The sequence below is a fragment of the Nomascus leucogenys genome, chromosome 10 (assembly GCF_006542625.1).
Source record: "Nomascus leucogenys isolate Asia chromosome 10, Asia_NLE_v1, whole genome shotgun sequence".
In the NCBI taxonomy this organism is placed as follows: Eukaryota; Metazoa; Chordata; class Mammalia; order Primates; family Hylobatidae; genus Nomascus; species Nomascus leucogenys.
Window position 1 is genome coordinate 41,605,179 of NC_044390.1, and position 137,244 is coordinate 41,742,422.

Below are 137,244 nucleotides of genomic sequence, written 5' to 3' on the forward strand. Positions count from 1 at the left end.
GGACAGGAAAAGGGGGTCCCCCAGGGAGAGCCCAAGGGTCAGCTGGGCCCCATCCATGTCACGGTTGAGCTTAGCAGTTCTCAGGGGCCACCTGGGCAGGGGTGGTCTGGGGGGTCTGGGGAACAGTCAGGTGAAGAGAGGAGCCACAGAGAGAGGGACCCACCTCCTGGTACTGCCAGATGTCCCTGAGGCTCAGCAGTCCCCTCAGCGGGCTGATGGAGGATGCCCGGGATGGGCAGTGAGCCGGAAGGGGAGTGGGAGAGTGAGCTGGAATGGCAGGGCTACTAGCCTGAGGTTCTAGCAGCTTGGGTGAGAAGCTGATGGGGCATCCTGGCTGGAGCTGAGGCGGCACTGGAGGAGGTGAGGGGCTGGGAAGATGCAGGAACACAGAAGGGCCAGGGAGGAATCAGGGTCCTGTCTGGGTAGGGGCTGGGTGTGTAGCCAGTGCCTCTCAAGGGCAGGGCTCTGGGGCTCAGCCACAACCCAGCGCCATTCACTCCCCAGTCCTCCTGCCTGTTCACACCTGTGCTGGGGCCAGGTCTTCTCCACCCTTGATGCACCCCTGGGCAGGCCCCGGGCCTCGCTGGCTCACCCCTGACAACACAGGGTGCCCCGTGACCGCAGCCATGAAACCATCTCCAAGTGGCAGTGGGTGTGTGGGGTAAGGTGTGATCACACCCAGGTTCGGTTCTGCACAGGCTGTGGGCTTGTTTTAGTTTTTGCAAGGAGGGGCCCCTCTGTTCTGCCTCTCCTTCCCCTCTAGCTCCACAACGGTGGTTTCCAACCTTCCCAGGGCTGGCAGAAGGATGGAGAGGAGGAAGGCAAGGGACAGAACCTCCGCTGGCTGGCACTGGAGGACCCAGGCAGTGGCCTCAACTCCAAGGACTCCTCCCGGGGTGTGTGGCTAGGGATATTGGGGGTCCCTCCCTGAGGCACAGGGGATGTGGCCCTGGCAGGCTGTGCAGCTTCCTTCTCTCAACCCTGGGAATCCAGCCAGCTGTTCAGCTCCCCGGTGGGGTCACTTGGGCCTCCCAGGAGGACCTAAGGAAGATTCCTAACCTCTCCGGACGCTCTCTCAGGTGTGCCCACGCCTGCCGGTGAGAAGCCAGCTCTGCTCTGTGAATCTGTCTCTGTCTCTCACTGTGCCCGTGTCTGTCTGTCTGTCTGTCTGTCTGTCTGTGTCTGTTTCCTGCCTCAGAATGACAACACAGCCTCTCCACATCTGTTTTCTCAGGCATGTGTGGGTCACCTGACCACTCTGCCCCTTCCGAGTTCCAGGTCCCCCATCATCAGCCTCTTGTGTGGCCTCCTGGCAGCTCCGGTCACCAGGCTTCAGGGGGGACAGCAAGGGGGTCTCAGCCTATCATCACCTCCCTCCAAAGATGCCATCTCCCTCCTTTTTGCGTGTGATTGCTTCACCCATGGGAGATTCACACCTACTTGCTCTGCCCGATGGAGAGGGTGCCAGCTGCTGCACCCCCCACAGTTTTCCCCCACCTCCTCTTTCTGCCTTTCTCCCGCCCCACCTAGATGGCACCAGGCGGCAGCCCCAGATGCATCTCCCGTTCTCTGACAGCCCCGTTCCCTTGGCTTCTGAGATGTATGGAAAATGCTCCAACATCCTCCTCACCCCCACTCCCACGATCACCCACACCCTGATGGCTTTTCATCTTCCCCACCCCTGGGATTTGCTTATACAGACTGGGCTTGGCTGGGAGATGGCTGGGGACAGCAAAGCCCATGAAGCTGCCTCTTATTCCCTCTTATAAACCTGGGGGAGGAGGGAGATTCCAGCTCTTCATGGCTCTCTTTCGACTGTGGGGTTTTCAGTTTTTCTGTTCTCTGCCTTGGGGTGGCGGTGCCCATTCTGAAGTTGCAGGATTCCATGGCACCTTTGTCCCCTTTCTGAGCCATGAACACCCATACTTGCATCAACTTCTTTGCAGCCACCAGGGCTGAGTGCCCTGGGGATGGACAGGTGAGCCATGGGAAAGAGAGACAGCTCATGGTTTCAACTCTCCACAGAGTCCCTCTCCTTCCACCTGAAATCCACTTCCCCACACACAGCCAGTCTTCATTCTCCCAGCACACTTAACCCCAGGGAGGAAGCAGATATTTAAAGACCCTGGTGTCGAACTCCCCGAAGTTCTGAGCCCAGCCATCTGCATGCAATAGATGTTCAACAAATGCTTCGGAAATACTGCTGACGGCATGCAAACAGGGGCTGGCGAGTCTCAGGTGGCCTTGCTTGGGGAGGAGGTCCTGATCAGCTATTTCTCATGGGCCACCACTCAGGGAACATGAAAACTTCCTGAAAGGCCACATTTTGATGAATAGAGCTCTGAGGAACATCTGTCTGACTTTGCAGAAACCTGAAGTCCATTGTGCTGACTAATTATCTTTTTTTTTTTTTCCCCAAGAAGGTTTTTTACTGGGAAAAGGTTGAACCCACACAAATAGTCAATATGCTTTGCATTTAGTTTTGTTTCTTATCATGGCCTGTTTACATTTGTCCTGCTCAGACAGCCTTATCTGACTTGGGACATTTGAATGGGCCAGGTGACCACAGGTGACACACAGCTGGAGAACAGCAGAGTGGCTTAGGGGCATGGGTGTCAGAGTCCACTGATGCCAGCTTCTGGTCCCACTTCAATCGCCCACCAGCTATGGGATCTCAGGTAGGAGATGTCACCTCTCTGGGCCACTCCCTCATCTGAAACTGGGGATAATGCTGGTACCTCTCACAGGGCTATTGAGAGATAGAAGGAGATGATGTGTCAGGCCAAGTCCTTTAGACAGGGCAGCTGTTATTTTCATCCCTGCAAGCCAGATCCTCTCCCAGCATCCAGGCATCCTGGTGTTTGGCCCTTTTCCTCCAGAGTCTGGTGTTTTCTCCTTCCATCCTCCAGTCCCACCCGGCTCAAGCACACCACCAGAACAAAACAGGAGAAGAAGGAAACACTGTTCTCTTTTGCTTGCTTCCACATTTATTTGGGTAATTTTTCTTCTGTCATTGTTCATAAATGTCTCTGATGATCCACATTTATTGAGCAATGGGAACTTTCTGGAAAAGGCACTGTGGGAGCAGAATGCGGCCTCATCCCTGGAGCCCTGTCTCCCCTGCTCCTGACTCACTGGCTGGGAGCAGCTCTAAGGATGGGGTTCTCCTCTCTCCTGCTCCTGCCATTCACTGGGCAGCCCCCTCAGACCCTGGGCACTGCTCTTAGCTCCTCTGTCACCCTCAAGAAAACACAGGAGCTGCCTGCTGCTATGAGGACCTCATTGTTCTCCAGAGCACCCTCTCACCCTGACCCCTTCCCAGAGCCCAATCCATAGTGTGTGAGTGGATGGGGATGGAGGTGAGATCGAGAGCTGGGCTTTAGTGTGCACACCCTTAGGGAGGCTAGATGTTTATTCTGCCCCCAAGCCCCGTCGGGCCCCAGCTCGCCACTCCAAGTCCCTCCTGGTGTGAGCGAGGAAGTGCCCTGAGGATGACATGCCAGCTATACCCTCCTCCCCCGGAGGACCTAGCTTTCAGCACAGGCCACCTGGCCACCAGTTCCACAGCCCTGTGAGTGTTCACTGATCTTTCTTTCAGCTGGTCGGTCCTTTCTCTGCTCCTCCCCTCCCTTCTGCTCCTTCAGCTCCACGCTGCCCTCCTGCTGCCACTGGCCCCAGAGCCCACACAGCCTCCTCAGCAGCTCATGAAAGTCGGCTTGGAACCCAGAGGAGGAGAAGTAGTAGACAAAGGGGTCGACACAGGAGTTCAGGGTGCTGAGAAGCGTCACGTAGATCCTCCACGCCGGGCTTTCACCGCAGATATAGCCCACGACATGGGACACGTTATAGGGCCCAAAGCAGACAAGGAAGTTGAGCAGCGTGGCCGCCACCAACCCCGCCACCCTCCTCTGCCGGCGGTGGCTGCCCCCTCTGCCGAGGATCCACACCAGGCGGCTGTAGCAGTAGCTGGTGATGATCAGGGGGACCGCAAAGAGGACCATAGCCATCTCCAGCCGCACGGGCAGGAGGATGGCTAGCTGGTCCTTCTGGAACTCCAGGTAGCAGGTCCCATTGGTGCCCTGGCTGTGGGAGATGTCCCCTGAGAATTCTATGACATAGACCACGCTGCAGTGAGCAGAGGCCAACAGCCAGCAGGCCACACTCACCAGACCTGCCTGTCCCAGCCTCGGCCGGGTCTTGTACCATAGTGGGTGGGCCACACTCAGGAAGCGCTCAATGCTCACAGCTGCCAGGAAGAGAGCGGTGAGATAGAAGGTGGTGAAGAAGATGAATCCGGAGAGCGGGCAGAGGATGAAGGGCAGGGGCCAGTGCAAGCCACTGGCTGCCTCCACCATGCGGAAAGGCAGGAACAGCAGCAGGAGCAGGTCTGAGGCGGTCAGGTTGAGCAGGAGCACGTCCACGGCCACCGGGCGGCGCCGCAGCTTGCCCACAAAGACCACCAGGGCCAGCAGGTTGAGGGGGAGCCCCACCAGGAATGTAAGAAGGTACACCGAGAAGACAAACCAGTGATTGCCGGAGAAGTAGGAGTGGTCGGGGCCTGCACTCATGGTGGTGGCCACTGGTGAGAGAGAGTAACATGGAGTTGGTAGTGGGGGGCCTAACGGCCTCTGGCCAGCAGCATCTCCCCCAAAAGAGTACGAGGTCACTACGCCCACCCGTCTTGTCTCTGGGTGCCTTCCAGGGGGGTCAGCCTGCCTGTCTTCCTGAGCATGCCCTGTCCCCTGTCCCTTCCCCAGCAGAGAAGCACCAAGGTGCTCCTCCACCCAGCCCCTCGGGCCCAGGCTCACCTGCTTCTTTGAGACCCCAAACGCTCTGCCGCACAGCACCTTGCTGTCTCTCCAGACCTAGTGCGGTTGGCTATTTATCCGGCAGAACTGATAAAGACCTGGCTGTGCCCATGACGTCACTCACTGTTGAACAGTGGCACAAAGATGCCTTGAGCCCCGTTGCCAGGGCTGGTCAGTATGCTAAAAGGGGAACAAATTCCACAACTGTGTGCCTCCCTCCTCATGCAGTCTCAGCTGGGATGCTCTAAACAGGCCCCAGCCGACGTCTTCCCCTCCCCTCTTCTTCACTTGAATTTTGTCTGCTTCTCTAGAATGGCACTTATCCAATTTGCCTTGTAAGGGCAGGAAGTGTGATGCAATGACAGAGAGCGAGCTCCATGAGGTCTGTTTCTTCCTGACTTTGTGATTTGGGGGGAAATGATTTAAATTCTCCATGTCTCTGCTTTCTCCCCTACAGAACAGAGCTCGTCATAGTACCCATCTCATAGATCACCGCATTAACACATGCAAATTAAAACAATATGTAGGTAGATTAAAAGATTACTAATACATGTTGAGTGGTTTGATGGAAGCCTGGCGTGTGGTTGTGAGTGGGCAGTGGATGCCAGTTGCTATTTTCCCTGTCACTGGTGCAGGATTATCTCTGGGGTGACAATATAATAATAATAATAATAGTGGTGGTAGTGATGACGACAGCAGCTGCCTTTTCGTGGGCACATAATCCGTAGCAGACACTGCTTCTAGGGCGACGCTTTTATGTCATAAAATCCTTGTCCCTCACCGTAGGGAAGTGACTTGCTCCAGGTGATACAGCTTGTGAAATGTCACCAGCGGGGTTCAAACCCAAGTGCTGTCCAGTTTCACTGGTGATCTATTAGTTCATTCAGACAGTCACGGGGCACAATAAGATATGATTTCACATCCACTGGAATGGCCACAAGCAAAAAGTCAGGCAATGCCTATGGTCGGCGAGAATGTAGAGAAATAGGGGCCTCATTCACTGCTGGTGAGAATAATGGGAGGTGGTGTCCCCGCTTTGGAAAGCAGGTGGCAGTTGCTTAAAAAGTTAAACATAAATTCACCATGCGATCCAACAATTCCACCGTAGGTATTTACTTAAGAGAAGAGGAAACTCAGGTCTACTTAAAGACTCAGTCCTAAATGTTCACAGCAGTGTTGGTCATAGTCACCAGCAGTGGAAATGTCACCTGGCAACCCATCAGCTGGTGAGTGAATAAAAAAGTGGCACATCCATATACTGGAATTCTATTTGGCAAAGAAAAGGAATGAGCTACCCATACACACTACAGCCTTATGCTGAGTGAAACAAGCCAGACATAAAAGACCATATATTGTCAGATTTCATTTATATGATATGTCCAGAATAGGCAAAGTTATAGAGTCACAAAGTAGACTCGTGGTTGTCTGGGGGATGGAGGTAGAAATGAAGATTAAGTTGGTTGTTTTTTTTTTTGAGACAGGGTCTTGTTGTCGCCCAGGCTGGAGTGCAATGGTGCAATCTTGGCTCACTGCAAACTCTGCCTCCCAGGTTCAAGAGATTCTCATGCCTCAGCCTCCCAAGTAGGTAGGATTACAGGTGCCCACCACCATGCCCGGCTAATTTTTGTATTTTTAGTAGAGATGAGGCTTCGCCATGTTGGCCAGGCTGGTCTCAAACCACTGACCTCAGGTGATCCGCCCACCCCAGCCTCCCAAAGTACTGAGATTATAGGCATGAGCCACCCCGCCTGGCCCAATATTAAGTTTAAATGAACATGAAGGATTTTACAAGGGTCATGAAAATGTTCTAAAACTAGCTGATGGTAATGGACTCACATCTCAGTAAATTTACTAAAAATCATTGAATTGTACACTTAACATTGGTGAATTTGATGATATGTACATAATATCTCAATTAAGCTGTTAAAAGTGCAGCAGTAGGCTGGGTACGGCAGCTCAGGTCCATAATTTTAGCACTTTGGCAGGCTGAGGTGGGAGGATTGCTTGAGCACAGGTTGTTTGAGACTAGCCTGGGCAACATAAGGAGACCCTATGTCCACAGGGGCAAAAAAAAAAAAAAAAACAAGAAAGAAAGAAAAAAGAAATTAGCTGGGTTTAGTGGCATGTGCCTCTGGTCCCAGCTATTTGGGAAGCTGAAATGGAAGAATCACTTGAGCCCAGGAATTCAAGACTGCAGTGAGCCATGACTGTGTCACTGCACTCCAGCCTGAGCAACAGAGTGAGACCGTGTCTAAAAATAAAAAAAAAAAAACGCAGTTGTGAACGAAAAGTTTTTGCTGTCATGCTGTTTACATTACATTTGGTGGTGAGGGCTTGGGGGATGGAGTAGGGGAAGGATCACGAAGACATGGATACTGAAGAGGCAAACAGCCGCTGGAGGGAACACTGGGGCAGGGGAGTCACGGGTGCACAGGCTTGGCCTGCTGGGGAAGCTGATAGGAGGTTTGGGTCTCACAAGAGTGAAAGGCGCCTGGGGTGGATCACACTGAGTCTCCTGGGCCCCAGGGAGGCATTGGATTTGCCCTAAGTAGGGGGAGGCAGGAGGAACTGGGAGAAGCAGCCCAGTATCCAGCAGGGGCTGTGGAGCAGGAGCCAAAGAGAGTGGGCCCTGGCACCCCGCGGTACGGGAGGAGGCACTGGGGCTCCCTGGGATGGAGTTTGGGTTTTTACTGAAATTCCCTGGTGTTGTCACTGCACAAGGGCCAGGCTTGTTTCTGGCTTCCAAAAGAAGTTACTTAATTTCTCTGGCCTGTTTCCATATTGATAAAACAGATACAGAACTTTCTTTGGAAGGCTAGTAGAGACATTCATTCATTCATTGAGCAAATATTTACTGAGCACCTACTGTGTGCCACTCTCTCTTCTGGGCGCTGGGGATATATCATCAATTACAAGAAAAATCCTTGCATGCATAGACATTTCAGCCTGAACAGAGCTCATTTGTAGAAATTGGTGTGTGCACCCCAGCTGGTGGCTGCCATTTGTTGTGCTCCAATACATCATCATGTGCATGGCATTGCTGTCATTTAGAGCAGGTGCCCAGGTGTCTGTCTCCTTCACAGCCACAGCCACTCCCCTCTGCCCTCCCTCTCATGGATTTGGGATGCTATCCTTTGCAAAATGGACCACAAATACAGGGTTAACCCGCACACCCCCAGGTTTCCCAAATGTCCCCTGGCTCTTGGGGGTTCTGCTTGGAAGGATCACATCCTGCTTTTACCCCTTCCTTGATGTAGGGCCTCAGGCAAGTTTCTTCATCCCGTTAGCTACCTGGTGCAGCATCTTTGTGCAAATTAGGTGCTCCCTTTCCAGAGGAGCCCACCCCGCACCAAGTGCTGCCTAAGGAGTGGCTGGTGTATTTCTTCAAATTAGAACACAATACTCCTTCCCTTGATGCAAGCACGGCAGGCATGTGGCTTGCTGAGCAAAGCACAGGCTAGAATTTAGTCAGTGTTTGCTCCTCTGCCCAGTACCTTCATGTAGTGAACACCCACTCATCTGTACAGCAGTGGCAAGGCTAAATAAACCACAGGGTTGTGTGAAGCTGAAGTGAGACAACACTCACTGTAGACACTCAGCATGACACCCATCACGTATTACAGACTATATAGTTGACCTTTGAATAGCACAGGTTTGAACTGTGCAGGTCCACTTACTTGTGGATTTTTTTCAATAAATATATTGGAAACATTTTCAGAGATTTGTAACAATTTGAAAAAATTTACAGAGGAACCACAAGCCTAGAAATATATTTTAAAAATTAAGCAAAAGTTAAGTATGCCACAAATACAAAAAAATATATGTAGGCACTGGTCTATTTACTGCCACAAAATGGACACAAAGCTTTTTTTTTTTTTTTTTTTTTTTTTTTGAGACAGGATCTGGCTCTATTGCCCAGGCTGGAGTGCAATGACATGATCTTGGCTCACTGCAACCTCCACCTCCCAGGCTCAAACCATCTTTCCACCTCAGCCTCCTCAGTAGCTGGGACTACAGGCACACGCCATCATGCCCAGCTAATTTTTTTGTATTTTTGGTAAAGACAGGGTTTCACCATGTTGCCCAGGCTGGGCAAATCTCTTATAGAAAGTTAAAACTAGCAGGGTACTGTGGTTCACGCCTGTAATCCCAGCACTTTGGGAGGCCAAAGCGGGTGAGTCAACTGAGGTCAGGGGTTTGAGACAAGCCTGGCCAACATGGCGAAACCCCATCTCTACTTAAAATACAAAAAATTAGCCAGGTGTGGTGGTGGGTGCCTGTAATCCCAGATACTTGGGAGGCTGAGGCAGGAGAATTGCTTGAACCCGGGAGGCGGAGGTTGCAGTGAGCCAAGATCACACCATTGCACTCCAGCCTGGGAGACAGAGCAAGACTCTGTCTAAAAACAGAGTCTTTTGTTTTGTTTTAAACAAAAAAGTTAAAATTTATCAAAAATATACGCACGCAAACACAAACTCTATTTGATGCCATTTGAAGTCAAGAGAAATGCAAGCAAACATAAAGATGTGCAGTATTAAAGTCATAAGTGCATATTTACTGTAGATATACTGTACTCTGTAATAATTTCGTAGCCACCTCCTGTGCTTTCTCTGTGAGCTCAACTGTTGAGTATCGGCTTCAAACACCACGTGAAGCTAATCATCTCCTGGTGAGCAGTTCTCGCCAGTACATTGTGTGTAGAAGTAAAAAGTGATCTTTCGTAGTCATTGCATATGTTTCACCATGTTTACTGCGATACCGTAAACTTTGAATAACCCCCTGGGCCCCATATGCGGGGCCATTAGTGATGCCAGAGCTGCTTCCAAGAAGCAAAGAAAAGTCATGACATTACAAAAAAGGGTTGAACCGCTTGATCTCTACCACAGATTGAGATCTGCAGCTGTGGTTACTGCCGCTTCAGACAGACAATTTCTCTTATAAACAGACAACATAAACTTATGGTATTGATAAATACAGCACAGTGCTGTGAAGGTATTTTCTCTTTCTAATAATGTTTTCAGTAACATGTACTTTTCTCTAGCTGACTTTATTGTAAGAATCCAGCACATAATACATATAACATACAAAATATGTCTTTTTTCTTTTTTTTCCAGAGACAGGATCTTGCTCTGTCACCCAGGCTGGAGTGCAGTGGTGCAATCATGGCATTGCAGCCTCGATCCTGGGCTCAAGCGATCCTCCCACCTCAGACTCCTCAGTAGCTGGGACTACAGGCACACACCACCACGCCCAGCTAATTATTTTTATTTTTTATTATTTGTAGAGGTGGGGTCTCACTATGTTGCCCAGGCTGGTCCTGAACTCCTGGCTTCAAGCAGTCTTCCCGCCTCGGCCTCCTAAAGTGCTGGGATTACAGGCATAAGCCACTGTGCCTGGCTTCAAATATGTCTTACTCAATTGTTTATATACTGGGTAAAGCTTTTGGTCAACAGTAGGCTATTAGTAGTTGAACTTTGGGGGAGTCAAAGTCATGCACAGATTTTCCACTGCGTGGGGGTTCGGCACCCCATCCCCACGTTGTTCAAGAGTCAACTGCGTGGCCTTTGCCCATCACTGCGGGACCTTGCATTTTCCCTCCCCGGCTGAAGCATCTTTTCCTGCCAGCCTCCGTTCCAAGCTCCAAGGCTGCCCCCTTGCGAGTTTCACATGGTATAACAGCGTCATTATCCTGCCTCCTGCCTCCTCTCCTACTCGGAAATCAAATGTTCTCTCCCGGGAACTGATTTCAGAGTAGCGTGTCCTCAAGTGCATCACCGGAGTGGCAGTTCCTGTGGGTCAGAAACAGACTGCCTCCTCCTTCCTCTAAGTACAAGGCCTCTGCTCGCGGCCCACTGAAGACAGGCAGGTGAGGACGTGCAGAGGGGAGAGAAAGACAGGCGAGGAAGGGGGCCGACCTTGCAGTGGCAAACTTACCTCCCCCTGCCACCTTGCTCTGGCTCCGTGCTCCTCTCTTGACTGGGGTGCTGCCCTCGGTAGGCACCACTCTCCGCTTGAGTGGCTCCAGGGAGGCCTCCGGGCCAGGCTGCCCTGCAGTTCCTCCGAAGCAGCCCCCCGCAGGGGCCTGGAGAAGCAGCCGGGCCCTCCTGCCCCATGCTCCTTCCCCCGAGCGGTGGCGTTACTTCTGGGACTTGCCCCCTTGCGTTCTTGCCGCACACGCTGTCTTCAGGCCAGGACCCCTTCCCAAGTAACCGGTCACCAGCGGATTAAGCACCACACTCCAGGCACCCGTGATGAGCCCCAGCTTCCGCCAGGAGCCTCCCAGATTGGGGTACAGGAAGCTGGCCACGTTGGAGGCGTTGTAGGGTCCTACGCAGAGCAGTAGCGTAAGGAGGGCCCCGCCGGCCACCCAGGCGGCCCTCAGCTTCCGCCTATGCGTCAGGCCAGAGTGGGCCAGTGCCCGGAGGCAGCCCACGTAGCAGAAGGCTGTGATGGCCAAGGGCAGAAAAAAGAGCAGGAGAGAGAGGCTGAAGCGGGCCGGGCCGGCAGAGGCCGGGTCCCAGGCCTCCAGGCAGACCGGAGAGCCGTTGACCGGTGTGTTGATGCCCAGGGAGGTGTTGCTGGGGTCCAGCCAGCCTCCCGGAGCCTCCAACCCAAAGACCAGACCCAGGTGACACAGGACGAGGGCCCAGATGGCCGCGCACACCCCCCAGGAATAGCACGGCCTCCGGAAGGCTTGGTAGCCCAAGGGGAAGGCTGCTCCCAGGTAGCGGCCTGCACTCAGGGCGGCCAGGAAGCCCCCGCCGGCATAGAGTGGAGAGAAGTGGGCCACTGCGAAGACGGGGCACAGCGAGGCCGGCAGAGGCCAGGCCCCCGAGGCCAGCGCCTCCACCGCCTTCAGGGGCAGGGAGACTGTCAGCAGCAGGTCGGAGCAGCCCAGGTTCAGGGCGTAGACCAGGCTAGGGGTGAGACGGAGCCGGGCGTGGGCCGTCGCGCCTCGGATGGCCAAGACGTTGAGCGGGAAGCCCAGCGCAAAGGCGGCCACATAGAGGCCGAAGGAGAGCTGCAGAGGCAGGTCCATGGGGCCGCCGTCCTGGCCTGCACGGCTCCTGTGTGCAACTGGCTCCCTGTCCTCAGGTCTTGGGGCCCCGGAGAGGAGGGGCTCCTGGGATCACTCGCGGGTTCCAGCCCTGTGTGGAGGATTACAATTCGCCTGGTGGGATCACGGAGGAAACGGAGGTCCACAGAGAAAGGCAGCAGTCAGGGAGCAGCGGAGCCTGGATGAGAAGCCAGGACCTGTGGCCCCCAGTCCTGTGCTTTCTCTCCACCATATCACCTCTTAAAACCAGGGAAGCTCCTGCAGTGTCACAGGAGATAGGATGTGGCACGCAGGTCCCAGAGGAAGAAGGCTTCTCGATTTCTGAGACTCTGTGGGGAGGAGGGCTGGAGAGAATTCAGAACAGGGCTGGGACCACAGCCTGAGCCTTCCCTGGGAATGGGAGTTTGACTCCTGAGCCCACTGCCCTCCCTGGTTCCCTGGCAAGGCAGGAGCTGCTCCCCCACAGTGGAAAGCCAGAGGAGAAGCAGGGAGGAGAAGGGTGTGGATGAAGTGAGGGTGTGGCCAGGGGCAGGAAAAGGGGGTCCCCCAGGGAGAGCCCAAGGGTCAGCTGGGCCCCATCCGTGTCACGGTTGAGCTTAGCAGTTCTCAGGGGCCACCTGGGCAGGGGGTCTGGGGGTCTGGGGAACAGTCAGGTGAAGAGAGGAGCCACAGAGAGAGGGACCCACCTCCGGTGCTGCCAGATGTCCCTGAGGCTCAGCAGTCCCCTCAGCGGGCTGACGGAGGATGCCCGGGATGGGCAGTGAGCCGGAAGGGGAGGAGGGCAGGTGACAGGGCCATTAGCCTGAGGTTCTAGCAGCTTGGGTGAGCAGCTAATGGGGCATCCCGGCTGGAGGTGAGGCCACACCAGAGGAGGTGAGGGGCTGGGAAGATGCAGGAACACAGAGGGGCCAGGGAGGAATCGGGGTCCTATCTGGATAGGGGCCGGGTGTGTAGCCAGTGCCCCTCAAGAGCAGGGCTCAGGGACTTGGCCACAACCCAGCGCTATTCCCTCCCCAACCCTCCTGCCTGTTCACACCTGTGCTGGGGCCAGGTCTTCTCTACCCTCACCCCTGGGCAGTCCCTGGGCCTCGCTGGCTCACCCCTGACAACACAGGGTGCCCCGTGACCGCAGCCACCAAACCATCTCCAAGTGGCAGTGGGTGTGTGGGGTAAGGAGTGATCACACCCAGGTGCGGTTCTGCATAGGCTGTGGGCTTTAGTTTTTGCGAGGAGGGGCCCCCCTGTTCTGCCTCTGCTTCCCCTCTAGCTCCATGGTGGTGGCTTCCGACCTTCCCAGGGCTGGAGGAAGGAGCAGGAGGAGGAAGGCAAGGAACGGGGGCAGCCTCTGCTGACTGGCACTGGAGGACCCAGCTTGTGGCCCCCACTCTGCCTGTCAAGGGGTGGCACAGATGTCCAAGCCGACTCCCCCCCAGGTGCATGGCTGGGGACACTGGGGGGCACTCCCCGAGGCACAGGGAATGTGGCACCGGCCGGCTGCATAGCTTCCTTCTCTCAGCCCTGGGAATCCTCCCAGCCTTTCGTGTTTCCCACTGGGGTCACCTGAGCCTCCCAGGAGGACCTAAGGAAGATTTCTAACCTCTCTAGACGCTCTCTCAGGTGTGCCCACGCCTGCTGGTGAGAAGCCAGCTCTGCTCTGTGATTCTGTCTCTGTCTCTCACTGTGCCCGTGTCTGTCTGTCTGTCGGTCTGTCTCTGTTTCCTGCCTCAGAATGACAACACAGCCTCTCCACATCAGTTTTCTCAGGCGTGTGTGGGTCACCTGACCACTCTGCCCCTTCCGAATTCCAGGTCCCCCATCATAAACCTCTCTCTGTGTGGCCTCCTGGCAGCTCTGGTCACCAGGCTTCAGGGGGGACAGCAAGGGGGTCTCAGCCTATCACTAACTCCCTCAAAGACACCGTCTCACTGCTTTTCATACCTCAGAGCCACTAAATTGGTCCATGCTCGCTTTTTTCTCGAGAGCCGCATCTGAGGTGCAGCACCCGCTGTGAGCGGAGAACTGGCCTCCTACTGTTCAGTGTGTTGTTGGGAACCGAGAAACGGACAGAACAGAGGAAGAATCCACAGCAGTGCGGTTTCCCCTCCTACAGCAAGAGTGAAGCCCCAGGGAGCCGTTGGGTTTTCCAGATCTTCTCTGCTTTGGCCCCACCCACCTGGCATCTGGATCTTTGCCCAAGGGCACCTTCTCCGAGGGCCTTCCCGGGTGCCTCAGCCACACTGATCCCTCCTGTGAATCTCACTTTTGTTGTCTTTCTTCAGTGCGACATCGTCTTGGCTGGCTCCCGAGCTAGAATGCCGGCCTCCTGAGGGCAAATGCTTTGGCCTGCTTTGCCTACTACACGTTGCACAGCAGGTGTTTGGGAACCTAAATGCACGATCCATTGTCTGGACCGTGGGAAGACTGTGAGAGCTGGGGTTGTGGAAGGCAGCCTGCGTCTGGAGTCCTGGTCCCCCAGCTTCCTGGCCACCTGCTCTTCACCTGCTCTTCACGCCTCAGCAATGTCTATTGATGGCCACATCTCATGGTCAATCAGCCATGTAGTAGGTTTATGTCAGCAGCTGTGCTGAGGGACAGGGTGGGAACGGGAAGACGCTTGATGGTTGCCAGGGAGCTTGAGCCAGGCCCTTCAGGCTTAGGACTGCCTCAGCTCCCTCCAGGGGATCTTGCCTTAAAAATCCTTGGCGGCCCTAGACTGGAGATCCCCAAGGTTGGTCCTATACCTTATCTTTTTGGTGTCCTAACAACTGGCTCTGTACTGGTGCATTTCCAGGTGCTCAGTATCTGTGTGCCGAATGAGTGAAGAAAGGGTTGAATGACACCAGACTTCATTTTGGGCACAGACACCCTAACACCCTCCCTGTCTCATTTAAACAGTTTTTGTTGTTGTTTTGAGACGGAGTCTCGCTCTGTTGCCCAGGCTAGAGTGCAGTGGCGTGATCTCGGCTCACTGCTACCTCCGCCTCCCAGGTTCAAGTGATTCTCCTGCCTCAGCCTCCCAAGTAGCTGAAATTACAGGTGTGAACCACCATGCCCAGCTAATTTTTGTATTTTCGGTAGAGACAGGATTTTGCCATGTTGGCTAGGCTGGTCTTGAACTCCTGACCTTAGGTGATCTGCCCACCTTGGCCTCCCAGAATGCTGTGATTACAGGCGTGATCCACCACGCCTGGCCTTTAAACAGTTCTTAAAGCCTCACCTTCCTCCAGAAAAGTTAATGGTGCTCACGAGAATCAAACCAGGGACAAAGTGGATTGATGGGGAGATCAAGGCCTCCCTGAACCATAATTCCTAGCGTTACCGTTCAGGTACTGAGCAGAGACGGGAGGGGAAGGAGGGTGGGAAAGGAAGGTAGCAGTCTGGGGACACCTGCCACGTGCTAGGAACCGATGTCCTTGATGATCAGATAATCACACCCCTGCCCTCTAAGGAGAATGGGCTTTAGCCCCTTTGCAGAAGCAGGTGAATGGGTGGAGAAAGATCAAACCCGAGAAGTGGAGAGGGGAGCTGGGGCACCTAACTGGAAAGTCTGAATCAGTGAACAGAATTAGAGAACGGGTGCAGAGGACCTCGAATGACAGAAAAGCTGTGAGGTTTCTCAGGGTGGCTGGTCTTCAAGACTTTCTCTGGCAGCTATGGGTTGTGCAAGAACTGGGTAGCGTCACTTTTGGGAAGAGCTGTTTTGAATCGGCTTCCCCTTTTCACATTCTTTGAAAAATGCAAATAAAGGATGGAGGTTTGTTTTCTGGGGGACTTTCAGCTTCTGTGCTGGGTCTCAATGTGGCTCCAGCATATATAAGACGATGCCTCACTTCCTATCGTGGGCCACCTGCGTGGTAGGCAGTGGCCTTTCCCTCTCCACTTTACAGATGGAGAAGCCGAGACTCAGGCAAGCTGGCGAGCCCTGCCAATATCACCGGGCTAGTTAAGCCAAAGAATCAAGATTCAAGCTCTCACGCTTGTCTGCCTGCAAAGCCAGTATGCATTTCCTAACAAGACACCAGACTCTCTAATCTGCTGGTTTGATCACTAAACCACTGTGACTCCATTTCCTTCCCCCCAGGCCCCATGAAGACTTTCCCCTCTCCTCATCCCCACTCTGACTCCACAGACTGAAAAGAGTTCACTGGTTCTTTGAAGTGGCATCTGAGCCATTTTTATTGTGAGCTCTGTCTTCATGGCATGTTAATCCACACCAGTGTGTACATCTCAAACCCGGAGTCCCCGGAGCCAAGGGGCCGCTGTTATGTATGCCTCCCCGTGCAATGCCTCACTTCCAGGGAAGGCAGGCCAGGACTGGGCCCCTTCCTACTTCATTTCTGTCCTTTTCTGGGCTTTCCCCCAGAGGCAGAAACTGGGCATAATATTCGTGAGTGGGGATGTCAGATCAGGGGTAGGGGGCCAGAGGGATGGAGAAGGGAAGGAAAAATGATGACGAGCAGATCCTAGACACAAGCACCTGGGGGTGGGGATGGCCAGTGGCCAGTGGCTGTGGTGGGGGCAGGGGGAGGCGTGCATGTCAGGGCAGGTATTTAGATGGATTTCTGGGTAGCAAGGAGAGTGGAAGAGAACAGGGGCAGGAGTTTTGGAGGTTTGGGGTTACCGTCACCGAAAAGACTGGCTCTGAGCCAGGCACAAGGTTCTCCGCAGTGTGTGTGTGTGTGTGTGCATATGCATGGAGGAGGAAGCCGTGTGGTGGTGTCTGGGGAAACTCTGGGACTTCCCTGGCCCCTGCTGCCCCCAGCGCCTCCGCCGCAGCCTGTCCGGTGTCAGTGCTTGAGGATCACATAGTCCACGTTTTCTTGAGCCTGAGGCCGCTCCCCGACCCCAAACTGAATCAGCTCTGAGTAATGAATCCCCTCATCTTCTGGAAAATCTGGAACGACGTTCTCATAGTCGCCCTGAGAAAACCGCATGGTGGTCAGCCTGGCCCCACTGTCGCCAGCCTCCACCGCCGCTTTTCTCCGCATTCTCTCCTTCATTCTACCCGGGGGTCCAAAAGCCCAGGAGGGTGTCCTCGTGTCTGGAAACTGGCTGTGGCCGGCATCCAGGACCCGGAGGTACCTGCCTGGCTCTGACCAGCTCTGCCGGAGCAACCGTCTCCAACACCCAACCTCTGCCACCACGGATGCCTACCCAAGTCCTTCCTATGTGGGACCCACCACTGAGGCCAGGCCCGGTCCCCAGCCTTCCCCAGCCCCTCTGGGGAGACCTGGAGAGACCCTCCTTACCACTTGGCACTTGTGCAACACTGAATAAGTGACCGTGTCATTGCAGTCTGGGGGAGGTCTCTGCATCTCTGAGGTCTCTGCATCTCTGAGAGACAGGGCAGATAGATGACCACGCATGAAGCATCTCCCATGAACTCTCCTCCCTCTCAGCACCCACAGTCCCCAACAGCACCCCAACCTCAGCCCCTTATGTAAAACCTGCGGCCTCCCCAGTGCCCAAAGCTCACAGTAGGAGCTCGTGCAAATGTGTGTGGAGGGAGTAGACGTGGGTGTGTGTCACGAGGTCTTGACCTTTGTGATAAGAACGGACTGGGCGTGTGTGCTGCTGACTTGAAGGAGCAGGTCCACTTCGGGAGACTGGCCCTTACTCAGAGGCTTGTTGCCAAGCAGGAATGAGGCAGTGCGTGTATCAGGGTGCCTGGCATGGGCCTGGCACAAAGAGGGCAGGCGGAACAAGAGCTTTTCCTCCCGCCTCCCTCCCAGGGTGCAGGGTCACCCTCCTGGTACCCTCAGTACCCAGTTCGTGGTATGTTCGTCTCGGGAAAGCGCAGGGTGGCGTAGCTAATGCCATCTTCCATCATTGGATTGTAGCATCCCAGGGAGTGGGGGCCTTCAGAGAGGGGGGCCCTTCTAACCTGGGAGGGAGACGAGGGTGAAGTGCTAACCACCTGTTCCCCAACCCTCGCCCCCTTCCCTGGCCTCTGACAGCCCAGGTCTCCCCAGAGGACATTTTATCCCCTTCATTCACCTTGTTTCCCCACTCAGCTTCACAGTCTGCCTCATGCCTACCCCCCTTTTTTTTTTTGAGGCAGAGTCTCAGTCTGTCGCCCAGGCTGGAGTGCAATGGCATGATCTTGGCTCACTGCAACCTCCGCCTCCCAGGTTCAAGCTATTCTCCTGCCTCAGCCTCCCGAGTAGCTGGAATTACAGGCATGCACCACCACGCCCGGCTAATTTTAAAAATATTTTTGGTAGAGACAGGGTTTCACCATGTTGGCTATGCTGGTCTCGAACTCCTGACCTCAGGTGATCCACCTGCCTCAGCCTCCCAAAGTGCTGGGATTACAGGCATGAGCCACCGCGCCCAGTCCCATCCTACCTTTTTATTCCTCACAAAGAAGCTCTGGCCACTGGAATTCTCCTGAAGCCCTTGCTGGCTCTGTGTCCTCTTCCAACTGAGAAATAAAGGCACGTGTATGAGAGTCAGGGACTCCAGAGGCTGGAGGCTTCGAGATGGAGCAACTGGACACGGGCCTCTACCAAGGGAGAGAGGAGGTGGTGGGGGGCGGCAGGAGCTCACCGTCGCTGGAGCTTGAACCCACAGATTGCCAGGATGAAGATGGCCAGGCAGGACCCGAGTCCCACAGCCACTCGCCTGCCGATGGTCTCCGGGCTATCTGGGTGGAGAAAGGAGAGACCTTAATCAACTGAGGGGTCAGCTCTCCCTGGCAGCCTTTGCCTGGAAGGCATCCTGGACTTTTCTCTGCAGCCAGACTCGTCCTTCTCCCCTGCATGCATGCAGGGGTGCAGAGAAAGAGGGTGACAATGGCCCCTGCTTGCTCTGGGCCTCCCTTTAGGAATAAGGCACTAATTCTCCCGAGGAGCTGCTTTTCCCACAGACGTGGCACGCCCAGAGCCTGTGGCCCGCACCCGCATAAATGGGTGCAGCTGTTCACGGCAGTATGTCTGTGTGATCAGCTCTGAAAGTGCACCTGTCTTCCATCCAGCAATTCCACATGGGAATGCATCTTGCAACTGTCCTTGCAGGCATGCCCAAAACAAGAGGCTGCAGACCTAGGCCCTGAAGAGGGCACTGGGAGGAGGATGTATGCAACCTTCATACGCGAGGACTCCATGGCCCCAGGAAAAAGAGGAGGCTCTCAGGCTGTCTGCAAAGGGGACACCCAGGGAACAATGGTTTTATACAATGGGATGTGTCTGTTACATTTACAGATAACATGTTTCAGATGTTTTCCTTTGGCCTTTGGCCGTGCTGGTGATGGTTCCCTAGATTGACCGATTGATTGATTGAGACAGAGTCTCGCTCTTTCACCCAGGCTGGAGTGTGGTGGTGAGATCTTGGCTCACTGCAACCTCTGCCTCCCGGGTTCAAGTGATTCTCCTGCCTTAGCCTCCCGAGTAGTTGGGATTACAGGTGCGCACCACCACACCCAGCTAATTTTTGTATTTTTAGTAGAGATGGGGTTTCACCTTTGGCCAGGCTGGTCTGGAACTCCTGGCCTCAAGTGATCCACCCACGTTGTGGCCTCCCAGAGTGCTTGTGGCCACCCACTTTGGCCTCCCAAAGTGCTGGGATTACAGGCGTGAGCCACTGTGCCTGGTCAGATTCCCTCAATTTAAGACCATGTTTCCAATTATTAATCTGAAAAAGTACAATAAATTAATTATGTTCCCTATGCTTCCAGACTCTTTTTTGTTGTTATTATTGTTTTGTTTGTTTTTAAAATTATTTTTGGTATTTTTTGTAGAGATGAGATCTTGCTATGAGGTATGGGCTATGTTGCCCAGGCTGGTCTTGAACTCCTGGGCTCAAGTGATCCTGCCACCTCAGCCTCTCAAAGTGTTGGGATTACAGGCATGAACCACCACGCTCAGCCTCCAGACTTTAGACACTCTGTGTATGCATAGATACAGAACAATGTCCAAACAGTATTATTACATGGAAAAAAGCAAAGAAAATTCCCGGGCAAAGTGTGAGCTCTGCCTCATCTGCGTCATGAGGAAGGGTGTATAGGCACAGACCTCTGTGTGTGAATTGTGCGTGTGAAAAATACCCCTGGGGGAGATGGGAAGACTGTGTGCAGTGAGGACCTTTGGTGGGGATGAGAGTTCTCGGGGATCAAGAGTGAGCCGCGTCTGTCTTTCCACTATTTACCCTTTCATGCTTACATTTTATTTTTTTACCAGGTGCTTATATGATCTGTTTAAAAACCACTCAAGTCTACTACTCTGGAGGCTGAGGCAGGAGTATCACTTGAGCCTAGGGGGTCGAGGCTGCAGGAGCTGAGATTGTGCCACTGCACTCCAGCCTGTGCAACAGGGTGAGACCCTGCCTCAAAAAAAAAAAAAAAAAAAAAAAATTGGCCGGGCGCGGTGGCTCACGTCTGTAATCCCAGCACTGTGGGAGGCCGAGGCGAGCGGATCACAAGGTCAGGAGATTGAGACCACAGTGAGACCCCGTCTCTACTAAAAATACAAAAAATTAGCCGAGCGTGGTGGCGGGCGCCTGTCGTCCCAGCTACTCGGGGGGCTGAGGCAGCAGAATGGGGTGAACCCGGGAGGTGGAGTTTGCAGTGAGCCGAGATCATGCCACTGCACTCCAGCCTGGGTGACAGATGGAGACTCCATCTCAAAAAAAAAAAAAAAAACCATTTACATTTTAAAAGATAAAAACAAGGAGCCTGTCAGGGCTGAGAGAGACAGAGTAGTCAGAGAGAGAGAGACAGGGACCCAGTAGGAGCTCAGGACTTCTGGAAGGTGGAGCAGCCTGAGAGGGGACCCTAGGGGGAGGCAGGAGAGACTGCAGGGGAGGTAGAAAAAGAGAGACTGGTGACACAGGACAAGATGACTCCTTCAGCACAGTGGCAGATGGCCTGGAGCAAGGGGTGTGAATGGGAAAGGGGACAGTGAGGTGGGGAAGAAGGGGCCAGCTGGTCTGGAAGGCTTTTGGGGAAGTCACAGGAGCAGACAGGGCCAGAGAGGAGCCTGAGAGGAGACAGGGAGAGACTTAGGCCGCAGTGGCTCATGCCTCTAATCCCAGGGCTTTGGGAAGCTGAGGTAGAAGGGTCACTTGAGGTCAGGAGTTTGAAACCAGCCTGGTCAACATAGTAAGACCCCATCTCTACAAAAATGTAAAAATTAGCCGGGTGCAGTGGTGCATGTCTATAGTCCCAGCTACTCAGGAGGCTGAGGCGAAAGGATTGCTTGAGCCCAGGAATTGGAGGCTGCAGTGAGGTGTCATTATGCCACTGCACTCCAGCCTGGGTGACAGAATAAGACCTTGTCTCTATAAGAAGAAGAAGGAAGGAGAATGAGAAGAAAGAGGAGGAGGAGGAGAAAGCAGAAGAAGAGGAAGAAGAAGAAGAAGGAGGAGGAAGAGGAGGAGGAGGGGAAGAAGAGGAAGAGGAAAAGAAAGAACGGAAGGAAGGAAGGAAAAAAGGAAGGAAGGAAGGAAAGAAGGAAGGAAGGAAAAAAGGAAGGAAGGAAGGAAGGAAGGAAGGAAGGAAGGAAGGACCGACCACCACCAACAAGAACAAGAGCAGGAAGAGGCCTTACAGTAGATGGTGAGGGTGCTGAGAGGTGAGTGGCCCTTGCCCACACTGTTGGTCCCCTGGCACCAGTAAGCACCCGAGTGCTGGACCTTCACCGGCTCCAATCTCAGCTTCTGGCTGTGGTAGGGGAAGCTTCGGTTATTCCAGTCAAACCAGGTGTAGTGGGAGACGGGAGGGTTGGCGTCACTCTCACAGGTCAGAGTTGCACTCTTCCCCTCCATCACTTGGTCCCCCGGGCTCATGGACACACGCAGCCTCCTGGGTGCATCTGCATGGTGGGCAGAGGGAGGGGGTGCAAAGTCACTACCAGGCAGGCCACTGGTCCCCACTCTGCTCCACTCCCAGCCTCCAGCCCTCACTCACACAGCACTTTGAGTGTCCAGGCCTTGGACGCCGTCTGTCCTATGGAGTTGTTCACCCAGCAGCTGTAACTCCCAGCATCTTCTGGGGAGATGGAGTCAAAATTCAGCTGGCTTTCTTTCCCCAGAAGGCTGCCATTTTTCTCCCAGAAGAACTGGACTTCTTTGGGGTGGCTGCTTGAGAAGTCACATTGGAGGCTGACCGAGTTCCCAGAGTGAATCTCGGAAAGGGGCTTGATTTTCCGGACCCTCACGCCTCGGGGGGCATCTGGAGGGCAAGGGTCCCAAGCTGACCTCTCCGCTCCCTGTCCCTTTTGCTGTTCCCAGGCCTCCCCTCGGCCCTGAGGCTGGGCTCCCGTCCCTCAATTCTGTGGAAGACACTGGCCCAGGCTCTGGCCTCGTCGCCTTCATCCCCTCATCCCAGCTGGGCCACCTCCCAGATCCCCCTGCCTAGCCCAGGGACTCACACTGGACATTCAGGGCGACAGGGGAGGCCCATGAGCACCAATTGTTACAAGCTGCGCAGGCAATGGTTGTGTTGTCCCAGCCAACGTTTTGGATCTTCAGCACCCCAGGCGATGGCTCCTCCCAGGTGCTGCGGGGTTTCCATTCATACCGGGTAACACTGGGGTTACTGGAATTGTAGTTACAGGAAAGGGTCACCGTGTCTCCTTCTCGAATCAGCGTGGGGTTTTGAATCACTGTGGTCACCTTCTTGGGAGGATCTGGAAGAAAACCAGAGAGGTGAGCAAAGAAAAGCCAGCTATCTATAGTACCCCTTCCTTCCTGCTTCCTCTTCTCCCGCTACCTGTCCCGGGCATCTGCACAGGTCCTAAATTAATCAAAGGGGGACTCGTGCGTCCTTCCTGCATCTGTGTGAGAACAGAAACCCTGCCCTGGCTCTCTGGCCTGGCTGTGGTTTGGTGCAGGGGTTCAGGGCACAGCACTGAAGCCAGATGGCTACTGAGAGGTGCACGGGCATGGGCTGTGGGTCTCAGTTTATGCGTCTGTCAAATGGGGTCCTGAGGCCGGGCGTGGTGGCTCACGCTGGTAATCTCAGCACTTTGGGAGTCCGAGGTGGGCGGATCACCTGAGGTCAGGAGTTCAAGACCAGCCTGGCCAACACAGCAAAACGCTGTCTCTACTAAAAATTTTAAAAATTAGCTATGCATGGTGGTGCATGTCTGTAGTCCCAGCTACTCAGAAGGTTGAGGCAAGAGAATCGCTTGAACCCGGGAGGTGGAGGTTGCAGTGAGCCGAGATCAAGACACTGCACTCCAGCCTGGGCAACAGAGGGAGACTCCATCTTAAAAACAAGAGGCAGTGGGGGGTGGGTGGGGGGTGAGTCCTGAGAGTTCTTAACCTCCTGGGAATTGTTTCAAGAAGGAAATGAGATGATGCCCTTAGAGCAGAGTGTGGCGTGTGGCAAACACTCCACAAACATCGCTGCGGCTGCTGTGATCGCGCATCCAGCTGTCTGAGATGCTCAGGATTTGGACACCCCTGTCCCGTTAGCACATGTGACATCTCAGCGTCCAAGGATCGAGCTTATGTGTTCTTTTTGTCCTGTGCTCTACATGGTAACAAGATTCACTGTGTTAAAGAGGGTCTCACAATGGCAAGGAAATGAGACAGTTTGCCCCAGTTCTCGTTAAAAATTTCAAGACCTCTTTCAAGACTCAGCCACTGCCTAGGGACACTAAGTCTCTGTGTCCCTCATGGAGCCCTGGTATCTTGCAGTTAATTATTCTTTTTTTTTTTTTTGGAGACAGAGTCTCACTCTATCCCCCAGGCTAGAGTGCAGTGACATGATCTCAGCTCACTGCAACCTCTGCCTCCTGGGTTCAAGTGGTTCTCCTGCCTCAGCCTCCTGGGTAGCTGGAATTTCAGGTGCCCGCCACCATGCCTGGCTAATTTGTTGTATTTTTAGTAGAGACAGGGTTTCGCCATGTTGGCCAGGCTGGTCTCAAACTCCTGACCTCAGGTGATCCGCCCACCTTGGCCTCCCAAAGTGCTAGGATTACAGGCATAAGCCACTGTGCCTGGCCAATCCATTCTTTCTTCTGAGACAAGGTCTCACTCAGTCATCCAGGCTGGAGTGCAGCGGCATGATCATGGGCTCACTGCGGCCTCAACTTCCGGGCTCAGGTGATCCTCCCACCTCAGCCTCCAGGGTAGCTGAGACTACAGGCGTGCATGACCATGCCAGGCTAATTTTTTTGTAGACATGGGGTTTTACCACGTTGCCCAGGGTGGGCCTGAACTCCTGGCCTCAAGCGAGCTGCGTGCCTTGGCCTCCCAAAGTGCTGGGATTACAAGTGTGAGCCGCTGTGCCCAGCTCACACCTATAATCCCAATCCCAGCATTTTCTTTTCCTTTTTGAGACCCAGATCTTTCTCTGTTACCCAGGCTGGAGTGCAGTAGCAGGAACATAGCTCAGTCTGCAGCCTTCACCTCCTGGGTTCAAGCGATTCTCCCTCCTCAGCCTCCCCAGTAGCTGGGACCACAGGCACGCACCACCATGCTCAGCTAATTTTTGTATTTTTTTGTAGAAATGGTATCTCGCTATGTGGCCCAGGCTGGTTTCAAACTTCTGGGTTCAAGAGACCCTCCTGCCTCAGCCTCCTAAAGAGCTGGGATTGCAGGCGTGAGCCACTGCACCTGACCTCATTCATTCAACAAGCATCTACAGGCCGGGCGCGGTGGCTCACGCCTCTAATCCCAGCACTTTGGGAGGCCGAGGTGGGTGGATCACGAGGTCAGGAGATTGAGACCACCCTGGCTAACACGGTGAAATCCTGTCTCTACTAAAAGTACAAATAATTAGCTGGGCGTGGTGGCGGGCGCCTGTAGTCCCAGCTACTCAGGAGGCTGAGACAGGAGAATGGCGTGAACCTGGGAAGGCGGAGCTTGCAGTGAGCCGAGATTGTGCCACTGCACTCCAGTCTGGGAGACAGAGGGAGACTCCATCTCAAAAAAAAAAAAAAAAAAAAAAAAAAAAAAAAAAAAACAAGCATCTACCGAGCACCCTCCATGAGCCAGGCCCTATGCCAGGAGCTGAGACAGCAGCTGTGAACAGCAACAAAGTCCCTGCCCTGAGAAGCTTACATGTCAGGAGACCCTGGCTGCTCCTTGCTCTTGACTCCGGGACTCCGGAATGCCCTGCACCCCATCTGCCTTCCCCGTTCCCTGTGTCCATCTTCTCTCCCTAGAACCAGAGGCTCCGTGGCAACTCACACTGGACATCCAGCTCAGCTCCCGGGCCCCTCTGTCCAGTACCAAGAATGTTTTCTGCCACACAGGAATAAGTCCCAGAGTGCCAGGGGAGGATCTTTGGGATGTGGAATTTCTCCTCTGTCCTTCCCTGCATTTCTTTCCCATCGTGGTACCACGTGTAATTTGTTGGAAGAGGATTGGCCAGTGATGTGCAAAGAAACTCGACTTCACTTCCCTCCACAGCTGGTGACTGGAAGATCTGAACCGTGGAAGGTTCTGGGGCATCTGGAAGAGGGGGCAGAGGCGAGTGGAGGGGTGAGGAGAGCACCCCCAACCTGTGCGCACGGCCCCGAGAGCCCCCGTGGCTCCCCTCTCCAGGTCCACCCCTGCTACCTCCCTGCCTGGCCTGTCCCCAGCTCCGAGGGGCTCACACTGCACTTGGAGGAACACTTCTTCCGACCTTCCCGGGCCCACGTCATTGGAGACCTGACAGCAGTACTTCCCACACTGGTCCTTGGTCACTTCGTGCAGGGTTAGCGTGAGTGTATTCTGCTTCTTCAGCGGGGTCCCATCCTTGAGCCAGGATACCATCGTGTACTCCGGGTTGCTGCTGCTGACCTCGCAGGTCATGGTCACAGAATCCCCCTCCCTCACTATGGCATCACTGGGAGTGACCTTGATCTCCAACTTCGGGGTGTCTGGAGGAGCAGAGGGGCAGTCAGGGAGGGGGCGGGGAATTCTCAGAGGGCGGAGGGTGTGGAAAGTGCTTTTATACTGACAAAGCGGTGGCCTGCCGGTCCCTTCACCCAGGTGATGGTCACAGCCTCCTAACTCGGCTATCAGCTTCCCCCTCCCACTTCCTCTACCTGTTGGTCGCCACCAGCAGCACGCAGGGTTCCTAACACCATCCACCAGATCTCGCCAATCCTGCTGGAAACCACGAGCGGGTTCCGTGCTTTGCATAGAATCCCAAACCCTCACCTCAGTCTTCAGGATCCAGAGTCCTGCTCCATCGCCTGCCTCCTGTCCTACCATGTGGCCCTCAGAGGCGGTGAACTTCAGCTTCTGAGGTCCTCCCACCCAGCTCCTGCCTCAAAGCTTTGAACCTGCTCTTCTCTTTCCCTGAAATCCTCCTCTCGAAAATATTTGCCAGCCTCAGCCACTACTTCCGTTCCAGTCAGCTTAAGTGCTCACCTTCTTAGAGAGGTCTCTCTCCATCACTCCCCTCTCCCGGCCTTATTTTTTTCCTAACACACATATAACTACCTACAATAGTGTTGTATATTTCTTTGTTAACATTGCTTTGTTCCAGATTCTAATGTCTTGGCTCATGCTCTGTATTTCTTTGTTAATCCGTTTGTTGTCTGTCTCTTTCACTGCAGTGCCGGCTCCGTGTGGGGCAAGAGCTTTGCTCACTGCTGCACCCTGCCCACCGCCCCATGCCCCCCATTGGCAGCTGTAATAAGGCCTGGTACCTAGCAGGTTTGTGATAACGTATTTATTGAATGAATGAGGCACAAGATAATGATGTGAAAAAAATCCCCACCAAGAGGGGAACAAAAAGACCTAACCAGATAATCCCCAATTCATGTCATGGCTTGAGGATGGACCATTTTATTCTGTTAGGCTAGAGCAAATCTTTTTCCCGAAACACCAGGGCTGACAAGGTGGCGTGACCAGGGCTGGAGGACGCCACCCTCTGTGCAGGCTTCCCCGTGCCCTGGGTGCGTGCCCCCTGCGGGGCTGGGGAGAAGGTGACACAGAACTTGCCCTGGGGAGAAGGTGACACAGACCTTGCCCTAAGGAGAAGGTGACACAGACCTTGCCCTAAGGAGAAGGTGACACAGACCTTGCCCTTCCCACAGGCATGTCAGGGAGACTCACGCTTCACGTTCAGCTGAACCGTGTCTTCGGAGAGGGACTTCCCATCCGCATCGTGAAGCCGGCAGGTCACAATCTTCCCATGGTGACTCCACTGTGGGGAGAACTTGAGCTCGCTCCGGGTGAAGACAGACTTGGTGGTCAAGGAGGTCAAGGTGACAGCAGCCTCCCTCATCGGAACCCCCTCTAGGAACCACTGCAATTGGATGGGATACCCATAGCAGGAGAAATTCAGCAAGCAGGTCAGAGTGACTTCCTGGGACTCTTGAATTTCTGGAGGGAGCTGGATATGAGGTGGAAAAGGCCTTTCTGCAAAAGAACAGAGCCCGTGCTGGAGCCTGGGGGACTGAGGATGTGAGCATACACCTGGCTTTAGATGTCCTGTCCCAAATCACCCCTCAGGAACCTCTTGCCACTTCATTCCACCTCTCTGCAGTCCTGCTTTTTTTTTTTTTTTTTTTTTTTGAGATGGAGTTTCCCTCTGTCACCCAGGCTGGAGTGCAGTGGCGCGATCTTGGCTGGCTGTAACCTCTACCACCCCAGTTCAAGTGACCCTCCCAAGTAGCTGGGATTACAGATGCCCACCACCATGCCCAGCTAATTTTTTGTATTTCTAGTAGAGACAGGGTTTCGCCATGTTGGCCAGGCTGGTCTTGAACTCCTGACCTCAAGTGATCCTCCCGCCTTGGCCTCCCAAAGCGCTGGGATTACAGGTGTAAGCCACCACACCCGGCCTCTTTTTTTTCTTTAGAGACAGGGTCTTGCTTTGTCACCCATGCTGGAGTGCAGTGGTGCAATCCTAGCTCACTGTAGCCTCGACCTCCTAGGCTCAAGCAATCCTCTCACCTTAGCCCCCTGAGTAACTGGGACTACAGGCATGTGCCACCACACCTGGCTAGTTTTTTAAACATTTTGTAGAGACAGGGTCTTGCCATGTTACCCAGGCTGGTCTCAAACTCCTGGGCTCAAACGATCCTCCAACCTCAGCCTCCCAAAGTGCTGGGGTTACAGGCGGGAACCACTGCATCCAGCTCAGTCCTGCTTTTCTCCACTTTGAATCACTTTTGCTCACCTGAAATCCCCTCTGAAAAGCCTTCACCACACAAAACCTCCTTGGGAACTGTAATCTACTCTTCTTTCATGCTCATTGCCGGATGTCTGCTTTCTGAATGATTGCAAAGTTCTATTCCCACCACCTCTTTTTTTTTTTTTTTTTTTTCGAGACAGAGTCTCGCTCTGTTGCCCAGACTGGAGTGCAGTGGCGTGATCTCGGCTCACTGCAAGCTCCACCTTCCGGGTTCACGCCGTTCTCCTGCCTCAGCCTCCCGAGTAGCTGGGACTATAGGCACCCGCCACCACGCCTGGCTAACTTTTTGCATTTTTAGTAGAGACATGGTCTCGATCTCCTGACCTAGTGATCCACCCTCCTCAGCCTCCCAAAGTTCTGGGATTACAGGCGTGAGCCACCGTGCCCGGCCTATTCCCACCACCTGTAAGTGAATTTTATCAGTTTAGTTCACGGACTTTTCAGCTTTGACAAACTTGTGTTACTTTCATGGCTTCCTTCAGTATTGCAGCCATCCAAGCACCACATTCCTTTAGTGGGGTGGGTCTGTGTGCACCCAGCCTCAGCTCTCCCCAAGGCTGGACCACCTCCTTCAGACAGCGGGGTCTGAAGTTGCATTGCTCACCCCAAACTTAAGGCTGCTCAGAACTGCCCATCCGGGAAACGGTATGGAATGGAGTGCCCACACTCCCTACGGCAGGGGCCCCCACACCTGTGTTTGATGGGTCAAAGCCACCCCTACATGTGCAGTGCTATAACTGAGCTTATGTTATAAAAATTATCAGATGTTCGTCTTACTTCTTTTCTTTTCTCTTTGTTCTTTCCTTCCTCCATGCACGATTAGTTATATTTTGGTCATTTCAGTAGCAGATAACCATTAATTCACTAACAATTGTTTAAATTATATCCTGACCCCCTGGCAGCTGCCTGCAAGATAAATGAACTTGTCTCTCTTTCAAAGAACAATGATCCTTAGGTCACACAGACCTCCTTGATGACATCCAGAAATTTGATGAGCCGAAGGGCACAACAGCTTTGATGATCGGGAGGTCACATCCTGCACACCTACTTTACTCATAAAAGCCCCCAGTAACGCTCAAAGTCAGGTCAGATTTGAGAGTTTCTTCTGTCCCCTCGCTTTGGCTAAATTAAATAATCCTTTCTCAGCTTCTAAGCACTGATGTGTCAGCGTTTGGCTGACTACGCATTGGGAGCTCAAACCTGGCCTTTGGGGTTTGACAACAGTGTCATCTAACCTTGAAGAGCTCATGAGAACTTGCCATGAACATTAACACACTGAGAGATTTCACTGGAAAATCTAGATTTCCATCATCTCTTGAAAAATCAGAAGATCAGGCCGGGTGCGGTGACTCATGCCTGTAATCCCAATGCTTTGAGAGGTTGAAGCAGGAGGATTACTTGAGGCCAGGAGTTCAAGACCAGCCTGGGCAACATAGCAAGACCCATTTCTACAACAAATTAAAAAGTTAGCCGGGCATGGTGGCATGCACCTATGATCCTAGCCACTCTGGAGGTGGGAGGATTGCTTGAACCCGGGAGATCAAGGCTGCAGTGAGCTGAGATCGCGCCACTGCACTCCAGCCTGGGTGACGACAGTGCGAGACCTGGTCTCATAAAAAGGGAGAGGAAGGGGAAGGGGAAAAGAAGAGGAAAAAAAGTAAAACAAACATTTTATGATTTTTATAACACAGGCTCAGTTATGGCACTGCACATGTAGGGGTGGATTTGACCCATTAAACACAGGTCTGGGGCCTCTGCCCTAGGCAGTGTGGTTACTCCGTTCCACACCCAGTTTCCTCTATAGGGAGCTCTGAGCAGCCCTAAGTTTGGGGTGAGCAATGCAGCTTCAGACCCCGCTGTCTGAAGGGGGCGGTCCAGCCTGAGGGAGAGCTGAGGCTGGTTACATGCAGACCCACCCCACTAAAGGAATGTGGTGCTTGGATGGTTCCAGTACTAAGGCCAAACACGAGTTTGTCACAAAAGCTGAAAAATACATGGTGAGAAAGAAAAAGAGAAAGATCAGGAGATCCGACAATCTTGGAATCCAGGTCCCAGAGGGGCAGGAACTGAGGGGTCAGATGGGACATCTGAGGTCCCGCAGCTCTGTCTAGTGCTGCTGCATTGCATCGTCACCCGCTGGCGTCCCCTGCCTGAGCTCTGCAGGAAGCTCGGTTTGTGAGCTCTGTGCCAGGCGTCAGGTATTTCCTGCCTCCCACTCACCCCTGCCCAGAGCAGAGGACCTGCTCCCCGAAGGCCTTACCAGAGACATTGAGGTGTATTCGTTCCATCCACTTCTCATTCTTGGACTCCATCCTCAGCCCCAGCTGACCACTGTCATTGACGTGCACCGGATGGATACTTAGTGTGCAGTTCTTAATCTTGTCTCCCAGGAATTGCACCCTTTTCTGCTCAGAAGGAAACTTCCCATCCTTTGTGCTTTCATAGAGTCTGGTCCCATCAAACTTGGAGATGTTCTTGTTATACTCAGGATTGTGGAACAGGATGACGCTTTCCAGGGCACCATCTAGGACGGCTGTGTAGGTGCAGGGGACCCAGACGCAGGCCCCCTCCCAGGCGTAGAGGGTTTCAGGGTGGTCAAACTTCCATTTACTTGAGTCAGAGAAAGCCAAGTATTCTAGAACTCACCACAGTGATCAGAAAGCATTACTGAGGGGGCATGAGAGCCTTCTTTTAAAAATTATCCTTTATTTTAAAATTTGTTTAATTTTTTATTCTTTTTAGAGATAGGGGTCTTGCTATGTTGCCCAAGCTGGCCTCAAACTCCTGACCTCAAGTGATCCTGCCACCTCAGCCTCACAAAGTGCTGAGATTTCAGGCATGAGCCACTGCACCCAGCTGAGAGCTTTCCAAAGACTAAAGAATTCCCTCTGAAGATAGTGGGAGAAATACAGAGATACACAAAGACAGCAGGATGCAACAAGAGAAGCATATGTATATATGGGAAACATATATATTTGTATGTACATTTATCTATACACACTGCCACCCCCACCCTCCCCTATGTTGATGCCTCTTTGCCCGGGTCTTTCCTCCTCCTCCAGTTCCCACTGACATCCCAGAACCCCAGTACTAGTCCAGGCCACAGTCCTTACCCAGGAGCAGGAGCCAGGGGCCGAGGAGATGCATGGTGTCGTGTCTGGGTGGAAGCCTGAGCAGGGGAGAGTTTGTCTTTGAGCCATCTGGCCACTTACTTCTTCCACATGGCTTTTCTTGCTCACCCACTGAGCTCCGACCCTTCCCCTGGATCCGGGAGGACCGGGTCTGGTTGCGTTACAGGGATGTGGCATTTGGGATGCTCATGGAGTTCTTTCTTTTTTTTGAGACAGAGTCTTGCTCTGTCTCCCAGGCTAGAGTGCAGTGGTGCGATCTCCGCTCACTGCAACCTCTGCTTCCCAAGATCAAGCTTTTCTCTGGCCTCAGCCCTCCAAGTAGCTGGGTAAAGGCAGGTGCCACCACGCCTGGCTGATTTTTGTATTTTCAGTAGAGATGGGTTTTCACCATGTTGGCATAGCTGGTCTTGAACTCCTGATATCAGGTGATCTGCCAGCCTCAGCCTCCCAAAGTGCTGGGACTACAGGCGTGAGCCACCACTCCTGGCCAGGAGTTTTTTCTGAGTATGCTGCGCCTCTCCTTCAAACTGACAGCCCTGTGGGGGCAGCCTCTCTCTCTTCCCAGAACTCCTTCCTTTCTTCCTTCCTTCCTCCCTTGCTTCCTTTTCCCCATCCATCCATTCATCCATCTCTAATTTTATAAACTTCCTGCCTGACTCGCAGGCTTTGAGTGGCACCAGACCACTGAGTGCTTTGAATGCCAGGCCCCGGGTAACGTGGAGCTCTCTCTGGTGCTACTCATCAAGGATTATACTCAGGGACAGACGTGGTCAAAACTTGGTTTGAAAGACCAGGTAAAAAGGAATTCTAAAACCAGTAACAAAGTATGGGTGAGCCAGGCGCAGTGGCTCACACCTGTAATCCCAATACTTTGGGATGCCAAGGCAGGCAGATCACTTGAGGTCAGGAGTTCAAGACCAGCCTGGCCAACATGGCAAAACCCCATCTTTACTAAAAATGCAAAAAATTAGCCAGGCGTGGTGGTGCACACCTGTATTCCCAGATACTCAGGAGGCTGAGGCAGGAGAATTGCTTGAACCCAGGAAGTAGAGGTTGGAGTGAGCCGAGATCATGCCACTGCACTCCAGCCTGGGCAACAGGGCAAGACTCTCTGTCTCAAAAAAATTAAAAATAAATAAACTAAAAATATACAGAGCTGGTCAAACAAAACCTATCTGTGGGTTAGGTTCTGCAACTGTTGCCCATCTTTCTCTCTTTCTCTGCAATGAGCTTGTCCTCCACCATCCCTGACCTCTGCATAGAGTTATATTTACATAGAGTTAAATTTAAGTCCCAATTTACATGATCATGGCCCTCCCTGCTGGCCCCCGGGGACCCCGAAGGATGTGACAGCAGAGTGTGTCTCCGGTCTCAGCACCAACCCAAGCCCTTCCCACTCACCTGCCAACATTTCCCACGCATCAATGTTCCTCTCTCTGTCTGTTTATCTCCTCGGGCCACATGGCTCATGCCAAGGGCTGCTGGGTGTCTGTTCATGGGTGTGGGGAAAGCTAAGCTGCTTGCTGGCAGCAGGAAGGGGGTCTGGCCTGGCCTAAGCAAGAATTTGGGGTGCAGGGTCTGAAGCTGAGGCAGATTCCCCAGGCAGAGCTGACATCAGCCCTGCAGGTACTCATCATGCCACATGCAAAAAACGTCTTCAAGGTCACATAAACTTGAGAAAGGCAGGGTTAAAGAGTTAAGTAAGATTCTTTTTTTTCTTTTGAGACAGAGTCTCATTCTTCTGTCGCCCAGGCTCGAGTGCAGTGGTGTCATCTCAGTTCACTGCATCCTCCGCCTCCAGGGTTCAAGTGATTCTCCTGCCTCAGCCTCCTGAGTAGCTGGGACTATAGGCATGTGCCACCGCACCCGTCTAATTTGTTTGTTTGTTTGTTTGTTTTAGTAGAGATGGGGTTTCACCATGTTGGCCAGACTGGTTTCAAACTCCTGACCTCAGGTGATCCCCCCAACTTGGCCTCCCAAAGTGCTGAGATGACAGGCGTGAGCCACTGCACCTGGCTTAAGTAAAATTCTTTACTGCAGGACTTTAAAAACCTTTTAGTAAACTCTATCTACACCATTAATCTCCAGACATGGGGATTAGAGTATAGTATAATACATTGTCCATACTTCTTTGGCCATGGGATCTATTTTACATGTTCCATAAAAAACTTAGCAGGGTTGCAGAGCCAGTGTTCTTTGAAATCCCCCTAAGGTTACCTAAGGGGTAACAAGGGCTGTGGCAAGGACTAGACTCTGTTCCCTGCAGCCAACACTTGCCTCCAGGAGCCGGGCCATTGTCCCTTCTCTGCCAGCACCCTCCAGCCACACCCTGCTCTGGGACAGGCTGGAGCATCCCAGCATGAGTGGGAGATGGGTGCCTCCAGAGCAGGGCTGGGTGCTGCCTCAAGGAGCTCCAGGAGTCTCTGGAGCACAGGAGTAGGGCCCCAGGCCCGGGAATTGGAAGGCTGAGGGTGGGGTGGAGGTTAGGGACAGCAGTTATTATGCACAGAGGCTCAGGACAGGGCCATGCTGTCCTGACCTCCTCAGTCCAGGCCTGTTGAGGGCCTTGCAGAACCTTGGGGCCGACCTCCCTGGCTCCTTCTTCCCTCCTGGGCATCCAATAACCTACCGTACTCTCAGAAGACTCAACAGGCCTGGCAAGGAGGATGCTCAAGACAGGGGTCTGTCTACAACCTATTGTAACACCGGTAAGAGAGAGCCAGGGAGGTCCCCGCTGTGTTCCCAGCTCTGGGAGGTATGCCTGGCCCATAACTGCTGTTCCATAATAACTTGCTTGTTGAATGCAAAATAAAAGCAAAATGGTTTTTACCTGTTTCCGCGTGTCTTCCCTCTTCAGGGACGCTGGCAGCATCTGAGAGCAAAAGGAGAAGTACAGTAAAGTCTCTGGTGACAGAGGTTTCCCCTCCATGGCCACACCCCCTGCTTCTCTATGGCTCTGAGGGGGACCAAGCGGCACTGTGATCTGGGGAGTGGGGAAAAGAGACGACTGAGGGGGATGCGGGCTCGGAGTCAGATTGGAAGACTCGAATATGTATGGGCAGTTCTTCCTTTCAGTGTATGGGTTTGCAATATCAGATCAGTTTCAGAACTGGCTCCTCCACAACTCCCCCTCTACCCAGCTCTCAGGAAATGCGAATGACTCAAGCCAAGCAGGAGAACTGGAGCCCGCTGAAAAAGGCACAGGCCCATCTGAAAGTATTTGTAGTTTAGTGACACCATCCAGTTATTACCATTTCCACTCTTTTCATCATAGGCATAAACGGTGGGGAATCTGACCACCTACACTGAAGCCCCCAAGGGTTGAGGGAGGAGCATATAGACATTGAGGAGGAAAAAGATATCTCGGCTGGGCACGGTGGCTCATGCCTGAAATCCCAACACTTTGGGAGGCTGAGGTGGATGGATCACTTGAGGTCAGGAGTTCGAGACCAGCCTGGCCAACATGGTGAAATTCCGTCTCTACTAAAAATACAAAAAATTAGCTGAGTGTGTTGGCAGGCGCTTGTAGTCCCAGCTACTCAGGAGGCTGAGGCAGGAGAATCACTTGAGCCCAGGAGGCGGAGGCTGCAGTGAGAAGAGATCGCACCACTGCACTCTAGCCTGGGCAACAGAGTGAGACTCTGTCTCAAAAAAAAAAAAAAAAAAAAAGAAAGAAAGAAAGGAAGAAAGAAAGAAAAAGAAAAGATATCTCGTAGGACTGGGCGTGGTGGCTCACACCTGTAATCCCAGCACTTTGGGTGGCCAAGGCGGGTGGATTGCCTGAGCTCAGGAGTTCAAGACCAGCTTGGGCAACATGGTGAAACCCCATCTCTACTAAAAAAAAAAATCCAAAAATTAGCCGGGTGTGGTGGCAAGTGCCTGTGGTCCCAGCTACTCGGGAGGCTAAGGCAGGAGAATCACTTAAGCCCGAGAGGCTGAGGTTGCAGTGAGCAGATCGCGCCATTGCACTCCAGCCCGGGTAACAGAGCCAGATCCTGTCTCAAAAAAAAACAAAAAAACAAAAAAGATATCTTGTAGGAAGTGTTATTGAATGGAGAGTCTTGAGGCTGAAACTTCATCACTTTTATAATCTTGTAGCCAGCGAGTGTCTCAGGAGCAGAACAGACAGTAGTGGAAGCCATGCACATCCTACAGATGAAGAGGGATGCGCTGAGAGGTCTTCACTCCAGCACCACTGCCCTCTATGGGCAGCTGGCCATAGGGAGGGAAATGGAGAGAGGGAAGAACACCTTCTTCCAAAAGCACCAGTGGGGTTGGGTGTGGTGGCTTACTCCTGTAATACGCTTTGGGAGAGCGAGGCAAGAGGATCGCTTAAGGCCAGAAGTTTGAGACCAACCTGAACAACATAGCAAGACTCTGTGCGGCTACTCAACAAAAGCAAAAAATGAAAAGTAGCTGGGCATGGTGGCACGTGCCTGTGGTCCAAGCTACTTGGGAGGCTGAGGCAGGAGGATTGCTTGAGCCTGGGATTTCAAGGCTACAGTAAACCATGATAGCACCACTGCACTCCAGCCCAGGCAACAAAGTAAGACCTTGTCTCAATAAATAATAAATAAATAAAATGAACAAAAAACAGCAATGTTCTGGAAAGATGGAGTAGATGTTTTTATTTATTCTGCCAAGTATAACTGAAAACCTTGAACATGACAAGACAAGCATAAGAAGACTGAAAGATGGAGAGAAGCAGACTGGTTAGGGACCTCAGGAATTAAGGAATTGTGGTGAATTCCCTGGGATTTCTCTTTGCCTCATGTATCTCAGGCTGAATACTGGAGAAGCCAACAACTGAAAATGCCAAGGGGCACAAACAAGAAAAAGTCCCAACAAAACAAATTCTAGCAAAACTATGCTTTTCTAGCCAAAGAACAAGGAAAGGGGCATCCTAGAAAGACAGAGCTCTTTTAGTCCATACCTGCTCTGCTCTAGCCAAGTTCCACCCTCACCCCTGTCAGCAAAGGCTGGGTGGGAAACCTAGGCTTTCACCCTCACCAGGCTGTAACAAAGAACCCTAGGCCACTCCCATACTCAGCCGGAGTGATGCCAGATTTGGAGCTGGGAACTTCATCCCCACTGGGATCTCTCCCCCGATGTGGTGTTGGTAAAAACCAGTGGGCAGCCTGGGCATCCACTGCCACTCCAATGCAGAAATGAGGCATCCCCCCCGCCCCCATTGGAGTAGTGTCAAAGGGGGCCTAGTGGAGAGTTGGGACTTTCACCACCACTCAATGGTAACAAGCGCCCCCCTCTCTCTGCCACACACAGTGTCAAGGAAAGCCACATAGGGAGCAGTGATGAAGTAACCCTCCCACTCCCAGCCAGGGAGTTGTCATGGATTCCTAGTGGGGAACCCGAACTTCTACCCTTACCTAACAATAACATGGAGGCCTCATCTCTCCCAACCCCCAGGTTCAGGAAAGGCTGAATGGAGAACCTGGACTTTTATCCCTGTCTGGAAGCAATGAGGCAGTGCCCCACTTTATTTCGCTGGAGCAGTATAAAGGGAAGCCCACTAAAACAAAAGATTTAAAGAAGATCCAGAATCTTATAACATAGTGCCCAGAATATCCTGACTTCAATGGCAAATCACTTGTCATACTAGGAATCAGGCATTCTCAAACTGAATAACAAAAGATAATTAACAGACACAAACATCAAGACGACACAGACGTTAGAATTATCTGACAAAGATTTTGGAGCAGCCATTATAAAAATGTTTCACTGAGAAATTATAAATGTGCTTGGAACAAATAAAATAATTAAAAGTATCAGCAAAGAAATAGAAAATATAAAGAAAAACCAAATGGAAACTTTAGAACTAAAAAATACAAGAGCTGAAATAAAAACCATAATGGATGGGCTCAATAGCAGAATGGAGAGTATAAAGGAAAGAAGCAGTGAAACAAAACATATAACAATAGAAATTACCCATTCTGAACAATGGAAAGAAAATAGATGAAAGAAAATGGAACAAAGCCTCAAGGACATGCGTAACTATAATAAAAGAAGATCTAACATTTTGTCACTGAAGTCCCAGAAGGGGAGGAAAAGGAGGGTGGGCCTTAAAAAATATTCCAAGAAGTAACGGCTGCAAATTGTCTTCATTTGACAACAGACACGCACAACATATGTCTACAGATTCAAGAAGCTGAGCGCATCACAAACCGGGTAAACCCAAAGAAATTCATGCCAAGACACATCATAGTCAAACTCCTAAAAACAAGAGGCAGAGAAAATTCTCGAAAGCAGCCACATAAAAATGCAAAAAATTAGCCAGTTGGGTGGTGCGTGCCTGTAGTCCCAGTTACTCAGGAGGCCGAGGCAGGAGGATCACTTGAACCTGGGAGGCGGAGGTTGCAGTGAGCTGAGATCGTGCCACTGCACTCCAGCCTGGGCAACAGAGCGAAACTCTGTCTCAATTAAAAAGTAAAATAAAATAAATTAAAAAAAAAAAAACCTCTGGAAGATAACATAGGAGAAAATCTCTGAGACCTAGAGCTTGATGAAGTGTTCTTAGACATGACACCAAAGGCGTGATCCCTAAAAAAATCAATCCAACTTCATCAAAATTAATTTTTTTTTTGCTCTGTAAAATACCTAGTTAAGAGAATGAAAAGACAAATTACAGACTAAGAGAAAATATTTGCAAACCACATATCTGACAAAGGACTCCTATCTAGAACAAATATATAAAGAACTCTCAAATTCAACACAGAAACACTACATAAAAAAATCAAATAATCCAATTAGAAGACTGGCAAAAGACATAAAGAGAAATTTCACCCAAGAGGATATATGGATAGAAAATAATTATCTAAAAAGATATTCAACATCACTAGCCTTTAGACAGGTTAAGATCACGATGAGATACCGCTACTACACATCTATAAGAACAGCTAAAATAAAAGATAGTATCAAATACTGGAGAGGATGTACAGAAACTAAATCATTTATATATTGCTAGTGTGAATATAAAATTGTCCAGCCACTCTGGAAAAAAGTCTCAAAACAGTTCCTCCAAAGATTAAGCATAGAATTACCATACACTCCTGCATCTCCACTCCTACATATACAACCAAGAGAAATAAGAACGTGTTCACCCAGAAACTTGAACACAAATGTTTACAGCAGCATTATTCATGAAAACCAAAAAGTAGAAACAACCCACATGTCCATGAAGAGATGAATGAATAAAGAAAATATGGGTGCCGGGCGCGGTGGCTCACGCTTGTAATCCCAGCACTTTGGGAGGCCGAGGCGGGCGGATCACGAGGTCAGGAGATCGAGACCATGGTGAAACCCCGTCTCTACTAAAAATACAAAAAATTAGCCGGGCGTGGTGGCGGGCGCCTGTAGTCCCAGCTACTCGGAGAGGCTGAGGCAGGAGAATGGCGTGAACCCGGGAGGCGGAGCTTGCAGTGAGCCGAGATCGTGCCACTGCACTCCAGCCTGGGTGAAAGAGAGAGACTCCGTCTCAAAAAAAAAAAAAGAAAATATGGGAGACCTAAACAATAAAATATTATTTGATAATAGAAAGGAATGAAGTACTGATAGATACTACAACATGGAGGAACTTTTTTTTTCGCTCTTGTTGCCCAGGCTGGAGTGCAGTGGCGCCATCTCGGCTCACTGCAACCTCTGCCTCCTGGGTTCAAGCGATTCTCCTGCCTCAACCTTCTGAGTAACTGGGATTACAGGCATCCGCCACCACACTCAGCTAATTTTTCGTATTGTTAGTAGAGACGGGGTTTTACCATGTTGGCCAGACTGGTCCTGAACTCCTGACCTCAGGTGATCCACCCGCCTTGGCCTCCCAAAGTGCTGGGATTACAGGTGTGAGCCACGGTGCCTGGATATGGATGAACTTTGAAAACATTAAGTGAAAGAAGCCAATCACAAAATGTCATATATTGTATGATTCCATTCATGTGAAATATTCAGAAAAGGCAAATCTGTAGAGACTGAAGTAGATGTAGTGGTTGCGTAGGGCTGGGGTGGGGTGAGGAAGGTGAGAGGAAATGAAGAGTGACTGCTAATGGATGTGAGATTATTTTGGGGGTGATGAAATGTTCTAAAACTGGTTGTGGTGATGGTTGCATAACTCAGTGCAAAATGTCCAAAACCATTCAATTGGACATTTTACATGGGTGTGTTTGATGGCATGTGAATTATATCTCAGCAAAGCTGTGATATATGTAGTATATATGTAATGTATAACAGCTTTATATACAGCTTTAACACACAAATGTGTGCATATATGTGTGTGTATGTATATTGTGTATATATATATATAATAAAAATCAGGCTGGGTGCGATGGCTCACACCTGTAATCCCAGCACTTTGGGAGGCTGAGGTAGGTGGATCACCTGAGATCAGGAGTTCGAGACCAGCCTGGCCAACATGGCAAAACCCCATCTCTACTAAAAATACAAAAATTAGCAGGCATGGTGGTGTGCGCCTATAATCCCAGCTACTCAGGAAGCTGAGGCAGGAGAGTCACCTGAGCCCAGGAGGCGGAGGTTGCAGTGAGCCGAGATCCCGCCACTGCACTCCAGCCTGGGCGACAGAGTGAGACTCTGTCTCTAAATAAATAAATAAATAAAAACCAGTCCAATTAGAAAATAGGCAAAAGACATGATGACACATGTCCCTGAAGAAGGTATATATAAGGCAAATAAGCACATGAAAAGATGTCCCACATCACTAGCCATTAGTGAAATGCAAATTGAAACCCATGACAAGATACCGCTTTAGAACAGCTAAAATTAAAAAACCAATAATGACAACACCAAACACTGGTGAGGATGCCATGAACTTGAATCATTCACACACGACTAGTGGGGGTGCAAAGCGGTCCAGCTACTCTGGAAAACAATTTGTCAGTTTCCTGAAAAACCAAACAAAATATACCTACCAGATGACCCAGCAATTGCACTCCTGGGCATTTTATCCCCAAGAAATGAAAACATACGTCCACACAAAAATCTGCACACAATTATTCACAGCAGCTTTATTTGTAATAGCCAAAAACTGGAAACAGGCCAGGCACGGTGGCTCATGCCTGTAATCTCAGCACTTTGGGAGGCCGAGGTGGGCGATCACCTGAGGTCAGGAGTAATCTCAGCATTTTGCGAGGCCAAGGAGGGCGATCACCTGAGGTCAGGAGTTCGAGACCAGCCTGGCCAACATGGTGAAATCCTGTCTCTACTAAAAATACAAAATGAGCTGGGCATGGCGGTACATGCTGGTAATCCCAGTGTAAAAAGTAAAGCAGAAGTTCCTTTTCAAAGAGACTGTCCTCCCCATCTAATTAAGAATAAATAGTAACTTCTCTTAGAAGCAAAATTTATTCAGAGACCTGTGCTAACATTCTTAAATATCTACTAGCCATCATAAAAAAATCAATGTACTTTATGTTCTTAGATCCTACAATTTAGCCTAAAGATTTGCCCTAGCATGCTTATACTAGTCCAAGAAAGCATTAAGTCAAAGCATGTTCCTCTTCCTTATTTAGAAATGCTTTTACTTTTCTCAGTATTCCACGTTACTTTCTCCTTCCTTTGTTCTCCTCTGCCTTTGCCTCTTTTAAAAACTTCTAAGTTGCGACAAATACAGAATGTGAGGTCCCATTCCAGCCAATAGAAACCAGACACAGCAATAAAGTAGATGTGTCAAGTTATAAATGACCCTGTCTCCTTTGTTCAGTGTACTTTTGTAGCAAAACTGCTAGCGAGTATACCCTTTCTGCAGAAAGTAAAAATAGCCTTGCTAAAGAAATTAAATTTACATTCAAGTGCTATTTCTTTACAGCACCAAAAAACAAGCATTTCTAACACAAGCTACTCGGGAGGCTGAGGCAGGAGAATTGCTTGAACCTGGGAGGCAGAGGTTGCAGTAAGCCGAGATCACGCCATTGCACTCCAGCCTGGGCAACAAGAGAGAGACTCCATCTCAAGAAAAAAAAAAAAAAAAAAAACTGGAAACAACCAATATATCCTTCACTAGGTGAGTGGCTTAACAGATTATGGTACATCCATGCCATGGAGTACTATGCAGCAATAAAAAGGAGTGAGATATGAAGAGGATACAGGCAACAACTTGGACGATTCTGAAGAGCAGTACAGAGAGTGAAAAAAGCCAGTTTCCAAGGATCATATGTGTTACAACATTCTTTTTGTTTGTTTGTTTTCTGAGATGGAGTTTCGCCCTTGTCCCCCAGGTTGGAGTGCAGTGGCTCGATCTCAGCGCACTGCAACCTCTGCCTCTTGGATTTAAGTGATTCTTCTGCCTCAGCCTCCCGAGTAGCAGGGATTAAGGTGCCTAACACCACGCCTGGCTAATTTTTGTATTTTAGTAGAGATGGGGTTTCACCATGTTGGCCAGGCTGGTCTCAAATTCCTGACCTCAAGTGATCCACCTGCCTTAGCCTCCCAAAGTGCTGGGATGACAGATGTGAGCCACCATGCCCAGGCATAACATTCTTGAAATGACAAAATGATAGAGGTGGAGGAGATGAAAAGTTGCCAGGGGTTAGGGATGGTGGGGGAAAGTGTTTGACTATGAAGGGAGTAGCACAGGGGAGGTCTTTGTAGTAACAGAATAATTCTGTATCTGGACTGCAGTTGTTGTTATATACATCCAGATGTGATAAAATGACATAGAACTGTACACACACATTATACCAATGTCAAATTCCTGGTTTTGATATTGTCCTGAATGATTTAAGAAGTAACCATCAGGGGATACGGATGAAGAGCACACCACACTTCTCTATTCTATCTTTGCAACTTCTGTGAATCTATACTTATTTAAAAAAAAAAAAATTTAAGACAGAGTCTCGCTCTGTCACCCAGAAAGGAGTGCAGTGGTGTGATCATAGCTCATTGCAGCCTTGAACTTGAGGTGGGCTCAAGTAATCCTTAGCCACCTGACTAACTAGAACTACAGGCATCAGCCACCATACCCCGTTAATTTATTTTTTATTTTTTGTTGAGTCGGGGTCTCACATTGCCCATTCTGGTCTCCAACTCCTGTCCTCAAGCAATCCACTTCTTCAGCCTTCCAAGATGCTGGGATTACAGGTGCCAGTCACTGCACCTGGCCGTAAATTTTTATTTTTTTAATCCCAGCAATCTCAATGGGTGACTCCAGGCCAGGTGGCCAGGTCCCAAAGGTCTCAGGCAGGGGACCCTTTGGGGCTTGAATTCCTGCTCCTCACCTAGAAGGAGTAGCTGAGGTTTCTGCAGGCCACGGCGCCAGGTGTGGCTCATAGTCTTGTAACAGGAGGAGGTTGGGCTTGTGGATGTGTCTTGATTTCTGGAGTCCAAGGGCTGTGTGGAGAAGGCAAAGGAGGAGGAGCAGGACTCCTGAGAACACAGCCTCCGTGCTTTCACTCTTCCTCCCTGTGTTCTTCCAAACAGGTCGTTGGTTTCCTTTTTTGATGACTTGACTGTCACCCCTTTACCAGGGAAGCAGTGAAAGCAGGCAACTAACAGAGTCCCTGTGAGCCCTGGGTGGCTACTCCCTGCCTGGCTATGTCCCCGTCAACCCCCAACCTCTGCCCAGGACGGTAAGACGGGAACAATGATAGTGCCTTCCTCACAGGGCTGGTGACAGCACACACAGGACACACTCAGCAACCCGCACATCCCATGACGAGCATGTGGTAAACAGACCTGGGTTCCAGTCCCAGGTCTGCCATGTGTTTGTTATGATATCACCTCAGTTTCCCCTCCCCAGGTGATTGCTGTTACGACTTCAGGGCTGTGCTGTGACAGTTCCCCAGCCACTACAGCACTTTGCACGGTGGCTGCTATGGAACGGGCTCTCTGTAAAAGTGAGCTGTCATTATTCCAGACATTGTCACATACCCTGCTGACCCAGCACTCCCTGCAGACATTAATGCATGCACCTCTGGCTACTCAGCCCTAGCCTGAGCTTCACAGAGAGGCCCTTTGGGACTAAACTGTCATTTCCTTCCCGCTCCCCAGGCAGATCGAGCTCTAGGGTGGGAAGCGGCCTTTGGCTCAGCTGCTGCCAGACTTCTCTGTTCTATCTTTGCAACTTCCTGTGATAATTATTTCAAAATTAAAAGACTTTTTTTTTTTTAAATTTGAGAGGTTGAGGTTGTCACCTCCTGTTTAAGGAGCAGCCTGGAGTTGAGAGCGAGAAGAGTGGGGAAAGAAAGAGGCTTGCCTACTTCCTTTTTTTTTCCCTTTTTCTTTCTTTCTTTCTTTTTTTTTGAGACCAAATCTAGTTCTGTTGCCCAGGCTGGAGTGCAATGGTGCGATCTCGGCTCACTGAAACCTCCGCCTCCCAGGTTCAAGCAATTCACTTGCCTTAGCCTTCTGAGTAGCTGGAACTACAGGCACATACAACCATGCCTGGCTAATTTTTATATTTTTAGTAGAGATGGGGTTTCGCCATGTTGGCCAGGCTGGTCTTGAACTCCTGATCTTAGATGATCTGCCCACCTCGGCCTCCCAAAGTGCTGGGATTACAGGCATGAGCACCACATTCGATCTTTTTTTTTCTTTTTTAGCTACTGAGTCTTACTCTGTTGCCCAGGCTGGCATGCAGTGGTGCAATCATAGCTCACTGCAGATTCAAGCTACTGGGCTCAAGTGGTCCTCCTGCTTCAGTCTCCTGAGTAGCTGGGACTACAGGCATGTGCCACTGTGCCCAGCTTATTTTTAAGCATTTTTTTTTCCTACATACAATGTCTGCTATGTTGCCCTGGCTGGTCTTGAACTCCTAGAAAGCACTTCTCAGCAGTGCAGTGCATCTCCACCACTGGCCAGTTGCAAGAGCCCAGCCCTGCATGATCGCCCACCTGGGGAGAAGGCTCTGGAGTGGCCAGTGCCGGCCGGGAGCTCTTTCATCAAGGAGGATAATGGAGCCGCCTGCCCCAGGCACTGTCCCAGGGACAGGGTGGGAGGCAGGCCAGGGATGGATTGGTCATCTCCGTCAGGAGTGACTTAGGAGGTTGGCAGACCGGGAGGGACAAAGAGACCCGTGTCATGACCATGGCCCAGTGCCTGGGTGTCCTCCCTCCCAGACATGGTGGCCCAGCCCTCCTGGCACGTGAGGCCATGAGACCTTCTCACCTCCCTTCCTGCCTGGCCAACCCTCATCTCAGCCTCTGCCCCCATCTCTCTGAGTCACTGTGTCATGTGTTCTGACTCTTCCTCGGCTTGGCATTTCCCAGGGAGGAGGTGCCATCTGCCTTTCCTGTCCCTGAGGGCCTCCCTGGGCCTGAACTCGGCCGGAGTAGATCACTCTTGCGTTCTTCACTGAACCTGCCCCTCCCGCTTTCTTCGACCTCTTAAGGAAGCTGCTGGAGTCACCTTTGACTCTTCAAGTGAGTCCCACCATTTCCTCCTCCAAAATGGGTCCTGACCCCACCCCTCTCCCCATCTCCACTTCCTCTCTCTTGGACAATGGCCAGGGCCTCCCAAGCCCTGTCCCTGCCTCCACTGATAGCCTGTGCTCACTGTCCACGCAGCTGCCAGGGGGCCTCTGAAGCCTCAAGCCCTCCATCACACCCCTCCGAGCTCACTTCTCCAGCGGCTTCTCAACGCGCTCTTTGAAAGCCCAAGTCCCGGCTGGGCGCAGTGGTTCACACTTGTAATCCCAGCACTTTGGCAGGCGGATAACTTGAGGTCAGGAGTTCGAGACCAGCCTGGCCAACATGGTGAAACCCTGTGTCTGTTAAAAATTAGCTAGGCATGGTGGTGCATGCCTGTAATCCCAGCTACTTGGGAGGCTGAGGCAGGAGAATCACTTGAACCCGGGAGGCAGAGGTTGCAATGAGCAGAGATCATGCCACTGCACTCTAGCCTTGGTGACAGAGCGAGACTCCAACTCGAAAAAAAAAAAAAAACGAAAAAAAAAAAAACAAAAAAACCTAGGATTAAATTCCATTGCTGGGCGGGGTGGCTCACGCCTGTACTCCCAGCACTTTGGGAGGCTGAGGCGGGTGGATCACCTGAGGTCAGAAGTTTAAGACCAACCTGATCAACATGGTGAAACCCTGTCTCTACTAAAAATATAAAAATTAGACAGGCATGGTGGTACATGCTTGTAATCCCAGCTACTCAGGAGGCTGAGGCAGGAGAATTGCTTGAACCCAGGAGGCAGAGGCTGCAGTGAGCTGAGATTGTGCCACTGCACTCCAGCCTGGGCAACAGAGCGAGACCCTGCCACAAACAAACAAACAAACAAGCCCCAGTCCTGCCTGTGGCCTACAAGGCCCTGTGTAATCGAGCTTCCTTGGGCAACCACTCCGGCTCCATCGCTCCACTCAAGCATGCTTCTTTCCTTCTTGTTCCATGAATGTAACAAGTACATTCTCGCCAGGGGCCTTTGCACTTGATTTTGGCCTTCCCTGGACCCACATTCCCCAGGAACCCACAGAGCTCCCTCCCTTACTTCCTTCTGGTCTCAAGTCAAATGACTTCTCTTTCTGAAATGGCAGCCTGACCCAGCACAGCCTGACCTTGCACCCCTCTGCAGTTCCTTCACTGTCAGATGTGCGGTCATGTGTTTGCTTGTCTTTCTGATCGTTGTCTGTCTCTTCCGCAGAATGTCCGCTCTGGGAGGTCACAGAGTGATTCTTTTTGGGCACTGCTGTGACCCTGGGGCCCAGCATAGGCCTGGCACACAGAGGTGCTCAGTGAGCATGTGTTGAATTCTGGTGGGGTCCAGGAGCTGGGTGGGGAAAGTCTGAGAGAGTGAACTCGAGTTCAGGTCCTACTTGTTTGTTTGTTTGTTTGTTTGTTTTTTGAGACAGGGTCTCACTCTGTTGCTGAGGCTGGAGTGCAATGGTTCAATCTCGGCTCACTGCAAACTCCATTTCCTGGGCTCAAACGATCCTCCTCCTTCAGCCTCCCGAGTAGGTAAGACTACAAGCGCATGCCACCATACCTGCCCAATTTCTGTATTTTTTGTAGAGACAGGGTCTCGCTATGTTGCTGAGGCTGGTCTCAAACTCCTGGGCTGAAGCCATCCACCAGCCTCAGCCTCCCAAAGTGCTGGGATTATAGGCATGAGCCACCGCACCCGGCTCGGTCCTACACATTCGCCATGGTTGAGTGCTAGTCCCTCCTAAGGATGGTCTTTGTGTCAAATTCCCTCATTGTTCCCCAAACTTTAGAGGTTTGCCTACAACCTTCAGGAGCCACCTGCAACATGTTTATTTAATACATTTTTAAAATCAATTCAGTTGATTGATTTTTTTCTTACTTATTTATTTATTTATTTATTTTGACTTAGCCTCATCTGAAGCTGGTGTGGCATTCTGGTTTCCTGTTGTTCTGGCGCACACTAAATGAAGCATACACAGTAGCGTCACAGTGGCTCCCGGGGCCCTCAAGCTGCACTTTGGGCAGTGTGAGGTTACTCCCCGATCCCTGGTTATTGACAATGTTCTGCTCCTCTGGGCGAAGTCCTCCCAGACCAGACCTGCTGGAGCCAGAGTCTGTCATCAGGGGACAGGTGTGTCAGGCAGGGCTGGTGAGCATGTATGCAGGGGATCTGGAAGAGGCTTCCCCATCGGCTGCGGAGAGGCCCCTGTGTATCCCCAGCCCCCTCTGATGCCTCTCTGGCCTTGCTTCAGCTCCTGGAATTTTGCTAAACATGTTCCCACTTGGGGCCTTCACACATGTTCCCACTTGGGGACTTCACACATGTGTGAGTTTCCTTCCAGAGGGAAGCCTCCCCTGCCCCCTGTGACCTTAAGTCACACTTAGATTCTATGCTGTAAAGCAGCCGTCCCCAACCTTTTGGCACCAGGGATCGGTTTCATGGAAGACAATTTTTCCATGGGCCTGAGAGTGGGGAGGGAGCTGGGGATGATTCAAGCACATTATATTTATTGTGCACTTTATTTCTATTATTATTACATTGTGATATATAATGAAGTAAGTATACAACTCACCATCATGTAGCATCAGTGGGAGCCCTGAGCTTGTTTCCCTGCAACTAGACGGTTCCATCCGGGGGTGATGGGAGACAGTGATAGTTCATTAGGTATGATGTGTGAGTGCGCAACCTAGATCCCTTGCATGCACAGTTCACGATAAGGATCGTGCTGCTGTGAGAATCTAAAGCTGCTGCTGATCTGACATGAGGCGGAGCTCAGGCGGTCATGCTTGCTCGCTGGCTGCTCACCTCCTGCTGTGCAGCCCAGTCCCTAACAGGCCACAGACCAGTATCAGTGTGTGCAGTACAGCATTGGAGACCCCTGCTGTAAAAACTCTGAGCTTCTCCTTGGGAGCCGGTGTCACAGTTGCAGTTTGATACTGTGCATGAGATTCTTTCATGTCCTTCTCCCTGCAAGACTGTGAGCCCTGTGAGGAAAGGGCATGCACTGCACCCTGCCAGCTTGGACAGGCCCCACGGAAGGTCTCCCTTCCCACTGCCCACAGCCTGGCCCCCCACAGATCTCTTTTCCTCCTGCATGTGGACTTCCCATCCCAGCCAAGCAGCCCCATGTCACCTCCCCTCCTGACCTGGTTTGTTTATTCCTGCCTCTAGGCCTTTATTTTGGTCTCTGTGCTGTGTCCTCTGCCTTCTTCAAAATGCAGGGAGAGGCCAGGCATGGTGGCTCATGCCTATAATCCCAGCACTTTGGGAAGGTGAGTTGGATGTATCACTTGAGGTCAGGAGTTCGAGACCAGCCTGGCCAACATGGTGAAACCCTGTCTCTACTAAAAATACAAAAATTAGCCAGGTGTGATGGTGCACGCCTGTAGTCCCAGCTACTTGGGAGGCTGAGGCATAAGAATCGCTTGAACCTGGGAGGCAGAGGTTGCAGTGAGCCAAGATCGTGCCACTGCACTCCAGACTGGATGACAGAGTGAGACTCCATCTCAAAACAAACAAACAAACAAACAAACAAACACAGGGAGAGCCGCCATCTAGGAAACCCTGCCCTCACTGCCCGAAGCCCATAGCTTAACCTTACTGCTCCTCCAGCACCCTGGCTCTGTGAGCAGCTGTTGGTTCTCACCAAGATGGCCGTGTAGCACAGCGTCAGAGCATGGCCTCTGGAGCCAGTGGTCAGGGCTCAAATCTGGGTTCCACTGCTAACAGTTGGGGACCACAGAACTGATGTAACTTCTCTGTGCTTCAGCTGCTTGTTCTCAAATGTGCATGTGCATCAGAATCCACCAAGGACTTCTCAAAACACAGATTCCTGGGCCCCACCCCAGGGTTTTTGATTCCTGAAGTCTGGGGTGGGGGCTGAAAATTTGCCTTTTTAGCAAGTTCCTGGGTGCTGCTGATGCTGCTGCCTAGGGACCACACTTTGAGAGCCATCGTCATGTTATTAGGGAAGTTAAATGAGGTTAATGGAGATTAATTAATGCAAACTGGGTAGAATCATAGAAAGCGTTCAACAACTGTTAGTTACTAATCCCATTTACACCAGACACTCTGGCCCTTTTTAACTTCCTGACAGGTATTATAGAAAAAGTGCATTTGATACAAAAATTAGCTGGGCGTGGTGGCGAGTGCCTGTGATCTCAGCTACTCGGGAGGCTGAGGCAGGAGAATCGCTTGAACCCAGGAGGCGGAGGTTGCAGTGAGCCGAGATCGCACCACTGCACTCCAGCCTGGGTGACAGAGAGAGACTCCAGCAAAAAGAAAAAAAAAAAAAAAAAAGAGAGAGAGAGGGAGGGAGGGAAAAGAAAAGAAAGAATGCATTTGAGTCAGAAGAATCAACCCCAGGGCCTGGACACACCATTTCTGAGCTCTGTGACCCTGGGAAAATCACCTAACTTCTCTAAGTCTCAACATTCTCATCGTCACAGAGCTGTCCTAGGAGACCCTTCTCAGGATAGCCTGAGCCTCTGGAAAGTGCTCAGTATACAGCTGGTGCTTAATTAATGTTTCTCGAACTGAATATAGTGATGGGTAAAGGCTGACGCTGCAAATTGCAGCATGAATGTGAGAGATGGGGGTGAAACCAACACGGGCTGGTGAGACCTAGATCTGTGGCTTGCACTCCAAGCTGCAGGGACCAGGAGGTAATCTCAGTGCAGGAAGCCGGACAGGTGTGGGACAATAGGGAGTGGTGGGGACTGCGGCCAGTTCACAGGACCCTCCCTTTCAGCAAGTCATGGCCACGTACAAGTGCAAACCTGGTGCTGTCAGCTGATCTGACTGCGGCAGAAAGCAGCATGAGGATTTTTATGTGAAATCACCCATAAGTCAAACCAGACCCAGCTCACAGCTACCAGCTCAGAGTGGGAGCAACTTAATGGCCACTGGCCCTGGGTTCAAGGCTAAAATCCCTGGGACCTTGCCTGCATACCGGGCTCAGCCGAGGGCAAGGAGAAATTCTGTCATCGTTCTGTAGACGGTGGGATGGCAGGCTGCCCAAAGACGGGTCAGAAAGCATCAGGATCTAGACTGGCATTTGGCTTCGGGGCATTTATTTCATGTCCCTTTTGTACAGGCCCCAGGGCCAGGTGTGGGGGCAGGAGACCAGGCAGGAAGTAGCAATAAATAACACGGACAGACAGAGCTCCCCTCCAGACAGATGAGGGTAAAGGAGGTTAGAGAGGAGCCTTAATGAGGGTGTGGGGGTGCTGGCAGGGAGGGGCAGCTGGGAAGGAGGGGGAGGTCAGGCCCCCAGGACCTCACTGTCACCTGCCTCATTCCCCTCCTGCCCCAGCCCCCGCTACTTTTGGGAGGAAGGGAGCCCGCAGCCAGTGGGGGCCAGCGAGGGTCCTGAGGGGGGTCAGCCACGCAGGCTGCCCCCAGCTCCTTCACTTGACCCGGATTTCAGCATACTCAGCTAGCTCTTCCGTCAGCGTGTAGCTGTCCTTGGTGGGCCGTTTCCCCAGGTCCGAGTGAGAATAGCTCAGGTCCAGCTCTGGGGGTTCACCCCGAAGGCCCAGCAGTCTCCTCTCAGATCCCAGGCGCCTCTCGCTCTAGGAGGGGAAACCACCCATTAGCAGGGTCCTGCTCCCTGCCTTTTCCCGATGCAGAGGCCAGAGTGTTTGCGCCCTCAGAGCTCCTGAGTTCAGTCCCAAATAAATCCCTGTGAGAACCTCCTTTCTCAAGGACCGCAGGCCCAGCGAGCCCCGCGGTCACCGGGTCCCACTCTGGAGCTTCTGCCAGTGTTAATCATTGCTGAGCTTGAAATTTGCCTACAAATTCAGTTTCTCCAGGAAGCTTTCTTCTTCTTCTTTTTCTTTGAGACCCAGGCTGGATTGCAATGGCTCGATCTTTGCTCACTGCAACCTCCAATTCCTGGGTTCAAGCAATTCTCCTGCCTCAGCCTCCCGAGTAGCTGGGATCACAGGCGCCCGCCCACACACCTGGCTAATTTTTTGTATTTCTAGTAGAGACGGGGTTTCACCATGTTGGCCAGGCTGGTCTCAAACTCCTGACCTCAAGTGATCCATCTGCCTCAGATTCCCAAAGTGGTGGGATTACAGGTGTGAGCCACTGCCCCCGGCCAGGAAGCTTTCAACATAGGAGTTTTGAGGGCACACAATTTAACCCCGAACACCTTTTTGGGTGAAAGCCACCTAGTCGGGACCCCATCTTTCCAAATTCCTGGAAATACCTGGTTTGGTACGTGCCCCTCCATGGGTCCTGCATGGGTCCGCCCTCAATCTGGGAGGTCCTGCAGGTGACATGTGGGTTCCCCCCATGATTCCCACCCCTCCCTCCGCCCCCTAGCCACAGGAATTTGGACACACAGGACGGTGGCCACAGACAGAAGGGAGCTGCAACAGGACAGACTAGACAATGCCAGCACCGCCGGGCAGGCCCAGACGTCACCAGAGACCACCTTGATGCCTGACAGGGACACACGGACATGCATGCCAACCCCAGGGCCCAAGGAGGGCCCAGAGGAGGGCACACTGAGGCCCCCGGAACCTACCTCCCGGGGCGCTCAGTGAGATTCCAGGATAGAAACCTCTTTGGACTATTGGAGAAGGAAATGCAGTCACAGACACAGGCAAGGAGGGGAGGGGGCCATCCACCCCCTACACAGCTTCAGCCTGGGCACCTCCTCCCCAGCCTCCAGGTCCAACCCAGCCCCGGAATGTCCTTCCTCTCCTCCTGTGAGAGGCCGCTCCCACTCCCCTGCCCCTTGGCCTCACAGGCCCTTCCCACGCCCTCAGTGTCCCTGGCATCCAGGTTCCCAGGCCAGCCTGGAGCCTGGTCCTTACCTCGTACTTCTCTGGTGCCCCAGAGATGCGGAAGTCGCTGCTGAACAGGACGGGAGGGTTGTCCCCTGCCGAGAAGCTGGGGCTCTCTGTCACGTTCTTTCTGCAGGGCAGGACTCGTCAGACCTCCCTCTGCCCTCCCTTTCTGCACCCGCACATGTTTTAGGAGTTTGGCTCAGGGGACCTCAGAGTTCTCCCACTCATCTCTAAGATGTGGCAAGCAGCCCTTTCAGAACCACCAGCCTCTGCTACCCACACGGCCCATCCTTCCCACCTCTGTGGTCCCTGCCCGGCTGGGGACGAGCCACCTGGTCCCTGAGCTCTGCCGTTTTTCAGGATCCCCGCCTGGATTCTCCAGGTTTCCCTCATAGGCTCTGGGTCTGTCTGCCCCTCTTGCCGCCAGGATGTAGGCAGAGGGGTTAATTTATTTCTCAGGACAGCTGATGTGCGTGCGCCACAAGGAAGAAACACGGCTGCAGCTGACTTGGGCCAGGTGGGTGTGGTTTGGGGCTGGAGAGGCTTTCTGTCTGTCTGTCTGTTTGTTTTTAGAGACAGGGTCTCTCTTTGTCACCTAGGCTGGAGTACGGTGGTGACATCACAGCTCACTACAGCCTCAACCTCTCAGGCTCAAGCGATCTTCCCTCCTCAGCCTCCAGAGTAGCTGGGATCACAGGCACATGCCACTATGCCTAGCTAATTTTTTCATTTTTTTGTAGACGGGGTCTCCCTATGTTGCCCAGGCTGGCCTCTAATTCCTGAGCTCAAGAATCCTTCCACCTTGGCCTCCCAAGTAGCTGGGACTACAGTGTGTGCCACCATGCTGGCTAATTAAAAAAAAATTTTTTTAGAGATGTGGTCTTGCTATGTTGCCCAGGCTGGTGTCAGATTCCTGGCCTCAAGCAATCCTTCCGCCTTGGCCTCCTAAAGTGCGGGATAACAGGCGTGAGTCAACGCACCCGGCCAAGGCATTTTTTTTTTTTTTTTGCCACAGATGTGTGTAATCTTTGGGGCTTTTGGCATCAAGTAGACCTGCTACTGTGGCTGCAGGGGGTACCTGGGCTTTCCCCACCACACTGGAGTGTGTAGGGGAGAGTTCCTAGAGGTAGGGAGGCTGTCAAAATAGAATGTGGGGAAACAGGTCTCAAATGATGTGTGTAAAGGGCTCAGCCCAGGCCCTGGCATGCCCCTGACCAGCAGGGGCTGGAATTAACAGGAACCCTCTCTCCTCTGTCCAGCTGAACATTCCCAGAACAGAATCTGCCTCCTCTACACTTATGGTACTGCCTTCCCCACCCACTCTGGGCCTCCATCTCCCACCAGGTCCCCTTTTTGGAGACTCCCATCCCCAGATCAGCCCCGGCTGGCACTCACTTCCTGCGTGTCTGGGTAATGTAGCAGACGATGGCAATCAGGATGGCAAAGGCGACCACGGCGCCCACAGGCCCGATCTTGGCCCACATTAGTCGATCTGAGGACAGAGAAGACCCAGGCGCCCTTAGGACTATGGGTGGTGGTGACGACACCTGAGACCTTTGGAGACGTGCTGGGGTGACAGTCAAGGTATTCACACAGCGGGGGCATCCTTGCACTGACTGATCGGCACGGAGCCTCCTCGTGCCAGGGCAATCCCTTTCGTGCTAGAGGGCCCTGGGGAGGGGCTCATACCTCAACGGTCGGAGCAAACTCGGGGCAAACTCAGGGCGGCTTCTCCTCTCCAACCGGAAAGGGAGAATTTGACCTTTTTCTCAATCTGCATAGCCCATGCTCTGTGGCTGTTGGTCAGCCTTGGGAGCTTGGATCCAAGACGAGCCCGCTCCCTCCTGTGGCTCCCACCCCAAGTCCACGCCACTCACGGGCTCCCTGGAAGGGCAGCTCCAGGCTCTTGGCGCCATAGAGGTTCCTCGCGGTGCAGATGACGCGGGGCGGGGCCTGGGCCTGCCCCCGCAGCGTGAGGATGCTGGTGAGCACGAGGCCGCTGCGCTCCGAGTACACGAACTCCCGCTCGCTCTCGTTCACGGTCACATTGCGCGACGGCAGCTCAAAGGCCACGGACGGCTCCGGGTTGGACTTCACCACGCACAGGCACTGCACCGTGTCTCGGGCTGCCGCGCAGTGGGACTCCAGGAGAAGCACAGGGGCGACTGCAGGGGCAAAATCAAGACTGAGGGTGGCCCGGAGCCAATGCGAGGCCCAGCCCGGGAGACTCCTTGGCTCAAGGCAAGGCCAGCGTGGCCAAGGATGGGGGCGGTAGCTTCATGTAGGGCCCTCCAATTTCCCCTCCTTTTTTCTGTGTCCTGAGAGTGCCTTGACCTCACTACGACCCCGCCGGCTGCCTGTTTTCACTGCAAGCTTCACTAACCCATGCCTGGGGCCTTGAACATTCCCAGGCACTGATAAAGGTGTTTAGGTTGTTGCTCAAAACACTAAAAGAGGCTGGGCACGGTGGCTCACTGCTGTAATCGTAGCACTTTGCGAGGCCAAAGAGTGGTTGGATCACTTGAGGTCAGGAGTTTGAGAACAGCCTGGCCAACATAGTGAAACCCTGTTTCTACTAAAAATACAAAATTAGCCAGGTGTGGTGGTGCACACCTGTAGTCCCAGCTACTCCGGAGGCTGAGGCAGGAGAATCGTTTGAGCCTGGGAGGCAGAAGTTGTAGTGAGCTGAGATCTCACCACTGCACTCCAGCCTGGGTGACAGAATGAGACGCTGTCTCAAAAAAAACCCCAAACAACAACAACAAAAATGAAAGAATGAAAGAAACCAGCCCCAGCCCTGGGCCAAATTCCTTAAACCCTCATGTAAACCCATACCCTGACCCTCAGGGACATGTCTGGGTAGAATCTCCCTCTCTCTCGCCGTAGCACTGTGCAAGTTCCCCTCCCAAATGCTTTGGACTGATGATCACCTGGTGTTTAGTGCCTCTCTCTTTGGAATCCCAAGTGGCCTCATTTCGGGATGGTTTGGGGTGCTCTCTTGGGGCAATTCTTCTGGTGCCACTTTTGAGGCGACTCTAGCCTCAGGTTCAGCCTGGACGAAGCACTATGTCACAGGGACGGGCTGTTTCTCCTGGGCCCTGGCTCTTACACTCTCTCTAACCTCATTCACCTTGTAATACATAAATCAGATCATGGCACTCTCTGCTCAAAACCCTCCTTCTGTTGCTCCGTGGTTCACCTAAAATACAAATCCTTTATTTTTTGTCGTTTAGAGACAGGGTCTGGCCCTGTCGCCCAGGATGAAGTGCAGTGGCAGTACTGTAGCTCATTTGCACTCCTGGCCTCTAGTGATCCTCCTGCCTTAGCCTCCCAAAGTGCGATTACAGGCATAAGCCACTGCGCCCAGCCACATTTGACCATTTTTGACATGCAGAAAAAATTTCACATAGTTCAATGTAATATATACAGCAAAAAGTATGAATATTCACCCTAAATGAAATCAGTATAGATTACAAACAGCCTTGTGTTCTTTAGGCCAGATTTTGCTGTCAAATCAGGGTGGTGCCAAATTTGCAAAACGCCTTTTGATTTTAAAGCTTTATGTTCAGAATTGCAGAGGACGGTAAATCTGTCATACTCATGAAAGTTACTGGAGGGTTTTTTATTTGTTTTTGTAGAGACAGGGTCTTGCTATGTTCCCCATGCTGGTCTTGAACTCCTGAGCTCAAGCAATCCTCCTGCCTTGGCCTCCCAAAGTGCTGAGATTTTAAGGCGCAAGCCACTGTGCCCAGCCCAAAATACAAAGTCTTTCATCTACAAGGCCCCTCAGGCCCTGCCTGACCACACGCTCTCTCCTTCTCTCCCCCTGGCTTAGTCCTTTCCAGCTACACCGGTTCCTTGCTATGTCTCAGAATCGTGGAGCTTTCTCCCACTCCAGGGTCTGTGCGTTTCTCCCTCAACTTGGAACACTTCCAGCAGTTGCCTGTGGAATGCCCTCCCTCGCTCCAAGTTGGCCTCTACCCACGCAGCATCTCCTTCTCTGACCACCCAGGGAAGCTGCACCTCGCTCCACGTGTCATTCACTCCCTGCCTCCCTCAGTTCTCCTCCCCAGCACTCACCCTCCCTGCATCACACACTGATATAAGGGGCCTCCTGTTTCCATCAAGACAGGGGCTTGCTCCTTCTCCACTCTGGGCCCCACACATAGAAGGGAGGAACCATGGAACTCTCCCAGCCCCCGGCCTCCCCAGACCCTTGGGGCTCACACAGGCTTAGACTATCCCCTCCTTTCTGGCTTCCAGCCTCTGCTCCTTCCTTTCAGTCCGCGCTGCAGATGCCCCCCACTTCCTCCCCTAAAGCCCCCTTGAACCCCGGCCCTCCCTCACCCATGAGATTTCCTTCTGCCACTAGCACCAAACACCACCCTCCACCCAAAGTCACTTGGTTGAGCTTTGCTGCCACTGGATTACAAAAATAGTACTGGTAGGTTTTTTTTCTTTCATTTTCCAAAACAGGGAATTATTATTATTATTATTGTTATTACTATGATTTTTGAGACAGAGTCTCTCTGTCGCCCAGGCTGGAGTGCAGTGGCGCGATCTCTGCTCACTGCAACCTCTGCCTCCCAGGTTCAAGTGATTGTCCTGCCTCAGCCTCTTGAGTAGCTAGGACTACATGTGCGTGCCACCATGCCTGGCTAATTTTTGTACCAAAATACGAAATTGTGTTACAGCACAGAACGCTGCTTTTTAAACTATGTTCTCTTTCTCGGCCGGAGAGTCCAGCACCCTCCTTGGCTTTCTCTAGGCTGAGCACTGGTTCTCAGTGAGTTCTCACCAAAACCCACTTACACACAGGCAAGAGACCCTTGGCTCACCTACCCCACGTATTTTCAATTGCCAGCAAAAAGAATGTGCCGGTAACAGTGGTGGACCTGGGAGTCACACGGGCACACAGATTCATGGCAGGAATGGGAACCTCTGCGCATACGTCTCTAAGTCTACTGAATAAAAAGTCCTGTTCGGGCAGAGATGCAATATGCTTGCTATAGCGTTAACCAGCTAACACACCACAGAGTACATTAATAACAGCGAACCTGAACCAACAGACATGAAACTTTTTCAAAGCACTTCCACTCAAGACAGCCCCGCTGGTGCTCTGGTGACACAGTATCCGACCTGGATGTTGGCGGAACGCCGACACCCTGCTGATGCACGTGCTTAGTATCTTTTCAGACAACCTGTGAAGCTGCGGAAACTGTTATGGGACTCTAGACAAACCTCTAAGACAAAGGTACAAAGAATGAGGAGTTTGTGGTAGGATGGATTTGGCTTGAATCCCAGCTCTGCCATCTACTGGCTGGGTGAGGCCACTCAGCCTCCTGGGCCTCCAGGATGGAGTTCTCATCTGTGCAAACCAGGGGGTTACAGTCAGTAACTCACAAGGGGCTACAGGACTCCGAAGATAGGTGCGCAAGTGTGTTGTAAACACTTAACATCCCAGCCGGGCGCGGTGGCTCACACCTGTCATTCCAGCACTTTGGGAGGCCAAGGCAGGACGATCACTTGAGCCCAGGAGTTTGAGACCAGCCTGGGCAACAGAGCAAGACCCCATCTCTACAAATATTAAAACATTAACTGGGCATGGTGATGTGTGCCTGTAGTCCCAGCTACTCAGGAGGCTGAAGTGTGAGAATCAATTGAGCCCAGGAGGTTGAGGCTGTAGTGAGCGATGATCAAACCACTGCATTCCAGCCTGGGCAACAGAACAAGATCCTGTCTCAAAAAAAACAAACAACAACAACAAAAAAAAAACTGTAACATCCCACCCAAGTACTCATGGGTAGATAGACAGAACCATTCCAGCAGAGAGGTCACATGAGCAAAACCTCAGCAGCAAAACACACAACAAATATTTAACCTGGAGTCCAAAGGAAAAATCAGTGAGAACGGTGATGACACCCAATATCCACAGAGTACGTAGCACTATGAACACTCGGTATTGTTCTCTTAGTTCTTCTTTTTTTGGGGGGAGTGGCGGGGTGGGACAGAGTCTTGCTCTGTCGTCCAGGCTAGAGTGCACTGGCTCCATCTCAGCTCACTGCAACCTCCACCCCCCTGGGCTCAAGCGATTCTCCTGCCTCAGCCTCCTGCGTAGCTGGGACTACAGGTGTGCGCCATCACGCCTGGCTAATTTTTGTATTTTTGGTAGAGATGGGGTTTTGTCAGGTTGGTCAGGCTGGTCTCGAACTCCTGGTCTCAAGTGATCCAACTGTCTCAGCCTTCCAAAGTGCTGGGATTACAGGTGTGGGCCACCACGCCCAGCCTAATTCTCTTAGTTCTCACAGCCATCTTTGTGGTAAGATACTGTTATGAACCCTTGCTAAGGGTTGCAAAGCTGAAGTCACTTGCCTGAGCTCAGGCAGGAGGATGGGGACAGAGCTGAGATTCTAGCCCAGGTCTGTTCAGCCCTATTGGGACTGGATGCCAGTCAAACTTCTGTTTCCTTGTATTAAACTGGGGTGAATAATGGTACCCTCCCCACAATCACATGGTTGTAAGAACAAAATAGGTCAATACGTACAATGTACTCAAGCTAGTTCCCTAGACATATCAGGTACTCGGTAAGGTTGCATGCTTCCTGCATGCCCCGTGCCGTTCAGGGCTCTGGGGTTGGCAGGCAGGACAGAAGGCCCTGCTCAAGGGTCACCACCATTGTCAATGAACATTGGAGACCTGGTGCCAGGGAACATTGACTGTGTGGAGAGGGAGGGGGCCTGAGGGTCGCACTCTCCAAGGGCAAGCACTTTGACAGGCCTGGGTGAAAAGTGGGGAGCTGGCAGGTGGGGCGGGGGATACGGCCACTGCTCCCCTCAACTCTAGCAGGGTGAGTGAGGCCTGCACACTCCACATCTGCCTGTGTGTTCGTTTTCAAGAGAAGCCAGATTGAGTCCTGGAGTGCTAAGAGCTGTGAGGGAGGTGAGGCAGCCAGAGGTTTAACAGCTGGGGCAGACAGGAATCTGGAAGTATCGGGCTCGGACCAACTTTTATAGCTGCCTGGCCTCAGGGAATTCCGCCCTTGAGTTTTCTCCTTGGTAAAGGGGATAATGATAACACACCCCTGTTTCACAGGGTGACCCTAGAGTTGAAAATGAGCCAGATAGGCTGGGCATGGTGGCTCACACCTGTAATCCCAGCACTTTGGGAGGCCGAGGCGGGTGGATCACTTGAGGCTAGGAGTTGGAGAACAGCCTGGGCAACATGGAGAAACCCCGTCTCTACTAAAAATACAAAAATTAGCTGGGCGTGGTGACACATGCCTGTAATCCCAGCTAGTTGGGAGGCTGAGGCAGGAGAATCGCTTGAACCTGGGAGGCAGAGGTTGCAGTGAGCCAAGATCGTGCCACTGCACTCCGGCCTGGGCGACAGAGCGAGACTCAGTCTCGGAAAAAAAAAAAAAAAAAAAAAAAAAAAGAACTGAGCCAGAAAACAGCTGTAGAGGATTCAAGGTCTGGCCCAGGGCAGGCCCCTAACGCACATTTGCTGCCCGCTGCTCTTACTATAAAGGAGAGATCTGCTCCCCACTGGAAAATGTATGTGAGGTGGTGCTGCATTCTTGTTCAAGTACTCCCATCTGCTCCTCTCTCTGACTCTTAAACTTAAGAAGCACTGGTGTGGGGTGTAACGGGGAACAGGGGACAACCAGATGGGGAAGCTGGCCCAGGATAGCACGCATAGATGGAGGGAGCAGGGGACTACGCAGCCCCGCGCCAGGATCACATCAACCCCGCTAGGGAACAGAACCAGGAGGGAAAGTGCCCGAAGATTATAGGTCAGCAGGAGAGGGACGGCTTTGCCATGAGAGGTTGCCCCCGAGGACTAACCAGTATCTGCCATGTACTGATTGTCGCCATGTACACAGCACAGAGCATGTACTGTGTAGCAGACACTGCATTGAATTCTTTGCATGTTGAATGTCATCAAACCTTCTGGCAAACTTGTGTGGTGGGGGCCATTGTGGGCATGGTGAAGACCAGAGAGGTGAAGTTTGGAGAGGAGTGCTAGAAGCCAATAGGAACTTGGGAGGAAGCAGGGGAAATGGAAACAGGAAAGCGACATTCCAGAGGGAGTTGTTTAAGGAAGGGGAGTCAAAACTGTGACTTAGCTGCTACAACCTGGAGTGATGGCTGTGGGGGTAGGAGTGGTGGGAGATGGTGGCACAGTCCATAGTGAGGAGATGAGAGGCACTGGCCAGCGGTGCAATGGTGAGTTTCATTTCCAAGACAGTAGCTTTTTATGTGCATCTATGTCATCTCTCCAGCTATTCTGTACCTGTTCTTAAGTGTGGTGTCTTCTCAGCCCCTCCACCTCTCACAGAGCCGCACAGCCTTTTGTGTATAACAATTACCCCATCAATGTATTCTGCTGTCATAACATAGGATGAGGTCAGCCTTGGGCAAGGAAGAAGAATGGAACCAGGCTGCCTGGATTCAAACCTCAAATTCTGCCATTTCCTGGCTGTGGGAACTTAGGCAAGTGGCGTAACCTCTCTGGGTCTCAGTTTCCTTCTCCGTAAACAGGGGAACAGTAATAGAACCTCCCTCATGAAGATGTCATGAGGATGAAATGAGTGGGTTGCTGTACAGCGCTTCCAACAGTGCCTGGTACATAGCGACACTCTACACAGGTTAGAGATCATGGTCATTGTTCTGGTTAATGCAGAGGGGCAGTAGCCACAGGATCCAGAAATTTCATTGGTCAAAAGCCCACCCCAGGCTGGGCGTGGTGGCTCGCGCCTATAATCCTAGGACTTTGGGAGACTGAGGTGGGCAGATCATCTGAGGTCAGGGGTTCGAGACAAGCCAGGCCAACATGGCGAAACCCCGTCTCTACTAAAAATACAAAAATTTGCCAGGTGTGGTGGCAAGCACCTATAATCCCGGCTACTCAGGCGGCTGGGGCAGGAGAATTGCTTGAACCCAGGAGGCAGCGATTGCAGTGAGCCGAGATCACGCCACTGCACTCCAGCCTAGGTGACAGAGCAAGACTCTGAAAAAAAAAAAAAAAAAAAAAAAAAAGCCCACTCCCGGATGTGGGAACTCAGTATTCTCAGATGGGATTTTATTTTCCTGCTGTGAATTCAGCTTCCCTGCCCTCCCTTCCTCGTCTCTGCAGAGGACAGGCAAAGCCAATACTGATTGGGATGCGTGGGCACCCACAGTAACCCTGGTGTCCCCCACGGAACCATCCATCCCCAGCGTAGGGGAGCAGAAGGTACTCACACTCCACAGACAGGTTGAAGGCTGTGGCCCTCTGGCCATACTGGTTCTCAGCCACGCACCAGTACTCTCCATCATCCTCGGGCGACACGGCTGGCAGCTCCAGCTGCAGCTCGCTCTCGTAGATGACTGTGGCCAGGATCTGCTTCTCCTTGAAGATGGTGAGAATAGGGTCCGGGTTGCTCTGTGTGGAGCACAAGATAGAGACCGTCTCCCCCTCTACGGCCACCATTGTCCCGTTCACCGTCGGCTTCCAGGGTGCATCTGCGGGGTGGGATGGGACTGATGGTCAGCACCCAGGAGGTGCTTCTTCTGCCAGCCAACTACCACCCCCAGATATGACCCCAGATCCCACCCCAAACCTAGCACACTGGTTCAGGAAGGCTCAGGTGACCCCAGTCCTGGCTATCTCATTTCCAAGAACAGCAGCTTCGTAGCCAGAGTGCTTGTCTTCAGATCCCTACTCTACCCCTGTCCAGTTGTGTGTGGACCCACATCTTAACCTCTCTGGGTCTCACTTTTCTTATCTGGAACAAGGCCCATGTGGAAAGAGCCGATGTAATTAAATAAAATATATATTTTGTAAGATGGGAAGAAGTGTGTAGAGAAAAATAAAGGGGCTGACGGTATGGAAAATCAGGGTAGTTACAGTTTGGGATAGGATGATGGGGGAAGGCTTCAGCGAGCCTAGGAGGTGGGCAGAGCCAGCCATGGGAATGCCAGGGGGAAGATTGCATGTCAAAAGCACACAGGAGGCCGAGCGTGGTGGCTCACACCTGTAATCCCAGCACTTTGGGAAGCTGAGGCAGGCAGGTCACCTGAGGTCAGGAGATCGAGACCAGCCTGACCAACATGGCGAAACCCCATCTCTACTAAAAGTACAAAAATTAGGCTGAGTGTGGTGGCTCACGCCTGTAATCCCAGCACTTTGGGAGGCCGAGGTTGGCAGATCATGAGGTCAGGAGTTTGAGACTATCCTGGCCAACATGGTGAAACCCTGTCTCTACTAAAAATACAAAAATTAGCCAGGTGTGGTGGTGTGCGCCTGTAATTCTAGCTACTCGGGAGGCTGAGGCAGGAGAATTGCTTGAACCAGGAAGTGGGAGGTTGCAGTGAGCCAAGATTGCTCCATTGCACTCCAGCCTGGTGACAGAGCCAGACTCTGTCTCAAAAAAAAAAAAAAAAAAGCACGCAGACGCTGTGGAGTAAATGTTGGCTGGGGCTGTCATTATTAATATCCCCAGTGCTGGGCACTTTGCCTCAATACACATTTGTGAATGAATGAATGAATGAATGGTCTCTCTTTGGTTCTCAGCTAAGAATCCTCTTCTGACCAGCACCCTTCTTGCTGGCCCAATAATATAAATGTGCATACAAGGGGCTGGATGAGGCCTGAAGTCCCCTCAACCCTCTCATTAGAACTACAATGGAATTCATTTAAAAATGCAGATTCCTGGCCGGGCACAGTGGCTCATGCCTGTAATCCCAGCACTTTGGAAGGCTGAGGCAGGAGGATCACTTGAGCCCAGAAATTTAAGACCAGCCCAGGGAACATATCGATTCTCTGTCTCTACAAAAAAATAGAAAAATTGGCTGGGTGTGGTGGCACCTGCCTGTGGGCCCAGCAGCGCAGCAGGCTGAGGTGGGAGGCTCTCTTGAGCCCAAGAGTTTGAGACCAGCCTGGGCAACATAGCAAAATCCCACCTTTACAAAAAAAATCTAAAAATTAGCCTGGTGTGTGGTGGTGCACACCAGTAGGCCCAGCTGCTCAGGAGGCTGGGATGGTAGGCTTGCTTGAGCCCAGGAGTTTGAGGGCAAGTGGTGCTATGATGGTGCCACTGCATTCCAGACTGGGCAACAGAGCAAGACCTTGTCTCCAAAAAAATTTTATAAAGTCAAATGCAGATTCCTGGGGCCAGGCCCACATCAAGTCCCAGAACAGCCAGGAGCTGCCCCCAGGAAGCTGCAGTTAACAGGCTTCCTTAGGAGGCAGGCCTGGGTCTTGTCCTGGAAGGAGGGTGAGGCAGAGCAGGTGTTCCCCAGATTCTTGTGGAAAGAATGAAGGTACACCTTGACCTGCAACCCTCCTGTCCACCTTGGCCTCGACCGTGTTTATGGCCGGTCCCCTGCGGGACCCAGCCGGTTCTCGCCCTGGATGAGGCCCCTTTCCCTTTATCTCTCGGCTGCAGGTGGGCGTGTGGACGCACAGGGTGGGCCACTCACACATGACACTGAGCCCCACGGTGCGGTTGTCCTGGCCATAGGCATTCTCAGCCAGGCAGGCATAGACGCCGTCCTCGGCGGGGGTCACCTCCTCCAGCTCCAGGAGCAGGCTCTCGGCCACCGCCTCCCGGAGGACTGTCCCGTCCCGCATCCAGGTCAGCAGCGGCGGGGGGTTGCTGTCAGCCCCACAGAGCAGGCTCACGTGGGAGCCCTCGATGGCCTCCACCGAGGAGTTCATCTCCACAATCACCGGGGGGTCTGAGGCCCGCGACACAGCGAGGTTAGTGAGCAGGTGCTGGGGACCCGGCCCAGTGCCCTCTTCCAGCCCGGCCCCGCCCCAGGACTGCCTGGTTCCGCCCCCGTCCCACCCAACCCCCCAGTCCCTGCCTGGCCCTGGCCCTGGCCCCGCCTCCATCACTGCCCGGCCCCGCCTCCGGCCTCATCCCCAGGTCCACTCCCTCCCCGGACCCCGCCCCACCCCGCCCCGCCCGCACCCAGGCTCACACTTGACGTCCAGGCTGGCGTAGCCCTCGAACTGCAGGGTGGTGTTGGGGAAGGAGGCCTGGCAGCCCAGCCTGTGGCCGTTGGCCTCCCTCGTGGGCACGAAGTGCAGCAGCGACACCTGCACCCAGGTGCCTTCGTCCTCCCGCAGCCGGCCCAGCACAGCGGGCTCCCCCAGCCCCTCGTGGCCCAGCCAGCTCAGCTCAGGGCGCAGCTCTGGGCAGTTGTCCGGCACCATGCAGCTGACCTCCACTTCCGTGCCTGCCACCACCTCTGGGGGCACCACGATGTTGGGGGTGTCTATATGAGGCGGGGAAAGGGAGGGCTGAGGAAGCAGCACTGGGCTATGGTCCCGGTCCCACCCCACCCACCCTCCTCCTCGTCCACTTCCATTGCTGGCAATGGTACTCCTCAACGGCACCGCCTCTGCTCCCTGCCTCCGGATTCAGAATTCCCTTCGCCCTTCCTCCTCTTGGTCACCCCGGAGCCCTCCACGGAGCCACCAGAGCGCCATCGTAATGAAAATCAGTGTTGTGGCCACAGCACTTGACAGTGTTTAACTTGCCAGTCACTCCCGCAAAGCGAGAGGGTGAGTACTGTAATTTTGCTCATTTTGCAGATGAAGAAACTGAGGCTGCAGCTGGCACCAGGTAACACTGGCTACAAACCCTGTGGCTCTGACGTCAGCGTGGGCTCCCCACACCTCATCACTTCCCAAGCGGCTCTCCTCTCCCATGACTGCTTGGTTTACCCTCCGCCAGGCATGTGAGCGTGTGTGTCTGTGTAGGTATATGTGTGTGTGTGTGTGTGGTGTGGGTGTGTGGTGCATGTGTGTAGTGTGATGTGTGTGGTTTGTGTAGTGTGTGGTGTGTTTGCGATGTATGTGTGTAGCATGTGGTTTGTGTGTATGGTATGTGTGCAGTGTGTGTTGTGTGTGTGATGTGTGGTTTGTGTGGTGTGAGTGTAGTGCATGGTGTATGTGGTGTGTGGTCTGTGTCATGTGTGGTGTGTGTGTGATGTGTGGGTAGTACATGTATATGTGCAGTGTGTGTGGGGTGTTGTGTAGTTTTGGTCGCTTGTGGTATGTGGTTTGCATAGTACGTGGTGTGTGTGTGTGGTGTGGTGTGGGTTTGTGTGGTGTGAGTGTAGTATGTGGTGTGTATGCGATATGTGGTTTGTATCATGTGTGGTGTGTGTGTGCTGTGTGTAGTGTGTGGTGTGTGTGGTGTGTGGGTAGTGTATGTATGTGTGCAGGGTGTGTAGGGTGTAGTGTGTGTGGTTTGTGTAGCATGTGATTTGTGTGTAGTGCATGGTGTGTGGTATAGGGGTAGTGTCTGCAGTGTGCGTTGTGTGGTTTGTGTAGTGTGTGGTGTGTGTGTGCACTGTGTGTTGAGTATAGTGTGTGTTGTTTGTGTGGTGTGTGCATGGTGTCTGGTTGGTGTGGTGGTGTGTGTTTGGTGTGTGGCGTGTATTTGGTGTGTGGGTAGTGTGTAGGTAGAGTGTGCGGTATGTGGCGTGTGGTTTGGGTACTGTGCAGTGTGTGTGCAGTGTGTGGTTTTTGTAGTGTGTGTGCATGTTTGTTGTGTGTGGAGTGTGTGGTTTGTGTTGTGATGTGTGGGTAGTGCATGTATGTGTACAGTGTTATAGGGTGTAGTGTGTGGTGGTTTGTGAGTGTGTGTGTGTTTGGTGTGTGGGTAGCATGTGGTGTGTGGTGTGTGGTATGTATGTGGTGTGTGTAGTGTGTGGGGTGGGGTGTATGTGTGTGTGTGTTTGTGTAGTGTGTGTGTGTGTGTGCATGTGTGTGTGTGTTGTTGTTGTGTATTTGTGTGTTTTTTGTGTTGTGTGTGTGTGTGTTTTGTGTTGTGTTGTGTGTTTTGTGTGTGTGTGTTTTGTGTTGTGTGTGTGGTAGTGCATGTATGTGTACAGTGTATATAGGGTGTAGTGTGTGTGTGGTTTGTGTAGTTGTGTGTAGTGTGTGTTTGGTGTGTGGGTAGCATGTGCAGTGTGTGGTGTATGTATGTGGTGTGTGTAGTGTGTGGTGTGTGTAGTGTGTGTGGCGTGTGGGTAGTGTGTGCAGTGTGCGGTGTGTGGTTTATGTAGTGTGTGGTGTGTGTTTGGTGTGGTGTGTGGGTATTGTGTGTATAGCATGTGCAGTGTGTGGTGTGTAGTTTTTGTAGCTGGTGGGTGTGTGGTGTGTGTTTGGTGTGGTTGTGTGGTGTGTGTGTAGCGTATGCAGTGTGTGGTGTGTGGTTTTTGTAGTGTGGTATGTGTGTGGTGTGTGTGTTTGGTGTGGTGTGTGTGTGGTGTGTGGGTAGTGTGTGTGTAGCATATGCAGTGTGTGGTGTGTGGTTTTTGTAGTGTGGTGTGTGTGTGGTGTGTGTGTTTGGTGTGGTGTGTGTGTGGTGTGTGGGTAGTGTGTGTGTAGTGTATGCAGTGTGTGGTGTGTGGTTTGTGTAGTGTGGTGTGTTTGGTGTGATGTGTATGGTGTGTGGGCAGTGTGTAGGTAGCATGAGCAGTGTGTGGTGTGTGGTTTGTGTAGTGTGTGATGTGTGTGTAGTGTGTGGTGTGTGTGTGGTGTGTGGGTAGTGTGTAGGTAGAGTGTGCAGTGTGTAGTGTGTGATTTCTGTAGAGTGGTGTGTGTGTGTACTGCACATGTGCAGTCTCTTCCTGCACCAGGGTGAACCCGGCTCTCTCATAGGGACTCGGCGCTGAGGGCTCCAAGCAGCAGCGCGGCTCAGAAATGAGGCAGGGGGATCCCTGAAATCAGGCAGTGTGCCCTATTCTGATTGCCATGTCTGGCCATAGCTGTATTCTATTTGGCTTAAAGGATTTAAAAAAAGAAATCTGAATCAGCAGCCAAAATTTAAGAATTAGGAGATTACACCAAAGAATCCAAAATTCTGGTTTATCTTGAAAATTCAGAACACCTGACAGCCACGGCCCTGCTTTCTGTTGGCCAGAGCTGGGGGCCACGTGCCAGGTGCTGCTCTGGGCATGTGATGGCTTTTCACTATGGCCTTAAGTGCTGTTCTTATCCCCATTTTACGGAAGAGAAAACCAAGGCCCAAGGAAGTGAAGACACTTGCCCAAGGTCACCACGATAAAGTGGGGACCCAGCAGCCTTGCCCCTACCCCCTGGCCCTGCTGCCTTTCTCCAGGTGTTTCCAAAAGAGTAGCAGCACCTGTTTCCCCCTGAGGGCAGCAAGACTATTTTGGGGCCCTGCTTTGTTCATGTCTGTCATCTGCATGGTCTGCGTGGGCCTTGAGGTTTGCACCCCCAGCCAAATCAGCACCTCCCAGATCTGCCATCCAGGCCTGCTAGGGAAGGTGCGGGGAGGCCTTCCGGCCACACTCCTTCCCGCCCCGCTGCCCCAGCTCCCGGTGCCTGCACTACCGCTGGGGACTCACTGATAATATCCAGGACGCTGTGCTCTGAGAAGGTGTACTGGTTGTAGCCGCCCAGGTCCCCACGGAAGTAGTACTTCCCACCCAGCTCGGGGCTGACGTTGCTGAGCAGGAGGGTGCAGTTTCGCAGGCCCAGGTCCCCCAGGAGGCGGCTGCGGCCCTGGAAGCTCTCGTGGACTACTTGGGTGCGCGACTTGAAGACCACCGGCGGGTAGTTCTTGGGGTAGGGGCTATTGAAGTACCAGACACCATGCACCACTGTGGGCCGCAGCTCATCCGGGAAGTCAAAGCGGCAGGGGATGGAGACGCACGTGCCTTCGAAGGCCGAGATGGACGAGGGCATCCAGGCACCCCAGTGACCCCCTCGGGAAGCTGCGGGCAAGCAGGAGAGCTGAGGCTCAGGGACACATCCTACCCAATCACCCCCTCCGGCTCCCATCCCCGACCACATGCCGGGGGCTGCAGGGACCCACCTCCAGCCTGCTCAGGGGCCAAGGCACTTGGGTCCCCAGCACCTGTCAGCCATTACCTGAAATCATAATCCAGAACAGAGGCAGTGCCGTGAGGAATATCATTGTGTACAGCGAGTGAGTGATCGCTGGAAAGGGAGAGGAGATGGTTAAAGGCTGGTGGAAGTGAAAGGGAGTGTTCCTTCTGGGCTTCAGGAAGGGGCCCATTCACATGTTAGCTGCTGCTGCTATTATTATTTATTTATGCATTTATTTACTTATTTTTCTGAGACAGGGTCTTGTTTCATCGCCCGGGCTGGAATGCAGTGGCACAATAACAGCTCGCTATAGCCTCAAAATCCTGAGCTCGTGTTGTCCTCCTGTCTCAGCTTCTGGTATGCTCCACCACACCCAGTTAATTTTTCTTCTTTTTTGTGAAATGGTTGGGGAGGTGGGGTCTCACTATGTTGCCCAGGCTGGCCTTGAACTCCTGGCCTCCAGCAATATTCCTTCCTTGGCTTCCCAAAGGATTACAGGTGTAAATCACCATGCCTGGTCTGCTGATATTTTTTAACTTTACTTTTTGAGATGGGGTCTCAGCTCTGTCGCCCAGGCTTGAATGCAATGGTGCAATCATGGCTCACTCACTGCAGCTTCAATCTCCCAGGCTTAAGCGATCCTCCAGAGTAGCTGGGACCTCAGGTACACACCACCATGCCTGGCTAATTTTATTTTAGTTTATTTATTTGGTTATTGTTATCTTTTTTTTTAAGAGATGGGAGTCTTGCCATGTTCTATGTTGCCCAGGCTGGTCTTGAACTCCTTGGCTCAAGCGATCCTCCTGCCTCAGCCTCCAAAGTGTTAGGATTACAGGCATGAGCCACCCCACCCGGCCTGCTGCTGTTAATTATAATTATAACCCCTTCTATGGCATTGGCCATGCGCCAGCCCTCACTGCTTATTCTGCTGTCTTAACCCATTTGATCTCTTTGAGGAAGATGCATTATCCTCATTTTATAGCTGAGGTCCAGAGAGGTTAAGTGACTCGCCCAAGGCCACACAGTTGGTCTGCAGTCTTAGCCGCATGTCCTGTCTCTATGCAGTGATGATGTGCTGATCATTATCTTTGTCACCATGATGCCCCTGGAGATCTCCAGAAAGTAAGAACCAGAGAGCCAAGGAAGGGCCAGCATTGCAAAGCTGAAGCAAGGGAAGAGAGTTGGTACCCTGCCCCTCACCTGAATCTCCCTGAGTTGGGGATGTCTTCTGGGTCCACCTGAAGCTGCCAGACAACCTGCAACAAGAGTCCCTCAGGTGCAAGGGGGCGGGATCGGGGCGCCCAACCCACCCCCGCCTCAGTATCTCCTGCATGGGTTGTGACCTGTTGTCAGGCTGCCCATGTGGCCTCCCATTGTGCCTGGGACCCTCCCACACAGCCTCGAAGCCACTGTCTGGCAACAACTCCCTCCAAGCTGGGGTGTCGGAGAACTGTGGGGGGGAAGGGGGAACGACCGCATTGGGGTATGGGGGTGAGACTGAGGGGTGTGGCGAGTGGAGTGAGGGAGCAGATGTCCCACGGCCGGGGCCTGGGGGTGGCGGGCAGGGACCCAGAGCCATCAATGACTGGGTTTCACAGTCTCAGCATTCCCGACATGCCGCGTGAATTCCTGCCGCCCTCTCCCACCCCACAGACGGCCCCTGGTGTCCGCACCCTCACCAGAAGCGGGTCCCCGGTACAAAAGAGTCCTGTTCCCTCGGGGAGAGGGTGCTTTAGCCTGAGGGGGGCTTTCAGGGTAGGTGGGGAGTAAGAAAGGGGTCAGGCACTCCTGGCTGGGCTTTGAGCAGGGCCAAGAAGGCTCAGGGTGGGAGCTAGCGAGCCCCTGGCACCCTGTTGCTCCGTGGGTTGCCTTGGGGTTGGAGCCAGGGTTTCCAAGCAATTGCTTTTCCCAGCCTTCACCACCCTCTTCCCACGGACAGAGACACATGCACAGACACATCCAATCGCGGGGATGAAATGTGACAGATGTAGCCCCAGCCAGAAGGGGCAGGCACACACAGCAGAGACTCATACAGACACCCAGACAGGACCCTGAACACACAGACAGGCACGGGGACCCCTGTGCCCACAGGGATGGGCTGGCACTCACATAGTTCCCAAGGCATGCATGCAATGCCTCTGCTGCTGTCCACACACACCTGGACAGACACAGCCCTGGCATTCAGCACACACACACACACACACACACACACACACACACACACACACACACAGAGCCCGGCATGCATGCCAGGCTGACAGAGATGCAAGGAACTGCACACACACACTGAGGATGGCTATAGACGGGTCCACTCAGACACGCGCCGATGGACACCTGGCCGATGCTGCCCTTGCACCTGTGACAGGAAGGTACAGGAGAGAGATGCGGATGAGGATGAGCACATGCCCGGGGAAACATGAAACAAGCAGGTAGACAATGCACTCTTAGCAGCGGGGAAAACAAGTTCTTGGGATGGGGGCCAAATCAACCTCAGCTATTACAATGTGTGTGGCCATAGTCCATAAACATATGTACAGCAGATCTGTTGGATTAAAATGCCAAGGGAAGGATGGGATGAGGACAAATGCATCTAAAAAGTTTCCTTAGTTGGGGCCGGGCGCAGTGGCTCACGCCTGTAAACCCAGCACTTTGGAAGGCCAAGTTGGGAGAATCTCTTGTGCCCAGAAGTTTGAGACCAGCCTGGGCAATATAGTGAGAGTCCCATCTCTTAAAAAAAAAAAAAGTAACAAAAAATAAAAAGTTTCCTTAGTGGGGATTAACGAAGAAAAGTCGACTGAGGCTTCCAGAGGAAGGTGCATGGGCAGCCATGTGTGTGCACGCACACACACACACACACACACACCTGTTATGTGCCCAGGTGCTGGAATGCGGTCACTCACAGCCCACTGCCCCCATCCATCTCCCAGATTGCAGCCTGCAGGTGTCTGATCACCTGGACATCCTTCTATTCTTCGGCCAGACGCAGACCTCCTCCACCCCATCTGCCCGGCACTCAGGAACCCCAAGGAAATCTCTCCTGCAAAACCTTCACCCACAAGGGGTGCTGAGGGGGGCCCTTTGTTCTCTCTGTGGTTTCTTCCCAGAGCCCCATCGCTGCCCCAGCGATGGTCCGAGCCCATCCCTAAAGCAGCCCCAAGCCACACTCTCCTGCATCCTAAATCAGTGGGGGTGCACAGCGACGCTCCCTCACCCAGAGCACCTGACCCTGCTCACGTCTGGGTGCCACTGCCCCGGTGCCCTGCTCCCCATGCCCTGGCCTCCCTGCCACCGTACTCACTTGGACTCAGTTGCTTCTGCACCTCTGCTCCGCCAGCCCAGCTTGCAGTCCCCTGCCTCCCAGGGTCTAGGCCCCCACTTGCCAGCCCCTCCCCTCCCCCTGGGTGCCAGGGGCCGCCTGCCTCCAGGGCCCAGCTCCTCCCTACCCCCGGGGGAGGGGGGCACAAAGGGGCCCTTGTCACCACGGGGCTCGGACTGGGCAGCCTGATGCCTGGGTTCTCCTAGCTCCTTCCTGGAGGGGTCAGGAGTGGCTGCCTTGCTCTCTCCCCATCCTCCATTCCTGTACACCCTGATTCTGGGTCCCGGGGGGGGGGGGGCAGTCTAATCTCTTTGGAAGTCCCGGGCTGAGGGACAGAGGCATTGTCCTCAGGGAATCTTGGTGGCAACATTAGGTGGGCAGCAGGAGGAGACAGGTCCTTTCCACCCTCAACGTCAATGTCACCTCCTCTTGCCATCTGAAATGACCTTCCGTGTTCACCAACTTCTTTCATGAGAACATGACCTCCACCAGGCCAGAAGCTTCGTCTTGGATATTCTCAATCCATCCTTGCTCATAGACAAGCTCCTGGCAGGCAGCTGAGCTTAATAAACAGCGTGGGTGGTTGAATGTGTTCCCCAGAGCCCCAGGGCACCTTCAGACTCAAGGCCTGTGCACCTGCTGCTCATTCTTCCTGGAAAGCAGTCCCCACTCCATAGCACTCCCCACTCTGGCACTGGCTGCCATTCACCCGTCCTGTAGGCTCAGCAGCCTGGGTGCCGCTTCCCTGGGAAGCTTTCCCATCTTTCCCCATCAGCCAGGCCCCTCCATTGCAATGCTGTCCTTTCCTTCTGTAGCCTTGGCAGGCTGGCCCGTGTGCACCCTAGGTCTGCCCGCCTCTGCCTCCCACTAACCCAGGAGCTCTCAGAGGCAGGGGCTTACCAGAAACCTATCTATCTCTCTGTCTGTCATGTGCACCCTTCTGTCCCCTGGAGCAGTGCTTGGTGCACAGAGGACTGTGCTGACCGAGTTGGGCAAGGACCCTCTGAGTACAGATTCCACCCCTTGGTCACGACTTTTGCAAGGTGGGCGGGGGCTTGGGGCAGCTGGAGGTGGCGTGACAAAGTGCAGCAGTGATTTCACTATGAGCTGTTCAGCCGCACTGGGACATCTCCTGTCCTCCTTCAGGCCAGAGCAGTGGTGGGGGGGGCGGTCCTCACTCTCAAGGGAGAACCCAGGGGGTGAGGGGCGGGGAAATCCCTCAGACCAGGGAGAGAAGCGTTGTGGGGCTGGGGGGGAGTTGGAGGGGGAGGGGGAGTCCCACTCCCACCCCAGGCTTCATGATGTCAGACTCTGCCCGTGCCTTTCCCAGTCCGGGACAAAGGACCATTGAGAGTCGGGTGGGGCTTGAACGCCTGGGTCCTGGAGAAGAGACGGGCCTGGTGCCTGGGCTTTGGTGGTGGTGGTCGGGGTGACAAGGAGATCCTGGGGGTATTTGCATGTCACAGCCTTCAGCATCAACACCCACCTCATTGGAGCTGGAGTCGTGTGCTGGTGCAGTGTGGGGCTCCATCTCCTCCCTGGGTGTGAACTGAAGGCTATTGCTGGGGAGAGGACAGTGTCCCACAGGAGCACTCGCAATAGTCGCTGACATCAGCAACTCGAGTCTCCAGGAGACCTGTGGGAGCGAGGCGGCTGGAGCTGGAGAGAAAGGGGCTGGGTGAGAGGACCTGTGACTGGCGGGCAGGTGCCCTGTCTAAGCAGATGACCGACCTGCAGATCCAGTGGCTGGTGCTGCCGCATCAGCTGATCTCTTACGAGAAAGCAGGTGTATCAGTTTTCCAGGGCTGTTACAACAAAGTTTCACAAACTGGGTGGCTTAAAAACCAGAATTGAGGCCATGCATGGTGGCTCACGCCTGTAATCCCAGTGCTTTGGGAGGCCGAGGCGGGCAGATCATGAGGTCAGGAGATCGAGACCATCCTGGCTAACACGGTGAAACCCTGTCTCTACTAAAAATACAAAAAATTAGCTGGGCGTGGTGGCAGGCGCCTGTAGTCCCAGCTACTCAGGAGGCTGAGGCAGGAGAATGGCGTGAACCCGGGAGGCGGGGCTTGCAGTGAGCGGAAATTGCGCCACTGCACTCCGGGCTGGGCAACAGAGCAAGACTCCGACTCAAAAAAAACCCCCCAAAAAACAAAAAAAAACCCTGCCAGAATTGAGCTGGAATTCCAAGATCAACAAGATCAAGGTGCTGGCAGTGTTGGTTCCTTCTGAGGGGTGTGAGGATCTGTTCCCGGCCTCTCTCTGTATGGCATCTTCATCTTCACGTGCTCTTCCCCCTGTATTCACCCCTGCCCAGATTTGCTATTTATTTATTTATTTATTTATTTATTTATTTATTTGTGTTTGAGACATAGTCTTGCTTTGTCGTTTAGGCTGGAGTGCAGTGGTGCAATCATAGCTTACTGCCACCTCAACCCTCCAGATTCAAGCGATTCTCTTGCTTCAGCCTCTCAATAGTAACTGGGACTACTGGCACTTTTTTTTTTTTCACTAGAGACAGGGTCTCACTATATTACCCAGGCTGGTCTTGAATTCCTGAGCTCAAGCAGTCCTCCTGTGTTGGCCTCCCAAAGTGCTGGGATTACAGGTGTGAGCCACTGCACCCTGTCAGATTTCCCGTTTTTATAAGGAAACCAGTTATATTGGATTAGGATTCTCCCATCTCGTTTTAACTTGATTACCTCTGTGAAGACCCTGCCCCCAACTAAGGTCACATTCTGAGCTACTAGGGGTTAGGACTTCAATGTGAGTTTTGAATTCCTAGCAGCAGGAATTCAGAATGAAGCTCTCGGCCATGGGGAGCTTTCACTTAAAGCTTAAAGCTCTCATAGATGGGGGCTGAGGCTTGATCCATCCAAGAGCCCTTGCTGCCCTCAGACAATAGTTGCAGCTTCACAACCAGTCCTCCACAGGACTGCAGCTTGCTCGAAATGCAAGTTCAAGGGCCCCACCTTGCACCTGTGGAATCAGAAATTCTGGAGGCCCAGCTATATGCATTTTGTTTATTTGTTTTACAGAGTCTCACTGTGTCACCCATGCTGGAGTGCAGTGGTGCCATCATAGGTCACTGCAGCCTTGAATTCCTGGCCTCAAGTAATCCTCCCGTCTCAGCCTCGTAAACTACTGGGATTATAGGCTTACTCCACCACACCCAGCCTCATCTGCATTTTATATTTATTTATTTATTTAATTTTTTTTGAGACAGAGTCTTATTCTGTCACCCAGGCTAGAGTGCAGTGGCAAGGTCTCAGCTCACCGCAGCCTCTGCCTCCCAGGTTCAAGCAATTCTCCTGCCTCAGCCTCCCAAGTAGCTGGGACTACATGTGTGCACCACCACACCCAGCTAATTTTTGCATTTTTAGTAGAGACAGGCTTTCATCATGTTGGCCAGGCTGGTCTCGAACTCCTAGCCTCAAGTGATCCTCCAGCCTCAGCTTCCTAAAGTGTTGGGATTACAGGCTTGAGCCACTGTGCCCGGCCCCATCTGCATTTTTGCAGGCCCTCCAGAAGATTTTGAGCACGCTGAAGTTTGAGTATCTCTGCTTTACATGTTCTCCCATCTCTCTAGGACCACCCCAGAGAACTGCTTGCTCAGGAGAGAAGAGCACCCCGTGTCATTAAGTGTAATTCCTGATTTCAGGTTTCCCACCTGCCGGGAGGGAGCCCTCTACCCTCCCCTGTCAATATGAATCCTTTACATTGAGGAAGCATTGGACAGTTTCCAAAGCAATTTCACACTCATCCCCTTGGTTGAGCAGCTCTAGAGCCAGATAAGCTAAGTCCTGTATAGACGCTTCTGGTTTTTTTTTTTTTTTTTTTTTTTTGAGATGGAGTCTTGTTCTGTCACCCAGGCTGGAGTGCAGTGGCATGATCTTGGCTCACTGCAACCTCTGCTTCCCAGGTTCAAGCCATTCTCCTGCCTCAGCCTCCCGAGTAGCTGAGATTATAGGTGTGCACCAACACGCCTGGCTAATTTTTGTATTTTCAGTAGAGACGGGGTTTCACCATGTTGGCCAGGCTGGTCTCAAACTCCTGACTTCAGGTGATCCACCCGCCTTGGCCTCCCAAAGTGCTGGGATTACAGGTGTGATCCACCGCACCCAGTGCTTCTGTTCTTTTAAAGGTAAGGAGAGGCCAGGCATGGTGGCTCACACCTGTAGTCCCAGCATTTTGGGAGGCTGAAGTGGGAGGATCATTTGAGGCCATGAGTTCGAGACCCGCCTGGGCAACACAGCCAGATCCACATCTCTACACAAAATACAAAACTTTAGCAGGGCGTGGTGATAGGCACCTGTGGTCCCAGCTACTCAGGAGGCAGAGGTGGGAGGATCGCTTGAGCCCGGGAGGTCGAGGCTGCAGTGAGCCATGATCACACCACTGCACTTCAGCCTGGGCTATGGAGCAAGACCCAGACTAAAAAAATAAAATAAAAAATACAGATGAGGAGGTGGAGCTCCGGATACGAAGAAGATGCATGCAAGATGTTACAGCTAATAAGAGGCCAAGCTCACCACAACTCCCCTCTCCCTACCCCTTCAGTCTTCATTCAGGAAACCTCTCCTCCCAGAGGACAAGCCTCCATGGATTCCAAAGCGAAGGCAGACATTGATGGTGCCCCAGATTGATCTGGCTCCCAGCTGGGCTTAGTTTGGCTCACAGAATGTTGATGTAAAAAGACAAATTCCTTTGCTCAGTTGCCAATACTGTAAAAGCAAGAAATCTCGAATAAAAATAGGAATTCCCACCTTCTCTTGACAAAATCAGAAGCTCTAGTCAGGTTTACCTGCCTTGGGTGTGGCAGCCGTGTCTTGGAGCCCTCTCCCGCCAAGACTGGGTGTTCCCACTCCCTGTCCACACCCAACATTGAGGCCGAATGACCAATGCCCTTTACCATCAAGTGAGAGCTGTTGCTTCGTCGGAGCTAAGAAGACAGCGAAATAACAGCTCCTATCTCTGTTTCTATTAAATGTGGGCAGGCCAGGCTCGGTGGCTTACACCTGTAATCACAGCATTTTGAGTGGCTGAGGCGAGTGGATCACTTGAGGTTAGGCGTGTAAGACCAGCTTGGCCAACATGGTGAAACCCTGTCTCTACTAAAAATATGAAAATTAGCCAGGAATGGTGGCGGGCGCCTGTAGTCCCAGCTACTCAGGAGGCTGAGGAAGGAGAACCACTCGAAAGTGGGAGGTGGAGGTTGCAGTGAGCCAAGATCATGCCACTGAACTCCAGCCTGGGCAACAGAGTGAGACCCTGTCTCAAAAATAAATAAATAAATAAATAGTAAAAATATTTTCCCAGTTTCAGTTTCTAATACATCAGGCAACTAGAGATATAGCCCACTTCAACAAGAGCTTTTTGGAGTCCTCAATAATTTCTCAGAATGTAAAGGGGTCCTAGGACCAAAAGGCGTGAGGGTCATGGCCTTCAGAGGCCATCCAGGTGTAGCGGATGAGCGAGGTATGGGGGATGGGGGATTGTTACATAGGAGCATCTTAAGTTGTATTCTCTCAGGATGGGCACACTTTGCACGTGAAACATATAGGAATAGAGTTCACCTCCACAAGGAACTGAGTTCCTGCCCATTCTTTTATTTTATTTTATTTTATTTTTATTTTGAGACAGGGTCTCACTCCACTGCCCAGGCTGGAGTGTAGCAGTGCTATCTTGGCTCACTGTAACCTCCACCTCCAGGGTTCAAGTGATTCTCCTGACTTAGCCTCCTGACTAGCTGGGATTACAGGCACATGCCACCATGCTTGGCTAATTTTTGTAGAGACAGTGTTTCACCATGTTGGCCAGGCTGGTCTTGAACTCCTGACCTCAAGTGATCTGCCTGCCTCAGTCACTCAAAGTGCTGTAGGCATGAATCACCACCCCTGGCCCCTCCCATTCTTGAAAGCTGTATTGCTCTCATTTTCATTGCCCCACTTTTTTTTTTTTTTTGACACCAGGTCTTCTTCTGGAACTCCCAGTCTTAAATGATCCTCCCGCCTCAGCCTCCCGAGTAGCAGGGACTGTGCAACCGCACCGGGCTAGAAACTGGGACATTTAAAAGCGTGAGATACAGCGGCACACAATCCATTAGCCATCTGGTGATGATGCCATTGGGTGTCGCAGAGCCTCCTGGAAACTCCATTGTATACTCATGAGAGAACCAGGGTGAAAAAGGCAAATAAACATCTTTGTAGGCCGGGTGTGGTGGCTCACGCCTGTAATCTCAGCACTTTGGGAGACTGAGGTGGGTGCATCACTTGAGGTCAGGAGTTCGAGGCCAGCCTGGACAACATGGCAAACCCCCACCTCTACTAAAAATACAAAAATTAGCCAGGTGTGGTGGCACGTGCCTGTAGTCCCAGCTATTCAGGAGGCTGAGGCAGGGGAATCGCTTGAACCCAGGAGGTGGAGGTTGCAGTGAGCCAAGATCATGCCACTGCACTCCAGCCTGGGTGACAGAGAGAGACTCTGCCTCAAAAAAAAAAAAAAAAAAAAGTAAAAAAAGAAAAAAAAAGTCTTAGTAGTTTCCACCTCCAGGAGCCCTACAAAAAGAGTCCCTGGATCTTACTTTGAGAACCCTTATAGCAGTGTCCAGTGTTTTGGCTTCCCTGGGCCACACTGGAAGAAAAATTGTCTTGGGCCACACATAAAACACACTAACACTAATGACAGCTGATGAGCAAAAAAAAAAACAAAAAATTTGTGGGAAAAATGTCATAATGTCTTAAGAAACTTTACAAATTTGTGTTGGGTGCATTCAAAGCCATCCAGGGCTGCATGTGGCCCGCGGGTTGGACAAGCTTGCCTTATAGGCACTGATTTCTACAGCTGTTTTAGGAAGATCTCAAGGAGAGGAAACATTATCTTTCATCCCCTGTTATTGCAACATGAAGGGGGAGAACAGAAACAAATTTTCTTCACCAACTTTCCTGGCAACCTCCAGGACACACCAGCCCCACATGACCCACCAAGCTCTTAGCACAGGCCCTTGGCAGAGAGAAAGGACAACAGACACTCTGGTTTGGAAAACAAAAGAACCAGCCATTTTATTCCAAGACCTGTGTTCTGGGGCAGCAGGAATAAATAAGGAAGGGAGGGGACGGGGGCAGGGCAGGAAGGTTCTACGTCTTGCAGCACATCCCACACTTTGATCGATGACAGCAGCCGCAGCAGAAAATGCAGATGGGGAAGTGGGTGTCTCGCCTCCTTCGCCTCTGGAGCATGGGCTGTGGGAAGGAAGGGAGTGTGAGCAGGTAACCGGCCTGGGCATGGGGAGGGGAGCATGGGGCTGGGAAGGGCATCACTGTTGCGCTCACCGTCCAGCCGGCCCTGGCTCCAGCTCTGTCCAGCTGTCCTTGCAGCTCTGCAAGTTGTCCCGTCTGTGAAAGCAGAAAGGGGTGTTGAGGATGGCAGGGGGCCCAGTGGACCTCTGAGACTGGCTCCCGGCAACCTGCTCCTCTCCAAGTGGTTTAAACCCAGAGTTCAGCTGGACTCTTAGGAGGGGCCTTGCTTTCTTGCTTCTGCTCACCTTCCCATGGGCAGCTTTTCCTAAAAAAATTCTCCCAGATCCGCCTCCTCCTCTTTCCACAGCTGCTACTCTTCTTTGGGACATCACCTTCCCCTGCCTGGATGGCAGTGCCAGCCTCCTAACACATCTCCCTGCATTCTTGCCCCTCAATCCATTTGCCACACAGCAGAGTCACTTTTTTTGTTTGTTTGTTTTGTTTGCTTGTTTGTTTGTTTGAGACGGAGTCTTGCTCTGTCGCCCAGGCTGGAGTGCAGTGGCGCAATCACGGCTCACTGCAAGCTCCGCCTCCCGGGTTCACGCCATTCTCCTGCCTCAGCCTCTCCGAGTAGCTGGGACTACAGGCGCCCGCCACCACGACCAGCTAATTTTTTGTATTTTTAGTAGAGATGGGGTTTCACCGTGGTCTCGATCTCCTGTTTGTTTTTTAGACAGAGTCTCCCTCTGTTGTCCAGGCTGGAGTGCAGTGGCACAGTCATGGCTCCCTGCAGCCTTGACCTCCTGTGCTCAAGCGATGCTCCCGCCTCAGCTTCCTGAGTAGCTGGGACAGCAGGTGCACGCCACCGCATCTGGCTAATTTTTTAATTTTTCGTAGAGATGGGGTCTGGTTGTGTTGTCCAAGCTGGTCTCAAACTCCTGGGCTCAACTGATCTTCCTACCTTGTCCTCCCAAAACTCTGGGATTACAGGTGTGAGCCATGGTGCCAGACTGGCAGACTAAGTTTTTTAAAACATGGCCAGTGAGATTGTGGTTTTGTCCATTTTAAAAGCCTATAGGAGGCTGGGCGCAGTGGCTCATGCCTGTAATCCTAGCACTTTGGGAAGCCGAGATGGGAGGATCACCTGAGGTCAGGAGTTCAAGACCAGTCTGGCCAAGATGGTGAAACTCTGTCTCTACTAAAAGTACAAAAATTAGCTGGGCATGGTGGCAGGCGCCTGTAATCCCAGCTACTCGGGAAGCTGAGGCAGGAGAATTGCTTGAACCTGGGAGGCGGAGGTTGCAGTGAGCCCAGATGATGCCACCGCACGCCAGCCTGAATGACAGAGCGAGACCCTGTCTCAGAAAAAAAAAAGCTTATGGGGGCTTCCTCTTTATTCCAAGGAAAAATCAGTGTCTGTATGGTTGCCCACAAGACTTTGGGACTGCCCACCCCTCAGCCTTATCCCCAAGTCCCACCGTCTCCTCTTGTTCAGCCTGACCCTGGGCTGTGCCGTCTTGTCCTCTCCTTAGGTCTTTGCTGACTCCATCTCTCACCCTCCAAGACAAAGGTCAACTGTCACTTTCTCATGAAACACTTGCTTGACTGCCAGCCCCTTGACCGTGCCCGTGGTCCCCGCACCCGTGGCATGTGCCTGCTGTCCCAGCTACTTGGGAAGCTGAGGTGGGAAGATTGCTTGAGCACAGGAGGTTGAGGCTGCAGTGAGCTATGACTGCACCACTGCACTCCAGCCTCAGCAACAGAGGACGACCCTGTCTCTAAAAAACAAACCAAAAAAGTGACTCTACTGTGTGGCGAATGGGTCACGGTCACTCTACCACCATCTGTTATGAGATTCACGAATAGCATGTACTAGACACAATTATTTGTTCATGTTTTCATCAGTCTTTAACGAATTCCCTGACCAGGATGGAGAAGTCTCCTCTCTCATCTACCTCGTCCCCACTGTCTAGAATAAGACTCCACACAGCGTAGAGGCTTCGTAAATACCCATGGAATTAGGACCTTCCAGTCCCTGTCACTTGGTGCTTCATTGATTTCTGTTCTTTTCTGGAGGTGGAGTCTTGCTCTGTTGCCAGGCTGGAGTGAAGTGGTGCAATCTCAGCTCACTGTGCAACCTCCACCTTGTGGGTTCAAGCAATTCTCCTGCCTGAGTCTCCCGAGTAGCTGGGATTACAGGCACCTGCCACCAAGCCTGGCTAATTTTTGTATTTTTAGTAGAGATGGGGTTTTACCATGTTGGCCAGGCTGGTCTCAAACTGACCTCAAGTGGTCTGCCTGCCTCAGCCTCCCAAAGTGCTGGGATTACAGGCATGAGCCACTGTGCTTGGCCTGGTTCCTGTTCAGCTGCTAGTCCTCCTGAGCCGTCCTGAGCTCTGCTCAGTGCTCGGGTGTCTCCAGTGCCCTAGGCTGGGGCCTGACTCTCCCATCCCTGCTGCCCTGCTAAGGACCCAGGCCACTGGGCTCTCACCTGTTGTGGGAAAACGGAGCCACTGGTCAGGCTGGCGAGGAGGAGGAGGAGGAGGAGGCAAGCGGCCCAGATCTGGGAGCTCAGTGCCATCGTGCCGTCTGTCTGGCTGTCCCACTGCTGGGTCTTGAGCTTCCTCTGGTGTCTGGGACCGAGTGACAGTCGCTTTTATGGGGCCTGCCAGGGGAGGTGGTGGTCTGAGCCCCCTCCCCTTTGCTCTGTCTCATTTCCAAGAAGGTGGTGGCGCCGAAAAGGCGGGAGAGATAAGCGGGAACAGAGCGACAGGGAACAGGGTTGTGTCACCCTCAGCCGGCAGAGGTGTGTTCAGGGGGTGGGGCAGACGGGGTCACAGACACACACTGCTCGCCAGCCATCTGGGGAGCCCTTTCCCCATCATGATGTCATTCTGCTGATCGGGAAAAAGTTCCCCCTTTTGCTTCAGCGGTTAAGCAGTTTGATGAGCAGAATCAAGGTTCCGCTCTCCTCCACTCACTTCCCCATCGCCTACATGCACACAGGGCATGGCCAGCAGCCGCCAGCCTCCTCAGGAGTGTCTGGCATGTTGGGGGAAGCATCCATTGCTTTAAGCTCTCACCACACATGCATAGGTTCTGGCAGGGAACACTGGATAGCCCTGAGCAGGGCAAGCATCAGCATGTGCCCCTGATCCGCACGCAGTGTTTTCCCAGTGTCAGACCCTTGAGATGTGGCTCTGGTAACTGGAAAATGTTTGAGCAAACTTTTAGCCATAAATGACAGCAGTAATATGGCCCAGGACAGTGGCTTACGCCTGTAATCCCAGCAATTTGGGAGGCCGAGGCAGAAGGATCGCTTGAGCCCAGAAGTTCAAGACTAGCCTGAGCAACATAGGGAGACCCCATCTCTACAAAAAAAATTTTAAACAAATTTAGCCAGGCGTGGTGGCGCACATCTGTAGTCCCAGCTACTTGGGAGGCTGAGGCAGATGGCTTAAACCCGAGGCTGAGGCTGCAGTGAGCTATGATTGTGTGACTGCACTCCAGCCTGGGTGACAGAGTGAGACCCTGTCTATAAAACATAAAATAGCGGTAATAGTAATAGCTAACATCTGCTGTCTGATGAGTACATGTTATACGATGGCACATATGTTGACTCACTTCTGCACCAACTCAGCCTGTGCTGCCTGTTCTCCCAGCAGCACTTACTGCCCCACCTTCAGCTCTGCTCTGTATTCAGGGGCTGCCTTCTCAGTCACCCAACCCCAGAGGCCTGGGCTCCCCAGACCCTGCTCCCTTTTAGGAGCCTCCTCCCCGTCGGACACTCATTTCCTTCACTTTACAGAAAAGGCACTGAAGGCAGAGATCAGGGCATGGCCCAAGCTTGCTCAGCCAGAGGCAGAGCTGGGATTCTAGCCTGGAGAGCCTGACTCCAGGGCCTTTGCTTTTGCCCACCAGGCTTCCTCATCTCCCCTAAAACACAGCAGGACACAGCCGCATGCTAGACCTGGCTCAGCAGAGCAGACCGTGTACATCTCGAAACTCTGCATTCAGTGGCATCATGCTGGTACCCTGAAATCAGCAGCAGTGGGAGTGTTGACACCCAGAAATTGGCAAGCACTACAAGCCAGGGATGTTTTTGGGGAGCCGGTTCCTTAGGACACCAATGGCTGGGGGATGAACCCAGGCTGCCTGACTGCAGTGCCTTCATTCCTTTCCACTACCAGGCCCAGCTCAGGGTGCACACGGCCCAGGGGATCGACAAACCTTGGTTCCAGATGGGCCCTTGGACATTTTGCCACTTTGCCTCTTTCATCCCAGGGCCATCCAGTGTCAGCCCAGTCACCAGAGCCTGGGGATGTTGCTGTCGAGGAATGAACACTGCTTCCTGGTTGCTGAACCACTGCCAAGGCCCACTCAAGCACAGAAATGGACAGGCCCTGCCATCTGCCTCCTCATCCACACCACATGGGAGGCTGCTCTTGTCACAGCCTGGGTAACAAAGCGAGACCCCATCTCTACAAAAACTTGGCTGTGGTGCTACGCACCTGTAGTTGGTCAAGGCTGCAGTGAGCCGTGATTGTGCGCCACTGCACCCTAGCCTGGGTGACAGAGTGAAACCCTGTCTCTAAAAACTAAATGAATAAAGAGGGCCTCAGATGGGAATAGCTAGGAAAAGGAGACAGGGCTCTTGAGGGAAGAGACGAGTGCAGGGATGGGGGAATTGGGGAGGAAAGGCAGAGCATGGAGCTCCACAAGGTGAGCAGAGTGGCAGGCCCAGCTCTTGGGAGTGGATGGAGTTGAATGGGGCTGCAGGCTGAAGCAGGGCCCAGTGAATAGGGGTGTGATCACCCGGGGAAGACACGGCAGCAGCCCCCAGCCCTACCAGGCATCACTGCATCTCAGCTGAGGACACGTTTCATCATCAGCAGGGGCAGGGGTCACAGCACAGGCGCCAGAGCCTCGGTGCAAGGCGACAGGCTGACGGGCCAAGCTTGGCGCTCTGGCCATCTGCCCTCCCTGGGGGTGAGGGGCTCAAGGCCAGGCCCCACTATTGGCTGGTGCAGAGGGGAGGCCTTCAGCCCAGCAGGGCAGGGCCAGGGGCTGGTTGTGTTTTCAGGAACTGTTGACACGGAGACCCCCACCTCTCCTCCAACATGGGACATGTCCTTGACCCCAGCTCCCCCAGCTCCCCACACCCTCATGCATGCCTAGGGCCTCAAAGGGGACATTCATTCCTTAATTCCTCCATCCATCCAACCAACCGCTGGGTACTGGGTGGTGCAGCTGGCAGGGACCGTGCACAGCCATGTGCACAACAGCGGAACCATGCCTCGTGGAGCTCTGCAGACCCCAGGCCCCCTCCCCACTCCTGAGATGGACAGACACACAAGCAGACAAGGCGGGGGCCACATGGGGCCAGTTTATTGCAGTTAAATACCTCTCTCTCTCTCTATTTTTTTTTTGTCAATTTTTCCATAAAGAAAATTAAAACACACACACACACACACCCAAAGGGGAGCAGGGACCCAGAAACGAGGTGGGGTGGGACGTGGCCTCCCTGCATAGGTCCAGGCCCCGGGTGGCCCCCCAAAGGCTCCCCTCCTTCCCATCAGCACCCTGTCTCAGTACCTCCAGAGAGCAGGAGGCAGCGGGACATGGCAGGGCCTCTGTCCCCTCCCTCTTGCCTCCAGGTGAGACCACTAGAAGTGCTGGGGCTTAGTGAGGGCTGGGAGAAGGGCGACAGACAGACGGATGGGGATGGAGGATACCGTTTCCAAGTGGAGGAGGGCGGTGGGCACTGTATCCACGGAAATGCATTATTTCTCCCCGTTTTTTGTTAAAAATCTACTATAAAAAAACGCAGCTGGGGGAGGGGCGTGTGTCCCTCTCTGTGCTAAGGGCTGGGGAAGGGGGCAGCAGAGGCCGGCGTGGGCGGCGGCGGCTGCGCGGTGGTGGCGGGCGTCACTGCCGGGTGCCCTCGCCCACCATCTCCAGGTTGTGCTGCTGCAGCTGGGCTCGAAGCAGGGCGTTCTCATTCTTCAGCTCCTCGATCTGGCGGACACGACGGAGGACAAGGGAGCTGAGGGCCAGTGCCTTGCATCTGGGGCTCCTGGGCCCTGACCCGCTCCAAGCCCCACACCCACCTGCTGCCTCAGGAGCTCGTTGTCCATCTGCAGCCGCTCGGCCTCTTTGAAGGTCTCCTGCATGCGCTGGTTGGTCTGGCGCAACTCCCGGATGTAATCGCAGGCCTTGGACAGGATCCCTCCTTTACTCTGGGGGGCGAGGGGACCAGGAGCCTTAGGGCGGGCACCGCCCACCGGCCTCCACCCCAGGGATGACTCCCAAGCCCCATGGCTGTTGGACTTTCTGCATGCAAGGGTTGGGGGCCAGGCCCACCGCAGCGACTGAGGGTCCAGGGTGCTCACCGCTCCCGTCTTGCTGTTGTCTGCGTTACAGTCTGGAATGATTTTCGAAAGCTGGACGATCCAGTTGTTGATCTTGTCCCTCCGCCTCCGCTCCACTGCGGAAAACAGAGTCACAGCCACGCCTTTGCTGACGGCTCGTGCCCGAGAGGCCGTCCTCCCAGGGCGGAGGCTCAGCCTGAGGACACCCAGGCACAGTGCAGGCCCCACCGAGACCACAGCCCTGGGAAGTGAGGGGCCGCACCCTGAGCCCAGCCGGCCCCCACCCCAGCTTCTCAAGAGGAACAAAGAAACGTGGGCCCTCCAGTGCCACACATGCTTTTAGGATGGGCGTCAAAGGCCAGGCACTTGGAGATCATTTTTCGGGCCTGCCCCGCCATACTTGTATAAATTTTAATCGACAGTTAAAAATATGGAAATTTCTCATGGTAATTGGCGTCACTGGCTTCTTTTGAGAAATGGAGCTCTGGTCACAGTGGGCACATACTGGGAGGCAGGGATGGGCAGAGCCACTCTTCGCAGGACCAGTGCCCTTCTCTGGCTCCCGCGGCCCCTGCACTGCATTCTCCCGTCTCCCCAGAGACTCTGGGCACCATGATTTTGTTTTTTTTCCTCATCTCTAAATCCAAGTCTGACCACATTTCACCCCTGCTTAAAATCCTTCCACAGGGCAACGGCAGATCCCAACTGGTACTTGCGGCACCCAGGGCCTGGCCCACAAAGCACCAGCTCACCCACGAAAGACCCAAACCCTATGTTGAAGGCCAGAGATGGCAACTCATAGAAGATTTTACTTAAAAAACCCAGATTTGTGATTTTACTCCATAAAACTCCACAATCTCATGCCAACTGTGTCAGCTGGGTGGCAGCTGCCCCCAGACAGAGCACATGCCTTTCTCTGGCCACATCCCGTCCTAATACCTGCCTGGGGTCTGTGTGCTGCGGAGCCTGAGACCCCTGACTCAGGGCCGGCTAAAGCCAGGCTGTCCCAACCCTTCACTGCCTGCCAAGCCCCAGCACCAGGCACCGTGGGGACAGGAAAGAACGCTCAGCTACCCCCAACTCCCACCCCACGGACCCCCAGCCCCCTGCCAGGGTGGCTCATGCTTTCTGCACCATTTGTGGAGGGGAACGAAGCCTATAGCTAGGGCAGATGTGGCAGGAAGGCCAGGGGGTCTTTTCAAAGCCTTGGATAATGGTGATGGGAAACCGGTCAGGGGACCGGTGAGCCTCAGAAGGAGGGGTGGGCCACAGCCTGCCCGTTACCCTCACACCCTGAGATCGGCAGCTCCCCAGCCCTGCCGTTCCCTTGAAAAGGCTGGGGCCCACCCACCAGCAAACCCCTCTGGCTTTTCTGGGCCGTGGCCACGTGCTGCTGACTGGCCTCTCCCTGCCTCCAGTGCCTCCCACTCAGGCCCGAGTGACAAACCCTCTGATGGACGTGGACTCTCCTTCTCCCACCGTGACCACTCTTCCCTGGCCCCTTCCATCCTTGTGCTCCCTCTTTCCTCCAAAACCAATACCTCAAGATCAGTGCTTGCTGTGGAGCACCGTGCAGGCCCTGCACTGGGCTCAGTGAGTGCTCGCTCCCCTATTACTATCACGGTGCGCTGAACCCTCCCACCAAAGACAACCACACCCGCCTTTGGGAACTCTGGCCAAAAGCAGCAGCGGAGCTGAGAGTCCAGGCCTGGAGGCACCGCTGGCACAGTCCCCAGCAGAGCGCTCCTTGCCCGGGGGTCCGTGGAGGAACTCGGCAGAAGGCCTCATTTCAGCCTCTGCCCTCCAGAGGTCCTCTCGAGAGCTGGGCGCCGGCTGCAGCTACATCCTCTCCAGCGCGCGTTTACTTCTTACACACCTAATCCCCGCCCTACTATGTGCCAGGCCCTCTGCCAGGCTGAGGTCCAGGGTGGAAGCAGCCCTGGTGCGCCCCATTGGCACTTGCAGCACCACTGTGGGCAGGTGGCACTAACCCCATTGCATTCGTGTCATCACTGAAGATGGTACAAAGTGCCTCGGGAATGCCAGGCGCCGAGCCATGGCCTCTGCATGGGAATGGGGGTGGGATGAATCCTCAGAGATCCAGGAAACATTCGGGCTGGTTCCTGAGAGAAGGACTCTAAGGCAGGCAGGTGGGAAGATCCCAGAAATGGTGGCCTGAAAACCATTTCAGGGTATGCAGGGGTGGGAAGAGGTTGTAAAGATCGGTTGTCAAGGCCTTGCGTGCTCTGCTCGCAGGTCAGGACCGCATCTCCTCCTCCTCTAGAGGCCCAGGCCCTTGAATCTAGGCCCTGACTTTAGCAGGTGGTGACGCTGTCCAGCCTGTGGCTTCAGAAGACCATCATGGCACATTTGAAATACAGGAAGACCCATTAGGACCAAGGCCACGTTCATTCCACAGCAGCACTTCAGTTACTCCATAGGACACTTAAAATTCAGAGGCTGGGTGGGGTGGGTCATGCCTGTAATCCCAGCACTTTGGGAAGGCGGATCACATCAGGCCAGGAGTTTGAGACCAGCCTGGCCAACATGGCGAAACCCTGGCTCTACTAAAAATGCAAAAATTAGCCAGGCATAGTGGTGCGTGCCTATAATCCCAGCAACTTGGGAGGCTGAGGCATGAGAATTGCTTGAACCCAAGAGGTGGAGGTTGTAGTGAGCCGAGACCGCATCATTGCACTCCAGCCTGGGTGACAGAGCGAGACCCTGTCTCAAAAAAAAAAAAAAGAGAAAACTCAGAAGTGAAACCTGCCAGGACTGAAGGAAGAAATGGACAATCCACAAATATAGTGAGAGACATGGACATCCTCATTGATTGGTGGAACAAGTAAACAACAACAACAAAAAATCAGAATAGAAAGCCTGAACACTTAACCAGCCTGACCTCACTGACCTGGGGGGACACTCTGCCTGACAGCAGCAGACACCTGTCCTCGTCAATGCCCCAGAAGCTTCCGCCAAGCTAGGACACATTCGGGCCCGTCGGGTAAGTCTCATCGAATTTCAAGGAACTGAACATACAGAGTATGTTCTCTGACCATAACAGAACTAAATTAAAAATCAATAACAAAAAGATATCTGGAAAACCCACAAATATTTGGAAATTAAGCAACCTGCCTCCAAATAACAGAAAGGTCAAAGAAGAAATCACAAGGAAAATTGGAAAATACTTTAAACTGAATGATAACAAAAACACAACATATCCTAGTGGGATGTAGCTAAAGTGATGCTGGAGTGAACTGGCAACTCTAAATGCTGTTAAGCAAAGAGAAAGGTTAAGAATCATCTCAATCCCTGCTGTGAAATATAAATCCTGTAAAATAAAGATTTTAGTAGAAAATTGAAAAAAAAAAAAGAATTACCTTAAAAAGCTGGGGTTGGGGTGTGCTGGGGGAGCTAAAGCACAAAACCTAGCAAATTGAATCCAAAGTGAGTAGAAGGGGCCGGGTGCAGTGGCTCACTCCTGTAATCCCAGCACTTTGGGAGGCCGAGGCAGGTGGATAACCTGAGGCCAGGAGTTTGAGACCAGCCTAGCCAACGTGGTGAAACCCCATCTCTACTAAAAATACAAAAACTAGCTAGGTGTGGCAGCAGGCACCTGTAGTCCCAGCTACTTGGGAGACTGAGGCAGGAGAATCACTTGAACCAGGGAGGCAGAGGTTGCAGTAAGCTGAGATCGCACCACTGTGACAGAGCGAGATTCCATCTCAAAACAAAACAACAAACAAACAAACAAACAAAAACAAAGTGAGTAGAAGCATGAATTAGTAACATTAAGAGTAGAAATCAATGAAACGGAAAAAGCAATCCAATCTGGCACCTAAAGATCAGATTTCACGTAGAAGTCTCGATTTCTAGCTTCTCAGAGTTTCTGGCAACAGTGGCCCTAGATTCTGACAGGGCAGCAAGGGGAAGGCACTGGGCAAGGGCCACCCTTCAGGCAGGACACATATGCCCCAGATCACTGCGGGCCCCCCACAACCTTTCCTAATTTTTTCTGAGACAGGGTCTGGGTCTGTTGCTCAGGCTGGAGGGTAATTTCAGCTCACTGCAACCTCCATCTCCCGGGCTCAAGCCATCTTTCCAACACAGGTTGCCAAGTAGCTGGGACTGTTACAGGCATGTACCACCAGGCCTGGCTAATTTTTAATTTTTTTGGTAGAGACAGGGTTTTGCCATATTGCCTAGGATGGTCTCAAACTCCTGGGCTCAAGTGATCCGCCCGTCTTGGCCAAAATGTAATCCCCAAAGTGCTGGGATTCCAGGCGTGGGCCACCACACCCAGCCACACGCCCCTTCCTGACATGCCAAGTGCACCTGCCTCCCTCAGGCCCCTGCAGGCATTTGAGTTTGTGACTCTGGGATAAGCTCCTGCAGTACCAAGAAGTGGTGGGAAGGAGGGAAAAAGAAGTGAGAGAAGCGGATCTGAAATTCACCACATAACAGAAACTTGGGGTTTGTGGCCATAAGGGAAGAAGAGGGCAGAGTTGAAAGCGGCTCTGGTCTTAGTTTCTGGCTTGGGCAGCTGTGACAGGGGTAGCTTTTGCTGCTCTGCAAAGAAGAAGGTTGCATGAGAGCCTTTGGAGAGGGAAGATGGCACATTCTGTTTTGGGTGAGTTGAGTTTGAGGCATTACAGGGATGTACAGAGATGGAAATCTTGAATAGGTAGTTCAAAATGTGGGGCTGGAGTTGCAGTGAGAGGAATGGAATGGATGGAAACACAGTTCCTTGCATTACCAGGAGCCAGGTGGTGGGCGAAGCCTGGGAGGACATCAAGGAACAGTCCTCAACTTTTTGTGAGTCACACACTCTTCTGCAGCAAAGAAAAAAGAGGAACACCTACAAGTGGGAACAGAGTTTGGGGGATACTGATCAAGAGCTTCCGAGCCCATTGCTGGGCCTCACACATCATACACCTGAGGCCGACGGGAGGGGCCAGACCTTATGAAACACCAGCAAGACTGGGTGTGGCAGCTCAGGCCTGAGGCCGGAGGACTGCCTGAGGCCAGAAGTTCAAGATGAGCCTGGGCAGCATAGCAAGACCTCCACTCTACAGAAAAAAAAAAAATTACCCCATGTGATGGCACCTGCCTGTGGTCCCAGCCACTCAGAAGCCTGAGGTGTGAGGATCGCTTGAGCCTGGGAGGTCAAGGCTGCAGTGAGCTGTGATTGTGCCACTGTACTCCAGCCTGGGTGACAGAGTGAGACCCCCTTCTCAAAAAAAAAAGAAACACTCGCAGCCAAAGCAGTTTCTCAAACTTGTCCACTATGACAATCACCTGAAGAGCTGATGGAAAACACAGATTCCCCGGTACCCCCATCTACTCACTTGGAACTGGGACCCTGGAAATTTCACTGTTAACAGTGGGGCAGGAGAGGCAAAGATCACAGGAGAATCAGAGAGGATGGAGGAGAAAGGAAGATTCCAGAGGGACAGGCAGCATCAGACGCTTGGAGCCCAGACAGCAAAGGAGGCCAGTGGATGTGGCAATGGGGTCACCATGGGTGACTGGAAGTGGAGCTGTTTTGGTAGAGCCATGAGCCAGATGGCCAAAGGTACTGGGAGGATGAGCAGATGGGGGCAGATGCTCTGCAAGTCAGGAAAGCAGAGACAGGACGGAGCTGGAGAAGTGGGCAGGTGACGAAGACTGCTTCACAGGGTGAGAAAGTCTCAAGGCTGCCTGGAGTCAGATTAACTGAGGGAGAGGCGGGGGTGAGAGTGGGGTGGGAGGGTCCTGAGTTCTCTCTTCAGCCTTACTGTGTGGCCACCACGACTCACTGCATCCCCACCAGGTGCTGGGGGTGGCTATGCTTCCAGCATTTCACAGAGGGAAGACAGGTACGGAGATTAAGAACCACCCTGACGCCCCACCACAGTGGCTGGGGCTGCTCTGGGGGCCCCTCAAACTCACTGCATCTCAAAACCAAGCTCAGATGCACCCCTTCCCTTCCAAGCATGGAGGGGAGTTCAGCACGAAACCCTTATTCTCCAGCCTTGGAGTCCTCCCCACATTTCCCCCAACCCCTGCCCTATCTCAGGCCTCACACTCATATAGTATCCTACCTCCCAGCCTCTTCCCACCATTCTTGCCAATAGCCTCCACACCCAAACCCCTACGCTGGCTTCTCATCACCCTGGAATAAAACCACAGGAGCCCAGACAGCCACACTGGGGACTTCTTCCAAGGTCCTCCACCATCTGGCCTGGGCAGCCCCCTCCACTGCGCCAACTTCCTCTTTCCTTTCCTGAATTCTGCTCTTCTGCAGACACACCACAGCGGCCCTGGCTCAGGGCCTGGCCTGTGTCCTAGCTCTTCCCTCTGCCCGGGACTCTCCTGAGGTTCTCAACAGGCCCCTTCCCTCAGGTCCCTTCAGGGCTCTGCTTCAATGTCACCTCCCGGAGAGCCCTTCAGAGCACATTGCCATGCCGCCATCACCCGCCACCTCCTTCCCCAGCTTTCCTCTCCTGCCTGTGACTGCCTGCACTGCCTGATGCGGCTGTGTGTGACTCCCATCTCTCCCACCAGAACGCGCACAGAGAGCTGAGACCTCGTCTGTCCTATTATCTGCTGCATTGCCATGTCTGAGGACGCAAAATGGGGGCTGGCTGTAGTATGCACATGCTGAATGAACGCCTGAACTCAAAAGAGGAGCTACTCAGAACACAACTACCCGGGCCACAGACCCCAGCCCCATCACCACCTTTAGGACTCAGCATTCAGCGCCTCACTCGGGCATTCAAGGCCTTCCCGATCTTCCCTCCTGAGGCATTCCAAATAGAACTTCTTCCACAACCAAACCAGCACCCCACAAAGTAATCTGACCCACACTCCCCTCTCCCTAGGGAAGCCTCACCCCAGCCCACCCCCCCCATCAATGTCCCATAAGACCCATGAGATGTGAGCCCTCAGGCCTTTGAGCCTCCCTGACGCTCCAGGCCAGACTCCAGACCTGGCACAGGGCCTGTGCCGCTCGGCCCAGAACCCACGGGCAGTAAATATTTGTTGAATGATGGTTGTTTGGGTGTAAGCACTCTCCTGGCACTTGCACACTGCTGTGCCCACTGCAGTGGCTACTGACAGGCGGGGTGGGACAGTGCTGAAGGCCAAATGACCTGAGGTGAGACTTGGTGTTTCTGGAAAGGGCAGGATGCTCCAGCCTTAGGCAGCCAGAGGCAGAGCTTCATGCAGTTTCGCCCTGAGATGTGCTCCCTGGGGGAACAGACCTACTTCTGGAGGCCAGGCAGGCATGGGAGTGAGGGATGTGAGCATGACAGCTGCCACGTGGAAAGGTCAGCCCAGGTGAGCCCGGTCAGCCCCATTTTTCATGTAGGCAGGCAATCCGTATGGGAATGTGAAGTCCACCATCTTAGATGTGGGCCATGAATTCGAGATCACCAGCCGGGTCAACAAATGGCCAGTTCCAATTCACACTCCCTGTCCCTCTACTTCTGACACTGTACTCTCCCCTCGTTGCTCACTTTCTACCTTTACAGCGTCCAGCAAAGCCCTCTGGAGCACTTGTGGCCTGCCCAGGAGTGGCTTCCCTCTCTGTCACTCCACACCCCAGGGCTGGCTGAGCCTGTGAGGGTGGTGGTCGGGGGGACCTGGAGCCACACCTTGTCCTCACCTTCGTTGTGCTGGGCTCTTCTCCTCTCATCTCGGGGTGTTCTGGTTCCATCAATTTTTCTAGAAGAAGAGGAAAAAAAATGGGGGCATGTACTATCGCAGATCTGTTTGCCCAAGCATCTACTAAGTATTAGACTTAAAAATTAGCTGTGCAAGGTAAATCCATGTGCAAAAACAAAAGACATGATATTTTATGTGCACTAGAGAAGCAAAAACAAGCAAAGAAAAAAAAAATTACACCATGTGCCCACTTCATGCTAACTGCCCAGCTTCTACTCCAGAAACCCCTCTCTTCCTTCCATTTCAATGCCAGGCCCTCCTGGTGTCCCCTGCACATACGGAGAGTAAGGGTGTGTCCGGGGGGCGATCGTCCTCTGTGTTCCTGTCTGAAGCACATCCTGGGGCGTCATCATGACGTAGAACTGGCCTGCAGGGAGAGTGGGGGGTCAGTGGCAAGACAGGGTGAAGTCAGAACTGGTTGGGGGGGCTTCCCTCCCTGCTGGGCCCGTTGCCTCCCCCACCTGCCAACCTGACTTCTTCTCCTCACCTCCAGCCTGCAAGCTCTGGTCTGTGGTCTGTACGGACACAGCCGTAGTATCTCCCACACTGGACGCTGGGAAATAGGCAAATCGTGCCTCCCCGCTGACAGCCTCGGCCGCCGGACTGCCACCATTGCTGAAGGGATTTTGGATCACAGCCTGGGGAGTAGGAGGGCAGAGGCTACCCTTAGCTTTCTCTGTTCCTCCATCCCCTCCCCTCATTGCTGTGCTTGCGGTTTACTGCATTCTCTGCAATTAACAGGAGTGGGGACTCCTTCTGCGTGTCGCATTCTGTCCTGTGTCTCAAACAGCCCTGGAACATGGCAGGAGGTCAGCGATCATTTGCTGAACCAATCCGTTTTGCACTCTAAGAAACTTTTCTCTTAGACACATCATTGCCATTTTGCGGGAAAAAAAATAAATTCCAAGAGCACTGTCCCCAGGTTCCACGGTGCACAACAGCGATCTGACCCCATGCAGCCTGAGGCCTGAAGGCAGCATCCGCTGGGCGACACCTGCCCCACCCCCAGGGCTCCCCAAGAGCAGAGCCAGTGTCCCCTCTCCACTCCCTCGCCCCCCCCCCACCCAAGGGTGGCAGGGCACCTACCAGCGGGAAGGGCGCTGCAGGACCTGGGGGCACAGAGGCAGCGGCGGGGCCCGGGCGCTGGGCTGCCCCATCCACACCCACCTGGGTCACAGCCTGCTGCCCCCCCGCGAAGGCAGCGGTGGACACGACGCTGACGGCGCCAGCCGTGTCGCCCTGGCCGTCCAGCTGACCATCAGTCACCTGGACTACGCGGTATGTCACCTGCAGGGGGCGGCAGAGCGGCGAGGCCGGCGCTAGGGCCAGGTCCGAGCCTTCCCGGCGCGCCCGCCCGCCCGCCCGCTCGCCCTCGCGGCCCGCCGCTCACCTGTCCTCCATTTGTCTCTGTGCGGAACTGGTACTGGATGTTGTGGTCGCCGAACGCCGCCTGCTGGACGCTGGTGATGGCCACCGCTGTCTGTTCCTCCGCTCCTGGGCCGTCCCCGCCTGGGGCCGAGGAGGGTCGGGGCACGGTCAGGGCCGCGCCGGGCGCCCCCAGCCCTCCCCGGGCGCGGCCGGCCCCGCAAGCACTCACCTTCCTGCAGCTCCACGCCCTCCTCCGCCTCGGGTCCCTTGTCGTGGCTGCCGGGGGCACAGGAGGGAGCAGGGTCAGCGCTGCCCATGCCCGCGCCCCCGCCCCCGTGCCCAGCTGCAGGGCCCCAGTCCCACCCCGCCGCGCCTGAGGCCGGGGGCGCCGCCGAGGCCGGGGGCCGTGGGCGGGAGGCACCGGGTCCCCCCCGCGCCGGCGGCCTCCATTTTGAGCCGGGCCCGCGGCCGCTCGGGATCATGGCGGCCCCGGCCTGCAGGCCGCGGGGCCGGGGCCGGGGCGCGGGGACACGGCCGGGCCGGGGATCTTACCTGGCGGCGGCAGCAGCGGTGGCCGAGGCAGCGGGATCCAGACCCGGGTCCAGCATGTCCATGGGGGGGGCGGGGGCGGGGGGGCGCGGGGCCCGGGGGGAGGGGAGGGGAGGGGAGGGAGGGAGGGGAGGGGGCGGGCGGCCGGGGGGGCCCCGAGCCCGGCGCTCACGCCGCGCGGCAGGAGGGGACGGAGGAGATACGGGAGCCGCTCGCGCTGATCACGGGGACAAACAGTGGGGTCATGTGAGGAGGAGATGCCGCCGCCGCCGCCGCAGCCGCCGCCGCTCCTGCAGCCGCCGCCGCCTCCGCCTCCGCCCGCCCGCCGGCTCCGGGCGGCCCGAGGCTCCGGGACGCCGCGCGGCCGCCCCCAGCCCGCCCGGCTGCCCGCCCGCTGCACGCGGCCCTGAGGCCTCCTTCCCTGAGCAGCCGCCGCCGCCGCGACTTTTTTTTTTGAACACGGCCCGCCCTGGCTGGCCGCCGCCGGTGCCCTGGATCGCCGGCTCGCGCGGCCGCCGCTCGGCCTAGCCCAGTCCGGCGGCGGATCGCTGCTGCAGCCGCCGCCGCTTTCTATTTTTCCCCCTTTTTTTTTTCTCCTTTACTTGAGCTGCGCGCGCGCGGCGGCGGCGGCGGCGGCGGCGGCGGCGCGAGCCCGGGGCGGACGCGCGCTTGGGGAGGCGGCCCGGGAGCGCGCGCGCTGTCTGTCTACGGGGGCGGGTGCGCGCGCGCGGGCCCGGGGCTCCGCGGGGCGCGAGATCGCCGCCCGCCGCCCGGGTGAAACGCAGGTCCGGATGGAACGTCGGGGTACCCGGAGCAGGGGCTGGGGTCGTCGGGGGCCAGGTGGGCTGCCCGAGTTTGGAGACAGTAAAGTAGGTCGGTGGGGGGGCTGGGGGGATGGGCTGGAAGGTGAGAGGGGCGCGAGCGCGCGCTCCCGGCGGCCGGCCTGCGGTGCGCGAAGGCGGAGGGCCGGGGCGCATGCGCACGCCTGGGCGGGGCCGGGGCGCGCACGCAGGCGGGCGGCGGCTGCGCGGGGCACGTTCTCCGGCCGGCGGCGCGGGCGCGGGCCGGGCCAGGCTGGGTTCCTTCCTCCCGGCCCGGGACTCCGGCGCCCCCGGGACGCGGCGCTTTACAGACACACACCGGAGCAGCCCCGGTCCCCCGCCCCGCGCGGCCGAACAAATGGTTCTCTCCAGAGCTTGTGATTATACGTTTTATTAGAGTCGGGAGGGGTATGGCATATGGCAGGGCTTCATCAGTGTTCCTTCAAATTAAAAAAAAATACAAAAGCTACGTAGAAAACGTCAGATCAAACGACTAAACTTTCTCGACTCAGGGCCAAGCTCTGCAAGGGAGAAAGAAAGAAGGGTATGAGCCGCGGGGACCGGCTGGGGGCCCAGGGACGGTCTAGACGCCAGGGAGGGCGGCCCTCACCTTCTTGAGCCTGCGCTCGCGGGACGCCTGCGAGTCGGTCTCCGAGTACGGGGGCGGCGCGGGCGGGTAGTAGGCCTCTTCCTCCTCCTCCTTGTAGGGTCTCTTCCTCTCCTCCGACCCCTTCTTCCTCACAGCCTCCTCCAGTAGCCGCCCATCATAGGGGAAGTCCCCGGACCTGGAGCCGTTGTCCCGAGGGTCCCGGGTACGGTGGTGGTGGGACCTGGGGTCGGCAGGAGGGCGCTCCCGAGACCTGAAGTCGTCGTAGTGGGGGTCCCGGGAGCGTGGGAAGTCCCTCGAGTCGTCTTGGTCATAGAGGTCGTCCCGGCTGCGGCTCCGCGGGGGCATGTAGGCCCGGCCTCTCCTCCCACTACTCGTGGGAGACCTGCTCCCAGACTCGGCGGTGCTTGGCGGGGTGAGGTCGTCCAGGGCGTCCACGGAGCGGGCCCGGGGCCGCCTGGCCCGCCAGCCCCCGCCTGCCTGCTCCCTGGGGGGCTCCTGGTCCCATCCCCTGGGACTCCGGGGGGAGTGGCCACCCCACTCCTCATCCCGGATCGGGGTGAGGGCAGGGCCCCGGGAAGGCCGAGATCGCCAGTCGTCCTCGTGGAGGGAGGTGACTTCACTCATGGCTGCAGGGAAGGGGGGTGTCACTGACTGCTGGAGGAGCCCGGGGTCCAGGGTTTGCACCAAGAGTCCCTGGGGCAGGTATCAGGGAGACATGCTTCCCCCCACCCCACCTTAAAAGCCCTCAGACCCCAAGGCTCCTGCTCACCCCGCTCCACACGGCCATTGGGGGCGCCAGGTCGAGAAGGGTCGAAGTTGGCCAGCTCCTTCTCCATGTAGTACAGGACCCGCATGGAGTCGTCCTGCTGGCTGGCCTGAATCCTGTAGCCACTGCGGACTTCTAGGGATAGGGTGGTGGTGGTCGGTTTGGGAGGATGGATCCTGGCCCACCCCTCTCCCTTACAGGTGCATCCAACTTCGGGATGATGGATTCTCACCAGAGGCCACACTGCTGTCCGTGTCCCGAAGCAGGGGTACGTAGGAGCCTTGGCCACCAGCTGGGGGAGAGTGGCTGTCAGTGGCTGCGCACCAGGAGCAGAGCCCCTCCTCGGCTCCCAAGACCCTCTTCCTTCCAGCCCCTGCCCCTCAGTGTCCAGATGCCCAGCACACCCCCACCAGCTGTTCCTGCTTCCCCCAGCCTCACCTGAGCTACTCCTGTCAACGTCTCCAGGGTACCCTCCAGGGTACCCGTTGTAGGCAGGGCCCATGGGAATCATAGCTGGTGGGGGCGGGGTCTTGGCGGGAGACAGGTGGGCATACGTGCTAGGGGCATAAATGCTGGGAACACCTGAGGTGGCTGCTTTGCCGGCAGCATACACTGTGAGGACACAATCAACAGGAGAAGGCGGGTGGGGCAGGAGCCAGGTTGCCCCATACCCACTGGGTTCCGGAGGGACCTGGGCCTGGACCTCCTTCCCAAGCCGTCCTCTCGGCTGTAGAGCTTCCTTGGGCATCTGAGTCCCTGCTGGTCCTCATTCCATTTCTGCAGCATTCCTGAGGCTGAGGGACACCAGCTTCACGGAGACCCCACCCCACTTCCTGTGTGATTTTTCAGAGGGTGCACGCAGGCAGCCCACGGCCCCAGCGTGGCAGAACAATGTTTCATTTAACAGCACGGTCATTCGCCAACATTTGCCAATCAAAAGGTTTTACCTAAACTTCCAACTCCCCAGCTAACTTACTGGAAGAAGTGGCCACCCACGGTCTGTGTGTTTACAGGGCAACAAAGCTGCCCTTTATATAAAGCCCAGGTGCTGGGTCCACCACTGTCCCCACAAGCAGAAATCAAGTATCCTCTTTGGCAGCCAAGCCCCTGGTCTAGAAAAAGTGAGTCATCTGGGAGACGTGGGTCCTGCCCACCTGATCATCTTCCGGATCGAGATGCAGTGGCAGGAGCCTCGGGAGTTAACTTGCCTGCCCCGGCCAAGCAGCAAAGTGTCTCCTCTAGTGTTTCTAACTCATGGACTGCACCCATTTCCGCCCGCCCTGCCAGGCTCTAGGCTTGACAGTTCAAGGTAAGATCTTCCTCCCTTCCTTCCTCCCTAGGGCAAGAGGCTTGCAAAGTTCCTGGGCCCTAGGCAAGTGGCTTCCTCCCTGGGACCCCAACAGGAAAATGGAGAGAGATGGGCCCAGAGAGGGTGCCTCACCTCTGATTTGGTTTGGAAGCAGAAGACTAAGTGCACAGCCTAGAGGAAGCCCCTTCATTAGCTCAGGCAGCCTGCAACTTTATCATCAGCAGTGGGACCTGCTGCCTCCTGACGGGTGGGCGGAGGCTGTGGTAGCAGCAGACGTAACAGGGCCTCTGCCAGGGAGTTAATGGGGCCCCAGGTTGGGGTAACAGGGTCTCCGGATGGAGGAAATGTATTGGGACAGGGGAATGTGGCATTGGGACCAGCATTTAGTCCTGGCCCTAGCTCTGGTCTTAGTGGGTTCACTGCAAACTTGGTTGCAGCCCATCTGTGAAATGGACCTAACACTCACTCACTGAGCAAAAAGCTGTCAGCTGAACACAACAAGAGGGAGGGGATGGGAAGGCCTGCATAAGCCTCCAGGGAGCAGTGGAATTTTTTCAGGGAAGTGATCCTTTGAGGAACCAGGTTGCACACCACTGACTTCAATGACTATGAAATTAGCCAGCGACTTCTTTAATGCTCACAACAACCCATGAAGTCGGGACCTAACAGAAGGAAACAGGACTCAGAGAGGGAAGGCTGCTTCTCTGGGGTCACTCTGTGTGCAGCAGGGCTCTGACTGGTGCCCTGGCCCTCAGTCACTACTGAGGCTGATAGTGGCAGTGCCCAGCAGCTGACAGACGTAGAATATTTTATATAGGTTGGGCCCCATGCTCAATGGTGTGCACATGAGCTCACCAAACCCCCAGACGTACCAGTGTGGTGAGCTCTGCCATAAGCCCCATTTTATAGGGGATGACACTGAGCCCTAGGGAGGGAAACTGCTCACTGGGCTTCTGAGCAGGAAGGTGTCAAGCAGGCCTCAGCTCTCCACCTGCCCACGCAAGGATTGCCTGGTACTTCACTGTTCATGTATCTTGGACTGTGTGCACACAGGCTGGTCTACCCAGACACCCTCCTGAAGGAAACCAAGGACTGGCAACAGCTGTGGTCCCCGAGGAGGGGAAACGGGACAGCAGCTAGAGGGATGCTGAAGTGTCCATCAGTGCCACGTAGTGTACACGCTGTGGCCTGGTGTCCCAAGGCTGATGGCTGTGACCACGTCTATCAGCTCCTCTGTGAAAGTGTCCCGTTGGGATATTCACAAACATTCACAGAAGAGGGGCGGGAGCAAGTCTTTTTCAGTTGCACATGTCTGACTCCTCTCATAGAGTTAGGTCCCTCTCTCTCTGTCTTCTATCTTCTCTTACCTTCCCCTGCTTGGTTTGCTTAGTTCCCCTTTAGCTCTAGTCCCACACCCAGTCCCAGCTCTCCATGGTATCCATGCTGGTGTGCTAGATATGTCCCTAGACATAGTAGCTGGGTAAGATGTGCAGCATTCTTGTGGATACGTGTTTTCAAAAATTTGCTTAAATTTGGCCAGGCATGGTGGCTCATACCTGTAACCCTAGCACTTTGGGAGGCCAAGGTGGGGGTGTGGGGGGGGGGTCAGATTGCCTGAGGTCAGGAGTTCCAGACCAGCCTGGCCAACATGGTGAAACCCCATCTCTACTAAAAATACAAAAATTAGTCAGGCGTGGTGGCAGGCGCCTATATCCCAGCTACTCGGGAGGCTGAGGCAGGAGAATAGCTTAAACCCGGGGGGCAGAGGTTGCAGTGAGCCGAGATCGCGCCACTTTACTCCAGCCTGGGTGACAGAGTGAAACTGTCTCAAAAAAAAAAAAAAATTGCTTAAGTTTAAGGCCAGGTGTGGTAGTTCATGTCTGTAATCCCATCACTTTGGGAGCCTGAGGCAGGATCACTTGAGGTCAAGAGTTCAAGACCAGCCTGGGCAACACAGCAAGACCCTGTCTCTACAAAAAATTTTTAAAAATTGGCCAGCATGGTGGCACATGCCTGTAATCCCAGCACTTTGGGGAGGCTGACTTGGGAGGATCACCTGAGGCCAGGAGTTTGAGATCAGGCTAGGCAACATACTGAGACCCGTGTCTCTACAAAAAACAAAAATCAAAAAATTAGCTGGGCATGGTGGTGTGTGCCTACAGTCCCAACTGCTCCAGAGGCTGAGGCAGGAGGACTGCTTGAACCCAGGAGTTTGAGGCTGCAGAGAGCTATGATCGCACTACTGCACTGCCTGGATGACAGAGTGAGACCCTTTCTCTAAAACAAAAAAAATTTTTTTTGCTTAAATCATATAGTGTTGTAAACCTTGTTTGGCTTCTTACCTTTTTCAGTTAAGATTTTTTTTTTTTGAGACAGAGTCTCACTCTGTTGCCCAGGCTGGAGTGCAGTGGCGTGATCTCAGCTCACTGCAACCTCCACTTTCTGGGTTCAAGCGATTCTCATGCCTCAGTCTCCTGAGTAGCTGGGATTACAGGCGAACACCACCATGCCCAGCTAATTTTTGTATTTTTAGTAGAGAACGGGGTTTTACCATGTTGGCCAGGCTGATCTGGAACTCTTGACCTCAAGTGATCCACTCGTCTTGGCCTCCCAAAGTGCTGGGATTACAGGCGTAATCACTGCGCCTAGCCAAGATTTGGTTTTTTAGAGGGCTTTACTTTCATGTGAATAGTATCTTGTACTGTTAGACATTTTTACCATGTGTATGGATTATACTTACAAAAGAAAAGAACAACATAAATAAAAATAAACTGAAAGTTGGAGGAAGTAAATGATAATCTAAAGCAGCAGACCCTCCTCAGCCTACTTTCTCCCCACTGGCTAAATTCACACCCTGCAGACCAACACCACTGTCCTGGGGGCAGGTGGATGGCCACCTCCTTCCCTAGGACGCAGGATGTTGCCCGAACCAGGGTGGCCATGAGCGGGACACTTACGGGCCTCAGGGCAGCAGCACTTGTCTGGGCAGCAGGGGCACCTGACGTAGCAGCAGCAAGTGTGCGGGCAGCACTGGCACCAGCAGATGCCCAGGAGGAGGAAGATGAGGAAGGCAGCCAGGCACACCACAACCACGAAGAGCCAGTCTGCAGAAAGAGAACAGGCCCTGAGCCCGGAGGCCTGGGAGGGAACAGGGCCAATGGCACAGCAGGGGCACATGGTGCGGAGCCAGCACTGAGGTCGGGGACGATTTGCAAAGCTCACCAAGGAACCTGCAGCCCTGGCTGGATTTTTTGTGCCAGAGGCTGGGCACAGCACACTCCCCATTCTACCATCCCGGCCATTCCCCAGTTAGGGCCCTCCCCCAGGTGCAAAAACACAAGGCAGAAGACAAGAAGCGGCCTACACAGAGGGAGACAGGCTGCAGCCCCCAGACCAAAGAGAGAGCCAGCTGCCCAGATGCCACACCCTCAAGAGCACCGCAGGTGCCAGTCACAGAGCCCCGGCCTGCACCCCAGGCTCTCCTCAGCCCAGCCTAGCCTAGGCCCAGCGCCAGGCCACTAGATGCCTCAGAGCCACAGTCAGGCCAGGTTAGTGAGGGGTCCACAGTGAGCAGGGTTGAGTGGGGAAGGGGATACTAACTAGAGTCAGAAGCAATAGGTGATGTATGGGAGCTCCTGAGAAGCCCAACTCAGGATCCACCCCCCCGTACCTTCCATGGGCCCCGCCTGAAAACCAGGTAAGAGCTCAGCCACCCCTGAGGTCCTCCCTGGAGGGACAAAAGAGAAACAGATTATGCTGGCCAGAGCCAGCCCAGGCTGTGCCGCCCCTGAAAGCCCAGCTCCAGGCTGGTCAAGTGCAAGGTGTGCCCTGAGGCTGGGGGCTGAAGCCCTAGCGCATGGCTCCTACCCTCCACCCGCCGACATGTGGGTGCTTATAGGTAAGAAACTCCCATTGCATAATCCACCTGTGTCTCATGCCACGAGGGCTCCAATACAAATCCCAGGGGGTTCTGAGAGCTCTACCTCAGCTTGGGCACCCTAAGTTTTTCTCATTCATAGGTCTTAGCACCCCAAAGGGCTCCAACCACGGTGATAGGGATGTCCTGTTCCAGCAGGCACAGTGCCCTAGGGCCCACGAAATAGGATCTCAGCTCTGTCGCCCAGTCTGGAGTGCAGGGGTGTGATCATGGCTCACTGCAGCTTCAACCTCCTGGGCTCAGGCGATCCTCCCACCTCAGCCTCCGGAGTAAGTAGCTAGGGCTACAGGCATGTGTCACCACACCTGGCTGAAATGGTTTAATTTTACTTTACAAATCTGAAAAAAAATTAACACTGAATATATAGTAATAAACTCTTTGTGACAACATAATCACAAATTTTTTTTAAAACAGGAAGGGATCCATGAAGGCAAAAATGCCCACATATGAAAGTCATATGCAGTCCTAGTTCTGGGACCCACAAGGTCTCCATCTCTACTCATGCACTGTCACATTCACGCATCTCAGACCCGGTTCTTGTCTTCCCTCGAGTGCCCCTGGAGCTCTGAGCCCCACCAGCGTTGTGTCTCAGGGGCCTCCACAGGCCCAGCTCTGCACCCACGAAGCCCTCCCCAGAGCTCATGCACTTGGCACTATAGGCCCTCGCAACACGACAGGCATGTCAGTCACAGCTCTCAAAGCGTGGTCCTGTCCGCAAGGCCAAAAGAATTTTTAGAATAACACTAAGATGTTATTTGCCTTTTTCACTTGTTCTCCCATGAATGTCCAGTGAAGTTTCCCAGGCTCCCTGATGCCATCATTGCCCTGATGCCTAATGGACTATATGCTTTGTGTGTGTGTGTGTGTGTGTGTGTGTGTGTGTGTGTGTGTGTGTGTGTGTTTCTTGAGCCAGGGTCTCTGTCACTCATGCTAGAGTGCAGCAGCATAATCACGGCTCACTGCAGCCTTGACCTTCTGGGTGCAAGCCATACTCCTGCCTCAGCCTCCCAAGAAGCTGGGCTCACAGGTGCATGCCACCACGCCTGGTTAATTTTAAAATTTTTTGTAGAGTCGGGGTCTTGCCATGTTGCCCAGTCTTGCTTGTGTATCTTGGGCTTGAAAAATCTCCCCATTTTAATTCCTAATACGTTAAGCAACAGATAGACAAAACCCACAGAAACAAAAGCTCTTGGAGACCCTCGATAATGTTTTAGAGTGTAAATAGACCTGGAGACTAATTTTGGGAACTGCTGATGCAAATGGTGCATTTTACCAAAGAACACGCAGAGGTTCCTGGGTCACTGGTGCACGTGTTCCATCCCCCACACATGAACTCTGTCGTGCGGCCCAAGTACCCCCCAGTCACGTGCTCATTCACACATGTGAAGATGGCAGTGTACAACCCAGCGGCATCACTCACGCAGAGTACACGTCATATGAGACTCCATGTGTTGGCTTACAGCAGGGCACCTGGCCAATGGCAACATCCCCCTAACACATGGAGGGAGGTCTCCCAGCCACATGGACACCCCGCCCTGCCCCTGGGCGTCTGGAATCGGCTTCGTTTCAGCTGCACTCAAACTTACACACTGTGTGCCATGCAGCGCCATCCCAGCAGGGCACACGGCAAAACCGCTGTGCTTTGGCGAGGGACTCGGGTGAGATGAGGCCTTGGAGATGTAGCAAGAGGTGGGTCGATTTTGCACACCATCAACTGTCGTCATTCACTGCCCATGGACTCTGACCATGTCTGGATTTTTTTTTTTTTGGACGGAGTCTCACTCTGTCACCCAGGCTGGAGTGCAGTGGCGTGATCTTGGCTCACTGCATCCTCTGCCTCCCAGGTCCAAGCAATCCTCATGCCTCAGCCCTCTGAGTAACTGGGATTACAGGCATGTGCACCACCACGCCTGGCTTTTATATTTTTTATAGAGACGGGATTTTGCCACATTGGCCAGGCTAGTCTCGAACTCCTGGCCTCAAGTGATCCACCCGCCTCGGCCTCCCAAAGTGCTGGGATTACAGGCATGAATTACCGCACCCGGACCCCAATTCTGGATTTTTTTAAAAATGAGACTTTGAAGAGGCAGAGTCTCCAATTGTCTCCACTCTTCTCTTAGTTTGGCTTGGGTGATTGGAGGCACTGTGGGCCAGTGGTCCCTGCCTGGGGTGCAGGGCACGGGGGAGCTTAAGTGACTGGCAGAGCCTGGGGGAGAGCAGAGCAGGCGACAGAGCCCAGAGGGTAAGCAGGAGGGCAGAGGGTGGACACGGGAGGGCAGACAGAACAGAAGCGGACAAAAGGAAGGGCCATGCCTCCCCCTTCCCAGGCCCACTCACCAAGGACGATGAGCTCTGCGTAGGCCTCATTGTTCCCCTGGAGGTCCTGGGCTGAGACCACGGAGCAGTAATACACACCACTGTCCCCCCACGCCGTCTGGTCAAAGGTCAGGTCAGCATCTGGGTCAGGATGAAAAGGCGTGAGGGCACTTTAGAGGCTGGGGCACCTAACCCCAGGAGGGCCAGAGCCCCCTTCCCAGCACACCCAGGAGTGGGCAAGCGGTGGGCTGGGCAGGCTGCAGATGATCAAATGCATATGCAAAGATTCCTACCAAAGGCACGTGGCCTTTTACACCCCATTCTAAACACCTGGGCTACTGCAAGAAGTCTGTGAGGCAGGGCCATTATCACTTCTGTTTTGTGGATGACATTTTGGGTCTGGAAAAGCTGCACATCTCTTCAGTGTAGAGCAGTAATGGTGCCCTCAGAGCCTGAGGTTTTTTTTTTTTTTTTCCTTCTTTAGAGACAAGGTCTCACTCTATGGCCCTGGCTGGAGTGCAGTGGTGTAATTATAGCCCACTGCAGCTTCAACCTCCTGGACTCAAGCAATCCTCCCACCTGAGTGGTTGGGACTACAGGCACTCCACCATGCCCAGCTTTTTTTGTTGTTTGAATTGGAGTTTCTCTCTTGTTGCCCAGGCTGGCATGCAATGGCGCGAACTAATCTCGGCTCACTACAATCTCTGCCTCCCAGATTCAAGCGATTCTCCTGCCTCAGCCTCCCGTGTAGCTGGGATTACAGGCACCTGCCACCACGCCTGGCTAATTTTTGCATTTTTAGTACAGATGGAGTTTCGCCATGTTGACCAAGCTGGTTTTGAACTCCAGACCTCAGGTGATCCACCCCCACCTCAGCCTCCCAAAGTGCTGGGATTACAGGCTTGAGTCACCACACCCAGCAGTCTGTGCTTCTCAACTTACAGCCATCTCTGAACCACCTCTCAGAGCCAAAGTCAGAAGTCCCCTGATGTGAACTGCCACCCACAGGGCCTAGTGTAGACCCCAGGGATGGGTGTGGAGATAAACAGGCCAGATTCTAGGTACCAGGAGATGCCCAGGCACCCATAAGGAGTGGGTGTGTCTATGTGGGGGAGAGAGAGAGACTTACCCTCCCAGTGCCTTGGTCCCTCCCCCTCCCCTTCCATCCCCACATTCCAGGTCAGACCCAGGGCTTGGGGACGCTCTTGTCTGAAGCAGCTGCAGGCAAGGAGCCTGTTAACTCTGCCATCTATCAAAGTGTTTTGGCACATCCTGTTTCCTCTCTGCTCCTCAGGCCCTAATTAGTTAAATACCTTCAGCCTTTCAACAGGGTGGGTCCGGGGCACCTACCAGGCAACTCTGCCTTAGGCCACTGGGGAGAGAAGTAGGCTACATTGGGCATCTCGGGCAGGAAACGCTCTCAGCTTCCCAGCCTCTTTCCTCCTAGCCTGACCTGCCTGCCACCTTCCCAAGGACGCGCTGCCCTCCTGCACGACAGCTCTGTGACGGCAGCAACCATGCGTGCTGCAGTCCACAGCACCTGGCACCCCCAGGAATGAAAGAACCCTTGCTTTCTTCACAAGGAAGGCCTCATGTCTACAGAAAAATCCTCCTTGCAACAGTTTCTGGCTACAGCATTCCAGACGCCTTCCCTAAGGTCCCATGGTCCCCAAGGCCTTTGGCACGACATGGCCTCTAGCTACCGTGCCAGCCTCACCCCTGCCATTGCCTTGGTTCTAGATTCGCACTGTCCCCCCATGGGCTGGGCTTCTCCCACGGCTCCCCCACCCAACTGCTGAAGTCTTATCTCCCAGCTTAGGGGCCAACCATCCCTTGCCTGGTGAAAATGTGGGCTCCGTGAGGCAGAGCCCTGTCTGTCTCAGTCACTGCTGGGTCCCCAGTGCCTGACACAATACCTGGCCAGAAGCAGAAATGAACACCCTCTTGGCCGGACATGGTGGCTCACACCTGTAATCCCAACACTTTGGGAGGCTGAGGCGGGTGGATCACTTGAGGTCAGGAGTTCCAGACCAGCCTGGCCAACATGGTAAAACCCCATCTCTACCAAAAATGTAAAAAATTAGCTAGGTGTGGTGGCATGCGCCTGTAGTCCCAGCTACTTGGGAGGCTGAGGCAGGAGAATCGCTTGAACCCAGGAGGCAGAGGTTGCAGTGAGCTGAGATTGCGCCACTGCACTCTAGCCTGGGCAACAGAGTGAGACGCCATCTCAAAAAAAAAAAAAGGAAACGAACCCCCTCTCTCCTCATGCTAAAGTCCCTTAGCTTTTGTCGTCTGTCTCATCATTCTGGGCACATGGCTGGATTCAAAGACACATTTCATTCATTCATTCATCCTTCAACAATAATTACTGAGTGCCACCTATGTTCTAGGCAGTATTTGAGACACCTGGTATACCACAGCAACAGTTCTCAAACTGCAGCCTCTAGACCCCGGGGTTCCCCAAGACATTTTCAGGAGACCCTGAGGTCAAAGTTATTTTCCCAACAATACTAACTGTGGAGTTTTCCAGAGGCTACGTGACATACGATAGACATCACAACAGACTGAAGCAGCTCTGAGAAGCCAGGCTCTTCTATCCAGCCAGGCTTCAGAGACTTGCAAAAAAATAAAACCATGCCACCTTCTCATTCACAATGTTTTGTCTGGTTTCAGAAAATGATTTTTTTTCATAAAAGGTATTTTATTTGTTAATCTATAATGACTTTATTGTCATTTAAACAATTTTGTAAACTTTTCTCATTCTGCTACTTGGGAAAACAAACTCTTTGAGCTCTGAATTTTTTTTTTTTTTTTTTTTTTTTGAGATGAAGTCTCGTTCTGTTGCCCAGGCTGTAGTGCAGTGGCACGATCTCGGCTCACTGCAGCCTCTGCCTCCTGGGTTCAAGCGATTCTTCTGCCTCAGCCTCTTGAGTAGCTGGGATTATAGGCGCCTGCCAATATAACTGGCTAATTTTTGTATTTTTAGTAGAGACAGGGTTTTCACTATGTTGGCCAGGCAGGTCTGGAACTCCTGACCTCAAGTGATTTGCCCGCCTGGGCCTCCCAAAGTGCTGGGATTCCAGGCATGAGCCACTTCGCTAGGCCTGAGCTCTTAATTAACCTCAAAATCAAGAAAGTAAAGAGGCCTAAGCCCGGAACCTTTGAGTTATAAATCCTTGCCCTTGCCCTTCTAGGGCTCAGCTTCTAACTGGGAAAGAAAGACAAATAAAAAATGTAACTATGTCACATATCAGACAAAGATAAGCTGTATGGAGAAAACGAATCAGGGACAGCAGACAGAGAGTGCCAGGCGTGGAGTGGGGGCTGTGCCATTTTAAACAAGGAGGCCAGGGAAGGCTTCCGGATATGGTGACCTTCAGAGCAGACGTGAAAGGGTTGAAGACACAACTTACCCTAATGATCAGGCATCTAAGCCACTGTGTTTTTTGTTGTTGTTGTTGTTTTTTAATTTTGAGACGGGAATTTCGCTTTGTTGTCCAGGTTGATCTTGAACTCCTGAGCTCAAGTAATCCACCTGCCTCAGCCTCCCAAAGTGCTGGGATTACAGGCATGAGCCACTGCCCCGGCCCCCACCGTTTATTGAGCTCTTACTATGTGCTGGGCCCCTCTGCACACATTCTTTCATTGAATCCTCATAGAATTCCAAACTAGGTTATCCTAAATCCTCCAGGTTTGCCACAATGCCCTCTTCGTCCATCATTTTTCCACCTGTATCTTTTTTGAGAGGGCCTAGCTTTGTCGCCCAGGCTGGAGTGCAGTAGTGCGATCATGGGTCACTGCAGCCTCAAACTCCTAGGCTCAAGCAATCTTCCCATCTCCAGAGTAGCTGGAATTACCAGGGTGCACCATCATGCCCTGCTAATTTATTTTTTGTAGTGTCTGGGTCTCACTATGTTGCCCAGGCTGGTCTCCCAGCTCCTGTCCTCAAGCAATCCTCCTGCCTCGGCCTCCCAAAGTGCTGGGATTACAGGCATGAGCCACCAGTGTCTTCAAATCAGACCCTGACTATGCCTCTTCAACACTGGAGCTCAAGAGCTGGTCCCTGCTGTAAACAAAAGAGGTGGACGGGAACCGCCTGCCATGGCAAACAGATCATATAGGCCAGGGGTTGAAATCTGGCATCTCGTAGGCCGAGGCTGGACCTCACTGTGTTTTGTTTGACCTGTCTGACATTTTCAAAACCCACAAAAAATATAGTTTTCCGGCTTCTTTTGATCCATCCTAAGGCCTGGGCGCACCTTCTTCCTGCAGGGCGTACCCTGTTCCTGGTCTTGGGCTGGCCGTGATCTCAGCCGGGCTGAGCACTGCTTTCATTGTTTTAGGTGAGGGGAGAAGATGCCAGGCCTCCAGTGGGAACAGCAGCCAGGCCTCCTCCATATCTCCAACCTCTGGTTCCTTCTTTATACATCACAAAGGTGATCTTCATGATTTCAGAGGTCCCATGGGCTCTCTGCTGCAGTGCAGCTGGAGGTGGGGGCGCTTGGACCCCAAGGAGCCTGAGGAGGTGGAACAGGGCCTCCTCTCCAGGTGCCGGTCCATCACCCAAAGCATGGAAGGACAAAGCAGGGCACGAGCCACCTGACCGGAGGGACGCCTGGAGTGGACAGCCTTCTAGTTCACCCAGGACTATTTTCACTTTTGAAACCAGGATAGGCCAGGCATGGTGGCTCACATCTGTAATCCCAGAGCTTTGGGAGGCCGAGGTAGGCAGATCACCTGAGGTTAGGAGTTTGAGACCAGCCTGGCCAACATGGCGAGATCCTGTCTCTACCAAAAAGATACAAAAATTAGCCAGGTGTGGTGGTGTGCACCCGTAATCCCAGCTACTTAGGAGGCTGAGGCGGGAGAATCGCTTGAACCTGGGAGGCAGAGGTTGCAGTGAGCTGAGATTGCACCACTGCACTCCAGCCTGGGCAACAGAAAAAAACAAAAAACAAAAAACAGAAAAACCCCAGCACAGTGGGTGACCCTAGGAACACCACGGGGAGTACATTTTTCCCCATCCTCAAAGCTGAAACGGAGGAAGCTCCTGCGGCTACGGGGTTTCCTGAAAGGACACACACACAATGGATGTTTACACGCAGGGCCTTGATCAAACACAGGCCCAGGTGGGGGTGGTTTGAAAGACCCAGGCCTGTGAGGCCCCTGGAGCATGCAGGGCCCCTTCCCCTAGACAGAGCCTGGGGGGTCATCCTGGACTTTTGTGCCCAGCAGAGGAAACACCCTCAGTATTTGGCTTGTCCTGGCAGGAGCTTAGCAGTCATGCCTGGTCCAGGCAGGCACAATCCCTGGGTTAGAGAGGAGGGGGCCTAAGAAGCCCTGTGACCTCAATAACAGTAGGATGCTCGTGGCTGAGCTGCCCACAGAAATTCAGGGCAAGCAAGCCTGGTGCCTCCTCTGAAACAGGACGGACATAGGCTCAGCCCCTGGAACCCTGCTTCCCATCGATACTCTAGCAGAATGTGCTCCAGTTCCTGGCTTCTTGGGGTCTGCAAAGGGATGCTCCCTTCCCCCCCTACCCCATGCCCAACTTTAAATTCTTGTTTAAGATGGTGAACACACACTAAGACATGAGGTAGGTGAGGCTTCATCCCTGGCACCCTGCCCCTCCCCTTCCTCTCTGCCTTCTAGGTTCTGTAGGGCCCAGGCCCAGGCCCTCCTCAAATCATATTCACAACCCAAGTCATTCCATGTAGCACATCACCCAGTGCCATTTGCTTTTCTTTTCTTTTCTTTTCTTTTTTTTTGAGACGGAATCTTACTGTTTCCCAGGCTGGAGTGCAGTGGTGCAATCTTGGCTCACCGCAACCTTCGCCTCCCTGGTTCAAGCGATTCTCCTGCCTCAGCCTCCCGAGTAGCTGGGATTACAGGTGCCCACCATCACACCCGGCTAAGTTTTGTATTTTTAGTAGAGATGGGATTTCACCATGTTGGCCAGGCTGGTCTGGATCTCCTGACCTCAGGTGATCCACCCACCTCGGCCTCCCAAAGTGCTGGGATTACAGGTGTGAGCCACCGTGCCCAGCGTATTTTCTTTTCATTTCAAGACAGGGTCTCACTCTGTCACCCAGGCTGGAATGCAGTGGCATGATCACGACTCACTGAAGCCTTGACCTCTCCGGCCCAAGCAATCCTCCCACATCAGCCTCCTGAGCAGCTGGGACCACAGGCACATGCCACCATGCCCAGCTAATTTTTAAAATTTTTGCAGACATGGGGTCTCATTTTATTGTCCAGGCTGGTCTCAAACTCCTAGGCTCAAGTGATCCTCCTGCCTTGGCCTCCCAAAGTGCTGAAATATACAGGCATGAGCCAAAGCGCCCAGCCTGGTGTTATTTCCTTTGCAGCACTTAGTACTCTCTGACATTCTTATACCTTGAGACGGAGTCTTTTTTTTTTTTTGAGACAGAGTCTCAAAGAAACTTCAGCCATCCCAATCACCTCTATCACTAGCACCAACGACACATAGTAGATGCTTGATAAATACCAAATGAATGAATGAATGAATGACTGCCCCTTACTTAGTCCCAACAGGCACATCCTATCAGGAGGCAGCATTACAGTTAAGAACAAGCGTTCTCAGGGCTGCCTGGGTTCAAACCCCAGCTCCAGACTTTGACTTCCTATGCGCCCATTTGAACAAGGTAACCTCTCTGTGCCTCAGCTGTCAGGAGGGTAGAAGAGAGGACTCAATGGGAGAATATGTGTGCAGTTCCTGGCATGTCACAGGCTTTCTCCATTAAGATCTCTTGCCCCTGCAGTTCACTCCTGCCACCTCCTCTGTGAGTCCTCTGCGGACCACCCTAGGCAAGCAAAGGGATTAGGAGCTTGGCCACTAGACCCAAAGTGGCTGAGTTAGAATCCCAACCCCGTTACCAGCTATGTCTAACTAGCTGGTACACTAGGCAAGTCACTTTCTCTCTCTGGGCCTCTGTAAGATGACAATAATAGAATCTATTCAATTACTGTGTGGTCTGAGTTAATCCTTGGGAACCTGGATGAGAGCTTAGCACACAGTAGACCCTTAATAAGTTGTTACTTAGATAAATTTTACTTCTTACTGCTCATGTTATTAATCTGATTATAGAACAAACCCTGGCCTCTTCTCTCCGTTACCCAGTTTTCTTTATCTTCAAGCACTTGAGAGTGTGTGTTGTGTTTGTCTCTCTCACTGCAATGTGGGCTCCATGAGGGAAGTGGTTTGATGATTTTGTTAACAGCTGTATTCCCAGAGCCCAGAACAGCACCTGGTATATGACAGGTACTCAAAAAATCTTCGTTATTAAATTAAGGAATGGAAGGATTAGCAGAAGGAAGAATAGTAGAATAGAATTGCTCCCTTTAGGCTGCATATGGTGTCTCTCAGCACTTTGCCAGGCCAAGGCGGGCAGATCATTTGAGGTCAGGAGTTTGAGACCAGCCTGGCCAACATGGTGAAACCCCATCTCTGCTAAAAATACAAAAATTAACCGGGCGTGGTGGCACGCACCTGGAGACACAGCTACTTGGGAGGCTGAGGCAGGAGAATTGCTTGAACCTGGGAGGTGGAGGTTGCTGTGAGCTGAGATTGCACCACTGCACTCCAGCCTGGAGTCCAGAGCAAGACTCCATCTCAAAAAAAAAAAAAAAGAAAAAAAGAATTGCTCCCTTCACTGATCTTTTCAGACATTGGCACTCAAGAGCTTTCAGATGGGGACTCCAGGTCCCGCACAAGGACGCCAGCCCCACCACCCAGGCAAGCCCAGCCTCATCCCCGTGCCCCGCCCAACATACTTCCGGTGATGGTAATCCTCCGGCCCTGGTAGTAATCTCCCAGGGTCACAGCGTTGCCCTGCTTGGTGGCCACGACCCTGATGGTGCGCACGCTGTCCTGGCACTCGACATACGGGTTGTAGCCTGGGTTCCCGGCTGCCAGCTGGGCGTTGAGCTGGTTGTCGACGCTGGCCGGGGAGAAGGCATCGGCGATGCGGTCCCGGCAGAAAGACTTGTACTTCCAGATGACGATGGGTTGCGTAGGGGTCGAGGTCATCTGGTAGGTACAGGGCAGGGTCACAGGCTGGAAGAGGATCACCACGTGGTAGGGGTTGGACACAGTCACCTGGATGGCCCTGGCAGGAGCTGAGGGCAAAAGGAGAGACAGCAAGGGTTGCTGTGAGCTCAGGGAGGTGCTTCAACAGGAAGGCCACCTGTCACCAGCTTGACATTTGCAAGTGTGTGGTTTACAGAGTGCCTGGCACACATTGTTCCTTAATCACCAGGACCAGTGAGGTAGCCACGATAATCATGCCCATTTTATAGACCCGTGGGGCTGAAGTGGCAGGTGCACAGTGACACGGCCAGTTTCCTTGGACTCGCCCACCATCTCTCTTCCCAGCCTGTGTCCTCTGAACCACACCAGTCCCCTCTTCCCTTTGCCATTCACCCACAGCAAGGGGCCTCTGTGTGGCCTGGGCAGGCAAGCACAAATGGCCATGTTGATGCCCCCAGCGCCCAAAGCCCCACTTCAAAACCGACTACCAAGGATTCCAGGTTACCCGGGGTCTTTTGAATTTGGAGGGGAAACCATGGAGTTGTTTGCCTGAACTGCTTTGCCATGGAGGGACTAAAGCCCCCACAATATCTCCATCAGCCTCCCACCACCTCACCCTAAAGTCATTTCAAATGACTGAACCAAAAGTGTCTCGGGAAAGACCTCACCACCACCGAAACATCCCATCCAGGTGAAAGCCTACCAGCAGAAGTCGGTTTCAAGTCCGTAAGTCCATCCTACCTGACTCTTACGCACTTATAATCCGGAGCCCGCGGGAGGTGGGTGGGGTGCGGGGGATGGGAAGTCCCCAGTCCCACACCCACCCGAGGCCTAGGCATTGTTCCTTCGTCTCTGTCCCTCTAGGAGTCGTCTGATCCAGCCCTCCCGTTCCCTCTCCCCGTTACTCCAACACTTAGAAATCCCCGGGTGCGCCCAAGCCCCATCCCGGCTTTTCTTTTCCCAGTGATCGGGCGGTCTTCCACTCCCTCCCCACAAAGAGTTCCATTCTCCCTGCCGCTCCGGGTGTCACCGTCCAGGGAGTTTCACTTCCTGCTATCTTCCAGATAAGGGCGGGGGGAGCGCTCCCCGGCACGGATGGGGAATTCCTCTCACTCCGGCGCGCAAAAGATCGCCCAAGACCCAGGGGATCGGAAGGTCCCAGCCTCTGCGACCCCCCGCTTCCCGCGCCCCCGCCGCCTCCATTCCATCCATCCCCCTCTACAGTGCCCTCCGCCATTCCGCAGCGTCAGAGGCCCCGTGCCCCGTACCTGTGCACCAGGTGCTAAGTAGCAGCCACACGAAGACGACCGCGTCCCGGCCTGGGGCGGCCGGGTGGGAGCCCAGCCCTCTGGAGAGCCCTCCGGCCAACAGCGCCATCGCGGCCGTCTGGGCGCGTCTGGCCCGCGCGTCCCTTCCAAAGTACCTTAGGGGGCGCGGCGCTCACCAAGGCCAGGAGGGGTGCACGCTCCTCCCCTTCCCACTTCCGTTCCTTGTCCCTACTCTAAGTCCATCTTGCTGCGTTCTGGAAGTTTTAATGAACGTAAACGACGTGAATAAAGGGCATGCTTTCAGATATGGGGGAGAAAGGTCCTTGACCCGCCGTGGTCCTCCGAGCCACACTCCACCCGCTGCGCGATCCGGTGAATGGTTCGGCCCAGGTACACTAGGGTGGGAGCCGAGGGCTGGGCTTAGGGGTGAGCGGCGGGGAGGGGTTCCTCTGCCTCCCTCCCCGGAAGTGGGCTGACCCAGGTGCGCTCCAGCCCCCAGGGCCCAAACCAAGTGACTGGCCCGCTGGGAGGGCGCCTGCGGACCACAGGTCCCTTCCGGCCCCCATCTGCTCCGGCCAAACCAAGCGCACCGAGATCCACGCAACCGAGACCTACTTGGAGCGATTCACCTGTTGAGATAAGGCGGGTCCCGCCGCGCACCTGTTCCCTCCCTGCCCACACCCCTCTCCCCGGCTGGCGATGGACCCGCCTAGGTGCGCCCTGCCGGGTGGAGCGAGTCTAAGCAAAGTCCTGGCTGGGAGAGGCTTGTCGGTGACGCCTGACTTCTCCACTTCCACTGGGGTTCCTCCGGACCAGGTGGAGGGGGGCGCTTCGGGCCTCCTGTGTCTCCCAGTTAGATGACCTGAGGAACCCTCTGAAGTCCCCGGAAGGGAAGCTCTGCCCCCTCAGGGATGCCTAAGGGGAATCAGGCCCAGGAAAAGTTGGAATTCCACTTCGGAAGTTTTCGCCAACTCCCCCACCCGTTCCCAACTTGTGGTTCGGCCCCTGGGCATCCCTAGCCCCCAGGTCAGCCCTCCGGAAATTCTGGCTCTTAAAGGGGCCGAGCGAAGGCGCGGGGCCTGAGACCGGTTTCCGCTTAGGAATTCCAGGGACGAGCCACCTGCGACCGAGGGCGAGGGCGCAGCGCTGGGCGCGACTCTGCTGTCTCCAGGTGGCGGCGAGGGGAAGCGCATCCTGGGGGAACCCTTGGCGCTTCCTCGCGTTAGACTTCCCCAGGTTGCCAACTGGCCACTGGTTGGTTTCGGTACCCAGGCGTGCTTTGTTCTACTGGCCCTGTTAAAACTCAAGCCAGATCACGTCCACCTACTCACAACCCTCCTGCGGCTCCTCCTCACTCTCTGCAGAAACTGACCTTCCCTCTCTTATCTCACCTCCTGCCACTCTCTCTGGCTTACTCAGCTTCAGACACCCTGGCCTCCTCGCTGTTTCCAAATATACCTCTCACAGTCCTCAGAGCCATCGCCCGTGCAACTCCCTCTGCCAGAACACCCTTCCCGCAGATGTCCACATGATCTTCCTCCTCCTGTAGGACACTATTGCAGTGACACCTTCCCTGACCACTTTTTATAAAATTTCAACCCATTCACGTCCCTTCATCGTTTAACAAATATTTTTATGATAAAATATGCAAACTATAATATTTATCGTTTTAACCATTTTAAGTGTAAAATTCAGTGGCATTAAGTACATTCACAATGTCGTGTATCAATCACCACTCTTTATGCCTGAAACTGTTTCATCATCCCCAACATAAACTCTGTGCCCATTAAACAATAACTCCCCATTCCCTGCTACCTGTGCCCCTAGTAATTTCTATTCTACTTTGCTTACCAAATTACCCATTCTAGGTGCCTCATATAAGTGGAATCGTCTAACATTTGTCCTGTGTCTAGTTTATTTCACAAAGAATAATGTTTTCAAGGTCCATCCATGTTGTAGTATACCAAAGTCATGTAGCAGGAAGTAAGATCAAAATTTCTTTGTACAGCGGACTAGTGTACCATTGTATGTATATGCTACGTTTTATTTATCCATTCATTTGTGGATGGACCTAGGTTGTTTCTACCTTTTGACTATTGTAAATAGTGCAGCTGTGAACACTGGTGTACAAATATCTGCTTTCATTTTTTTTAAATGTATGCCTAGGAATGGAATTGCTGGGTGACTTGGTAGTTCTATTTTTAACCTTTTGAGGAACTGCCAAACTGTTTTCCCCAATGACTGCACTATTTTACATTCCCACCAGCAATGCATGGAGGATTCCAATTTCTCCACATCCCCACCAAAACGTATTATCCATTTTCTTGATTATAGCCATCCTGGTTAGTGTGAAGTGGCATCTCATTGTAGTAGTAATCTGCATTTCCCCAATGACTAATGATGTTGAGCATATTTTCACGAATTTATTGTCCATTAGTTTATCTTCTTTGGATAAGTGTCTATTCAAGTACTTTGCCCATTTCTGAATTGGGTTGTTTGTTTTTTTTGTTGTCAAGTTGTAGGAGTTCTATGTATATTTTGAATATTAATCCCTTGTTAGATATATGATCTGCAAATATTTTCTTCCATTCTCCAGGTTTTTTCACTTTCTTAATAGTGTCCTTTGGTGCACAAAAGTTCTTAATATGATGAAGTTCAATTTACCTACTATTTTTTGTTCCTTGTACTTTTGGTATCCTATTTATGCAGTTGTTGCCAAGTCCAATGTGATGAAGATCTTCGACAATATTTTCTTCTAAGAGTTTTATAGTTTTAACTCTTAAATTGAGTCTTTGAGCCATTTTATTTTATTTCATTTTATTTTTTGAGACAGAGTCTCACTTTGTCGCCCAGGTTGGAGTGCAGTGGTGTGATCGCCGCTTACTGCAACCTCCACCTGCCAGGTTCAACCGATTCTCATGCCTCAGCCTCCCAAGTATGTGGGATTACAGGTGCGTGCCACCACACCGGGTTAATTTTTGTATTTTTAGAAGAGATGGGGTTTCACCATGTTGGCCAGGCTGGTCTCGAACTCCTGACCTCGAGTGATCTACCCGCCCTGACTTCCCAAAGTGCTGGGATTACAGGTGTGAGCCACTGCACCCGGCCTGAGCCATTTTAATTTTAGTATGTGGTAGAAGGGTCCAACTTCATTTTTTTGCATATGGATATTCAGTTTTCCCTCTACCATTTGTTGAAAACACTGTCCTTTTCCCATTAAGTGGTCTTGGCTTCCTTGTCAAAAGCCAATTAATCATATATGTGAGGGTTTGTTTCTGGGTTCTGTATTCTATTTCATTGATCTATATGCCTATCCTTATGCAAGTACCATATGTTTTAATTACTGTAGCTTTGTGGTAAGTTCACAGTTGGGAAGTGTGAGTCCTCTAACTTTATTCTTCTCTTTCAGTATTGTTTTGGTTATTGGGGGCCCCTTAAAACTCCATATGAATTTGAGGATCTGCTTCCATTTCTTTGGGAAAAGATGTTGGAATTTTGATCAGCATTGTGTTGAATCTGTAGATTGTTTTGGGTAGTATTGACATTTTTAATGTTAAGTCTTTCTATCCATGAACACATCTTGCCATTTATTTAGATACTTGTTAATTTATTTTATCAATCTTTTTCTTTTTCTGAGAGGGAGTCTTGCTCTGTCACCCAGGCTGGAGTGCAGTGGCCCAATCTCAGCTCACTGCAAGCTCCGCCTCCCGGGTTCACGCCATTCTCCTGCCTCAGCCTCCTGAGTAGCTGGGACTACAGGCACCCGCCACCACGCCTGGCTAATTTTTTGTATTTTTAGTAGAGATGGGGTTTCACCCTGTTAGCCAGGATGGTCTCGATCTCCTGACTTCGTGATTCGCCTGCCTCAGCCTCCCAAAGTGCTGGGATTACAGCCGTGAGCCACCGTGCCAGGCCTTATTTTAGCAATCTTTTGTCATTTTCAATGTACAAGTCTTTCCCCTCCTTGGTTAGATTTATTCCTAAGTATTTAATTGCTTTAGATGCTGTTGTAAATGAAATTGTTTTCTCAATTTCCTCTTCGGATTGTTCAGTGCTAGTGCATAGAAACATGACTGATTTTTGTGTGTTCATCTTGTACCCTGCAATTTGTTTATTAACTGTAGTAGCTGTCTTGTGAATTCTTTTGGATTTTCTATACATAGATCATGTCATCTGTGAATAGAGATAGTTTTACTGCTTTCTTTCCAATCTGGATGGCTTTTATTTCCTTTTTCTGTCTGATAGCTCTGGGTGGAACTTCCAATACAGTGTTTACTAGCCATGGTGAAAATGGGCATCTTTGTCTTATTCCTGATCTTAGGGGGAAAGCTTTCAATCTTTCACCATTAAGTATGATGTTAGCTGTGAGTTTTTCATAAATACCCTTTATCACATTGAGGAATTTTCCCTGTATGATTAGTTTTCTGGTTTTTTTTTTTTTTAAATCATGAAGGTGTGTTGAATTTTGTTAAATACCTTTTCTGTATTAATTCAGGTGATCGTGTGTGTTTTTTACCTTCACTCTAATAATGTGATGTATTACATTGATTAATTTTCTTATGTTGAACCACCCTTGCATTCCTGCATAAATCATACTTGGATATGTTGAGTAATCCTTTTAATATGCTAATGAATTTGATTTGCTAATTTTTTTGAGGATTTTTGTATCCATATTCATATGGGATATTAGTCTGTAATTTTCTTATGATTTCTTTATTTGGCTTTGGTATTATGGTAATACTGGCTGCACAGAATGAGTTAGAAAGTGTTTCCTTCTCTTCAATTTTTTGGAAGTTTTTGAAAATTATTTGTGTGAATTCTTCTTTAAATGTTTGGTTGGGCCGGGCGCGGTGGCTCACGCCTGTAATCCCAGCACTTTGGGAGGCCGAGGTGGGCGGATCACGAGGTCAGGAGATCGAGACCATCCTGGCTAACACGGTGAAAACCCGTCTCCACTAAAAATACAAAAAATTAGCTGGGCAAGGTGGTGGGCGCCTGTAGTCCCAGCTATGTGGGAAGCTGAGGCAGGAGAATGGCGTGAACGCCTGGGGGTGGAGCCTGCAGTGAGCCGAGATTGCGCCACTGCACTCCAGCCTGGGTGAAAGAGCAAGACTCCATCTCAAAAATAAAATAAAATAAAATAAAATAAAATAAAATAAAATAAAATAAATGTTCGGTTGAACTAACTCGCGAAGCCATCTGGTTTAAGATTTTTCTTTGCTAGGTGGTTTAAAATTAGTGGTATTGCCACTTTCATTTCTGATTTTAGTTATTTGCGTCTTCTCTCTTTGGTGCTTCATCAGTCTTGCCAAAGGTTTGCCAATTTTGTTAATCTTTTCAAAAAACCAACTTTTGGTTTTATAGATTTTTTGTCTATTCTCTTTCTCTATTTTATGAGTTTCTGCTCTAGTCTCTATTATTTCCTTTCTTATGCTGGCTTTGGGTTTTGTTTGCTCTACTTTTTCTAGTTCCATAAGATGTAAGTCAGGTTATTAATTTGAGATAGTTATTCTTTTTACATGGGCATTAATAGCTATTAATTTCCCTCTGAGCACTGTTTTTGGGGCATCTCATAAGTTTGGTATATTTTGTTTTCTTTCTCGCTTGTCCCTAAGTATTTTCTGATTTCCTTTGTGATTTCTTCTTTGACCTATTGGTTGTTTAAGAGAGTGTTGTTTAATTTTTCATTTTTCCTTCTATTATTGATTTCTAACTTTATCTTGTTGTGGTCAAAGAAAATAGTTCGTTTGATATGTATTTTAAAATCTACTGAGATTTAACTTATGCCTTAACATGTCATCTACCATAGAGAATGTCTCATGTGCACTTGAATTTTTTTTTTAATTGGGTGAGTGTTCCATATGTGTCTGTTAGGTCTCGTTGGTTTTTGTGTTGTTCAAGTCCACTATATTTTTGCTAATTTTCTGTCTGTGTGTTCTATCCATTATTGAAAGCGGGATTTTGAACTCTCCAACTATTGTGGTAGAACTGTGTATTTCTCCTTTGAGTCTATCAATTTTTGCTTTATATTTTGAGGTCTGTTATTAGGTGCAGAAATGTTTATAACTATTATATCTTATTGACATATTTAACTTTTTATTAATTTGTAATGTCTGTCTTGTCTCTTGTAAATTGTTTTGATTTAAAGTCTATTTTGTCTGATATTTGTATAGCCACTCAAGCTATCTTTTGGTTACTATTTGCATGGAATATCCTTTTCCATATCTTTTGCTTTGAACATATTTGTGTCTTTGGATGTAACATGAATCCTTTATAGACAGCATATTGTTGAGTGATGTTTTTAAAAATACATTCTGGCAATCTCTGTCTTGATTTAAAGAAATGACTATCAGCAAAATTACTGCCATTTTGCTACTTGTTTTCTATATACCTTGTGGCTTTTCCCACATTTTCTCCATTACTGTTTATGTTTAATTTTTTTTGTAGTGAAATGTTTTGATTCTCTTTTCATTTCCAGTTATGTATATTTTGTAGCTTTTTATTTTGTGGTCATAGAGGAGATTATATTATATATAAAACCTAAAATTATAATACTCCAATTTACATTTATACCAGCTTAATTTCAATAGTATATATATAAACTCTGCTCTTATATAGCTCTGTCACCCCTTTTCCTTTTTCTTTCTTTCTTTTTTTTTCTTTTTTTTTTTTTGTTGAGATGGAGCCTTGCTCTGTCACCCAGGCTGGAGTGCAATGGTGCAATCTTGGCTCACTGCAGCCTCTGCCTCCCAGGTTCAAGCAATTCTGCTGCCTCTGCCTCACCAGTAGCTGGGATTACAGGTGTCTGCCACCATGCCTGGCTAATTTTATTTTTGTATTTTTAGTAGAGATGAGATTTCACCATGTTGGCCAGGCTGCTCTTGAACTCCTGACCTCAAGTACCTCAAGTGATCCACCTGCCTCTGCCTCCCAAAGTGCTGGGATTACAGGCATGAGCCACGGTACCTGGCCTCTGTCATTCCTTTTCTGTTGTCAGTGTCACAAATCACACCGATATACATTGTTTTTCCAATAATGAAGATTAATAATTGTCTTCATCCATTTTATTTTATATCATGTAGACAATAAAAAGTGAAATTACAAACTCAAATTATGATAACAGTAGCTTTTATAATTGCTCATGTATTTATCTTTAGCAGATATTTTTATTTTTTTCTTCATGTCTTCAAATTACTGTCTGCACTCTTTCATTTCAACCTGAAGGACTTCCTTTAGCATTTCTAGTAGGGAAGGACTAGTGGTAATGAACTCCCTCAGCTTTTGTTTATCCAGGAATATCTGAACTTCTTCCTCATTGTTGGAGGATAGATTTGGTAGCTATAGAATTCTTGGTTGATAGATTTTTTCTCTACTTCTTCTTTTGGCATATCAAGTGTATTAACCCACTGCCTTTGGCATCCAAGGTTTCTAATGATAAATCTGCCAATAATCTTATTGAGGATTTCTGGAATGTGACAAGTTGCTTCTCTCTTGCTGCTTTCAAGATTATTTCTCTGGCTTTGGCTTTTTCCAGTTTGATTATAATGTGTCTCAGCTTGAATCTGTGGGTTTTTCATACTTGGAGTTTGTTGAGTTTTTGGATTTGTTGATTCATGTCTGTCATCAAATTTGGGAAGTTTTCAACCTTATTTCTTAAAATTACAATTCTTTCTTCCTCTTTTTCTCTCTCTTCTCCTTCTGGACCTCCCATAATATGTATGTTGGTCTCCTCTGTGGTGTCCCACAGATCCTTTAGGCTCTGTTCAGCTTTCTTTAATCTTTTTTCTTCCTGTCCCTCAGACTTAATAAATTGTCCTGTCATCAAGTTTGCTGATTTTTCTTCTGCCTGCTCAAATCTGCTTTTGAGCCCCTTCAATGAATTTTTTATTTCAGTAATTGTATTTTTAGCTCCAGAATTTTCCTTTTGGTTCCTTTTTGCATTTTCTGTCTTTTTGCTGATATTCTTCTTTTGTTCATACATCATTTTTCTGTCTTAGTTTATGCCTCCCTTAGCTGTGCGAGCATCTTTAAGACAGTTATTTATGTCTTTGTCTAGTAAGTCTACCACCTGGGCTTCCTCAGGTATTGTTTGTTTATTTTTTCTTTGAATGGGCCATACTTTCTTGTTTCTTTGTATGTATGTCTTGTGACTTTTTTGTTGAAAATGGACATTTGAATCTTACAATGTGCTAACTCTGGAAATCAGCTTTTCCCCATTCTCCAGGGTTTGCTGGTTTTTTTGTTTGTTTATTGTTATAGGATGTATCTGTGCTAGGATCAACCTAAAATGAAAGCTTATGATCATCTTAGGTATTTTCTGAATTTGCATCTATCCCTGAGCTTGTGCAGTGACTTTCTAAATTCCCTTGTATACACAGTTGCTTTTGAATGTCCTAATCCCTAAATGTCCACCTTCCAAAGGGAACAAAAGGGGAGAAAATCCAGTGGCTATCCCTTTATACCTTCTGGAAGCCAGTTCAGCTGGTGGGGATTAAGCCAATCGTGGCCCACCCCCTGTGTCCGCACAACCATGATCGGAAGTAGTAATCCAGAGTCCCAACACAGAACTCTGATATTTGGAGGATGAGTCCATATTGCTAACCCCTAGGTAATAATACTGGCTGATACTTTATAGATAACATCTCATCAAATCCACACAAGAGCCCTATGTGGCCAGTACAATTAAAATCCTTTGAAAATAAGGAAACAGAGGTTCACAGAGTGAAAGCCATTTGATCAGTCTTTCATTGCTGGAAGAGACTTCACTGAAGTTCCTCATCTATGTAAGAAAGAGAAAGCAGCCTCTAACAGCTGGGAGCTGGCCTAACAGTAACAACTGGGTCTTGGTGTTGCTAGCAGCTTGTCTAGAATGCACTGCTAGGTCATGAGGTTCTCCTGTTGAAGGTGAACAGTTTTCACAGAACAACAACAACAAAGGCCTCTCTGTGACTGTGATGCATCTAGACAGAAACAAGACTGCTCTGTAATTATGCCTGAACAGATACAAAACAGGAACACTGTCCAAACCACAAAATATCAAACATCCCCTTCTCTCAGCTGATCTGAGTGGCTGCTGTTTCTTTACCAATTTCAGTTTTAGCTTTGCTCCATTCTTCTCACCTTCTAGAAAAGATAGAATTGGTTACACTTGTTGAGGGCAAAGGACATGAACAAACACTTTTCAAAAGAAAATATACATCTGGCCAAGAATCATACAAAAAACTCAACATCACTAATCATTAGTGAAACGCAAATCAAAACCACCATGAGATACCATCTCACATCAGTCAGAATGGCTATTATTAAAAAGTCAAAAAACAACATGCTGGCGAGGTTGCAGAGAAAAAGGAATGCTTACACAGTGTTGGTGGGAGTGTTAATTAGCATGTAAGACAGTGTGGCAATTCCTCAAAGACCTAAAAACAGAACTACCATTCAACCTAACAATCCCATTACTGGGTATACACCCAAAGAAATATAAATTGTTCTATCATAAAGACACATGCACACGTATATTCATTGCAGCACTATTCACAATAGCAAAGACATAGGATCAACCTAAATGCCCATCAATGGTAGACTGGATTAAAAAAATGTGGTACATATACACCATGGAATACCATGCAGCCATAAAAAAGAATGAAATCATGCCCTTTGCAGGAACAGGAATGGAGCTGAAGGTCATTATCCTTAGCAAACTAATGCAGAAAGAGAAAACCAAATACTGCATGTTCTCCCTTATAAGTGGAATCTAAATGTTGAGAACACAAACACATAAAGAGGAACAACACACACTGGGGCCTATCAGAGGGTAGAGTGTGGGAGGAGGGAGACGATCAGGAAAAATAGCTAATGGGTACTAGGCTTAATACCTGGGTGATGAAATAATCTGTACAACAAACCCCCATGATATAAATTTACCTCTATAAGAAACTTGCACACATACCCCTGAACTTAAAATAAAAAGTTTAAAAAAAAGTATTGGTTACACTTTTTGATAGCACCCAACCCAAAGCAAATCCCCACTTCTTTGAATCCTTCCCACAGTCATACAACATGGCCCAAATTCTGTTAGTCTTCTCTGACCCCTTCTTCCTGAGACACCACACCATTCCCCATGGTGTACATCTGCTCTCACTGCAGCAAGTCAAAAAACCTAACTTTGTTCATAGGTGCATGCCTGATTGTCTTTGGCTGACGGGTATTCGTGTAGCAAACCTGTTCCCACCTCAAGGCCTTTGCATGTGCAGTGTGCTTAGTTCAGACCTTGCTTTCTCTGGAATTTTTTGTTTTTGTTTTTGAGACAGAGTCTCACTCTGTCACCCAGGCTAGAGTGCAGTGGCACAATCTCAGCTCACTACAACCTCCACCTCCCAAGTTGAAGCAATTCTCCGTCTCAGCCTCCTGAGTAGCTGGGATTATAGGCGTGCACCACTACACCTGGCTAATTTTTGTATTTTTAGTAGAGATGGGGTTTCACTATGTTGGCCAGGCTGGTCTTGAACTCATGACCTCAGGTGCTCCGCTTGCCTCAGCCTCCCAAAGTGCTGGGATCACAGGCATGAGCCACTGTGTGAATCTTCATAACCATCTTATATAGGTCTGCTCAAATGTCACTTCTTCAGAGAAGCCTTCTCTTCTCACCTACCTCTCTCCCCACAGGCTGGTCATGGTGTCCCACACCTGTAATCCTAGTACTTTGGGAGGATGAGACAGGAGGATAGTTTGAGGCCGTAAGTTTAAGACAAGCCTCTACATGGTGTATACATTTTCTTTATCCAGTCTACCATCTCTACCAAAAATTTTAAAAATTAGCTAGGCATGGTGGCATGTCCATGTAGTCCTAGCTACTTAGGAGGCTGAGACAGGAGAATCACTTGAACCCAGGAGTTTCAGGCTGCAGTGAGCTATGACTACACCACTGCACTGCAGCCCGGGTGACAGAATGAGACCCTGTCTCAAAATAAATGAATAAATAAAAATAAAATAGTCTCTACATTAGTTGGCTAGGGCTGCCATAACAAACACCAGAGACTGGGTGGTTTAAACAACAGAAATTTATTTCTTTGCAATTCTGTAAGCTAGAAGTCCAAAATCAAGGTGTTGGCAGGTTTGGTTTCATTCTGAGGCCTTTCTTCTTGGTGTGCAGATGGTTCCCTTTTCACTATGTCCTCACATGGTCATCCCTCTGCCTGTGTTCTAATTCCCTCATCTTTTAAGGGCACTAGTCATATTGGATTAGAACCCACTCTAACAACCATATTTTAACTTAATTACCCTTTAAAAGCCCTGTTTCCCAATACAGTCACATTCTGAGGTATTGGGGGTCAGTGTTTCAACATATGAACTTGTGGGGTCACAATTCATCCCCTAATAGTCTCCATCCCCAATCTCTCTTCACACCTTCTTCTTTTCTTCAAACCATTTACCATGACCTGTTGTTTTATTAGTCATTTATTTGTTTACCATCGGTGTATTAGCCGATTTCCATACTACTATGAAGAAATATCTGAGACTGGGTAATTTCTAAAGAAAAAGATGTTTAATGGACTCAGAGCTACACATGGCTGGGGAGGCCTCATAATCATGGCAGAAGGCAAAGGAGGAGCAAAGGCATATCTTACATGGCGGCAGGCAAGCAACCGTGCGTAGGGGAACTGCCCTTTATAAAACCATCAGATCTCACCAGGCACAGTGGCTCATGCCTGTAATCCCAGCACTTTGGGAGGCCGAGGCGGGTGGATCATTTGAGATTAGGAGCAAGACCAGCCTGGCCAACATGGTAAAACCCCCTGTCTACTAAAAATACAAAAATTAGCTGGGCATGGTGGCGCACATCTGTAATTCCAGCTACTCGGGAGGCTGAGGCCCAAGAGTCGCTTGAACCGGGGACGCGGAGGTTGCTGTCAGCTGAGATTGTGCCACTGCACTTCAGCCTGGGCAGCAGAGTGAGACTCCACCTCAAAAAAAAAAAAAAAAGAAAGAAAGAAAGAAAAAAACCATCAGATCTTGTGAGATTTATTCACTATCATGAGAATAGCATGGGAAAAACCTGCTGTCATGATGCAATTACCTCCCATCGGGTCCCTCCCATGACATGTGGGGATTATGAGAGCTACAATATGAGATGAGGTTTGGGGGGACACAGCCAAACCATATCACTGACCAAATTATTCAATTGCCAGTTCATGATTTGCTATACTCCCTTATCCTGCCATAGCAACTAATGATGTTGCAGATGGTACCACCTCTGTTAGCCACAGTATCTGAAGGGACTTTGTGGAGTAGAGCTCTCCCCAGCCAACTTTGGGCATGTCGCATGAAAAACAATTTTATTAAGCCACTAAGATTTTAGAATCCTTTGTTACATAGCATAACTTAACCTATCCTGACTAATACATCCCCACTAGGATGTAAGCTTCTAAAGGTCAGGGACTTAGCCTGGATCCTTGGTGTCTGGTGCAAGGTGGATAAGTGATATGGTTTGGTTTTGTGTCCCCGCCAAAATCTCATCTGGAATTGTAATCCCCACGGGTCAAGGGAGGGACCCAGTGGAAGGTAATTGGATTATGGGGGTGGTTTCTCCCTTGCAGTGAGGGAGTTCTCATGAGATCTGATGCTTTAAAAGTAGCTGGCAGTTCCCCCATTGCTGTCTCTCTGCTGCCACCTTGTGAAGGTGCCTGCTTCCCTTTCGCCTTGCACCATGATTGGAAGTTTCCTGAGGCCTCCCCAGCCATGCAGAACTGTGAGTCAATTAATACTCTTTTCCTTATAAATTAACCAGTCTCCAGTAGTTCTGGCCGGGTGCTGTGGCTCACATCTATATTCCCAGCACTTTGGGAGGCCAAGGTGGGCAGATCACTTGAGATCAGGAGTTCAAGACCAGCCTGGTCAACATGGTGAAACCCCGTCTCTACTAAAAATGCAAAAATTAGCTGGGCGTGGTGGTGCATGCCTGTAATCCCACCTACTTGGGAGGCTGAGGCAAGAGAATTGCTTGAACCTGGGAGGCAAAGGCTGTAGTGAACCAAGATTGCAGCACCACACTCCAGCCTGGGGGCTAGAAAGTCAGACTCTGTCTCAAAAAAAAAAAAAAAAAAAAAAAAAGGAAAGTCTCAGCAACTTGCCTGGGGTCATGTGGCTCACACAGCGCCTAGCACAATTCTGGTACAACTAATGTTTTCCCATCAGTCAATGCTATGGAAGACATGGTTGGCTACACCAAATCAGCATTCTTTTCTACAATTCTCCTGCATACAAAATCCTGATTTTGTTTGGGTCTTCAGTGGCTTTTCTGCTAAGAAAAAGCTGACCTTACCCAATCCTAGGGAACAAATTCTAATTGGTTTAAGCCAACGATGTAAGCTTCATTTATTATCAGGGATTGGTTTAGACCTGGGCATGGGCCCCAATCCTGGCCAGTAGAACTTTAGGGGAGAGCTGATGTGAGGATTTTGGAAATGGTTTTAACTCTATGATACAAAGGAGAATATCAGAGGAAAAATCCCTTGTAAAAGACATTAGCCATGGAAATCATTACTGCCATTTGCCAAAGGATTCCTGGAAATAGTAGAGTTCCATTTCTTTCTTTTTTTTTTTTTTTTTTTTTGAGACGGAGTCTCGCTCTGTCACCCAGGCTGGAGTGCAGTGGTGCAATCTCGGCTCACTGCAAGCTCCACCTCCCAGGTTCACGCCATTCTTTTTTTTTTTTTTTTGAGACAGAGTCTCGCTCTGTCGCCCAGGCTGGAGTGCAGTGGCTCCATCTCCGCTCACTGCAGGCTCCACCTCCCAGGTTCACGCCATTCTCCTGCCTCAGGCTCCTGAGTAGCTGGGACTACAGGCACCCGCCACCACCCCCAGCTAGTTTTTTTGTATCTTTAGTAGAGACGTGGTTTCATGGTGTTAGCCAGGATGGTCTCGATCTCCTGACCTCGTGATCCGCCTGCCTTGGCCTCCCAAAGTGCTGGGATTACAGGCGTGAGCCACCGCGCCCGGCTAGAGTTCCATTTCTTTTGTTGGCTTGGTGGATTGGTGGTGCCATGTAGCTGTTTCTGGCCAATGGTTTGTGAGCAAGTGACATGACATGTTACTTAAGGGCAAAGCATTTAATGTAGACCCGAAATCTTACAGAAAGCTCTTTCTTTCTCCTTGGAAGAAACTGAAAATGTTTGAGATGGCAGTTGCGCCATCACCCTGGATTCCTGAGTGATTCCAATACCAATACACAATGAGTAAAAAGTAAACCTTTCTTGTTTTATGTTGTTGAGATTTGGGGGGATTTATTTATTATTTTTTTTTTTTTAGATGGAGTCTTGCTCTGTTACCCAGGCTGGAGTGCAGTAGCGTGATCTCAGCTCACTGCAACCTCCACCTCCTGGGTTCAAGTGATCTTCCTGCCTCAGCCTCCCAAGTACCTGGGACTTCAGGTGCATGCCACCACATCTGGCTAATTTTTGTGTTTTTAGTAAAGACAGGGCTTTGTCATTTTTTGTATTTTTAGTAGAGACAGGGTTGGCCAGGTTGGTCTTAAACTCCTGACTTCAGGTGATCTGCCCTCCTCAGCCTCCCAAAGTGCTGGGATTATAGCCGTGAGCCACCACACCTGGCTAGAAGTTTATTATAGTAGCAAATAACTTATCTAGATTGATACCAAAATAGTATCAGGAGTAGGGTGCTGAGGTAATCAAAAATAAAAAGACAGCATTGGCTTAGATACATTTGGGACTAAGACACTTATTTGAAACCAGAAAGATGGAGACTGTTGCCTGAGATACTCTGGAAGGCAGATAATATATTTAATGGACTTGTAGCGTTCAAGGAAGCTGCTGGAATATAAGATGTTAGCAGTAGATGTTGGCCAAAGTTAGCTAAAAATTGAGAGGGCCTTTGAGAGACAAAGTCCAATTAGAACTCAGCTTTTGACAAGGATAAAATCAAAAGTATATGCCTAGGTAAATAATTATTACCCATTGTTTAAAAATTCTCTGAATGAATTAAGATACTAGCAGAAAACCCTTTCAGGTGGACAAATGTCTCCATGAAAGAGAGATGAGAGATATAGCTCACCAAGGATGCTTGATAGAATTTAAGGTACCTGAAATGAGAGAGAGAGAGAGAGAGGATAAGAACATCTTTTTTTTTTTTTTCTTTTTGACAGAGTCTTGTGCTGTTGCCCAGGCTGGAGTGCAATGGTGTGATCTTGGCTCACTGCAACCTCCATCTCCCAGGTTCAAGCAATTCTCCTGCCTCAACCTGCTATATAGCTGGGATTACAGGAGCCCACCACCACGCCTGGCTAATTTTTGTATTTTTAGGAGAGACAGGGTTTCACCATGTTGGCCAGGCTGGTCTCGAACTCCTGGCTTCAAGCAATCCTCCCACCTTGGCCTCCCAAAGTGCTGAGATTACAGGCATGAGCCATCGTGCCCAGCCCGAGAACATCTCGAACAGAACTACGGCTGTGTGTGTGTTTTTGTTTGTTTGTTTGTTTACATATTTAGTTGACTGGAGGCTTATAAGAACTGTAGGTCCCAAACTGTGGGAGATAGAAAGCAGGCTGAGTAAACTGCTGGTGTCTCAAGGAGGGCACATTTTCAGATGTAGCCAAGGAGAATATGAGAAAAGGAGATATTTCCCTGGAGAGTGAGATATGACCCACAGAGAACAATGATTTGGGAATCCCCCTACCCTCCCCACACACACCAAGGAGCTGCTTCAGTGCTAGTTAAGGAATCTTTCCCATCTACAAGATAGGGGGTCCTTGTGATGTTTACCCACTGGATTTCAGAAGTGGTACACAGCAGTGATTTCTGTGTGTCTTCCCTTTGTCTCTCTCTCTTTTCTTTTCTTTTCTTTTCTTTCTTTCTTTCTTTCTTTCTTTCTTCTTTCTCTTTTTTTTTTTTTTTTTTTGAGACAGAGTCTTGCTCTGTTGTCCAGGCTGGAGTGCAGTGGTGCGATCTCAGCTCACTGCAACCTCTGCCTCCCAGGTGCAAGAGATTCTTCTGCCTCAGCCTCTCAAGCAGCTGGGAATACAAGCATGCACCACCACACCTGGCTAATTTTTGTATTTTTAATAGAGATGGGGTTAGACGGGGTTAGATGGGGTTTCACCATGTTGGTCAGGCTGGTCTTGAACTCCTGGCCTCAGGTGATCCACCCGCCTCGGCCTCCCAAATTGTGCTGGGATTACAGGTGTGAGCCACTGGGCCCTGCCTCTTCTTCCACTTTCTAATGGTCATAAAGTCATTTTGTCTCATTCCGTCATTATATACTGAGTATGTGGAGGGCCAATAATTTGCCTTTGTAGTTCGTTTGTTCTGATTTAAGCTCACCCATTTTGTTTCCTGCCTAGCTCACGTGGATATCTGACCTTCGACCTTACAACCTATGACAAGCCATTTGATGCCACGAACTGAATTGTACTCCTGGAAACACACTGGATCAAGGTTCATTCCATTGCCTAGGCTGATCCTCGAGTTTTGTGAGTGACTTCACAATGGCCACAGAGTTCCTAGCCTCCTTCTACAGCCTTGGTCCACCATGCTGGGCACCCTGTGGCTGCTTAGCCTTTCTTGCCCCACTCTGTGGGCCTAGATGTTAATCACCTGTGCCTACAAGGACCTCTGCCAGCGAGCCCTACTCTCAGGCAGTGATGCTGTCCTGAAGTGTGACCATCCCATGGCACTCTGGTACTTCTCTTCCATTCTTGGGGAAGATCCTTCTCTGCTTAATTCAATGCCTGACATAAGGAAACTGCCTGGGGGTAGCCTTCAACTGACCAACCCTCAGCCCTCCCAGACCGGCCTCTATTACTGCCAGGGCAATGATGATACCTTCATGGTACAATATGAGATCGACTTCCAGGATGTCACCACCCTTCGTGTTACGCACAAGAGCCTAGGCCAAAAGTCTCTGCAGAATGAGACCCTGATCCTGGATGGCAAGGTACTCATCTTTACCCACTGGGACCCCTGGCAGGACTGTAACCGCTGTGGGGAACCGGGTGAGCGCAAACGCCTGGGGTACTGCTACATTGAGGAGCCCCTGGAAAAACCCATGCCCTGCCGGCTGTATCTGAGAGATGAGAAGATGCAATTCAGCCGCATGCGGCCCGAACTGCAGGTGAAAGCCTGCCATGTACCCTGCAACCCCGTCAAGGAAATTCAGCAGCCATACCTCATCTTTGACATTTACTAGCCCAGCAAGTGGATGAACAACAGGTGGCTCACCTGCCCCTTGGCCTCCATCTACAGGTGACAGGACCAGGGCCGTAGCCCTGCCCTTGACCCTCACCCAGGCTTTGTTTTCTGTGCTCACCTGGGCTTGGGGGTTACCTTCCAACAGAAAACCAGGCTCTTTCTCCCAGCCCATAAGCCTTCATGGTGGTTCTGCACAGGAAAATGTCTCCTCACTGGCTTGCTAAGATGTGCATTCAGGAAGAATTCCCTGGTGTTTCTTCTAAGTGTGCCCTGGGCAGGTGATGTTAGCGACACAGCAATGACCTAGTTCTTGTCTACATAGGCTTCTGATATTCAGGGGGAGGCCAAATGTAGAATCTAGAGACCAAGCTACTCAGGCCCATGGGCTCATGCCAATGTAGATACTGATGTTTCTGTCTCCTGATCGGACCCTGGTGGATACAATTTATCTATCCATCCTTGTCCCAATGCCACAGTGTCTTTGGTTTTCTTTTTTTTCCTTTAATTTATTTATTTACTTATTTATTTTTGAGATAGAGTCTCCCTCTGTTGCCCAGGCTGAAGTGCAATGGCACAATCTCAGCTTACTGAAAACTCCGTCTCCCAAATTCAAGCGATTCTCCTGCCTCAGCCTCCCAAGTAGCTGAGATTGCAGGCACCTGCAACCATGCCTGGCTAATTCTTATATTTTTAGTAGAGAAGGGGTTGGCCAGGCTGGTTTCGAACCCCTGACCTCAAGTGATCTGCCCTCCTTGGCCTCCCAAGTGCTGAGATTACAGGCACAAGCCACTGTACCCCGCCCACAGTGTCTTTTTATACCTTTCAATAAGTCATGATATGTGGTAGTAAGTGTTTCCCAACTTTGTTCTTCAAGATTGTCTTTGTTATTCTTGGCCCATTATATACAAATTTTGGAATCAGTTTGTAGTTTCCACCCCAAAACTCTTATTTTTTTTTTAAATTGGGACTTTATTGAATCTAAAGATAAATTTGGGGAAAATCAATATATATTCAATATTTAGTCTTCCAATCCATGAATGTGGCAAATACTTCCATTGTTTAGTCTTTCTTTAATTTCTCCCAGTAATGTGAAGTTATTAATGTAGAGGACTCATGTATCTTTTATTATATTTATTCCTAGGTATTTAATTTTTTCATACTATCATACAGGAATCTTTTAAGTTTCATCTTTTAATTCTTTGTTGCTGTTATATAAATAATATTTAATATATGATCTTGTATCTAATTTTTCCCTTGTATCTTACCTCCAGTAAAATGCTGAATGGAAAAGTTGATGGCAGAAATACTTGTGTTATTCTCAGTATTTTACTATGAAGTATAATTTAGCCCTAGGTGTTTTTGTTTGTTTGTTTGTTTGTTGTTGTTTTTGAGACAGGGTCTCACTTTGTTGTCCAGGCTGGAGTGCAATGGCGCAATCTCAGCTCACTGCAACCTTCGCCTCCTGGGTTCAAATGATTCTCCTGCCTCAGCCTCCCAAGTAGCTGGGACTACAGACACCCACCATCAGACCTGGCTAATTTTGTATTTTTAGTAGAGATGGGGTTTCACCATGTTACCCTAATTGGTCTCGAACTCCTGACTTCGGGTGATCCACCCGCCTCAGCCTTCCCAAAGTGCTGGGGTTACAAGTGTGAGCCACCGTGCCCGGCCTGCCCTAGGTTTTTAATAGAAACACTTCATCTTCTTAGAAAATTTCCTTTTGTTCCTAGTTTGCCAAAAGTTTTGAGCCATAAATGAATGTTGAGTTTTATCAGATGCTGTTTCTGTATCTACTGAGATAATAATATGGTTTTTCTCCCTTATTCTGTTAATGTGGTCAATTACATTGATTGATGTTCAAATATAACCCAAATTTGCCTTCCTGAAATAACCCAATTTGGTCTTTATATTTATCCCTGTGTAAAGAAAATCACTGGAATCAATTTGCTGATATTTTCTTGGGGATAGTGTGTCTATGTTTACAAAAGAGATTGACCTGAGGTTTTTCTTTGTTGTAATATCCTTATAAGGTTTTGATATAAGGTGATGCAAGTCTCATAGAAATGTTCCATCTTTTTCTATTTTGGGAAAAGTTTGGAAGATCAATTTCATTTATTTATTTTATTTATTTATTTTTGAGGCAGGGTCTCTGTCACCCAGGCTGGAGTGCAGTGGCACAATCTGCACTCACTGCAACCTCTGCCTCCTGGGTTCAAGCTATTCTCCTGCCTCGGCCACCTGAGTAGCTGGGATTACAGGTGCCCGACACCATGCCTGGCTAATTTTTTGTATTTTTAATAGAGATGGGGCTTCACCGTGTTGGCCAGGCTGGTCTCGAATTCCTGACCTCAAGTGATCCTCCCATCTTGGCCACCCAGAGTGCTGGCAAGTGCTGGCATTACAGGCGTGAGCCACCGCCTGAGAAGGCGTTTAGAAAAGGGGATGGAAGGAAAGGGAGCAACTGAGAAAAATATTTGCTGAAGATGTATTGAGTCATGCAGATGGCTGGGGGAAGAGACGGGGACCAGCACATGCAATGGTTCTGGGGCAAGAGCCCCTCTGCCTGCCTGACAGATTCAGGGAACAGTGGGAGGCCAGCGTGGCTGGAGGGTAGGGAGTAGGGGGAGAGGTGCAGGAGGTCAGAACAGTAACCAGAGAATTTTTTTTTAATTTTTATTATTTTTTTTGAGACGGAATTTCACTCTTGTCACCCAGGCTGGAGTGCAGTGGTGCAATCTCGGCTCACTGCAACCTCTGTCTCCCAGGTTCAAGCAATTCTCCTGCCTCAGCCTCCCGAGTAGCTGGGATTACAGGTGCCTGCCACCACGCCCGGCTATTTTGTAGAGACAGGGGTTTCACCACATTGGCCAGGCTGGTCTTGAACTCCTGACCTCAGGTGATCCGCCCACCTCAGCCTCCCAAAAGTGCTGGGATTACAGGTATGAGCCACTGAGCCCAGCCCCAGAGAGGATTTGTTTACTGCTTTATCCCCAGTGCTAAGAAGTATGCCCAGAACATAGTAAGAGTTCAGGAAATATATGTTGAGCGTTCACATGTGACACTTTCATGCTCTTGTTCCATCCCTGGGAATGTAGTCTCACCCCTGGGAAAGGAAGGGGGGCAGGTAATAGAGAAAACTCTGAATAGACAAATTAAGTTTGCTCCTTTCCCAACAAAATGGAGGGCTTGGAATAGAAATTAAATATGGTTGGCGGGGCACAGTGGCTCACGCCTGTAATCTCAGCACTTTGGGAGGCCGAGGTGGGAGGATGGCTTGAGGCCAGGAGTTCAAGACCAGCCTGGGCAACGTAACAAGACCCCGTCTCTACAGAAACAAATTTTAAACTAGCCGGGCATGGTTAGCACACACCTGTAGTCCCAGCTACTCAGGAGGTTGAGGTGAGAGGATTGCTTGATTCCAGGAGTTTGAGGCTGTAGTAAGCTGTGATTGCAGCACTGCCTTCCAGCCTGGGTAAAAGAGCAAGTCCTTGTCTAAAAAAAAAAAAAAAAAAAATAGTGTTGTCAGCTTGTCACAAAACAAAAGGGGATGGTGACCTCACACACCCATGTGGTGGCTGCAATTCATCCCACTGCCCAGGGCTGAGGCCGGAGTTCATGGGTGACCTCACAATGTTCAGGGTGGCACCGGCCCACTGCCACAGCACCAGTCCACCATGCCACCCATGCTGTGGTTGCTGCTCCACTTTGCTGCCCCGGCGCTGGGGTTCTACTTTTCCATCCGCTGCCCCAGTGGTAAGCAGTGCCAACAGGCCCTACTCTCCGGCAATGATATTCTCCTGTATTGCAACTCCTCGGGGGCACACTGGTACTACTTATTCACACAAGGCAAGAAGGGCAGGCTCACCAGCCTCACCAATATTTCCAATATGGAAATAGTGCCCGAGGGCAGCCTTCTCATTAAAGATCCATTGCCCTCCCAGACGGGCCTCTACCACTGCTGGAACAAGAATGGCCGCCAAGTGGTGCAGTATGAAATTGACTTCCAGGACGTCACCACCCTACATATAACACACAAGGACCTGGGTCAGAAGCCCCTGCAGAACGAGACCCTGCATTTGGGCAGCAAACAGCTCATTTTTACCCGGTGGGAGCCCTGGCAGGACTGCAACCTCTGTGAGGAGCCGGGCGAGCGTAAACGCCTGGGGTACTGCTACATTGAGGAGCCTCTGGAGGAAGCCATGCCCTGCTGGCTCTATCTGGGAGAGGTGCTGGGGTGGTCTAGCCGCTTGCGGCCTGAGCTGCAGGTGGAAGCCTGCCACATCCAGTGCACCAATAACACACAGTTAAGGGTGGATTACGTCATTTTTGACAACTTCAGGCTCGATGAGACGACAGAATTTGTGTGGCTCGACTGTCCCTTAGGATCCATGTACAGGTGATGGAATCCCTGCCTCTGGCCCCTAGCCAGGTTCTTCCAGTCGGGGGATCCTTCATGGTAATATGTGCAGAGGGATGAGGGGGCGTTCTATGCAGGTCAGCCTCGTAGCGGTCATCAGGACAGTGCCAGGTCCTGCTCTTAAACAGTCCAAGGGTGACACAGCCCAGGGTGGTGCGAGCCGGGATGGGAGAAGCCCAGGCAGACAGATGGGGCTGTGACAGGGGAAGCCCAGGAAGCTTAGGGGCTCTAACAGGCCCCTGCTTCATCTGGGAAGGTCAGTGAGACCCTGGAGGAGAGGCTGGTGCCCCCGGGGCTTCCCATCAAGGCCTGCCTCCCAGAACTCACACTCATCTTCTTGCTTCCTGCCAGGAGCCTCTGGAAAATACTTCCCCTCCTCTCCCCGAGTCCACCTGCCCCTTAATAAGAAATGCAGGCTGGGCACGGTGGCTCATGCCTGTAATCCCAGAACTTTGGGAGGCCGATGTGGGTGGATCATCTGAGGTCAGGAGTTCGAGACCAGCCTGGCCAACATGGTGAAACCCTGTCTCTACTAGAAATACAAAAATTAGCCAGGTATGGCGGCACGCGCCTGTAATCCCAGCTACTCGGGAGGCTGAGGCAGGAGAATCACTTGAACCCGGGAGGCAGAGGTTGCAGTGAGCCAAGATCACACCACTGCACTCCAGCCTGGGCAACATCGCGAGACAACTCTGACTCAAAAAACAAAAAACAAAAAAACCCCCAGCAATCCATTGTCTCACCCTTCTGGAGCCTGTAAGTCTGAAACCAAGGTGTCAGTAGAACCACGCTCCCTCTCAGTCCCTCTGAGTGAGCTGGGCAGAATCCTCCCTTTTTCTAGCTTCTGGATGCAGTCAGAGATCCCGGTCTTCTCTGGCTTGTGGCTGCTTCTCTCCAATGCCCGCCTCCATCATCACTTGGCATTCTTCCTGGGTGTCTGTGTCTCTGTCTCTCTTCTCCTTTTCCTAAAAGGACACTGGTCAGTTGGGATTGAGGGCCCACCTTATTCCACTATGCTCTCATGTCAACTGACTATATCTGCAATGGTCCAATTTCCAAATAAGGTTACATTCTGAGCTTCTGGGAAGGACATGCATTTTGGGGGGGCACTGTCTAACTCAGTGCAGAGGTCTTGCCAGCCCCTGGCCACACGGGGTCATTGTGATGTGTTAAGGGGACTAAAGACTATAGAGTGCCTGCCACAGCATCCAATAAGAAGTTCCACAATGTACCTAGCTGGGAATGCAAGCTTTTATGATATTGTCTGTGGAGTATCCTCTCTGTTCTTCCACCACGCTGGGTGTGTCGGTGCCTGATTCATTTCTCCACTAAACACGTGTTCACTGCACATTTATATGCCAAGCTCCATTCTAGGGACCTGGGAAACAGTGAAGAACACAACCAACAGAGATTCCTGCCCTCGTGGTGCATAAATATATAGTTTTATTATTATTATTGTTGTTATTATTAGAGACAGGGTCTTACTCTGTCACCCTGGCTGGAATGCAGTGGCACAATCACAGCTCACTGCAGCCTCAATTCCCCGGGCTCAGGTGATTCTCCCATCTTAGCCTCCACAGTAGCTGGGACTACAGGCATGCACTACCACACTCGGCTAAGTTTTTAAGTTTTGTAGACATGAGGTCTCACTTTGTTGCCCAGGCTGAGTCCAAACTCCTGGGCTCAAGTGATCCTCCCACCTCAGCCTCCCAAAGTGCTGGGATTACAAACCTGAGCCACTGTGCCTGACCTATAGTATTCTGGATGGTGACGGAGCAGGGAGGGATGCTGGGAATAGGGGAGGTTAAAAGTGTAAAGTGGTGGGGTCGGGGAAGGCTCCTCTGAGAAGCTGCCATTTCAGCCCATATTGAAAGGAGGCGAGGAAGCCCTGGGGACAGAGGGAACAGCCAGGGCCGAGGCTGTGCCCAGCATGTCAGAGGAACATCTAGGAGAGCAGCGTGGCTGGGCAGAGTGAGTAAAGGGGAGAGTGAAGGAGATGAGACCAGACAGGCAAAGGCAGGTGGACAAATCATTTAAGGAGTGCCCTTGCTAACTCCTCCAAATAACCTTATGAGGTACAATCGTTACTCTCCATATTTTTGGTTTGTTGTTTTCTTTTTTGGGACAGGGTCTTGCTCTGTTACCCAGGCTGGAGTGCAGTGCTCTGACTGGCTCACTGCAGCCTCAACCTCCTGGGCTCAAGTAATCCTCCCACCTCAGCCTCCTGAGCAGCTGGGACCACAGGCACATGTCACCATGTCCAGCTAATTTTTTAAAATTTTTGCAGACATGGGTTCTTGCTTTATTGTCCAGGCTGGTCCTGAACTCCTGGATTCAAGTCATCCTCCTTGCCTTTGCCTCTGAAAGTGTTGGGATTACAGGTGTGAGCCACCAAGCCTGATCTAGACTCTTATTTTTACATGAAGAAATGGAAGTTCAAAGAGCTGGAGGCATTTCCCCAGGTCACCCAGCCAGTAAGGGGTGGGGCCAGTAAGGGGTGGAGCCAGTAACGGGTGGAGACCTGGGAGCCCCCAGCTGTGCCGCCTCCACCCCACTGTTGATGGCTGCACACTGCTCCGTGGGGGGTGGTGAGGAGGGAAGCTGGGCTGTGCTTTATTTTCTGTTCCTCAGGGAGACGTCGGTCCCTCCTTTCTCCCTGGCCCTGCACCTGACCTTGTCTTCCTCGCAGGCCCGTCAACTGGCATGCCAACGACACCCCCCTGACGTGGGAGAGCCAGCTCTCCGGCTGGGACTTCACCACCTTTCTGGACCCCTCTACCGGCGGCAGGCAGCTGCAGGTCTTCCAGCCGGCCATCTACAAGTGCTACGTGCAGCAGGAGCTCGTGGCCCAGTTCAACCCTGCCGCCAGTCCGGAGACGCT

The 137,244-nt window shown here is 51.9% G+C and overlaps 9 protein-coding genes and 1 long non-coding RNA gene across 31 annotated transcripts in view; 2 read left to right on the forward strand and 8 right to left on the reverse strand.

The window, feature by feature from the left end:
• Nucleotides 1-2,969: 2,969 nt before the first annotated feature.
• Nucleotides 2,970-5,050, reverse strand: LOC100600134 (free fatty acid receptor 3). Its single transcript, XM_003280022.2, has 2 exons — nt 4,809-5,050; nt 2,970-4,579 (listed from the first exon to the last, which is right to left on the reverse strand). The coding sequence occupies exon 2, from the start codon at nt 4,566-4,568 to the stop codon at nt 3,528-3,530; it is 1,041 nt and encodes a 346-aa protein (XP_003280070.1). The 5' UTR covers nt 4,569-4,579; nt 4,809-5,050; the 3' UTR covers nt 2,970-3,527.
• A 4,492-nt stretch (nt 5,051-9,542) lies between these two features.
• Nucleotides 9,543-12,101, reverse strand: FFAR1 (free fatty acid receptor 1). Its single transcript, XM_003280091.3, has one exon. The coding sequence runs from the start codon at nt 11,845-11,847 to the stop codon at nt 10,945-10,947; it is 903 nt and encodes a 300-aa protein (XP_003280139.2). The 5' UTR covers nt 11,848-12,101; the 3' UTR covers nt 9,543-10,944.
• Nucleotides 12,102-16,013: 3,912 nt separating this feature from the next.
• On the reverse strand, nt 16,014-33,972 carry CD22 (CD22 molecule). 6 transcript variants are annotated; one of them, XM_004089204.3, is made up of 14 exons: nt 33,911-33,954; nt 31,063-31,118; nt 30,210-30,590; nt 26,866-27,171; nt 25,413-25,679; nt 25,003-25,266; nt 22,233-22,490; nt 21,770-22,033; nt 21,411-21,674; nt 18,415-18,511; nt 18,214-18,289; nt 17,631-17,749; nt 17,115-17,199; nt 16,014-16,784 (listed from the first exon to the last, which is right to left on the reverse strand). In XM_004089204.3, the coding sequence occupies exons 2-14, from the start codon at nt 31,094-31,096 to the stop codon at nt 16,653-16,655; spliced, it is 2,547 nt and encodes an 848-aa protein (XP_004089252.2). In that variant the 5' UTR covers nt 31,097-31,118; nt 33,911-33,954; the 3' UTR covers nt 16,014-16,652. The 6 variants fall into 6 exon arrangements, with proteins under 6 accessions (XP_004089252.2, XP_030676015.1, XP_004089254.2 ...); XM_004089207.3 differs by having other exon boundaries at nt 16,092-16,784; nt 26,866-27,058; nt 30,210-30,584; XM_030820155.1 differs by lacking the exon at nt 31,063-31,118 and having other exon boundaries at nt 26,866-27,058; nt 30,210-30,584.
• LOC115836943 lies at nt 33,230-33,952 on the reverse strand. Its single transcript, XM_030820156.1, has one exon. It carries the CDS (start codon nt 33,950-33,952, stop codon nt 33,230-33,232), a length of 723 nt encoding a protein of 240 aa, XP_030676016.1.
• A 15,547-nt stretch (nt 33,973-49,519) lies between the features above and the next one.
• On the reverse strand, nt 49,520-70,575 carry MAG (myelin associated glycoprotein). 8 transcript variants are annotated; one of them, XM_030820164.1, is made up of 12 exons: nt 70,418-70,575; nt 68,320-68,375; nt 67,162-67,230; nt 66,636-67,004; nt 63,231-63,527; nt 62,727-62,984; nt 60,507-60,767; nt 53,142-53,429; nt 52,660-52,756; nt 51,292-51,391; nt 51,000-51,044; nt 49,520-50,037 (listed from the first exon to the last, which is right to left on the reverse strand). In XM_030820164.1, the coding sequence occupies exons 3-11, from the start codon at nt 67,205-67,207 to the stop codon at nt 51,012-51,014; spliced, it is 1,749 nt and encodes a 582-aa protein (XP_030676024.1). In that variant the 5' UTR covers nt 67,208-67,230; nt 68,320-68,375; nt 70,418-70,575; the 3' UTR covers nt 49,520-50,037; nt 51,000-51,011. The 8 variants fall into 8 exon arrangements, with proteins under 8 accessions (XP_030676024.1, XP_030676022.1, XP_030676019.1 ...); XM_030820162.1 differs by lacking the exon at nt 51,000-51,044 and adding an exon at nt 69,403-69,475 and having other exon boundaries at nt 70,418-70,459; XM_030820159.1 differs by lacking the exon at nt 51,000-51,044 and adding an exon at nt 69,229-69,475 and having other exon boundaries at nt 70,418-70,459.
• Nucleotides 70,576-77,473: 6,898 nt separating this feature from the next.
• On the reverse strand, nt 77,474-80,484 carry HAMP (hepcidin antimicrobial peptide). Of its 2 annotated transcripts, XM_003280018.4 has the most exons (3): nt 80,168-80,484; nt 77,770-77,832; nt 77,474-77,679 (listed from the first exon to the last, which is right to left on the reverse strand). In XM_003280018.4, exons 1-3 carry the CDS (start codon nt 80,255-80,257, stop codon nt 77,575-77,577), a joined length of 258 nt encoding a protein of 85 aa, XP_003280066.1. In that variant the 5' UTR covers nt 80,258-80,484; the 3' UTR covers nt 77,474-77,574. The 2 variants fall into 2 exon arrangements, with proteins under 2 accessions (XP_003280066.1, XP_030677704.1); XM_030821844.1 differs by having other exon boundaries at nt 77,474-77,832; nt 80,168-80,451.
• A 2,551-nt stretch (nt 80,485-83,035) lies between these two features.
• On the reverse strand, nt 83,036-94,301 carry USF2 (upstream transcription factor 2, c-fos interacting). 5 transcript variants are annotated; one of them, XM_030820168.1, is made up of 10 exons: nt 93,675-93,868; nt 93,352-93,398; nt 93,145-93,263; nt 92,841-93,041; nt 92,242-92,392; nt 92,034-92,121; nt 91,696-91,754; nt 84,069-84,163; nt 83,787-83,915; nt 83,042-83,694 (listed from the first exon to the last, which is right to left on the reverse strand). In XM_030820168.1, the coding sequence occupies exons 1-10, from the start codon at nt 93,734-93,736 to the stop codon at nt 83,605-83,607; spliced, it is 1,041 nt and encodes a 346-aa protein (XP_030676028.1). In that variant the 5' UTR covers nt 93,737-93,868; the 3' UTR covers nt 83,042-83,604. The 5 variants fall into 5 exon arrangements, with proteins under 5 accessions (XP_030676025.1, XP_030676027.1, XP_030676028.1 ...); XM_030820165.1 differs by having other exon boundaries at nt 83,036-83,694; nt 83,787-84,163; nt 93,675-94,301; XM_030820167.1 differs by having other exon boundaries at nt 83,036-83,915; nt 93,675-94,300.
• A 120-nt stretch (nt 94,302-94,421) lies between these two features.
• On the forward strand, nt 94,422-98,808 carry LOC115836944. Its single transcript, XR_004031957.1, has 3 exons — nt 94,422-94,544; nt 96,069-96,136; nt 96,968-98,808. It is a non-coding gene; the product is annotated as an uncharacterized LOC115836944 (long non-coding RNA).
• LSR (lipolysis stimulated lipoprotein receptor) lies at nt 94,868-113,224 on the reverse strand. Of its 5 annotated transcripts, XM_030820174.1 has the most exons (10): nt 112,749-113,224; nt 111,225-111,569; nt 103,452-103,571; nt 100,848-100,904; nt 100,135-100,281; nt 96,307-96,480; nt 96,101-96,160; nt 95,872-96,003; nt 95,103-95,728; nt 94,868-95,013 (listed from the first exon to the last, which is right to left on the reverse strand). In XM_030820174.1, exons 1-10 carry the CDS (start codon nt 112,855-112,857, stop codon nt 94,978-94,980), a joined length of 1,806 nt encoding a protein of 601 aa, XP_030676034.1. In that variant the 5' UTR covers nt 112,858-113,224; the 3' UTR covers nt 94,868-94,977. The 5 variants fall into 5 exon arrangements, with proteins under 5 accessions (XP_030676034.1, XP_030676035.1, XP_030676031.1 ...); XM_030820175.1 differs by lacking the exon at nt 100,848-100,904; XM_030820171.1 differs by having other exon boundaries at nt 95,872-96,480.
• A 20,353-nt stretch (nt 113,225-133,577) lies between these two features.
• The window catches only part of FAM187B (family with sequence similarity 187 member B), a 3,888-nt gene continuing 221 nt past the window's right edge, over nt 133,578-137,244 (forward strand). The window contains exons 1-2 of the mRNA XM_003280015.3: nt 133,578-134,342; nt 137,053-137,244. The exon at nt 137,053-137,244 is cut by the window's right edge and continues 221 nt beyond it. Coding sequence (XP_003280063.2) covers nt 133,621-134,342; nt 137,053-137,244 — 914 coding nt within the window. The 5' untranslated portion in view covers nt 133,578-133,620. The remainder of the gene's footprint in view (nt 134,343-137,052) is intronic.

Coding starts and splice junctions, on each gene's coding strand:
- LOC100600134 (XM_003280022.2), bottom strand. CDS start 4,568: ATGAGTGCAGGCCCCGACCACTCCTACTTCTCCGGCAATCACTGGTTT.
- FFAR1 (XM_003280091.3), bottom strand. CDS start 11,847: ATGGACCTGCCTCTGCAGCTCTCCTTCGGCCTCTATGTGGCCGCCTTT.
- CD22 (XM_004089204.3), bottom strand. CDS start 31,096: ATGCATCTCCTCGGCCCCTGGCTCCTGCTCCTGG. Junction 18,512..21,410: donor CAGCACCCTCACCATCTACT/GTAAGGCCTCTT, acceptor TTCTCCACCCAG/ATAGCCCGGAGACCATCGGC. Junction 17,750..18,213: donor TCTTTGTGAGGAATAAAAAG/GTAGGATGGGAC, acceptor TCTCCCTCCCAG/GTTAGAAGGGCCCCCCTCTC.
- LOC115836943 (XM_030820156.1), bottom strand. CDS start 33,952: ATGCTGCCAGCGTCCCTGAAGAGGGAAGACACGCGGAAACAGGTAAAA.
- MAG (XM_030820157.1), bottom strand. CDS start 68,698: ATGGCTCTGGGTCCCTGCCCGCCACCCCCAGGCCCCGGCCGTGGGACA. Junction 63,528..66,635: donor CAGCGTCCTGGATATTATCA/GTGAGTCCCCAG, acceptor CGCCTCATATAG/ACACCCCCAACATCGTGGTG. Junction 60,768..62,726: donor CGTGGGGCTCAGTGTCATGT/GTGAGTGGCCCA, acceptor CCCACCCCGCAG/ATGCACCCTGGAAGCCGACG.
- HAMP (XM_030821844.1), bottom strand. CDS start 80,257: ATGGCACTGAGCTCCCAGATCTGGGCCGCTTGCCTCCTCCTCCTCCTC. Junction 77,833..80,167: donor GCTCCGTTTTCCCACAACAG/GTGAGAGCCCAG, acceptor CTGCTTTCACAG/ACGGGACAACTTGCAGAGCT.
- USF2 (XM_030820165.1), bottom strand. CDS start 93,736: ATGGACATGCTGGACCCGGGTCTGGATCCCGCTGCCTCGGCCACCGCT. Junction 93,042..93,144: donor CAGAGACAAATGGAGGACAG/GTGAGCGGCGGG, acceptor CGCCCCCTGCAG/GTGACATACCGCGTAGTCCA. Junction 92,122..92,241: donor CCAGAGCTTGCAGGCTGGAG/GTGAGGAGAAGA, acceptor CTCTCCCTGCAG/GCCAGTTCTACGTCATGATG.
- LSR (XM_030820171.1), bottom strand. CDS start 112,857: ATGGCGCTGTTGGCCGGAGGGCTCTCCAGAGGGCTGGGCTCCCACCCG. Junction 103,572..111,224: donor GAGGATTACCATCACCGGAA/GTATGTTGGGCG, acceptor ATCCTGACCCAG/ATGCTGACCTGACCTTTGAC. Junction 96,481..100,134: donor GTGCTGCTGCCCTGAGGCCC/GTAAGTGTCCCG, acceptor GTGTCCTCACAG/TGTATGCTGCCGGCAAAGCA.